Consider the following 144,179-nt stretch of genomic DNA (forward strand, 5'->3'; position numbering starts at 1 on the left):
TGTTTCTTTATATTAAGTCTCCACAAAACACAGCAGTTAATACAAATATTCCTTCAAAATGACCAGCTGCTTCTGCACTGCAATACATATTAAACTGGAATTTAATAAAATATTTTACTGAATTTCCAAAAGATAAATAGCTGAGCAGTAGTCACTAAAGATTCAGGAGACATTTTGGTACATTCAAGCATTAAGATCCCAAACTTTCACATATTTCCCTTCATCCATCCCCTAATTAATAAGCCCCTGGAGTTGCATGTGAACATCTATCTTTTTATTTTTTAATGGATGGAGACAGATCTACATATTTTGGTAATCAGAAAGGGGTTTTTTTTTCCCTCTGCCTCTCATTTCCCAGTGTCATGGTTTAACCCCAGACAGCAACTAAGCACCACACAGCTGCTCACTCACTTCCACCCCACCCAGTGGGATGGGGGAGACAATAGGGAAAAAAAAAAGTAAAACTCGTGGGTTGAGATAAGAGCAGTTTAATAGAACAGAAAGGAAGAAACTAATAATGATAATAATAAAAATATATAAAATGACAACAATAATAATAAAAAAATTGGAATATACAAGTGATGCACAATGCAATTGCTCACCACTTGCTGACCGATGCCCAGTTAGTCTCCGAGTGGCAATCCCCCCAGCCCCACTCCCCCCAGTTTATGTACTAGACATGACGTCACATGGTGTGGAATACCCTGTTGGCCACTTTGGGTCAGCTGTCCTGGCTGTGTCCCCTCCCAACTTCTTGTGCCCCTCCAGCTTTCTCGCTGGCTGGGCATGAGAAGCTGAAAAATCCTTGACTTTAGACTAAACGCTACTGAGCAACAACTGAAAACATCAGTGTTATCAACATTCTTTGCATACTGAACTCAAAACATAGCACTGTACCAGCTACTAGGAAGAAAATTAACTCTATCCCAGCTGAAACCAGGACAGTATCCACCCCTTATTCTATACCATTGAGGTCATGCTCAGTTCCCATACCTTCAGTTACATCCTGGTCAATCATCATCACCTTTTCCATCCTTTGAGAGAGGCAGAGAGAGAGAGAGAGTTATATGTACACACACAGAGATATCATTCCCTTAGTTTATGGGCCATGTTTATAAAACATTCGTTGAGTTCATTTAGTCCCTGACTTTGGGCTCCATCTGTCATACCAGTCTTTCTGGGCAGGAGGAATGTTGCGAAGTCCACTCAGTTGGCAGAGCAGGATCAGGCTTCAGTGTGGTATGGCAAGCAGGTAACATTGGACGCAGCAGGAGGATGGTGTGCACCGTTGGATTGTTGCATGCTGGAGTCAGTTCTGGTTCCATCACTACTGTGCTTCGCTCAGTTTTATCACAGTTCATTCTTGCTTGATCTAAGTGATTCTTACTGTAATACCATGGATATAGCATATAACAATTATAGTGACGATGACATACAGTGGCAGAGTTATATAGCAATTAACATCATACAATTTAATTTATTCGCTATTCTCACCTGATATCAAATCCCCTTGGGGCACACATTGGACTTCCCCATCCTTTTGAATCACCCACCAATTGCACCCAGGTCCTTGAGCAAAAGCAATCCCACGAATGGGTTTACCTCTGCCTGAGGCAGGAGTAACCCAGACTGTCTTCCCTAACATATTTGTTATGTGCACTACAGGGACTTTATCCCCTTCTACAGTATGTAAAAGTTCTCACTGGGCAGGGCCACCCCAATTGGCAGATCCTCTGGTGTTGACCAACCAGGTGGCTTTTGCTAAATGTGTATCCCTATGTTTGAAAGTTCCACCCCCCATTGCTCTCAATGTAGTCTTTAACAGTCCATTGTATTGTTCAATTTTCCCAGAGGCTGGTGCATGATAGGGGATATGATACACCCACTCAATGCCATGCTCTTTGGCCCAGGTGTCTATGAGGTTGTTTTGGAAATGAGTCCCATTGTCTCACTCAATTCTTTCTGGGGTGCCACAAGACCTGCTTTTCAAGGCCCAGGATAGTGTTCCGGGCGGTGGCATGGGGCACAGGATATATTTCCAGGCACCCAGTTGTTGCTTCCATCATTGTAAGCACATGGTGCTTGCCTTGGTGAGTTTGTGGGAGTGTGATATAGTCAATCTGCCAGGCTTCCCCATATTTATATTTCAGCCATCGCCCTCCATACCACAGGGGCTTTAGCCGCTTGGCTTGCTTAACTGCAGCACATGTTTCACATTTATGGATAACCTGTGCAATACTATCCATGGTCAAGTCCACCCCTCGATCACGAGCCCATCTATATGTTGCATCTCTTCCCTGATGGCCTGAGGTGTCATGGGCCCACTGAGCCATAAATAGCTCACCCTCATGCTGCCAGTCCAGATCCACCAGAGCCACTTCAATCTTGGCAGCCTGATCCACCTGCTGGTTGTTTTGATGGTCTTCAGTGGCCTGACTCTTGGGTACGTGAGCATCTACGTGACGTACCTTTACAAACAGATTCTCTAGCCGAACAGCAATATCTTGCCACAGTGCGGCAGCCCAAATGGGTTTACCTCTGCGCTGCCAGTTGCTCTGCTTCCATTGCTGTAGCCACCCCCACAGGGCATTTGCCACCATCCATGAATCAGTATAGAGATAGAACACTGGCCACTTTTCTCTTTCAGCAATATCTAATGCTAGCTGGATGGCTTTCACCTCTGCAAACTGACTCGATTCACCTTCTCCTTCAGCAGTTTCTGCGACTTGTCATATAGGACTCCATACAGCAGCCTTCCACCTCCGATTCTTTCCCACAATGCGACAGTGATCACTGAACAGGGCACATATTGCCTCTCATTTTCTGGCAGTTTATTATACAGTGGGGCCTCTTCAGCACGTGCCACCTCCTCCTCTGGCAACATTCCAAAAGCTTTGCCTTCTGGCCAGTCTGTGATCACTTCCAAAATTCCTGGGTGATTGGGGTTTCCTATGCGAGCCCGTTGTGTGATCAGTGTGACCCACTTACTCCACGTGGCATCAGTTGCATGATGTGTAGAGGAGACCCTCCCTTTGAACATCCAGCCCAGCACTGGCAGTCGGGGTGCTAAGAGGAGCTGTGTTTCAGTATCAACCACTTCTGAGGCAGCTCCAACTCCTTCATATGCTGCCAATATCTCTTTTTCAGTTGGAGTATAGCGAGCCTCGGATCCTCGATATCCTCAACTCCAGAACCCCAGGGGTCAGCCTCGGGTCTCCCCGGGTGCTTTCTGACAGAGGCTCCAGGTAGGGCCATTCTCTCCGGCTGCAATATGGAGCACATTTTTAACATCTTGTCCTGCCTGGACTCGTCCAAGGGCTACTGCATGAACAATCTCCCACTTAATTTGTTCTAAGGCTTGTTGTTGCTCAGGCCCCCATTTGAAATCGTTCTTCTTCCAGGTAACTTGATAGGGAGGGCTTACAATTTGACTGTAATTTGGAATATGCATTCTCCAAAAACCCACAACACCTAAGAAGGCCTGTGTTTCCTTTTTTATTAGTCGGTGGGGACATAGCTGCTATTTTGTTGATCACGTCCATTGGGATCTGATGACGTCCATCTTGCCATTTTATTCCTAAAAACTGGATCTCCTGTGCAGGTCCCTTGACCTTTCTTTTATGGCAAAACCGGCTTTCAGAAGGATTTGGGTTATTTTCTTCCCTTTCTCAAAGACTTCTTCTGCTGTGTTGCCCCACACAATGATGTCATCAATGTATTGCAGGTGTTCTGGAGCTTCACCCTTTTCCAGTGCAGTCTGGATTAGTCCATGGCAAATGGTGGGGCTGTGTTTCCACCCCTGGGGCAGTCCATTCCAGGCATACTGGACACCCTTCCCAGTAAAAGCAAATTGTGGACGGCACTCTGCTGCCAGAGAGATTGAGAAAAATGCATTAGCAATGTCAAATGTGGCGTACCACTTGGCTGCCTTTGACTCTAGTTCGTATTGAAGTTCTAGCATGTCCGGCACGGCAGCACTCAGTGGCGGCGTGACTTCATTCAGGCCACGATAGTCAACTGTTAGTCTCCACTCCCCATTAGACTTTCACACTGGCTATATGGGACTATTAAAGGGTGAGCGAGTTTTGCTGATCACTGCTTGGTTCTCCAGTTGACGAATCAACTTGTGGATGGGAATCAGGGAGTCTCGGTTGGTGGAATATTGCTTCTGGTGCACCGTTGTGGTAGCAATTGGCACTTGTTCTTCAACCCTCAGCAACCCCACAATCGAAGGGTCTTGAGAGAGACCAGGCAGGGCAGACAGCTGTTCAATTCCCTCCATCTCCAAGGCAGCTATACCAAAAACCCACTCATACCCCTTTGGGTCCTTAAAATACCCTCTCCTGAGGTAGTCTATGCCAAGGAGGCACGGAGTCTCTGGACTAGTCACACTGGGGTGTTTCTGCTATTCATTCCCAGTTAGGCTTACTTCAGCCTCCAATACAGTTAACTCTTGGGATCCCCCTGTCACTCCAGAAATACAGATGGGTTCTGCCCCTTCATAACTTGATGGGATTAGAGTACACTGTGCGCCGGTGTCTACTAGAGCCTCATACTCCTGTGGGTCTAACGTGCCAGGCCATCGAATCCACAGTCCAATAGACCCGGTTATCCCTTTCCTCCCCATGGCTGGAGGCAGGGCTCCTCTAATCCTGGTCAGAGTATCCATTACCCACTTCTTGTTAAACTGACTCAGAAGTCCCTTCAAGAGGATCAGAAATAAGATAGGCCCTTCTTCTACTCTGTTTGGAAACTGGAGCAGCATTTTTCCTGGTAGAATCCCCTTTTGTGGTGGTTTTTCCTCGCAACTCATGTACCCGTGCATTTAGGACCAAGGAAGGTTTTCCATCCAATTTCCTCATGTCCACTCCATGGTCACATAGGTAAAACCACAGGGCACCTCGCGGTGTGTACCTTCTATATTCTCTCTCTTGGGCAGAGGAGCGCTCACTCCTAATAGCTGAGACATTGGCCCTTACAGGTCGGTGTTTTAGGGTGGTTTCAAGGATTCCCGAGAAGGCGAACACATACACACTATAAGGGAAAAAACAAGCATTTATTAACTACAGACATGCATTATGCTAAGGGTATCTTGTAAAGCAAAGTAACATACCGACCCGAGGACCATGAGGAAGATGGACTATCCGTACATTCTTGTGCCGTCTTGCGCCGCGAGCTCAGCCCAGCAATCGGTAGGTGCCAGGTTTACGTGGGCGTCCCCACAGAGGCAACGGTGGCCTTGCCATACACCAGTCCGATGCTCTTCGGGAAAATCCCAGTATTTATACATTTGCGGAGGAACGGGTTTTGGCACACGTGGCCAGGGGGTGCCAAAACATGCCTCGGTTGCAACATGGGGAGCCTATGACGCATGCGCTCGCTGGCCAGGCACGCTGCACGAGCCATAGCCATCTTGTCTATTGGTTCATGGGCTTTGTACACACGGCATATTGTCATAATCCAGCAGTCACGTGCCGACCATGCTCACAGCTGTACTGTGCAACAGCCCGCTGCCCGTCCTCCCCCAGTATTGCTCAGCTCTCTTATCTCCATGGTCAGCATTCCAAGCAATGGGCAACAAACCATCCGTTTTCTGTGCTGACTGCATTTTTCTCGGCTATCTACTTCTCCCCCAGTGTTCATCCACGGACCAAAATTCCATCTTTTAACCCCTCTGTATACAGTGCGGAGTAGGACATATCTTCTTCGAATTGCTGGAAATCCTGGGACGGCTTCTCCACAGCCGAAATGCAGGCTTGTAGGGAGGAGGAGAGATTTTCTTCGTATTGACGGAGTTGGTGAGCCACTTCATCCACTGTCGGTGCCTTTTCATCTTTCCAGGTCTGTACTGCCAGTGTGTTGGCATAGGACAATGGTACGCTCTGTACAAACTTCCGCCACATGGGTCGTGTGCATTGGAATTTGTCTGGATCTTTGGGTAATTGTGGGTTGTCCGGATCATGATGAATTGTCTCTAGCACAGCTAATTCCCTCAGATATTGGATACCTCTCTCCATGGTGGTCCACTTGCCTGGGTGACATATAACATCATCCTTAAAGGGGTACCTTTCCTTCATGCTTGACAGGAGTCGCCTCCAGAGGCTGATGGCTTGTGTCCCTTTTCCAATTGCCTTGTCAATGCCACCTTCCCTGGCAAGCGATCCCAGCTGCTTGGCTTCCCTACCTTCTAATTCCAGGCTACTAGCCCCATTGTCCCAGCATCAGAGAAGCAAGGTGATAACATGCTCATCTATACAGCAGCCAAAATCTTTTTGCATATCCCGCAGCTCACTCAAGGATAGGGATTGGGTGATTACTTCTGCTTCTGCCTCTTCCTCCTGTTCCCATGATGACCCTGGTTCATCTTCATCCTTCTCTAAGCGAACTGATTTTTTTGTATATTTCTTCTCGTGTATGGGGGCAACTGATACTGGTAGCGGTTGGTCCGCTGGTTCAGTTGCAGTACCGTTCGCCGGGTTTTGGGTAACCTCAGTGTGTGTCGCCAGGGCTGGAGGGGCCGCAGTGCCTATTGCCGGGGTTTGGGTAGCCGCAGTGCTCGTCGCTGGGGCTGGAAGGGCTGCAGTGCCCATTGCTGAGGTTTGAGTGACCGCAGTGCTCGTCATCTTGTTGTTAGATCCAGAGACCTTCTCTTCCCCTTGAGGGTACTGAGTGGTGTTGAACAGGGCTCGATAGGCATGGGCCAGGCCCCAGCACGTTGCAGCGACTTGTATCTCTCTGGAGTTGCCAGGGTGACAGCATACCTTTTCCAAACATTTTACTAGTTCTTCTGGATTCTGCACTTGTTCAGGGGTGAATTTCCAAAACATTGGAGGTGCCCACTGTTCTAGGTACTTGCCCATACTACCCCACACACCCTGCCACTCATAATTATCCAGCCTCAGGGCAGATCTCTGGGTGATGTTCTTAAATAGTTGTTTAACCTTAAACGAGAGCTGAACCACATTCAGGAGCATGCTAATTCCTAGCAGTAGGGCTAGGACCGTGCTGGTCCCAACATCCCAAGAGTATTCAAATTTTTCAAAATTCTCAAACACCATTGTAACTGGACTGAAGGAGAAAGGAGAGGGGAAGAAAGGTACCCCACCCATAGACTGGCTTTCCAAGGAGGAAAGGTAAATGGTGTAATTATTAATAGTTTCCCACACATGGCTCCCAAAGTATAGAGGTGATGACAATGCTGAGTGCAAATACCGGATTAATCCCACAACCGATAACTTTATCATACCACAAGCCAGTATTACACAATACATCAAAGCAAAAACCTTAATCCACCTCCCATGGATGATAAGCAGCAGCACAGGGACTACATACAGCAAGTGAGGTGATACATAACAGAACTTTAAAAACCAGAGCAACAACTCTAAGAACTCATAAATCAACATAGTGACCAGTGACTATTAGACCAATAAAATGAATGCTTGTAACAAATTTGTTTTAACAAGCTCTGGTCAGGTTTGTCGTTATCTCAACCCTTCGTGCCCCACGTTGGGTGCCAAAAGGACTGTTGTGGTTTAACCCCAGTCGGCAACTAAGCACCACGCAGCCGCTCACTCACCCCACCCCCCCATCCAGTGGGATGGGGGAGAAAATTGGGGAAAAAAGTAAAACTCATGGGCATGACAGTCTGACAAATTATAGTCAATGTCTCAAACATTCATTAAAGAACTTTGGTGGAGAAAATGGCCTCTGTAAAAACGCTGGAGTTTTGTGAACAGGACAACGTGGCTGGAGGAGAGGGCCCCACGGAGGGTGGGACCGCGCTTCTCCAAAGCTGCAATTCCTTATTGTAAGTGACCAGGAGAAGGAGCACAGCATATGCGCCTGGAGGAGGGGGCCCCATGGAAGATGGGACTGTGCTTCTATCTTAAGTGGTCATGCCAGCAGGAAAAGAGAGGCAACTCCACAATGAACCCCCCCCCAAAGCTTACCGACCGATTCCAGAGAACCCCGGGAATGGGAACTACGCATGTCGAGACCATCAACTAACACACTATAAAAGAAGGGCGAATGAGTTCTCAGTGCGCGCCCTCTGGAACTGGATGTCTACGCTGGCTGGACCAATGCTGGACCCAGGACTGGTGAAACCCTTTTCTTTTCTTTTCTTTTCTTTTCTTTTCTTTTCTTTTCTTTTCTTTTCTTTTCTTTTCTTTTCTTTTCTTTTCTCTTCTCTTCTCTTCTCTTCTCTTCTCTTCTCTTCTCTTTCTCTTTCTCTTTCTCTTTCTCTTCTCTTTCTCTTTCTCTCTTTCTCTCTCTCCCTCTTTTCCTTCTCTCTTTTCCACAGTCCCTACACCTCATCCTTTTAAACATAAACCGTTGACCAAGTCTGAGACTAGGAGTGGATCTAGCCGCCCCTGGGCTCCTCTTTGAGAAGGATTCCAGAAAGCAAGGGGGTCTGCTCTGAACCTCGTGACTCAACGGGAGGGCTCTCCTGATACAGTTCCATGTTCCTTTTTCCATTTCTTTTTCTACACCTCCCTTCTCTTTTCAAACAGCAGCTTAATGACATGATGCAAGGTTCATATTGATAAGTTCACGTGTACTTGGGCAAGGTTAGCTAGGTTGAATAAATGTTGATTGTTGTTTGAACTCCCCTGGTGTCGTTTCACCTTAATTCTGACAAAGGAAATCCACGAACCTGAGTCTCTCCAACTTTGGGACGTGACAGTGGGTTGAGATAAGAATGGTTTAATAGAACAGAAAAGAAGAAACTAATAATGATAATGATTACACTAATAAAATGACAATAGTAATAATAAAAGGATTAGAATATACAAGTGATGCACAATGCAATTGCTCACCACCCACCGAATGATGCCCAGTTAGTCCCCAAGCGGCAATCCCCCCTCACCCACTCCCCCCCATTTATATACTAGACATGACATCACATGGTATGGAATACCCCATTGGCCACTTTGGGTCAGCTGTCCTGGCTGTGTCCCCTCCCAACTTCTTGTGCCCCTCCAGCTTTCTTGCTGGCTGGGCATGAGAAGCTGAAAAATCCTTGACATTAGTCTAAACACTACTTAGCAACAACTGAAAACATCAGTGTTATCAACATTCTTCTCATACTGAATTCAAAACAGCACTGTACCAGCTACTAGGAAGACAATTAACTCCATCCCAACTGAAACCAGGACAATAAGTAAATAACATATTTTACTGAGATACAGTTTAGATTTAATCAACCTTCTTTTTAGAAAAATCAAATACTTCAGTAAAACAGGGTAAGAAGTTGCCCTGTCATGATTTACCTTTCCAAAGTTTCTGTTGCACTGTCTTCTGTCTAAAGCCTTACATAATACTGAAGTTAGTCTAACAGTCTTGTTGTTCATGTCCTTTTTCTTCTGTCCTCACATACAGAGTCTATGTATGCTATTCTGCAGTCATTCAGCATTAATTTAACTTGAAAGATTTATAAAAACTCCTTGCTTCTGGACCTGCAATTTCACATGCCAGGTCTTTTACTGCTCTGGGTAGTGATTGGCTGCCCCTCCCCCCCCCAGCTTGAATACACTAAGTTCTTTACGTTTTATTTCAGTCCCAGCTGTGGTGAGCTCTCTTCCCAAATCTTAATTTCCATTAGCCATTGTGTTCTTACCTCCTTGCTTAACATCATCTTTCTATTGAAAATACAGCAAACTATTTAAATTTGAAGTCATACTTCCCTAGTGTCTCTCTTCTCTCTGTACTGCAAAGAAAGCCCAGTATCCCACCCCTTTCTCTTTGTGATTTATATGACTAAACTTTTCATAGTTTGCTTCTAATTTTCTTTGCAAGGTGTACCTAAACTTGGATTTTGAGCTCCAAAAGGTGCTTTTCCTAGTCAGTCTTTTCCTATTTTGGGTGTTCTTTGCTTACTCCTAATAGCTTTTTGAAAATGGCAGTTTATCCAGCCATTTCAAAGTCTTTCCATAAAAGTTTTTTTTCTTTTCTTGGTTCCAATAGTTTTTGTATCTTTTACTTAAGAGTATTCCTGGATTCCACACATTCAATTTCTTCAGCACTTCAGACTTTATCAACAACTTTAGTTTATTTCGCAGTTTTCCTTTATAAATAAAAAATATTCTAGACCTATTTTTGTTTAGCCCTCCACTTTATTTAAATCTTCTCATGTCAAGTCAATCCTTGTTTATCTTCTATCATTGATTGTTCTATACTTTTCTGAGTACCTATCAAACCCATGTCTGATAGAGTATTATCTCTAGTAGGTTTGGTGATTATTTGGCAAGACATTTGTCAGCTATCATGTCCCAGAATAAGTAAGCTGTACGATTAGTTGTTGCATTTGCTTCTTAATCTATATCTGAGGGGTCAATGACACAACAGTGATACATCCCTGGTAGTGGATTGAGATATTCATCCATTTCTAAATCTGACCCTGTAGCTGAGAACAAGTACTATTCTAGGAGAAGTTTTGAATTTGATACTTTTGTATAAAACAAAGTTACATAAGCTGCTCAGTTGTTTCTCAATGACCCCATCCAACAGTTCAGACAAATTCAGTCTTTTCACAGACAATAATGCCTCTCTGACCAATGTTCATACCCTTTCTCCATACTATCCATCCATTGAGGAGCCTTGGCCTATTGCCATGCCTTTTTTTTTTTTTGTTTAACCTGATTTTCTGATCCTTGTATGTCAAAACCCAAAGAGGAGATTGTCTCTCTCCTGCCTTTCTTCCATTCCAAGTCTTTGAAAGCAGACATGTATGTCCAGTCAAATTTCAGCTACCTTACAAATGAGAAGATGAGCTATCCAACAATGCATCTAATAGGCTCTTCAGGGAGCTGCTGTATAAATAAATAAATAAATTACTAGCATAATAATTGCTTCTGATGTCACATCATAGATGTCATTGGGTGCTCAATAAGCTTATCATTATGTTGCAGGTATTGCACGCCCCACCTAACTATTTTAAGTTGTTGCTGAGTGCATCTCTGTATGTAATGCCTGTTCCTTAAAAAGAAATCCATGGCTGAGGCAATCTTCAAGAATGCCCCCAGGACTGGAGTTGCTCTGGGCATTGGGGGTGCATGCGAGCCTCCAGAAGGTGAAGGTGGGAAAGCAACCCGCTCCCCTCCCCTCAGGCTGTGTTCCCAGCTCTTCTTCCACCACTGCAGGCTGCGGTGGTGGAAGAAGAGCTGGGAACACAGCCTGAGGGGAGGGGAGCGGGTTGCTCTCCTACCTCACATACCTCCAGGTATGGAGGATGAAATATTGCAGGGTTGCGGCTTGAGCCTGGATCACGTTGTTTTATTTGTAATGCTATGTAATTGTAGGTCAGCCACTTTCAGCCTTTTTTAATTTCTGTGCAGGGAACTGTGGGCACTGAGGGCAGAGACGTCCAGTGGTCATGCCCTGGTCAGTCAGGAAGGTGGGAGACAACCCCCAGATGACAGTCACAGACTGAGAGGACTCCAGGGAGCCTCCTTTGCTCCCGCCACTGCTCAAAGCTGAAACACCTCCAGTTGCAAAGGGCGCTGGTGACTCCTCCATGCCTGCAGGTCAGATAGATACCCTGAATGTGTTTCTGATCGCAGGGCACCCCTGTTGCACCCCTCTCGGTGGGGCCCAGCAGATGAGGGAGGAAAGCTCACTAGATGGCCTGTAATAAAACCTCTATTTACTCTCTCTATAGCCATGCTGATGCCTTGACTCCCACACTAATTTACTGTTACCTCTTTTTGATGCAGTAAAGTTTTCTTCTCCCACAGACCCATGAGACAGAGGTATATATAAGGAGAAGTACAGCTTTTTATGGGTGTTGAGACTAAGTGACTCCAGAATTGTTGGATTAACAATTGTTGGATTAATTGTTGGATCTTTAAATTATGTGTATTCATTTGGGACCCTTAACTATTAAAATTCACGCAAACCACAGTTATATATCTACTGATTGCACAGCATGGCACCAGGATGTACAGATTACCTGGTAGAAAAAAAAAAAAGACAGTTACAGAAATGAGTGCCCTACAATGATATGTACAAAAGACAAAGAGCTGGGTTCACTCTTCAAATTTCCAGAAATGTTTTGCCAGCAACCGGCTTTCTAGATCTTGATGGGTGTCAGCTTCCCAGGCTCTCTCCTCAGTATCTGCTTGCTCTAAATGAGAATAGAAAGGAGGAATTTCAGTGAAATACTTCCTGAAATGAAACACTAAGAATAGCCATGGTTTGAGCAGCTGGCATTTTAAAATGGGATATACTTACTAGCTCCTTCTGCAAGATCTGTATTCCTTGCATCTTCTGTAAAGAGAAATGTTGCCACCCATCCCTTAGGGCTTGTATACAGCACCACACAGAATCTGTTCTTAGTTAAAGTGATGCAACTTCTGTATGTTTATTTTTTAAAAAAAGGCTTCAAATGTGTTATATGCATTTAACTTGTACCTGTAAATTCACCAATGCAAGATAGACCAAGATAAGCAAGGTTTCAACTGATAATGGATGTCTACATATTCATGAATGACAAATGGCATAATTTTATATCAGCTGAATTAAGCTAATGCAGCTTTATGCAATATAAAAATTATATCTGTAGTCATAACAGCACAGCTTTGTATAGAGATGAGATCAGATAAAGAACTGGTAAATGAAATATATTTGGGTTTCCAAAAAGCTTGCTACCATCCATTGCAAGAGCCTACTAGGAAGTCTAAATAATTGCAGAGGAAAAGACAATGTTCAGACATGGTTTAGAAACTGGCAGAGCAGAGACAGAGATGAATGGAGATAAAGTCATTTCCCAACATGAAAGGAGAAAAACATGAGGATACCATGACTGGTATCATGACATGACTTGTCTGTTTTTCTTCTATGTACTGTAGGGATCATTTTGAACCCTGCTTTGGCAGAGATAACCTGTGTTGATCAAAAAATGTTGAGGTATTTTTGCAGAAAATTACTGCATTAATTTCTACTTCACAAGTTTGGAAGGTTTCTTAAATCAATCTCATTGTTTAGTGCAGGTCTATCAAACATCTTCACAAAAACCTGGGCTGTTTTAGAGGCAGAAGGAGGAACTTGAATATCAGATTTTGTCTCTTCCAGTATGTCTTTCCCTTCCACAGTTCTCTCTTTTTTCATTTTGCCACTGGAAGAAAAAAGGTTGCATTGCTATCCAAAGGTTCTTTAAAAAAATCCAGCAGGTTCTGTGGGTAGTAATCATGGATAATAACCAAGTGGAAGAAAGAACAGACCCCTTCACCACCCGCTGACCTGATTACCCCTTCCACTGCTGCGAGTGAGGCTGGAGCCCCACTGGCCCAGCCTGTAGCACCACCAGTCAAACACCATCTCACAGGGGAGCTTGACCCTGTGAAGTGCCTGAAACCACTGAGTCACTTGTTTCACCACACCCTCATCCTGCTGGCCTGGATGCAGGCTGGTGCTGTTTTCTGTCTGTGAAGCATAGAGATGCTGCGGTAGGTTACCCTGGCTGCATGCCAGGTGCCCACCAAAGCCACTATATCACTCCCCCTCCTCAGATGGACAGGGGAGAGAAAATATAATGAAAGGCTCATGGGTCGAGATAAGGACAGTTTAATAAAGCAAAAGCAAAGGTTGTGCGCAAAAGCAAAGGTTGTGCACAAAAGCAAAGGAAAACAAAAGATTTTATTCTCTACTTCCCATCAGCAGGCGATGTCTGGCCACTTCCTGGGAAGCAGGGCTTCAGTAATCGTAGTGGTTGCTCCGGAAGACAAACGTAAAATAACAAATGCCCTCCCTTCCATCTCCCTTTACTCAGCTTTTATAGCTGAGCTGACATCATATGGTATGGAATATCCCTTTGGTCAGTTTGGGTCAGCTGTCCTGGCTATGTCCCCTCCCAAGATCTGGCCCACCCCCAGCCTGCTGGTGAGGAGGGGGGAAATGTTGGAGAGACAGCCTTGATGCTGTGCCAGCACTGCTCAGCAGTAGCCAAAACACTGGTGTGTTATCAACACCTTTCTAGCTACCAATACAGAGCACAGGACTATGAGGGCTGCTATGGGGAGAATTAACTCCATCTCAGCCAGACCCAATACAATCTCCACCCCTTATTCCATACCATTTGCGTCATGCTCAGGTCCCACATAATTTAATACAGATATATCTTTTAACCACGCCATTGTATTTAATTCTCATTACTGAAATCCCTTCTTACCAACACTTACAACTGAAACTACATACTTAAACCACTTCTATACCCAACATACAGATTTATACATTCTCATTAACTACTATCACCTGTCCTTTAAGAGATAGATGTTCCATGGGTTTCTTCCACTCCTCCAGATGATCACACACAGGCTATGACTTGGGTCCCATCTGTCAAGATGGGTGGTCAGGACAGGAGAAGCAGTATGTTCGATCGTTGGGCACCAACACCGGCTTGGTTTGGGTCACCGATGCACTTGTCTGGTTCCTTGCGAAGTTCACTCCTCTGCGGTTCAGGTCATTCCTGCTACGTTACTTCCTACAACATACAACTCACATCACAGATTATTTTTCCCTCAAGATTAAATGTCCTTGAGGCACACACTGGGTCTCCCCATCCTTCCGCATTACCCACCAAGTACACCCAGGTCCCTGAGCAAAGACAATCCCACGAATGGGTTTGCCTTTTCCCATGGGAGGAGAAATCCACACTGCCTTCCCCAGCCACTTCCCCATGTGCACTACGGGGACCTTATCTCCTCCCACAGTATGTAGGGGTTTTGTTTGGGCAGGACCAGGACAGTTAGCAGATCCTCTGATGTTAACTAGCCAAGTGGCTTCTGCTAAATTTGTATCCCAATGCTTCCATGCCCCATTGCCTAGCGCTCTCAACATAGTCTTCAACAGTCCATTATATCTCTCAATTTTTCCAGATGCTTGTGGGTGATAGGGGATGTGGTGCACCCACTCAATGCCGTGTTTCTTTGCCCAGGAGCTTATGAGGTTATTTCGGAAATGAGTCCCATTGTCTGATTCAATTCTTTCTGGGGTACCATGTCGACACAAAATTTGCCTTTCGAGGCCTAAGATGGTGTTTCGGGCAGTGGCATGGTTTACAGGGTATGTTTCTAGCCAGCCAGTAGTTGCTTCCACCATCGTGAGTATGTAGCGCTTGCCTTGGCGTGTTCGTGGCAGCGGTCCAATGTAGTCAATTTGCCAGGCCTCGCCATATCGAAAGCCCAGCCACCGCCCTCTGTTCCAGGGAGACTTTACTCTGGTGGCTCGTTTGATTGCAGCACATGTTTCACATTCATGAGTGACCTGTGTGATGGCCTCCATGGTCAGGTCCACCCCTCGATCATGAGCCCATTTATATGTTGCATCTCTCCCTAGATGTCCTGATGTCTCATGGGCCCATTGAGCTACAAATAGCTCACCCTTACGCACCCAGTCCAGGTCCACCTGAGCTACTTCTATTTTGGCAGCCTTGTCTACCTGTTCATTGTTTCGATGTTCTTCAGTGGCGTGGATTTTGGGCATATGAGAATCTACATGACTGTACTAGGGTGGTTTCGAGGATTCCCCTGAAGGTAGACACACACACACACAAAGTCTAAAGGCAAAAACCCCCTGTTGTATTAACTACAAGCCTGTGTTGCTCTAATAGGTCCTAAAAAGCAATAAAGAAAATAAAACATACCAACCCAAGGACTGTGAGGAAGACGGACCACCCGAACATCCTTCTGTCGTGAGCTCAGCGATCGGTAGGTGCCAGCTTTACGTGGGCGTCCCCAAGGAGGCAATGGTGACCTTGCCATACACCTGCCCATCGCTCTTCGGAAAGCTCCCGGTATTTAGGCATCCGCGGAGGCATGGTTTCGACACATGGGGCCAACGTGTGTCGAAACACGTCCCACTTGCCAACTTTGTGTCGCAACACAAGGTGCTCTCAGCGCATGCGCCCGCTGGCCAGGCATTCTGCAACCACTGCATTCTTATCTCCCATTGGTCCAGGGCTGCTGTGCATGCGCCAGACCAGCGGCTAGCAGTACCCCGGTCTTCACGTGCCGATCAGGTGCCTTGCAGATAACAAAGATGTTGCAAGGCTGATCAGGTGCTTGGTTGTGGTTCCTGCTGTGTTAGCTCTACAAGGTCAGATTCCCCAAATTCCTTGGCTGCTCAACTGTTCCACCCATGGACCATTATATTCCTGTTCTTCAAAATCTCAAGTTCTCCATACACACGAGACGTACCTTTAGAGCCATGTGTTCCACATGGGCAGCAATGTCCTGCCACAATGCAGCAGCCCAGATGGGTTTACCCCTGCACTGCCAATTGGTCTTCTTCCACTGCTGTAGCCACCCCCATAGGGCATTTGCCACCATCCAGGAGTCAGTATAGAGATAGAGTACTGGCCACTTTTCTCATTCAGTGTGGCAATTGAAAACGGACTCCGAAGCTGGTTGCAAACAAAGACCCTTTATTGAACGAGTCCTTTTATCTGCTAGTTGTGGCCGACGCAACAGTCAGCAATCATAGGTAGAAACTTTCCAAAACTTTCCACTCAGCAGCAACTATCTTATCTCTACACAGTTCTTGGCTCTGTGTTCTTTCAGCATGATTACTTCGCCGGGAACCTCACTGTTCCCATGGCTTTCTGCCAACCAGAGCAATAATATCATTGTTTCCACAGGTGGTCACTGAGTCAAGTGTTCCCACAGTTCAGCAATCTCTAGGGCTAGTTGGATGGCTTTCGCTTCTGCAAACTGACTTGACTCACCTTCTCCTTCAGTAGCCTCAACGACTTGTCGTGTGGGACTCCACACAGCAGCTTTCCACTTCCGATGGTTTCCTACCACATGACAGGATTGTGGAATGATTGCTGGAGGCGACTTATTGATATGACACCCCACCCCCCTCTTAAGGGAAGGTAAACCTCCAGGGTGGAATGCAGAGGATATGCAAGAAATCTGTTCCATAATAATTCCCTAAGCAACATAACCTGCAACCTTAGATGTTAGCAACACCAGGGGAGCTTGGTATGCTGAATCTAAGAGAAACAACATGGAGGGTGGCGCGGAGTGGAGACACCACGGCCAGGCTCCGTGATATCATCGCAGGAATAGGGAACTGGAACTACTGGAACAAGAATGGAAGGTCCCTGCATTGAATCCACTGAAGCAAGGAGGTGAAATAATGGGGGTTCTGTCAATGCTATTGTCTTCTGATTAATATCATAAGTGCCCAGTTCTGGAGTAGTGACACGCTAAATCATGTCCTCTGGGTGAACTTTTCTCATTATAATCTTATTATAATACCAAAACACACCTCCATCCCAAAAACTACCTGCCTTCAAGGTGCGACTACCCCTCACTGAGCATGTGCTCTGAATTTTCTGTAGTTTATACCTTTAAAAGCAAAGCGAGAGAACTTTATACCAATCAAAATAAAGGTATTTATGACTAGAGTCACTCAAGCTCCACCTAAAAAATAAGAAAATATAAAAGGGCTTAAGGGAGGAGGAATGTTAGGGAAAATACCATCATAAACAAGTCGGGAGGACATCGCTGACTTCTGGGATCAGTCAACGGGCTGAACCTCTCTTTCCCCCCATAGGGACGCCTATTGGGTAAGATTCAAACCCTCGATTATACCGAGTGCTTCCCCAGGAAACTTAGAAATGTCTATAGAGATTTTCCATAATTTAGTGTGCTTGTAGTCAACTGTATTATTATTTGCACGTGCTTTGCAGACAGTATATTTATCACCGGCAATCCAAAAGAACCTGTACTGTTGCTTTAATAAACTGCGCTGCTCATTAATCTAGTCCTGATAGTTTGTTAATGCAACCAAACTCCCTAAGTCTGGTAATTCTAGTGCGTTGAACACAGCTAAGCTGAGAGTGCAGTACGCTATTAGTGCATCTGTCATCGTGATAGTTCAGCATATTGAACGTGACCGGATTTATAGCGTTGAATTGGACATCACTCATAATTTAAACCTAGTCGCCCCCAGCCCCTCTGACATCTGAGGACAAGCTGGAATCCAAGGGGGTTTATTTTCTGCCAAACTTGTTTACCTTTTAATGCAACAAGGATCCATCAGTAAACAAAGCATAATACCTTTCATCTTCTGATAACTCATTATATGGTGGTGCCTCTTGGGCATGAGCCACCTCCCCAGGCAATGCTCCAAAATCTCTGCCTTCTGGCCAGTCCATGATCTCTTCCAGGATTCCTGGGCGGTTAGATTTCCCCAGTCGAGCTCGTTGCGTGATCAATGCTATCCACTTACTCCATGTAGCGCTGGTTGCATGATGTGTAGAGGGGATGTTTCCTTTGAACATCCAGCGTAGCACGGGCAATCGTGGTGCAAAGAGGAGACTTGCTTCTGTACCAACAACTTCTGAAGAGGCTCGAACCCCCTCATATGCTGCTAGTATCTCTTTTTCAGTCGGGGTGCAGTGGGCTTCTGATCCTCGATACCCCCGGCTCCAAAACCCTAATGGTCGACCTCGGGTTTCTCCTGGTGTTTTCTGCCAGAGGCTCCAGGTGAGACCATGCTCCCCAGCTGCAGTGTAGAGTACATTTTGTACATCTGGTCCTGTCCTCACAGGCCCAAGAGCTACTGCATGAGCTATTTCTTGTCTGATATTCTCAAAGGCTTGTTGTTGCTCAGGGCCCCATTCAAAATAGTTCTTCTTTCGGGTTACTCGATAGAGAGGGCTCACAAGCTGACTATAACCTGGAATATGCATTCTCCAGAACCCCACAAGGCCTAGGAAAGCTTGTGTTTCCTTCTTGTCAGCTGGTGGAGACATAGTTGCTATCATCTTGTTAACCACATCCATGGGCACATGACAGCGTCCATCCTGCCATTTTATTCCCAAGAACTGAATCTCCTGTACAGGTCCCTTGACCTTGCTTTTCTTTATGGTGAAACCAGCTTTCAGAAGAATCTGAATTACTCTTTTTCCCTTCTCAAACACCACTTCTGCCTCGTTGCCCCACACGATGATGTCATCTATGTATTGTAGATGTTCAGGGGCATCGCCTTGTTCCAGTGCAGTTTGGATTTGTCTGTGACAAATGGTAGGGCTGTGCTTCCACTCCTGGGGCAGTCGATTCCAGGTGTATTGGACACCTCTCCACGTGAAAGCAAACTGTGGCCTGCACTCTGCTGCCAAAGGAATGGAGAAAAACGCATTGGCAATATCAATTGTAGCATACCACGTGGCTGCCTTTGATGCCAGTTCATACTGGAGCTCTAACATGTCTGGTACAGCAGCACTCAGTGGTGGTGTCACTTCGTTCAGGCCGTGATAATCTACTGTTAACCTCCACCCTCCATCAGACTTTTGCACTGGCCATATAGGACTATTAAAAGGTGAATGAGTCTTGCTGATGACTCCTTGGCTCTCTAGTTGATGAATCAGCTCATGGATGGGAGCCAGGGAGTCTCGGTTTGTCCGATATTGCCGGCGGTGCACCGTCCTGGTAGCAATTGGCACCTGCTGTTCTTCAACTTGCAGCAATCCCACAATGAAGGGATCTTCTGAGATGCCAGGCAGGGTAGATAGCTGTTTGATCTTCTCTGCATTTACAGTGGCTACACCAAAAGCCCATCGGTACCCCTTTGGGTCCTTGAAGTACCCTCTCTTGAGGTAGTCTATGCCAAGGATACAAGGGGCCTCTGGGCCGGTCACAATGGGGTGCTTTTCCCACTTGTCCCCTGTCAAGCTCACCTCAGCCTCCAATATAGTCAATTCTTGGCATCCCCCTGTCACTCCAGAGATCCAGATGGGTTCTGTGCCCCTGTACCCTGATGGCACCAGCGTACACTGTGCACCAGTGTCTACCAAAGCCTTATACTTCTGTGGGTCTGATGTGCCAGGCCATCGAATCCACACAGTCCAGTATATCCAGTCATCCCTTTCCTCCTCCTGGCCGAAGGCAGGGACCCTCTATTGCTGTTCCTCATCAGAGTATTCACTGTCTGACCCTTGCGGTGCCAGACCAGAAGTCCCCTCACCAGAGTCAAGGGAGGTGGTTTCAGTTATTCTATGCCTGGAGGATCGCTGATTGCTTTCTTGGGCCTCTACAGCAACGACACTGACAGCCTTCTTCTTGGGTGACCCCTTCTTAACAGCCGTCTTCCCTCTCAGTTCACGTACGCGGGCTTCCAGCTTAAAGGTGGGTTCACCATCCCACTTCCTCATGTCCTCCCCTTGGTCACGCAGGAAGAACCAGAGCGTACCACGTGGCATACGCCTTGGGCTCCCTTTCCCTCTGACCGGGGCAGGAGAGGACTGATTTCTTGGAGCGTCCCTAACAGCCAAGACACTGTCCTGTAGGGATGAGGAGACACAGAGATTTTCTTCAAAGTTTTGGAGCCAAGACGACACTTTTTCCAGAGTTGGTGTTTCCATATCTGGGCAATACATCGCTGCCAAGCTGTTAGAATATGACGCTGGGGCACCTTGAATCACCTTTCTCCACATGGCCCGTGTGCACAGGACATCCTCTGGATCTTTGGAGACCTCCTCATCATCTAGATCACTGTAGATGACTTCCACCACTGCTAACTCTCTCAGGTACTGAATGCCTTCATCTGCGGTAGTCCACTTTTCTGAGGAGTTCACAAGATCTTCCTTGAATGGGTATCTTGCCCTCACACTTGAGAGGAGCCGGCTCCAGAGACTGCAAATTGCTGCCTCTTTTCCAATTCCTCTTTCAATTCCCCGGTTTCTAGAGAGGGATCCCAGCTGTTGGGCTTCCTTACCTTCCAATTGCTGACTGTTATCCCAGCATCGGAGCAGCCAGGCAGCAATCCGCTCACCTGGCTGGTGGCTGTAGTCTTTCCGCACATCCCGAAGTTCTGAGGAGGTCAGGGACCAGGTAGTTTCCGCTTCCTGTCTAAGTTCTCTCACTCCTTCCTCCAATTTCTTTGCCAAAGGACCGGCTTCTAGATCAAACTTTTCCTCTTCTTCTTCTTCCCTTACTAATCGATGATATGGACCCGTTGAACTCCTTGTCCACTGTTTCTTTTTCACTATTGGGGCAATTACTGTAGTTGTTGTTGTTGTCTGGGTGTCACGGTCCACTCGGTGGACTCGTGATGGTTCGTTTGCTATGATCTCGAAAGTGCAAAATTAAGGTGACCAACACCAAAGGGGATAGCAATAATCACACAGTAAAACTTTATTGTATTGCCTGTGAAGAGGCACGCGATAGTTAGAGATGGGTGAAAGAAAGGAGAAAAGTAAAGTAAAGTTTAGAGAGAGGAGAAAGAGAAGTTATAGCTACCACCGCTGATCTCAAGACGTCCTAACGGTCCCGGGTCCAGCTAATGCTGCGTCGTCGATCGTCGTGGTCCTTGGTGGGGAAGCTTCAAATTTCCGTTGTTCAGAAGTCATCTTTTATGCTTAGTAACACACCTTGCTCCACCTCTGCCTCAGGAGTCTCTGCCCTTCTCGAGCGAGGCTATTACGCAGGCACAGGGTCAGTGTCCGAGGCGTGGTAAGTCTTGGAGGTGTGTTTTGGTATTATAATGAAGCAAAGTTCGTCTAAAGTTCATGATTTCTTCATCGATGTTATGGTAAAAATTGCAATCCATCCTTTTTGGACAGTAGCTGTGCGGTTATCTTTAACAGAGCCTTGTACTGTGCGTTCTGTTCTTGGGATCGGCCACTGCACTCCCAAACAGGCCGTTGTCAGATAACGTACTGTTCATGTTCCTGATGACGATGTTGAGACAATGCTGATTTTCTGACCGACTCCTACACCACCCCGTGGCTCAACATGGTCGTCAGGACGGCAGGACCGCTTGGTGGTAGCATGATAAAGAAGAGGAAGAAGAAAAGGAAATGGAGAGAGAGAGAGAGAAGGAGAGAGGATAGGGAGGCAACTACAATGTATCAATTACAATCAAAGCTGTTTATATAAAAGAAGAATCAATGAGGTTTCAAAACATCAATTGATTTGGGGATATCCACATTAGATGGGACATCAAGCATATTGTATGTGTTCAATACAGACATCAAACGTGTTAACCGATTCATCATTCTCCAGGCTATGACATACAACACTGCTGACAAAGCCAAACTGATCAAAACCAATATCAAGAGAACCACGATGGGGTGACACAACTTGCTCAGGATGCCTGTAGCAGTAGGCGACCATCCGAAAAGTATGTCCCACCATCTATGTTCTGCGTCCTTTTGCACTCTTTCTAAAACTCGGTGTATTTCTTTCACATTGTGATGAACAGTTATTAAGGTTTTCTGTCCATTTTCCCTAATTTTTTCCAAAATCTCAACCAAATCCTTGTGTTGTAATAACTGTTTTACCAAAGCGAGATTCATTCTGATGGGTATAGGTAGTAATTCATGAATCAACATGTAGTTAGATTGCAAAAGTTGGTGAGACGTGACCGGGGCCGAATAGGAAAAGTCACATCCAACAATCTTAGTAAAATTGCAAACACAATAATTTGAATGATTTTTAGTCTCTACAACTACCTCGTCTACAGATAAAAAGTCACAAACAGTCCTCAAACATACACAGCCTTTGCCGATATATATGAGTACTGTTTCAGGGTTTTCATTAGGATGAATCGCAAAATGGCAAATATTTTGTTCAGTATCTAAACAAATATCTTGTGCCTCAATTGCATTACCTTCACAAACAAATCCTTGTTGTTCCCGTACAATGCAAGATTCCAAATTAACAGTTTGCCATTTTTCGTTCTCTTTTCGGGCCCATACTCTATGCTCAAAAGGATAGAGTATAGTTCCGTTGTGGTTCAACCCTAATGCAATAATGGGATAAATTGGGTATATGGTAGCATTATATATAGTGAGCACAAAAGTTGTAGCTATGTTTGTAACGGGATCATAAGTAAAGTTTACCAGGTTCCACCAGGATTGGAGTTCCTTCTCAAAATCAGTGGCACTGTCCCAAATTATTTTCCGAATTTCAGTGGAGAGAATACCTTCTTCACCTTCTCTTATAATTGAGGCGGCTACCGACTGCATCCATATTTGAGCCTGGATACAACTGAGAGCCAAAGAGAGGTTATTTTGGACCACCCCAAGTGCGTCAGTAATCAATTCGTGATCCCTTATATTTACCTTTTCCCATTTTGGTAATATATTTGACAACAGCCACTGGTTAGTCCCCAAAGCCAATAACGAAGATCGCAAAGGCTGTTGTAATTTAGCCAAATCACTAATTGAAGTAGCCAACTTGTTCATTATTACTTCTGAATCGATGCTATTTAGAACTCCCAATCCTGTTCCCAAAACACCGGTTAGGTCTCTCCGTGTTCTTCTCATGGGAAGAGTTCGTTTTTGCAGCCAGGTTGTCCATCCCTCGTAAGAAGTCTTTAGGAAAGGTGAGCAAGCTGGCTGAATGTCTGAAACATTGTTCTGCATCGACAATTCAACTCGTTTGAGAGACCATGCCGGGTTAAGCAACATTTGTTGTAGGCCCGTATTTCTGATCACATACGGTCCAATTTCAAAGATTTTTGGGTTAAGCACAACAATTGGTTGGGTAGTAGGTATTGCAACATCTATTTTAAATCCTCCCCAGTATTTAGTATTATTTTTACCACACATAACTTTATAAGAGTATTGTACAGCAGTCAAATTTAACCAACAGTCTAGATTTTGATTTTTACACAACAAAATAGGGCCATATGGTCCAATTCCATAACTATTTGTGGATTCAATGTGAACAATCCCGGTAGATTTGAGTGATTCTGGGAGTCCCCTTATCAAAGGAGTCATGATTTCAGGATTCACCGGCAACATAATTGGGGATTCACATCCGGGAACTAACTTCCTTTCATGTATCATCTGCAGGCAGGCTGCTTTGTGCACACTTTCTAGCAATTGATCAGCTGTGCCTGTGATTGCTAGGGGATCTCCCCTGTCTAAGGGGTTCAACCCTCCGGCCCAATAGGCAGCCTGCTGGGTTAGGGACCATGGGGCATGTCTATCCCCTGTTGTTAAAAAGACACCGTGGCCCCAGTAACCACTAGCTTCCCTTTCATTTAACTGAATATGGTCCCCTCCAGTTAAATATACACGCCACACATACTCTGTTTCGGATTCTTTGGGAAGGCGCCCATATTCTCTTTTCATTTTGGCCAATTCAGTGGGAGTGTATGGTATCTCTTTAGTTGTAATATGTGGATCATTATCCTCATCATTTATATAAGCAAATTCTGCTTTAATCAAAGGCCTCACTTGGGGGTTTTCCCTGAAGTGTCTCCTTGCTTCCTCTAGTTCCTTTTGGGGGTATACCTGACTTATTTGCTGAATACCTATCTTTTCCATCTTCATTTCTATCTCATTCAATGATTTAGCAGACTTTGAAAGTCCTTCTTTCAAGGCATCTTTTAGACAGCGATTTTCTTCCTCCTTTTCCTCTGCTCGCTGTTTGTACAAGCTAATTACTCTCTCTTTCTCTGCTACCTGCTCTTCCAGGTTGGAGGTTGTTTTCTGCAAAAGTTGTACCAAATTTTCAAGGGATTCTATGATTTGTTTTTCCTGGCTATGCCGCTTATAGCGGTCTTCAATTGCTGCAACCAGGCTGGCTCCAAGAACTGCACAGATTATCGCTTTGCCTTTGCCTGACCGTGATCCAGCCTCATTATGTATAGAAATCACTCGGTCTGTTACACTCTGTAAATTCACCCAATTGTCTCGAGCCCACTCTTCCCCAGGTGGGGAGGGTCGAGCTCCATACTTTGCCAAAAGTGCATAAAACGAGTCAAGATTTTTTACTGGTGGAGAGTTTTGATAACCATTCTTTTCAGTCATTTTTGCTGCGAAGGGCCAAACTCACTTCGAGGAGGTCAAACTTAGTTACACCACACACGCAACAACTGCTGCGTCGCCCTCCTCTTCCCCGAGTGGCGAAAGGGACTCAAATCTCACTTCGGGGAGGCAAAACTTAGTTGCTCACAAGTGCAGACTTTCTCTGCTTGTCCCTTCAACTTCCCCTGGTAATCAACCTCATCTAATGAGGACAGTTCCCCCTTTTGCACTAAGAGATCCTTGCACTTGATCCTGATAGACAGAGCCCTCAATTCGAGTTTGGGGTGAAATACACTGAGGTGTGTGCAGTGCGCGGGAATCCCGAATCGCCCCCCTTGCTTTCTGGACACCTCTCACCCTTTCAGGTGTAGGGCCAGGTGCGGCTGGAACGAAACGTTTTTCCCCTGTTACAAACCACACAAAACCTGCACCCCTCTGTCTCTCAGGATCCTGTCCGTGACGCCAGTTTAATGTCACGGTCCACTCGGTGGACTCGTGATGGTTCGTTTGCTATGATCTCGAAAGTGCAAAATTAAGGTGACCGACACCAAAGGGGATAGCAATAATCACACAGTAAAACTTTATTGTATTGCCTGTGAAGAGGCACGCGATAGTTAGGGATGGGTGAAAGAAAGGAGAAAAGTAAAGTAAAGTTTAGAGAGAGGAGAAAGAGAAGTTATAGCTACCACCGCTGATCTCAAGACGTCCTAACGGTCCCGGGTCCAGCTAATGCTGCGTCGTCGATCGTCGTGGTCCTTGGTGGGGAAGCTCCAAACTTCCGTTGTTCAGAAGTCATCTTTTATGCTTAGTAACACACCTTGCTCCACCTCTGCCTCAGGAGTCTCCGCCCTTCTCGAGCGAGGCTATTACGCAGGCACAGGGTCAGTGTCCGAGGCGTGGTAAGTCTTGGAGGTGTGTTTTGGTATTATAATGAAGCAAAGTTCGTCTAAAGTTCATGATTTCTTCATCGATGTTATGGTAACAATTGCAATCCATCCTTTTTGGACAGTAGCTGTGCGGTTATCTTTAACAGAGCCTTGTACCGCGCGTTCTGTTCTTGGGATCGGCCACTGCACTCCCAAACAGGCCGTTGTCAGATAACGTACTGTTCATGTTCCTGATGACGATGTTGAGACAATGCTGATTTTCTGACCGACTCCTACACTGGGTCCCTGCCTCGAGCATGGTGTCCTCAGATGCAGTCTGGGTCCCTGCCTCAACCGTGGTCCTCTGAGAGTGTTGAACTATGGCTCGGTAGGCATAGGCCAGGCCCCAGTACAGTGCGAGAAGCTGCTGGTTTTCATTGGGATAGGCAAGGCACCCCTCCATCAGGTGGCGCGTCAGTTTGCCAGGGTTGCTTGCCTGTTCGGGTGTAAAGTCCCAGATTATGGGAGGTGATAACCGTCCTAGGAATCTGCCCAAATCCTTCCATATACCCTGCCACCCAGGGACCGGTCGCTTGAGGGCACATTTCAGTATTGCCTCACCCGAAACTTGTCTTCTCTTATACCAGGACGAGACCAGATTCCACAACACCCATAATATACCACCAGTATTAATTATTAGTATTGAACAGCTCACATAAGGGTGAACAAGGACCTCGGGAGCCTGCATAATAAAACCATTCACATCAATGCCCGGTAGGGAGAGGGAGATGTATTCCCTCATCTCCTCCACAAAACAGATCCCCCAGCACAGTAAGGCCATCAATGCTAGGACAAAGCACATAGCCATTATTTGCATTAACATCTTCCCAAGCTCAGCAAGATAGAGATAAGCAAAGCAGTCAACAAACTCCATGACCTGCACAGGAGCTTGCCACTTAATAACTACTATAGCTATAGCACTCTTCATGTAAAACTGCTGTCGTTGTGCCCCACATTGGGCGCCAAAAAGGACTGTGGTAGTTTAACCCTGGCTGGGTGCCAGGTGCCCACCAAAGCCGCTCTATCACTCCCCCTCCTCAGCTGGACAGGGGGGAGAATATAAAACAAAAGGCTCATGGGTTGAGATAAGGACAGTTTAATAAAGCTGTCGTGGTTTAACCCCAGACAGCAACTAAGCACCACACAGCCGCTCACTCACTTCCCCCCCCCACCCAGTGGGATGGGGGAGAGAATAGGAAAAAAAAAGTAAAACTCGTGGGTTGAGATAAGAACAGTTTAATAGAACAGAAACGAAGAAACTAATAATGATAATGATAACACTAATAAAATGACAATAATAATAATAAAAGGATTGGAATATACAAGTGATGCTCAGTGGAATTGCTCACCACCCACCGACTGACTCCCAGTTAGTCCCCGAGTGGCGATTCCCCCCAGCCCCACTCCCCCCAGTTTATATACTAGATGTGACGTCACATGGTATGGAATACCCCTTTGGCCAGTTTGGGTCAGCTGTCCTGGCTGTGTCCTGTCCCAACTTCTTGTGCCCCTCCAGCTTTCTTGCTGGCTATGCATGAGAAGCTGAAAAATCCTTGACTTTAGACTAAACATTATTGTGAGATACTAAATTGTTATCTCAAGCCATTTGTCTCAAAGATTGTTTGCTGTGAGAGACCGAACTGTGAACTATTTATCTCGAGCCATTTGTTTCTGGAATGGCTTGTTTAAGCAGGACACTCCTCTGTCCATAAGGATGATTACCAGGCCACTGAGGCATCCAGGGGAGGAGATGGGCTGGAGCCGGCGAAGCATGCAGGAATGTGGAGACTACCATTTTCATGGAAACTGTAGTCTTTGAGATAACATACTGGTTTCTGGTGTTGATCACGAAACCTGCAGCGCATGAACAGTATGTATGTGCATGCATCATCAAACTATGCCCTATAAAAAACCATGGAGACAAGCCGTGGTGTGTACCCATCACCAAAGAATTGAAGACTGAGGACCAACGGGATGCCGCTGGATCCATGGTGGTGACTATCCTTGCAACTCTATCCCGACTGCTTGCTTGATTTCTGCTTTTTTCTTCCATTCTATCCTATCGCTACTATTTTCTACTTTTGATAATAAAAGCTGTTTTGGGTATATGGCATTTGACCTCGTTTGTGTCTTAATCTTGCTCTTGGGATCATATCAAAACCTTCCCTGACATTGGATCAGGACAATTATTTAGCAACAACTGAAAACATCAGTGTTATCAACATTCTTCTCATACCGAACTCAAAACATAGCACTATACCAGCTACTAGGAAGACAATTTATTCCAGCCGAAACCAGGGCAAAAGCAAAAGCAAAGGTTGCGTGCGAAAGCAAAGGAAAACAAAAGATTTTATTCTCTACTTCCCATCAGCAGGCGATGTCTGGCCACTTCCTGGGAAGCAGGGCTTCAGTATGCGTAGTGGTTGCTCCGGAAGACAAACGTAAAATAACAAATGCCCTCCCTTCACTCAGCTTTTATAGCTGAGCTGACATCATATGGTATGGAATATCCCTTTGGTCAGTTTGGGTCAGCTGTCCTGGCTATGTCCCCTCCCAAGATCTGGCCCACCCCCAGCCTGCTGGTGAGGAGGGGGGAAATGTTGGAGAGACAGCCTTGATGCTGTGCCAGCACTGCTCAGCAGTAGCCAAAACACTGGTGTGTTATCAACACCTTTCTAGCTACCAATACAGAGCACAGGACTATGAGGGCTGCTATGGGGAGAATTAACTCCATCTCAGCCAGACCCGATAGAGTTGCCCAGCACAAAATCATATGTTTCAAGGATCTGTACTTCACCTTGGGTAACATGAATATTTTTTTGCTAAGAGTTTTTCCTTAGCCACTGAAGAATGTGATTTTTTGCTTTCAAACCCAGCTGTTCCTCTGCTCTCAGGACACTGGCTTGGCAGCATCTGCCCCATTTTAAGTAAGTGACTACTTTCATCCCACTTAAGAACTATGCAAAAACTCCAGGTTTGCCAAACAACTAATAAAGAGGTACAAGAATAGTGCCTTACAACGAGATATTGCGTATGAGTGAGCTTGGTACCATAGCCTGACCCTTGCATGCTGAGGAAAGCTTCATTGCAAAAGCAACAACTGGCAGCAAGCACATTGGTCAAACTCTGCAAACCCTGCTGGAGCCAGCGAAGTTGCAAAGCACCACTGCCTGGTGGTGCTATGGTGACTTCCCAGGACATCCTCCTAGAGAGTCACCAGCTACTGCCAGCTTTGGGCAGTCAAACAAGGGCCTGGTAGTGAGGGAGTGGACAGAAACCTTCTCACAGCAGCGCAAGCACAGGTTGCCAACTGCAGCAGCCAGACCCACACAGAGGTGAGGGGAGGGTGAGGAAGGGAGTTAGTCTTATATTCTGTCCTCCTCAAGTTGCACCATGCTGTTGCTCTATGCTTCCCCTGCTCCCAAAGCCTAGTCAGCCCTGAGAGACCAGATTTGCAGAAGGTGTAGCCAGTGCCACAACATTGCCTGTGCAGTGGGGAAGGGCGAGGAGCGACTGTGCTGGGAGAGCTCCACAGCTCTGCTGCTCACCAGGGACCTTGGGTGAATTACAGGCCCTGGGCTCTCTCAGGTGCACAGCGCTGTCTGAAACGACATTGAGGACGACTTCAGAGAGAAGGTCTAAGCGTGAGTAAACAGCTCAAAGGCTCACATAACTTGATACTAGAAATGAACAAATAATTTGTAATGAATAACGTATTGATGATTTTCATCTCTTTCTGATTACAAATTGTCAATGAACAAGTCACAGTTTAACAAATATTCACTTTTCAAAACACCAACTTACTGTGAATAATTCATGAGGTACAACTTGTACTTGAACTTAGGAAGAAACTAATAATGATAATAATAAAACTACTAAAATGACAATACTAATAATAAAAGGATTGGAATATACAAGTGATGCACAATGCAATTGCTCATCACCTGCTGACCGACGCCTAGTTACTTCCCGAGCGGCGATTCCCTCCAGCCCCACTCCCCCCCAGTTTATACACTAGACATGATGTCACATGGTATGGAATACCCCGTTGGCCATTTTGGGTCAGCTGCCCTGGCTGTGTCCCCTCCCAACTTCTTGTGCCCCTCCAGCCTTCTTTCTGGCTGGGCATCAGAAGCTGAAAACTCTGTATTGGTAGCTAGAAAGGTGTTGATAACGCACCAGTGTTTTGGCTACTGCTGAGCAGTGCTTGCACAGCATCAAGGCTCTCTCCAACATTTTTCCCCCCGCTCACCAGCAGGCTGGGGGTGGGCAAGAGCTCAGCAATAAAAGCTAAATAAAGGGAAGAGGAAGTGGGGGGCATTCATTATTTACGTTTGTGTGGTGGGTTGACCCTGGCTGGATGCCAGGTGCCCACCAAAGCCGTTCTATCAATCCCCCCTCAGCTGGACAGGGGAGAGAAAATATAACAAAGGGCTCATGAGTTGAGATAAGGACAGGAGAGATCACTCAAACAATTACCGTCACAGGCAAAACAGACTCAACTTGGGGAAAATTAACTCAATTTATTACCAATCAACCACACTAGGGTAACAAGAAATAAAACCAAATCTCAAAAACACCTTCCCTCCACCCCTCCCTTCTTCCCGGGCACAACTTCACTGCCGGATTCTCTACCTACCCCCCACAGCGGTGCAGGGGGACAGAGAATGGGGGTTACGATCAGTTCATCACACATTATCTCTGCCGCTTCATCCTCTTCAGGGGGAGGACTCATCACACTCTTCCCCTGCTCCAGCATGGGGTCCCTCCCACTGGAGACAGTCCTCCACAAACTTCCCCAGCATGGGTCCTTCCCATGGGCTGCAGTTCTTCATGAACAGTTCCAGCATGGGTCCCTTCCACGGCATGCAGTCCTTCAGGAGCACACTGCTCTAGCATGGGTCCCCCACGGGGTCACAAGTCCTGCCAGAAAACCTGCTCCAGCGTGGGCTCCTCTCTCCACGAATCCACAGGTCCTGCCAGGAGCCTGCTCCAGCGCGGGCTTCCCACAGGGTCACAGCCTCCTTTGGGCACCCACCTGCTCCGGCATGGCGTCCTCCACGGGCTGCAGGTGGATATCTGCTCCACCGTGGACCTCCATGGACTGCAGGGGGACAACCTGCCTCACCATGGTCTTCACCACGGGCTGCAGGGGAATCTCCGCTCCAGCTCCTGGAGCACCTCCTCCCCCTCCTTCTTCACTGACCTGTTGTCTGCAGGCTTGTTTCTCTTACATGTTCTCACTTCTCTCTCTGGCTGTCATTTCTGTGCCCCCTGCAACTTTTTTCCTTCTTAAATATGTTATCACAGAGGCGCTACCACTGTCACTGATTGGCTCGGCCTTGGCCAGCAGCGGGTCCATCTTAGAGCCAGCTGGCATTGGCTGTCGGACATAGGGGAAGCTTCCAGAAGCTTCTCATAGAAGCCACCCCTGTAACCCCCCCACTATCAAAACCTTGCCACAGAAATCCAACACAGTGTGTCATCAAGAGCAACCGCTACATGTACTGAAGCCCTGCTTCCCAGGAAGTGGCCAGACATCGCATGCTGTTCGGATGTAGAGAATAAAATCTTTTGTTTTCCTTTGCTTTCACTTTATTAAACTGTCCTTATCTCGACCCACAAGCCTTTCATTATATTTTCTCTCCCCTGTCCAGCTGAGGAGGGGGAGTGATATACTGGCTTTGGTGGGCACCTGATATCCAGCCAGGGTCAACCCACCACATCCTCGTACTCTCTAAGCTTATCCTAGGCAGAGATTTTGCTCTATTTTCTTAGTAGTGTGTCGTGGTTTAACCCCAGCCAGCAACTAAACACCACGCAGCCGCTCACTCACTCCCCCCCCACCCAGTGGGATGGGGGAGAAAATCGGGAAAAGAAGCAAAACCCGTGGGTTGAAATAAGAACGGTTTAATAGAACAGAAAAGAAGAAACTAATAATGATAATGATAACACTAATAAAATGACAACAGTAATAATGAAAGGATTGGAATGTACAAATGATGCGCAGTGCAATTGCTCACCACCCGCCGACCGACACCCAGCCAGTCCCCCGAGCGGCGATTCCCCGCCCCCACTTCCCAGTTCCTATACTAGATGGGACGTCACATGGTATGGAATACCCCGTTGGCCAGTTTGGGTCAGGTGCCCTGGCCGTGTTCTGTGCCAGCTTCTTGTGCCCCTCCAGCTTTCTCGCTGGCTGGGCATGAGAAGCTGAAAAATCCTTGACTTGAGACTAAACACTACTGAGCAACAACTGAAAACATCAGTGTTATCAACATTCTTCTCATACTGAACTCAAAACATAGCACTGTACCAGCTACTAGAAAGACAGTTAACTCTATCCCAGCTGAAACCAGGACATAGTGCCATTTGTGCTATTTACCTGCTCACAACTCCTTTTTTTTGTAAAGCTTTCCCAGATCTCTGAAGGTGTATCACAAATACTGTTCTCGGTTTCTCATGCTGCAGCTGTTTCATTCCTATAAATAAAAAAAAGTTTATCGCAGCAGGACCTTGAACAAGAACCTGCCAAACTACTAGAGACCACATACGTCAGCAGGTTGTGGGGTTTCTCCTGGATCCTGATGAAATTATTTTTTGTTAGAGCATTTCTGATCTGTCTTTCATACTAGGGGCTTCACTTTCTACAGCCTGGGTTCTGGAGCACACCGTGTCTCCTTTTCTGTCATTCTGCCTAAAACAGGGAAAAATGACTGCTCTCTGCACATGTTGCATTAAAACAGAGTGGAAAAAGGGCATTAGACAGGCTAATTCTACAAAAGCTAAGCTAAATATATGTCTGTAATAGCAATATCATATGGCAGGTAAATGAGGTTTTTCAGAAACTCTTGCTGTAACTGGATTTCTCAACTGCAGGGTGAATCAGTCCCAAGGAGATCTTTTTCTTCCCTATATTTTGGAGAATTTTGCTACATCTCGTGGGTTGTAGTACCTTATCCTCCATATGCTTCAGTGGAGCATGTGAAATTGGATGCATTCATCTGGGTTCCATATGTCTGCCCATCGTGATTCATTGTACCATGTGAGGATGAGGACTTGTCCAAAACAGAGGATGCGGGAGCACAGGAGTTTTCTGGTGAGCATCATCAGATTGTTCAGACTGGTTAAAGAATGCAGGGATGGGAAAGACTCCCAGGCCAGCAAGTCCAGTTATTTCAGGCAACAATATTATACAGCTTGTTTGTAGCCCTGTAGAAGGATTAGTTAGGGTATTTGCTTCTACTGCTCCTACTGGGAGGCAGCTCCTGAACTTCTAGTGGTCAGAAATCTTTTTCCAGTTTTCAACTCAAATTTATTCTTGGTCAAAGGAAAACCTCTTTTTCTTGTACCAATACTAGTCTTCAGCCTTTCTTGCTGCATGCAGTATTTTGGGAATTCATCCCTGCTTTACAACAGCGATGTATTGAGTATTTTTGTAAGAGTACTGACAGCATAGTAATTATAGGGTTTATAGTGTTACCAGTGTGAGAGGTATTTGATAATATGCAGGATCAGGTGCCCTATTTATCACTTTTCCTCTGCAGATTCCAGTGTGCTGCACAGCAGTGGTTATTTCATATGTTCTCCCTGTTTTGCAGATAGGAAGATAGAGGTATGCACTTCCACACCGAGTGTAAACTCATTGTATAAATCTATACTCAGACTTCTGAATAAACGACCTGATGTTCAGAGGCACTCTGTGTTTCTCTGATGCCACAGATCTAATATCACTTAAAATTAAATGCATAACTGTTGGCCCCTGTGTTTAAAAACTTTGGTCTTAGCCACCCTTCCCTTCAGATGAAACTTCTGATGTGAAGAACTCGCCTTCCCAGGTGCCTCTGTACAACAGGTATGAGGCTCTGGATGTGGAAGGCCAGTCAATGGATGATGTGGACGATGGTCCATATACACCAGAGGAGATGCCAAGGTCAGAAAGGCCTACCCCCTGTATCACGACCACCTCCACAAGGGTTATAGTTGTAGGTGACTCCCTTCTGAGGGGAACAGGGGGTCCAATATGCCAGACAGACCCTCCTCTTAGGGAAGTCTGCTGCCTCCCTGGGGCCCAGGTTAAGGACATCACTAGGAAACTTCCTAGCCTTGTATGGCCCTCGGACTCTTACCCATTAATGCTCTTCCATGTGGGTAGTGATGAAGCCACAACGCATGGTCCATGTGCAATCAAAAGAGACTTCAGGGCCTTGGGATGGTTGGTAAGGGAATTTGGAGCACAGATAATTTTTTCCTCTATCCTTCCAGTTGCAGGCAGCAATGTTGGAAGAAACAGACTGGCCCAGTCTATTAATACATGGCTCCATGGCTGGTGTCACCACCACAATTTTGGGTTTTTCGATAATGGGGTGGTCTACACGGCACCAGGCCTGCTGGTGTCGGATGGGATTCACCTTTCTCATGAGCTAGCAGGGCTCACTGACAGAGCTTTCAATTAGACTTGAAGGGGGAAGGGGATAATATCAGGCTTGCCCATGACAAGCTGTGGGATGACATGCCAAGGTTAGAGGGATGGGGTACTAGTGAGGGCCCTCAGCCTGTTGCTCTGAGATATGCTGGGTACACTGGAGCACACTTGAAGTCTTATGGAGATGAGCCAGGGGCTCCTGAGGTAATAGGAGCCAACAGGGAAACACTGTTGAAATACCTCAAAGGAATTAAGGTTTGTTACTCTAAAAGGTGACACGGCCGACAGCCCAGCTGAAGTGCCTCTACACCAATGCACGCAGCATGGGTAACAAACAGGAGGAGTTGGAAGCTACCATGCTGCTAGAAAGCTACGACCTAGTAGTTGCCATTACTGAAACTTGGTGGGACGAATCCCATGACTGGAGCACTGCTATCGATGGCTGCAAGCTGCTCAGAAGGGACAGGTGAGGAAGGAGGGGCAGAGGGGTTGCCTTCTACATCAAGAAATTGATAGATTGTGAAGAGCTGTGTCTGAAGAATAGCCACGAGCATGTTGAAAGCTTATGGGTAAGAATTAGAGACAGAGGCAATAAAGGGAACCTTGTGGTTGGTGTTTACTACAGGCCGCCCGATCAAGGGGAGCCTATTGACGAAGTCTTCTTACTCCAGCTTCAAGAGGCATCATGCTCACAGGCTCTCATCCTGCTGGGGGACTTCAACCACCCCAACATCTGCTGGAAAAGTAGCACGGCGAGCTGTAGGCAATCCAGGAGACTCCTGGAGTACATGGAGGATAACTTCTTAGGCCAGGTAATAGACAGCCCTACCAGAGGGGATGTGATACTGGACCTGTTGGTCAACAATGCAAGTGAGCTAATCGGTGACATCAAGATTGGAGGCAGCCTGGGCTGCAGTGGTCATGCACTGGTGGAGTTCGCATTCCTGAGGCATATGGGTCAGGCAAAGAGTAAAGTCAGGACCCTGAATTTTAGGAAAGCAAAATTCCAGCTGTTCAAGGAGTTAGTCAATAGGAACCCCTGGGAAACTGTCCTCAGGGACAAGGGAGCAGAACAGAGCTGGCAGGTCTTTAAGGACGCTTTCCATAGAGTGCAAGAGCTCTCGATCCCCAGGTGTAAGAAATCAGGAAAGGAAGGCAAGAGACCAGCATGGATGAGTCGAGACCTGCTGGTCAAACTAAAGGGCAAGAAGGAAATGCACAGGGCAGTAGAAGCAGGGACAGGTATCCTGGGAAGAGTATAGGGACGCTGCCTGGTTGTGTAGGGATGGGGTCAGGAAGGCCAAGGCATGGCTGGAGATGAACTTGGCAAGGGACGCAAAGAATAATAAGAAGGGGTTCTACAGGTATGTCAGCCAGAAAAGGAAGGTCAAACAAAACATACCCCCCCATTGATGAACATGACTGGCAAACTGGTAACAACAGGTGAGGACAAGGCCGAGGTAGTCAACAACATTTTGCCTCAGTCTTTACTGGCAATCTCTCTTCCTACACCTCTTGAGTGGATGGACGGCAAGAGAGGGACTGGGGGAGCAAAGTCCCTCCCACTGTAAGAGAAGATCAGGTTCGTGACCACCTGAGGAACCTGAACATACATAAGTCTATGGGACCTGATGAGATGCATCCGAGAGTCCTGAGGGAATTGGCTGATGTAGTTGCCAAGCCACTCTCCATGATATTTGAAAAGTCATGGCAGTCAGGTGAAGTCCCTGGTGACTGGAAAAAGGGAAACATTGCACCCATTTTTAAAGAGGGTAGAAAGGAAGACCCTGGGAACTACTGACCTGTCAGCCTCACCTCTGTGCCTGGGGAGATCATGGAACAGATCCTCCTAGAAGCTATGCTAAGGCACATGGAGGACAGGGAGGTGATTTGAGACAGCCAGCATGGCTTCACCAAGGGCAAGTCTTGCCTGACCAACCTAGTGGCCTTCTGTGATGGAGTGGCTACATCAGTGGACAAGGGAAGAGCTACGGATGTCATCTATTGTTGACGCGGAAGTCACAGACACTGCACACAATCAATATGATCAAGCAGATGCCACTTTATTGCCAAGATAGCTCGGTTTATATGTTCATTCTAGTTACTGTTCACGCATAAGCAAATTAGAGATTGGTTAGCATGAGCTGTCCACGCGCCTAGTTACACCTAATGATTGGTTATATCAACACTGTACACGCGCATAAACATAAGGCATAATTGGTTGTATTAACTAAAACATGCGAAACTTGTCTCAGGCTAATTGGTCAAGATAAGCTGTGGAATTGAGGTTCTTTGTGCCAAGTTCCCTTTATCGTGGAATGCGTACCTGTGTTCTTCTAATTGGCATCTTTCTTTTTTTGTCTTCTTGTTTATTCTGTTCAAGGCCTTCTAAAGGCGTCTGGAATGCTCTTACTACCATTAGCTAAATATGTGTCCACAAGCAAAGCGTCCTTGAAGCCTGCTGCCTACAAAACATCCTTGGCTCACAAATTGATCAATTCTATCGAGTCTGGATTGTTCACTATGTGCCCATTACTTTCCAAGTATCCCACAATCTATTGACTTCTGTAAGGCCTTTGACGTGGTCCCCCACAACATCTTTCTCTCGAAATTGGAGAGATATGGATTTGATGGATGGACTATTCGGTGGATGAGGAATTGACTGGATGGTTGCATCCAGAGGGTAGTGGTCAACGGCTCAATGTCCGGATGGAGATCAGTGACCAGTGGTGTCCCTCAGGGGTCCGTATTGGGACCAGTACTGTTTAATATCTTCATCAATGACATAGACAGTGGGATCGAGTGCACCCTCAGCAAGTTTGCCAAAAACACCAGGCTGCGTGGTGCGGTTGACACACCTGAGGGATGGGATGCCATTCAGAGGGACCTGGACAAGCTCAAGAAGTGGAACCATGTGAACCTCATGAGGTTCAACAAGGCCAAGTGCAAGGGCCTGCACCTGGGTCAGGGCAACCCCCAGTATCAGTACAGGCTGGGGGATGAGTGGATTGAGAGCAGCCCTGTGGAGAAGGACTTGGGGGTACTGGTGGATGAAAAGCTGGACATGACTCTGCAATGTGCGCTCGCAGCCCAGAAAGCCAACTGTATCCTGGGCTGCATCAAAAGAAGCGTGGCCAACAGGTCGAGGGAGGTGATTCTGCCCCTCTACTCCGCTCTGGTGAGACCCCACCTGGAGTACTGCATCCAGCTCTGGAGTCCTCAGTACAAGAAAGACACAGACCTGTTGGAGCGGGTCTAGAGGAGGGCCACAAAAATGATCAGAGGGATGGAACACCTCACCTATGAGGAAAGGCTGAGAGAGTTGGGTTATTTAGCCTGGAGAAGAGAAGGCTCCGGGGAGACCTTATTGCAGCCTTTCAATACTTAAATGGGGCTTATAAGTAAGATGGGGACAGACTTTTTAGCAGGGCCTGTAGCGATAGGACAAGGGGTAATGGTTTTAAACTAAAAGAGGGTGATTCAGACTAGATATAAGGAAGAAATTTTTTACCATGAGGGTGGTGAAACACTGGAACAGGTTGCCTAAAGAGGTGGTAGATGCCCCATCCCTGGAAACGTTCAAGGTCAGGTTGGATGGGGCTCTGAGCAACCTGATCTAGTTGAAGATGTCCCTGCTCATTGCAGGGGGGTTGGACTAGGTGACCTTTAAAGGTCCCTTCCAACCCAAACTATTCTATGATTCTATAAAAACTGTGAGGCCAGTTATGGGCAGAAGTGAGAATAGGAAGGAGCTTCCTGACTCGGTGCCTGATTCACCCAGTTTCATTTCACATGTAAGGAAGCCAAGTGAGTTGTCAGTGTCTTATTTAGCGTTCTGCGTCTCTAGGATGCACTGATAGCATCTCAGGTAGCACAGAAACTCCTGTATTTTTGGCTTCAACTTACAGTTTTGCAGAAGTGATCTAGAATTGTCTTCTGAAAAAAAAGGCATTTTTTTTTTAATTTTAGCATCTTCTTTGCTTTCATGTCTCTTCTATGCTAGCTCCTAAGAGCTAGAGATTCACCAGCTTTTTGTTACGAAATGAAACCACCAACAACAGTCTCTGCTATGATCCAAAACTGCTGATCATTACACAGTTCAAGTGAGAACTAAATGGTTTGAGTTCTATATTTTTTAGGATTTTGATTTATTTTCCATGTAATCTGATAAAAAAAAGTTGCTGTCACAGTCTCACATGCTGGTTTTACCCCATTATTATCACTCTCTCCAGTATACCTTTGTCTTGAAACTTCTGTACATAAAAAGTTTGCTAGTGTATACATTAAGGTAGGTACTCAATTTAACAATGCTTTCCCATGTGTTATCAATCTGCTTCGAAGAAATTGTTTTTGTTTCAGGGGACACTGCTGATAACCTTCCAGGAGAAACTAATTTTAACCTAATCATTAAAATTTTCATGTAAAGTACATATTGCAATTAGAATGCCCAATATTGTTAAAGTGAAAAAAATGCTTGGGTCTGGGGTTTTGGGATACTTCAAAGAAGATGGAAAGAAATGTCTTAATTCTGATTTCCTGTCATGGTTTAACCCCAGCCAGCAACTAAACACCATGCAGCCACTCACTCACTTCCCCCCCCCACCCAGTGGGATGGGGGAGAGAATCGGGAAAAGAAGTAAAACTCGTGGGTTGAGATAAGAACAGTTTAATAGAACAGAAAGGAAGAAACTAATAATGATAATGATAACACTAATAAAATGACAGCAGTAATAATAAAAGGATTGGAATATACAAATGATGCACAATGCAATTGCTCACCACCTGCCAACCAACGCCCAGTTAGTCCCCAAGCGGCGATTTCCCCCAGCCCCACTCCCCCCAGTTTATATACTAGGCATGACGCCACATGGTATGGAATACCCCGTTGGCCACTTTGGGTCAGGTGCCCTGGCTGTGTCCTGTGCCAACTTCTTGTGCCCCTCCAGCCTTCTTGCTGGCTGGGCATGAGAAGCTGAAAAATCCTTGACTTCAGACTAAACGCTACTGAGCAACAACTGAAAACATCAGTGTTATCAACATTCTTCTCATACTGAACTCAAAACATAGCACTGTACCAGCTACTAGGAAGACAATTAACTCCATCCCAGCTGAAACCAGGACATTTCCTCAGGGCAAGTGTAGTGGGTTGACCCTGTCTGGATGCCAGGTGCCCACCAAAGCCGCTCTATCACTCCCCCTTCTCAGCTGGACAGGGGGGAGAAAATATAACAAAAGGCTTGTGGGTCAAGATAAGGACAGTTTAATAAAGTGAAAGCAAAGGTCGTGCGCGAAAGTAAAGAAAAACAAATGATATTATTCTCTACTTCCCATCAGCAGGCGATGTCTAGCCACTTCCTGGGAAGCAGGGCTTCAGTACGTGTAGTGGTTGCTCCGGAAGACAAAAATGCCCCCCTTCCGTCTCCCTTTACTTAGCTTTTATAGCTGAGCTGACGTCATATGGTATGGAATATCTGTTTGGTTAGTTTAGGTCAGCTGTCCTGGTTATGTCCCCTCCCGAGATCTTGCCCTGCCCCAGCCTGCCGTTGAGGGGGGGGTAAAAATGTTGGAGAGACAGCCTTGATGCTGTGCCAGCACTGCTCAGCAGTAGCCAAAACACTGGTGTGTTATCAATCAACACCTTTCTAGCTACTGATGCAGAGCACAGTGCTATGATGGCTGCTATGGGGAGTATTAACTCCATCTCAGCCAGACCCAATACAGCAAGGAGTAGGGGAAGGGGAAGAAAGGAGAAAGATTCTCATATAAACTGAGGAGAGTAAGAGAGGGTGGCTGAAGAGTGTCTTCGGTGAGGGGTGTTTAATGAGGCAGATGCCATACTTGAACAACTCACTATAACATTTTTTATATTGGAAAATCAAACCTAATAGACTTGCCTCACTTAAATCTCTTTACAGATAATATGATAAAAAAATTCATCACACTTGTGCCCAGGATATTGCCAGCCTGCTGTTCTTGAGCATCTCTGCACAGCAGCTGCCACACAAGGAGTAGCCAGCCCTTCAGTCTCCACTGCCCACGATGCAGGAACACTGTTACAGAGCTGCAAACAGGGGAAAAAAAAGGGATATAAAATATTTTTGTTTTACTTGGATTAAAAAATCAAATTTAAGAAAAATGGAAAGAACATTTTATTTCAACTTCATTCTATATAATTTGATTTCAATAAGACCAAAATTGTTTCATTTTGAAGAGGTGAGAGTGTTCTCTTTGGATTTGACTTTTCCATTACATTGTCTTTCGGGTGGCACATGCACTCACACCCTTGCTGAGGGCTTGGGTTCCAACTGCTCAGCGTTTTCCAAAGAAAAACAATTCTACGGGAACATTTTGGACACACTGCTAGACAGGAAAGGTACATCCAAGTTTAAATTCATGATAGAGCGAAGAAGGAAGAAGTTATCTGTACTAGTTTCTATCCATAGCAAGGAATTCTCAGTTTGCATGAGTGGTTTTCACCTTTAACCATGCCAGGAGACCATTAGGAGCAAAACAAATGGCAAGCAAAGCAATAGAAAAGATACTGTCAATGTGGCTCCTACCCATGGAGGTAACAGCAGGGAAGTTATTTTTTGGGGAATATTCCGTACAGCTTGCAACTTGTCTGCTGACCAGCAGCAAAGAGGATATTAAAGTGTTAAAGCTGCCAGTTTTGGGGAGATCAAGGGTGGAGCACTTGGCAGTAGCTGGGCATGAGGCTCTGAGAAAGAAGAAAGCCATTACTGCAGATGACGGTGTAAAACAAGCAGTGCCTGGGAATGTCTCAGGTGCTGGGACAGGATCACCTGCACTGCAAAGTCCTCATGACGGCCCCAGCCCAGGGTGGCTGGCAGAGGCCCAGATCCCAGCACCATTCAGGGACCATTGCCCATAGGTGGTTTGCAGGCAGCCACCCAGTTTTGGTGGGTTAGTGTTTGCTCAGGTAGATGTGCACTGTTGTAAGCCTGCTGGCCTCCATGCCAAGAAAATGACTACAGAAATTTTAATTTATAAGTATAGAAGAAAGCAGTGTGTGTAATGGCTGTTGCAGAGGACTTCTTTAAGTAGGGCAGTCCTCAGCACCCTAAAAAGAGTTAATATAGAACTGATTCAAAGCCTGTTTAAGTTAGCGGGAGATTTCCATTCTGAAAGGGTCTGAACTGAGGTCACAGGTGGAAATTACTGAATAACGACAAGAAAGAAAGATTAGGATGGAAAAGGATATGTTCCTGATGAGAGAGGAGACAGATGCATGGAAGGCTGCTCCAGAGTGCCAGAGCATCCAGGATAGGAGGCTCACGTTCAAAGCATGAGAAAGCAACAGATCGGAGGGAACAGAGTGGAGAAGCCGCAGGAGCAGAGCTTGGTCATGGTGCTTCAGCGGAGAAGGGAAGGTCTTGATGTGGCCTCATTGCTGGACAGTCACCTGGGGGCTGGTAGGATCACTGACCCCCCCCTCCTTCCCCCCAAAAGGCCAATGAAAGTCTGGAGGGCTGTGCTTAGCAATCACTTCAGATTCCCTCCATCCCCTCTAACCTCACTGAGTTGTGCAGGTAAGCTGGACCCCGGGGAAGTGGGGAAAGCAGAACTCCTGGCAGCCCCTTTTTCCTGAATCTGTGCTGTTTTTCATGGGATGAACAGGTGCTCTGTGCTCACACTCCCTACATGTGACACCTTCACCTAAACATTGCTGCCCAACTGCAGATCTCATGGCTTACAGGATTTTAAGGGATTGGACTTGCTCCATGAGATCCAAAAAGGCATGACCTCCATGACCCAAATGGCTGAATGAGGTGGCATATCTGCAAATCAGTTCTTCACGTATGTCCTCCTGCTTATCTTGTTTCCTCAAGTTTTACTTTAGTAGCGTATTGGGTTTACATGGCAAGGTTTTGGTAGAGGGGGGGCTACAGGGGTGGCTTCTGTGAGAAGATGCCAGAAGCTTCCCCCATGTCTGATAGAGCCAATGCCAGCCGGCTCCAAGATGGACCTGCCGCTGGCCAAGGCCGAGCCCATCAGCGATGGTGGTAGTGCCTCTGTGATAACATATTGAAGAAGGGGGAAAAAAAATGCTGCGCGACAACAACCAGAAGACAGGAGTGAGAATATGTGAAAGAAACAACTCTGCAGACACCAAGGTCAGTGAAGAAGGAGGGGGAGGAGGCGCTCCAGGCACCAGAGCAGAGATTCCCCTGCAGCCCGTGGTGAAGACCATGGTGAGGCAGGCTGTCCCCCTGCAGTCCATGAAGGGCCCCACGCTGGAGCAGGTGGATGTGCCCTGAAGGAAGCTGTGACCCCATGGAGAGCCCGCACTGGAGCATGCTCTTGGCAGGACCTGTGGCACCATGCACAGAGCAGGCCACGCTGGAGCAGGTTTGCTGGCAAGACTTGTGATGCCGTGGGGGATCCATGCTGGAGCAGTCTGTTCCTGAAGAACTGCAGCCCCATGGGAAGGACCCATGTTGGAGAAGTTCATGAAGGACTGTCTCTTGTAGGAGGGACCCCATGCTGGAGCAGGGGAAGAGCTTGAGGAGGAAGGAGCAGCAGAGACAACGCGTGATGAACTGACCATAACCCCAATTCCCCATCCCCCTGCGCTGCTTGGGGGGAGGAGGTAGAGAAATCGGGAGTGAAGTTGAGCCCAGGAAGAAGGGAGGGGTGGGGGGAAGGTGTTTTAAGATTTGTTCTTATTTCTCAGTATCCTACTCCATTCTTAATTGGCAATAAATTAAATTAATTTCTCCGAGTTGAGTCTGTTTTGCCCGTGATGGTAATTGGTGAGTGATCTCTCCCTGTCCTTATCTCGACCTGTGAACCTTTCAGCATATTTTCTCTCCCCCTGTCCAGTTGAGGAGGGGGAGTGATAGAACAGCTTGGTGGGCATCTGGTGGCCAGCTGTCATGGTTTAACCCCAGCTGGCAACTAAGCACCACGCAGCCGCTCGTTCACTCCTCCCCTTCCCAGTGGGATGGGGAGGAGAATCGAAAAAAAAGTAAATCTCGTGGGTTCAGATAAGAACAATTTAATAACTAAAGTAAAAAAAAAACCAACCTAACAATAATAATAATAAAATATAATAATAATAATTGTAATGAAAAGGAATACAACAAAAAAAAATCCAAACAAACCCAAGAAAAGACAAGTGATGCACAATGCAATTGCTCACCACCTGCTGACAGATACCTGAGTAGTGATCTGCCCCTCCTGGCCAACTCCCCCAGTTTATATACTGAGCATGACATTCTATGGTATGGAATATCCCTTTGGCTAGTTTGGGTCAGCTGTCCTGGCTATGCTCCCTCACAGCTTATTGTACACATGCTTGCTGGCAGAGCATGGAAAACTGAAAAATCCTTAACTTAGGATAAGCAACAACTAAAACATCAGTGTGTTATCAACATTATTCTCACACTAAATCCAAAACACACTGTACCAGCTACTAAGAAGAAAATTAACTTTATCCCAGCTGAAAGCAAGACACTAGCCAAGGTGAACCCACCACAAGTAGGATGAAACAAACCTGGTTAGGAAATCTTACGTTTTGTGCCTGTGCACTGATGGCAAATGATGCTTTTTAATGGATTCAGTCTTCCTTCACAGTAGGGTCAGTAGTAAAAAATTCACCTGTATCATGAATTATATGTAAACCTTTAGTTTATACCAGTTTGTTTAGAGCAGGGTGCTGGACAGAAAATTGCAAATTTGCCCAGCCTGAAGAAGGCAGGTTTGTAACTATTAGGACAGCTGTCCCTAGAGCCTGCTTCTGTGTGCAGAAGGGGAAATGACTGTATCATTTTAAGAAAAAGGACATGAGGAAGAAGAAGGATTTAATAATTTTGTGCCAAGTCTTAAGGCAGGAGCAAGAGAGCAAAAGGCTGATAGCGATGTTTTCATTTCACAGGGAGATGGAAGCTTCCTTGGTCTTCTAATCCAAAATACTGAGTTTTTTGTCTGGTTAAGGTGGTATCTACCTCTTCAATAGGACTGTGACTCAGAGAGCAGGTGATGGCTGCTTCTTTCTGTGTATAGAACTATAATCCTTCTCAATTATCAAAGACATAAATTACTATTATTTTCTTACCAGATCAAACATTTTCCTTAAATATGTGAAAGAAAAATTGTAGGTTGTCTACTGAATTTTCCTCTTGGAAAAACTGCCTATTCTTAATATAAAAGTTCAATGAAAGTTCAAAAGTTTATCAGTGCAGACTGTATTCTAATAATTTATCTGCCAGCTTCTCAGTTGATATTTTGATACTTTGAATTGAGACATTTTTGTACTGCCTTCATGTAAAAGTAATCAAACAGCACTTTTCATAGGCCTATCATAATATCTATTGATCATAATCAAACTATAAATAGTGTTAGTATTAGAGGGCTCCTGTGTAGGACAATTTGTCAATCACCAGAGCAAACTGATGCTGACTGTTGCAGGACGCTGTTTTCCTTAGCCAATATAACTCCACCAGGTTTCACCCATGAGGCAATGCTCAGGGAGTTTGCAGGTAAATCAGATATTTTTTGCAGGCAAGTCAGATGTTTTTACACTTGCTGGGCTCAATGACACTCACTCACAGGGTAATACAAAGGTTATTGGATGAAGTCTCAGCATTGTTAGTAGTATCTTTAACAGCCTGCTCTGGAAAAGTGAGATGTCAGAGAGTGGGAAAGAACAAAGTGCCTATCTTTATGAAGTGGGGCAAAATAAAGAGTAGTTCAGAATTATGGAGCTCCCAGGTTATTCTTAGTTCCTGGAAAATGTTGAAACAATTAACACAAACCATTTTTAAACATCTAGGAGAAAACAAGAAGGTGAGTAGAAGCAAGCATAGATTTACCAAGAATAAACAATGCCATTCAGTCTAACACCATTTGATAAACAGTTTTCAGACAGAGAAACAGAAGTGATCCAATATTTTGAATTTAGGGAGATTTTCATGCTCATTTATATGACTTTTTCCTAACATGACAAAGTAAGAATGGCCTGGATGGGGCAGCCTCTAAATGGGGGCAATATTATCTGGGTGACAAGAAATAGCCAGGATGTACTACTAAAACAAGTTGTAGGTGATGAGGTTCTGCAGGAGTCAGTCCTTGATCCAATTCTCTTCAGTATTTTCAATATCAAGCTATAGGGGGGAAAATAAAGTATACTTATTAAATTTTCAAAAGGCACCTCATTGGGACTGACCACAGATAATTCGGAAGATAAAGCTAAAATTAAAATTTATCCTGACAGCTGCGGAAGATGCTCTGAAAGAGTAATGTAAAATGAAGGAACTATTCTTGGGAAGGCTTCATCAAATAAACATAGGATAGAGACCAGCTGGCAAAATACAGGTTCTTCATGAAAACATCAGAGGACCATTGCAAATCATGAGCTGAGGAAGAGGAAATATTTGCAAAGCCAGTAAAAGTTATAGTAGTATAAACAGAAACATAAGATGTGTGAGAAATCCTTCCACTCTGTTCAGCCCCAGTGAGCTCAAACTGCCTGCACAGCTGCAGGGCTGTGTCCCGTGCTGGGTGACGTCTTTTGAAAAACATGTGGATCAACGGTAGAAAGTCCAGAGGAGACCACTAAAACTGACCAGGAGTCTAGAAAGAAAGTGAATAAACCATCTGGGGTTAGCCTAAGTTGCAGAGGATGGAGGGAGGAATCAGCCCTAACAAACATAGCAACACAAAACTGCAGAAGGGGATTGTCGTGGTTTAACCCCAGCCAGCAACTAAACACCACGCAGCCGCTCACTCACTCCTCCCCCACCCAGTGGGATGGGGGAGAAAATCGGGAAAAAAAAGCAAAACCCGTGGGTTGAGATAAGAATGGTTTAATAGAACAGAAAAGAAGAAACTAATAATGATAATGATAACACTAATAAAATGACAACAGTAATAATGAAAGGATTGGAATGTACAAATGATGCGCAGTGCAATTGCTCACCACCCGCCGACCGACACCCAGCCAGTCCCCGAGCGGCGATTCCCCGCCCCCACTTCCCAGTTCCTATACTAGATGGGACGTCACATGGTATGGAATACCCCGTTGGCCAGTTTGGGTCAGGTGCCCTGGCTGTGTCCTGTGCCAACTTCTTGTGCCCCTCCAGCTTTTCTCGCTGGCTGGGCATGAGAAGCTGAAAAATCCTTGACTTGAGACTAAACACTACTGAGCAACAACTGAAAACATCAGTGTTATCAACATTCTTCTCATACTGAACTCAAAACATAGCACTGTACCAGCTACTAGGAAGACAGTTAACTCTATCCCAGCTGAAACCAGGACAGGGATGATTTGTTTTCCACATCCGTGGTAACCTAGACAATTCTTATGCTTAAGCTGGAGCAATTTAAATTCAGGTGAGACACTAGGAAAAGCCTGCTACTGGGAAAGATAATGAAGGACTGGAACAGAAAGACTAAGCTATAAGGAAGGTCATCCCAAAAAAGGATGCATAATGAAAATTGCTGTCACTTGGAAATCAAATTCCTTTTTTGAACAGGGGCAATGTGATATGATATGAGTAATCAAAAATTATACAGATTTTTTTTTTTTTAATGCAGTATAGTGCAGTATAGAAAAGGGCCACAACTTTCTGGAAAGCTACCAAATTTTTTCTGCTGTGACCTGCTAGTCTGACCAGTCCCTGCAGGGTAAGACCTGTGGGCTTGCTGCTCAGCAGGACAAAGTCAGCCTCAGATCTAGGTGGCCTCCTCTGTGGAAGTGGTAAATGATGAGGAACATCTCCCCTGGGGTCAGTGGCAGAAACTGTTGAAGAGGCTGGGGGAGACTGGTGCAGCTCTAAGCCGGCTGCAAAAGAGCTCAGAGGAACTTGGTATGCAGTTGTTCTGCTCAATCTCTATGGGTTGCCTGCTGGTGGACTTGTGTGCTTAGAGAGAGGAGAAAGATGTCACATAGTGGCAGCAGCTACTTCATAAACAAAACAACAGCAGAATTACCATTATAAGCCTAATTATTTTCCTTCCTCCCCTGGCCTTACTGATCTCAACCTTTACAGATTTTCCTAACTCCGGGTCTAGCCTATCTACATAATCTGTGAAAAATCAGACACGATTTCCTGAAACAGAATTTAAAAAAAAATTAGAGCTGATTGAAAACCATACCTAGAGAAGAGGTAAAAATTTTATTGGATGAAACATTCACTGGACTTCTTGAGCCGTGACTTAATGCCTGGGACCAAAATTTATTTGCTTACACAAGTTTTTTTGCTAAGACATTGACATGAGGATGATGACTACAGCATGATGGCTGAAGGAAACCTAAACTTTGGGATTTTGTTGGGGAGGGATTGGTCTTATTTGTCTGGTTTTGAAGTAAACTTCTAGGTTTGTATCCTGCAAAAACAAAGCTCAGAGCAAAAATTGTTTGGTCTGGAGGGACAGCTGTAGTCCTAGGAGGAGTCTTTCTAAACTCTCTCAAGATACTCTTTCACAGCTCATCTATAACCAACACCTTTTCTCAGGATAGACATCTTGGAGTTAACTCAGCAGAGTCATGCTGCTGTAGACTTTGGGTAAGTGAGAGGCATAACTTGCATTTCTTTCCCTGACTCATAAGTTAACGGAAAAGATTTTAATGTGCTTGCAGTATATCGTTCCCCCAAACAGAGTGCAAATTACATTACTTTCTATATGGCCACCCAACTATGGGCGGCTCTTCAAAGTGACAATTATAAATTAAAAAGAAATGTGGTTTTAAATAGGTTTCTCAGTTTGAAGCATGGTAACTTGTCTCACCTTCCAGACTAGTACTAGAAACGTGAACAAAGTAGGCACCATTCTCTGGTTCAGCATTGGTATATGGTGTAATAAATACTGCTATTTAGTGTGGAAAAAAGTCCATTCATTTTTATCATATGCTGTAACATGGAACAACATTATGTAGCAAGTTCATTGCCTCTGACCTCGTGCTTGCTAAATGGCATCCATAAATACTGAACATGCATGTGAAATATTTTTGGTATCTCAGATTACACATTTCTAGAGTTTAGGGAATGCCTGACCAGGGGTGAACTTCTCTGGCACATCATCTTTTTCCAGAACATATTGTTCTTGGATCTATCCCAAAACATACACAGGGATGGTCCAATGTTTCTGTGAACAGTCTTTTTCTTTTCCTTGGTGTATTGGCTTTGTGTGGCAAGGTTTTGGTAGCAGGGGGGGTTGCAGGGGGGGTTACAGGGGTGGCTTCTGTAAGAAGCTGCTGGAAGCTTCCCCTGTGTTCGAGAGAGCCCATACCAGCCGGCTCTAAGACGGACCCGCCGTCGGCCAAGGCCGAGCCAATCAGCGATAGTGGTAACGCCTCTGTGATAACATTTTTAAGAAGGAAAAAAAGTTGGGACAGAGGTATTCGGCAGCCGGAGAGAGGAGTGAGAACATGTAAGAGAAACAACCCTGCGGACACCAAGGTCAGTGAAGAAGGAGGGGGAGGAGATGCTCCAGGTGCCGGAGCAGAGATTCCCCTGCAGCCTGTGGGGAAGACCATGGTGAGGCAGGCTGTCCCCCTGCAGCCCATGGAGGTCCACGGTGGAGCAGATATCCACCTGCAGCCCGTGGAGGACCCCACGCCGGAGCAGGTGGGTTCCCGAAGGAGGCTGTGACCCTGTGGGAAGCCCGCGCTGGAGCAGGCTCCTGGCAGGACCTGCGGATCTGTGGAGAGAGGAGCCCACGGAGCAGGTTTTCTGGCAGGACTTGTGACCCCGTGGGGGGCCCACGCTGGAGCAGTCTGTGCCTGAAGGACTGCACACTGTGGAAAGGACCCATGCTGGAGCAGTTCGTGAAGAGCTGCAGCCCATGGGAAGGACCCACGTTGGAGAAGTTCGTGCAGGACTGTCTCCCGTGGGTGGGACCCCACGCTGGAGCAGGGGAAGAGTGTGATGAGTCCTCCCACTGAGGAGGATGAAGTGGCAGAAAATAATGTGTGATGAACTGATCATGAACCCCATCCCCGTCCCCCTGTGCCGCTGGGGGGGTGGTAGAGAATCCGGGAGTGAAGTTGTGCCCGGGAAGAAGGGAGGGGTGGAGGGAAGGTGTTTTTGAGATTTGGTTTTATTTCTCATTACCCTACTCTGGTTGATTTGTAATAAATCGAGTTAATTTTCCCCAAACTGAGTCTGTTTTGCCCGTGACGGTAATTGGTGAGTGATCTCTCCTGTCCTTATCTCGACCCACAAGCTCTTTGTTATATTTTCTCTCCCCTGTCCAGCTGAGAAGGAGGGGGAGTGATAGAACGGCTCTGGTGGGCACCTGGCGTCCAGCCAGGGTTAACCCATCACACTTCCTCTGGGACAGTAGGTGTTTGGGGAGTGGGAGTTGCCAGCAACTGTGGATTCGCCCCCTTATCACCCCGAGCATCTCACTCAGTATGGGGAGGCTCCTTGTTCTTGTCTTTCCACCCTAGGACCAACTTTTCTAGGACAAAGGTGGGCAAGCCGTCCATCACATCCCGGGGAATTCCCTTTTCTATCCCTTCTGCCCACAACAAGTTCTGCTGACCCCCATACGGCTTTTTGGCGTTTACAGTCTTAGATGGGGGAGGTTGGCTAGGTCCTTCTATTCAGCAGATAGCAGGCTTAGCCCTGCTTTCTTCCCTTGTGAGACCCATTCTCCGGCCATAGTTAATCAATTCCTGTGCTACTTCTCCCCAGGTCAGGGCCCCTCCTGCATTCCGCCTGCCTCCTCTAGGTGCTATCGCATTGCGTAATCTATCCTGCAGCTGGACAGCATATAATTTCAAAGAATCTGGTAAACCTTGGATTAGAGGAGTCATTCTGTCAGGATTGGCATTTAACAACATCGGAGAGGGCTGTTGTGGCACTAATTGCCTATCATGCATTAATTGGAGACAAGCAGTTTTCTGTAAGCTCTCGGTTAACTGATTTATAGAAGGGGTGTCTATCCGTGTTGGTTCTCCTCCTTCCATTTGGTCTATTCCCCCTGCCCAGTAAGCTGCCCGCTGCGTCAGAGACCACGGTTCCCTAGGATCATCGGTAGTTAGGAACACTCCAGGCCCCCAATATCCTTGGGCTTCATCTTCTGACAATAAAATCCGGTCGCCACCAGTTAGTGACACCCTCCACACATATTCTGTTTCGGTCTCCTTTGCTAGTCGGATATACTTTTCCTGAATTTTAGATAATTCAGTGGCGGAATATGGTATCGTCTTAATGGTCACGTGTGGTGCTCCGCCATTTTGGCCATTGTCTATGGTTTCTGTTTTAATTAATGGCCTCATTGCTATCCCTTCATCCTCAGGGTAAAAAACTTTTCTGGTACATTCTAACTCTTGATTTGGGTATAAAGATTTTTGCTGTTTCACCTGAACTACCTCTAGACCTTCCAGGTCTAAGTCCGGGTCAGATCGTTCATCCGCCTCGGCTCGTAAAATTCTTTCCTGATCTAATGCATCAGACAAGGCAGCATGAAGCCGCTGCGTTGTATTACGCTCAGCAGTTAACTGCTCTTGCAGGACTTTAACTAAATCCTGCAGGGACTGAATCTTCTCCTTATCTGCCTGCTCAGCTCTCATTGTTTCCTGTCTGTCTTCCTGGGCTGCTACGAGTGCGGCCCCTAACGCTGCACACACTACAGCCTTCCCTTTTCCCAGGCGAAACCTGCCTTCTTTTGCTAGCTTCTCAATTCTTCCTACAATGGCTTTTGGGTCATGCCAGTGGTCTTGTGCCCAGGCTACTCCTTGTGGGGAAGGGTGGGCTTTATAGGCAGTTAGCTTCTCTAAAACAGGGGAACAGTCAGACACAGATATTTCTTGGGTCACCATGCCTGCCACTGCTCAGATCTCTCCCGACTTATTGTTGAGAGATCCTTCCCAGATCCTCCCCACCTGTTCTCTGGGTGGAGGTCCGGTATCCCGTTAGAATCTCCCTTCCAACAAGGGAAATCCTGTCCGTGACGCCAATTAAGATGTCACATCCCAAAGTTGGAGCGACTCAGGTTCGTGGATTTCCTTTGTCAGAATTAAGGTGAAACGACACCAGGGGAGTTCAAACAACAATCAACATTTATTCAACCTAGCTAACTTTGTCCAAGTACACATGAACTTATCAATATGAACCTTGCAACATGTCGTTAAGCCACTGTTTGAGAAGAGAAGGGAAATCATAGAATCATAGAATCATTTCGGTTGGAAAAGACCTTCAAGATCATCGAGTCCAACCATTAACCATGCCCCCTAAACCATGCCCTGGAGTACCCTGTCCACTCGCTTTTTGAATACCTCCAGGGATGGTGAATCAACCACTTCCCTGGCCCATTAGCCTATGGTATTATTTGGGATAACCCAGACATAATAGGGACGATACTTATGGTACGCTAAAGGAAATCTCTGTGCTTATGAGAGGAAAAAAACCGCTAAGAGCAGGAAATTTCGTTTATGCCATGTGTAGGTGGTATACTGATCACAATGGAGTGTGCCATAGAGAATAATTTTAGGCACCATAAACAACTGTTTCTTGGAACAATTATTTCAAAAAGCTACAAAAGAAATGCTACTCTTGATTAAATCCTGAACAACAGGTAGAACAACATCCAAGGCATAATCACAAAAAAGTTTCTTTAACATTAGTATAAAAATATACTCAAATTCAACAGCCTTACAGGAAGAGAAAAAAAGGTTATTTGGTTAAAGGTACTTAATAAGAGTGTAGAAAAGGATTAAATTCTTGTTGGTGGTATGAAGACTTTTTCAGACATCACAGAGGAAGTGTTGAGTAAATCTTGCTTATCAGAATAAAAGATTCTGAAAGAACCACCTAAAATCAAAATGATAAACAAAATTCTAGCATCATTAACCACAGAGACTGTTAGAAGTAAAAGGCATGCTTAAGGAAGAAAAGGAAGACTTGTCCAAATAAGAAAACTGGGAAGGAGCATAAATACTCTCTAGTTAAACATAAGGCCATAATAGGGGAGGCCAAAAATGATTTTGAGGTAGAACTTGCTAAAAACATTAACAAATGCTAAAAAGTTTCTCAAAAACAAAAAATGCAGGAATTTTGTCAGCTTATACTGCTGATTCCTAGTTGAGGTATAAAGAAACACAAAAATAAGACCATAGCAAAAAAGCTAAATGAATCCCTTGTGCCAGCATTTGCTACAAAAGAGCTCAAGGGAGGTTCCCACACTGAAACTCATCTTCACAGGGGTTGAATTTAAGGAATTGTATCAGTAGAAAACTGATAAAATGGATGATAAACTGCAGGGCCAGATGGTTTTTCTTGAAGAGCTCTAAGGAAACTGAAATAAGAATTTTCCAAAGTTATCATTATGGTCTAACTTGATATAGAGGGACAGAATTGGAAAAAGGAACATGAAACTGTGTCAGAAGGAGAGCCCTCCCGTTGCGTCACGAGGTTCAGAGCAGACCCCCTTGCTTTCTGGACTCCTTCTCAAAGAGGAGCCCAGGGGCGGCTAGATCCACTCCTAGTCTCAGACTTGGTCAACGGTTTATGTTTAAAAGGATGAGGTGTAGGGACTGTGGAAAAGAGAGAAGGAAAAGAGGGAGAGAGAGAATGAGAGAAAGAAAGAAAGAAAGAGAGAAGAGAAGGGTTTCACCAGTCCTGGGTCCAGCGTTGGTCCAGCCAGCGTAGAGATCCAGTTCTGGAGGGCGCGCACTGAGGACTCGTTCTCTCTTCTTTTATAGTGTGTTAGTTGATGATCTCAACATGCGCAGTTCCCACAACTGGGGTTCACTGGAATCGGTCAGTGAGCTTTGAGGGGGGGGGTTCATTGTGGAGTTGCCTCTCTTTTCCTGCTGGCATGACCGCTTAAGATAGAAGCACAGTCCCAACTTCCGTGGGGCCTTCTTCCTCCAGGAAGGCATAAATTGTGTTCCTTCTGGTCACTTAAGATAAGGAATTGGGGCTTTGGAGAAGTGCGTTCCCACCCTCCGTGGGGCCCTCTCCTCTGGCCACATTGTCCTGTTCACAAAACTCCAGCATTTTTACAGAGGCCGTTTTCTCCACCAAAGCTCTTTAATGGATGTTTGAGACATTGAATTTGTCAGACCGTCACACCAGGTCCCACACTTTCCAATACATCCCAATTAATCACCACCACCTTTCCTGTCTTTTGATATTTACACACAGATATGATTCCCTTAGTCTATGGGCCATCCCTCTATATTGTCCATTCAGTTCATTTAGTCCATGTCTTTGGGCTCCATCTGTCATAGTAGTCCTTCAGGACAGGAGAGATGGTGTGTGGTGTCAGATTGTTGCATGCTGAAGCCAGTTCTGGCTCCATCACCGCTGCGCTTGTCTGGTTCCATCATCGCTGCACTTTGCTTGGTTTCATCAGAATTCGTTCTTCATTAATCTGGGTAATTCTTACTGTAATATTGTTGATATGGCATATAGCAACCATAGTAGTGATGACATACAGTATTATTGATGTGGTTTAAGCCCAGCCAGTAACAAAGCACCACGCAGCCGCTTGCTCACTCGTCCCTGCCTATCTCCAGTGGGATGGGGAGGAGAATCAGGAAGGAGAAAAGAAAAAAAATGGAACCTCGTGGGTTGAGATAAGGACAGTTTACTGGGACAACACAAAGAGAGAAGTTACAACAACAACAATGGTACTAATAAAAGAATATACAAAAGGAGTGATGCACAGTGCAACTGCTCACCACCCGGAACCCGACGCTCCGCCACTTCCCAAACCGAGAGAGAGAGCTCCCCCCAGCCCGCTCCCCATTTATATACTGAGCATGATGTCACATGGTATGGAATAGCTCCTTGGCTAGTTCAGGTCAGCTGCCCCGGCTGTGCCCCCTCCCAGGTTCCTCTGAAAATTAACTCTATCCCAAATGAACCCAGGACAATTATATAGCAATTAACATCATACAATTCAAATAATTGGCTATTCTAACCCAGAATCAAATCCCCTTGAGGTACACATCAGACTTCCCCATCGTTCCCCATTACCCACCAAGTGCACCCAGGTCCTTGAGCAAAGGCAATCCCACAAATGGGTTTACCTCTGCCTGAGGCAGGAGTAACCCAGACTGTCTTCCCTAACATAATCTTCATGTGCACTACAGGGACTTTATCTCCTTCTACAGGATGTGGAAGTCTTGGTTGGGTGGGGCCAGCCCAATTGGCAGATCCTCTAGTATTAACTAACCAGGTGGCTTTTGCTAAATGTGTATCCCAATGTTTGAAAGTCCCACCCCCCATTGCTCTCAATGTAGTCTTTAACAGTCCATTGTATTGTTCAATTTTCCCAGAGGCTGGTGCATGATAGGGGATGTGATACACCCACTCAATGCCATGCTCTTTGGCCCAGGTGTCTATGAGGTTGTTTCGGAAATGAGTTCCGTTGTCTCACTCAATTCGTTCTGGGGTGCCATGTCGCCACAAGACCTGCTTTTCAAGGCCCAGGATAGTGTTCCAGGCAATAGCATGGGGCACAGGATATTTTTCCAGGCACCCGGTTGTTGCTTCCATCACTGTAAGCACATGGCGCTTGCCTTGGTGAGTTTGTGGGAGTGTGATATAGTCAATCTGCCAGGCTTCCCCACATTTATATTTCAGCCATCGCCCTCCATACCACAGGGGCTTTAACCACTTGGCTTGCTTGATTGCAGCACATGTTTCACATTCATGGATAACCTGTGCAATAGTGTCCATAGTCAAGTCCACCCCTCCATCACGAGCCCATCTATATGTGGCATCTCTTCCCTGATGGCCTGAGGTATCATGGGCCCACTGAGCCATAAAGAGTTCACCCTTATGTTGCCAGTCCAGGTCCACCAGAGCCACTTCAATCTTGGCAGCCTGATCCACCTGTTGGTTGTTTTGATGTTCTTCAGTGGCCTGACTCTTGGGTATGTGAGCATCTACATGACGTACTTTGACAACCAGATTCTCTAGCCAGGCAGCAATATCTTGCAATAATTCAGCAGCCCAAATGGGTTTACCTCAGTGCTGCCAGTTGCTCTGCTTCCATTGCTGTAACCTCCCCCACAGGGCATTTGCCACCATCCATGAGTCAGTATAGAGATAGAGCACTGGCCACTTTTCTCTTTCAGCAATATCTAACGCTAGCTGGATGGCTTTCACCTCTGCGAACTGACTCGATTCACCTTCTCCTTCAGCAGTTTCTGCAACTTGTCGTGTAGGACTCCATACAGCAGCTTTCCACCTACAATGCTTTCCCACGATGCGACAGGATCCGTCAGTGAACAGGGCATATTGCCTCTCATTTTCTGGCAGTTTATTATACAGCGGGGCCTCTTCAGCACGTGCCACCTCCTCCTCTGGCGACATTCCAAAATCTTTGCCTTCTGGCCAGTCCGTGATCACTTCCAAAATTCCTGGGCGACTGGGGTTTCCTATGCGAGCCCGTTGTGTGATCAGTGCAATCCACTTACTCCACGTGGCATCAGTCGCGTGAAGTGTAGAGGAGACCCTCCCTTTGAACATCCAGCCCAGCACTGGCAGTCGGGGTGCTAAGAGGAGCTGTGTTTCAGTACCAACCACTTCTGAGGCAGCTCGAACTCCTTCATATGCTGCCAATATCTCTTTTTCAGTTGGAGTATAGCAAGCTTCGGATCCTCGATATCCTCGACTCCAAAACCCCAGGGGTCGGCCTCGGGTCTCCTCAGGTGCTTTCTGCCAGAGGCTCCAGGTAGGGCCATTCTCCCCAGCTGCAGTATAGAGCACATTTTTAACATCTTGTTCTGTCCAGACTGGCCCAAGAGCTACTGCGTGAACAATCTCCCACTTAATTTGTTCAAAGGCTTGTTGTTGCTCAGGGCCCCATTTAAAATCGTTCTTCTTTCAGGTCACTGGATAGAGAGGGCTTACAATCAGACTGTAATTTGGAATATGCATTCTCCAAAACCCCACGACACCTAAGAAGGCCTGTGTTTCCTTTTTATTAGTCGGTGGAGACATAGCTGCTATTTTGTTAATCACGTCCATTGGGATCTGACGACGTCCATCTTGCCATTTTATTCCTAAAAACTGGATCTCCCGTGCAGGTCCCTTGACCTTACTTTCTTTTATGGCAAAACCGGCTTTCAGAAGGATTTGGATTATTTTCTTCCCTTTCTCAAAGACTTCTTCTGCCGTGTTGCCCCATACGATGATGTCATCAATGTATTGCAGGTGTTCCGGAGCTTCACCTTTTTCCAGTGCAGTCTGGATTAGTCCATGGCAAATGGTGGGGCTGTGTTTCCACCCCTGGGGCAATCGATTCCAAGTGTATTGGACACCCCTCCAAGTAAAGGCAAATTGTGGACGACACTCTACTGCCAGAGGGATTGAGAAAAACGCATTAGCAATGTCAATTGTAGCATACCACTTGGCTGCCTTTGACTCTAGTTCGTATTGAAGTTCTAGCATATCTGGAACGGCAGCACTCAGCGGTGGCGTAACTTCATTCAGGCCGCGATAGTCAACTGTTAGTCTCCACTCCCCATTAGACTTTCGCACGGGCCATATGGGACTATTAAAGGGTGAGCGAGTTTTGCTGATCACTCCTTGGCTCTCCAGTTGGCGAATCAACTTGTGGATGGGAATCAGAGAGTCTCGGTTGGTGCGATATTGCCGCCAGTGCACCGTCGTGGTAGCAATTGCTACTTCTTGTTCTTCAACCCTCAGCAACCCCACAATCGAAGGGTCTTGAGAGAGACCAGGCAGGGCAGACAGCTGTTCAATTCCCTCTGTCTCCAAGGCAGCTATTCCAAAAGCCCATCGATACCCCTTCGGGTCCTTAAAATACCCTCTCCTGAGATATAGTCTATGCCAAGGATGCATGGAGACTCTGGACCAGTCACAATGGTGTGTTTTTGCCATTCATTCCCAGTTAGGCTTACTTCAGCTTCCAATACAGTTAACTCTTGGGATCCCCCTGTGTAGTGGGTTGACCCTGGCTGGATGCCAGGTGCCCACCAAAGCCGCTCTATCACTCCCCCTTCTCAGCTGGACAGGGGGGAGAAAATATAACAAAAGGCTCGTGGGTCAAGATAAGGACAGTTTAATAAAGTGAAAGCCAAGGTCGCGCGCGAAAGCAAAGAAAAACAAATGATATTATTCTCTACTTCCCATCAGCAGGTGATGTCTAGCCACTTCCTGGGAAGCAGGCCTTCAGTACGCATAGTGGTTGCTCCGGAAGACAAAAATGCCCCCCTTCTGTCTCCCTTTACTTAGCTTTTATAGCTGAGCTGACGTCATATGGTATGGAATATCTGTTTGGTTAGTTTAGGTCAGCTGTCCTGGTTATGTCCCCTCCTGAGATCTTGCCCTGCCCCAGCCTGCCATTGAGGGGGGGGCAAAAATGTTGGAGAGACAGCCTTGATGCTGTGCCAGCACTGCTCAGCAGTAGCCAAAACACTGGTGTGTTATCAACACCTTTCTAGCTACCAATACAGAGCACAGACTATGAGGGCTGCTATGGGGAGAATTAACTCCATCTCAGCCAGACCCAATACAATCTCCACCCCTTATTCCATACCATTTGTGTCATGCTCAGATCCCACATAATTTAATACAGATATCTTCTAACCATGTCATTGTATTTAATTCTCATTACTGAAATCCCTTCTTACCAACACTTACAACTGAAACTACATACTTAAACCACTTTTATACCCAACATACAGATTTATACATTATTCTTAATTACTATCCCCTGTCCTTTAAGAGATAGATTATTCCATGGGCTTCTTCCACTCCTCCAGATGTTCACACACAGTTTATGACTTGGGCCCCATCCATCAAGATGAGTGGTCAGGACAGGAGAAGCAGTACGTTCGATCGTTGGGCACCAACACCGGCTTGGTTTGGGTCACCGATGCACTTGTCTGGTTCCTTGTGAAGTTCACTCCTCTGCGGTTCAGGTCATTCCTGCTACGTTACTTCCTACAACATACAACTCACATCACAGATTATTTTTCCCCCAAGGTTAAATGTCCTTGAGGCACACACTGGGTCTCCCCATCCTTCCGCATTACCCACCAAGTACACCCAGGTCCCTGAGCAAAGACAATCCCACGAATGGGTTTGCCTTTTCCCATGGGAGGAGAAATCCACACTGCCTTCCCCAGCCACTTCCCCATGTGCACTACAGGGACCTTATCTCCTCCCACAGTATGTAGGGGTTTTGTGTGGCAAGGTTTTGGTAGCAGGGGGGGTTACAGGGGTGGCTTCTGTAAGAAGCTGCTGGAAGCTTCCCCTGTGTTCGAGAGAGCCCATACCAGCCAGCTCTAAGACGGACCCGCCGCCGGCCAAGGCCGAGCCAGTCAGTGACAGTGGTAACGCGTCTGTGATAACATTTTTAAGAAGGAAAAAAAGTTGGGACGGAGGTATTCGGCAGCCGGAGAGAGGAGTGAGAACACGTAAGAGAAACAACCCTGCAGACACCAAGGTCAGTGAAGAAGGAGGGGGAGGAGATGCTCCAGGCGCCGGAGCAGAGATTCCCCTGCAGCCCGTGATGAAGACCATGGTGAGGCAGGCTGTCCCCCTGCAGTCCATGGAGGTCCACGGTGGAGCAGATATCCACCTGCAGCCCGTGGAGGACCCCACGCCGGAGCAGGTGGGTTCCCGAAGGAGGCTGTGACCCCGTGGGAAGCCCACGCTGGAGCAGGCTCCTGGCAGGACCTGCGGATCTGTGGAGAGAGGAGCCCACGGAGCAGGTTTTCTGGCAGGACTTGTGACCCCGTGGGGGGCCCACGCTGGAGCAGTCTGTGCCTGAAGGACTGCACACCATGGAAAGGACCCATGCTGGAGCAGTTCGTGAAGAACTGCAGCCCGTGGGAAGGACCCACGTTGGAGGAGTTCGTGCAGGACTGTCTCCTGTGGGTGGGACCCCACGCTGGAGCAGGGGAAGAGTGTGATGAGTCCTCCCCCTGAGGAGGATGAAGCGGCAGAAAATAACGTGTGATGAACTGACCGTAAACCCCATCCCCGTCCCCCTGTGCCGCTGGGGGGTTGGTAGTGAATCCAGGAGTGAAGTTGTGCCCGGGAAGAAGGGAGGGGTGGAGGGAAGGTGTTCTGAGATTTGGTTTTATTTCTCATTACCCTACTCCGGTTGATTTGTAATAAATCGAGTTAATTTTCCCCAAACTGAGTCTGTTTTGCCCGTGATGGTAATTGGTGAGTGATCTCTCCTGTCCTTATCTCGACCAACAAGCTCTTTGCTATAAATTCTCTCCCCTGTCCAGCTGAGAAGGAGGGGGAGTGATAGAACGGCTCTGGTGGGCACCTGGCATCTAGCCAGGGGTAACCCATCACACCCTGTCACACCAGAAATACAAATGGGTTCTGCCCCTTCATAACTTGATGGCATTAGAGTACACTGTGCGCCGGTGTCTACTAGAGCCTTATACTCCTGTGGGTCTAACGTGCCAGGCCATCGAATCCACACAGTCCAATAGACCCGGTTATCCCTTTCCTCCACCTGGCTGGAGGCAGGGCCCCTCTAATTCTGGTCAGAGTATCCAGTATTCACTTCTCGTAAAATTGGCTCAGAAGTCCCTTCAAGAGGATCAGAAATAAGATCAGCCCTTCTACTCTGTTTGGAAACCGAAGCGGCATTTTTCCTGGTAGAATCCCCTTTTGTGGTGGTTTTTCCTCGCAGCTCACGTACCCGTGCATTTAGGACCGAGGTAGGTTTTCCATCCCATTTCCTCTCCATGATCACATAAGTAAAACCACAGGGCACCCCGCGGTGTGTACCTTCTATATTCTCTCTCGGGCAGAGGAGTGCTCACTCCTAATAGCTGAGACATTGGTCCTTACAGATGGGCAATAGGACATCTCCTCTTTGAATTGCTGGAAATCCTTGGACAGCTTCTCCACAGCCAAAATGCAGGCTTGTAGGGAGGAGGAGAGATTTTCTTCGTATTGACGGAGTTGGCGAGCCACTTCATCCACTGTCGGTGCCTCTTCGTCTTTCCAGGTCATTATTGCCAGTGAGTTGGCATAGGACGATGGTGCGCTCCGTACAAACTTCCGCCACATGGGTCGTGTGCATTGGACTTCGTCTGGATCTTTGGGTAATTGTGGGTTGTCCGGATCATGATGAATTGTCTCTAGCACAGCTAATTCCCTCAGGTATTGGATACCTTTTTCCATGGTTGTCCACTTGCTTGATTGACATATAACATCTTCCTTAAAGGGGTACCTTTCCTTCACACTTGACAGGAGTCGCCTCCAGAGGCTGATGGCTTGTGTCCCTCTTCCAATTGCCTTGTCAATGCCACCTTCCCTGGCAAGCGATCCCAGCTGCTTGGCTTCCCTACCTTCTAATTCCAAGCTATTAGCCCCATTGTCCCAGCATCGGAGGAGCCAGGTGATAATATGCTCACCTATACGGCGGCCAAAATCTTTTCGCATATCCCGCAGCTCACTCAAGGATAGGGACCGGGTTATTACCTCTGGTTCTGCCTCTTCCTCCTGTTCCCGTGATGACCCTGGTTCGCCTTCATCCTTCGCTAAGCGAACTGATTTTTTTGTATATTTCTTTTTCTGTACGGGGGCAACTGATACTGGTGCAGGTTGGTCCGCTGGTTCAGTTGCAGTACCGCTCGCCGGGTCTTGGATAACCGCAGTGTCTGTTGCCAAGGTTTGGGTAGCCACAGTGCTCATTGCTGGGGCTGGAGGGACCTCAGTGCCTGTTGCCAAGGTCTGGGTGACTGCAGTGCTCATTGTTTTGTTGTTCGTTCCAGAGACCTTCTCTTCCCCTTGAGGGTACTGAGTGGTGTTGAACAGGGCTCGATAGGCATGGGCCAGGCCCCAGCACATTGCAGTAATTTGTATCTCTCTAGAGCTGCCAGGGTGACAGCATACCTTTTCCAAATATTTTACTAGTTCTTCTGGATTCTGCACTTGTTCAGGGGTGAATTTCCAAAACATTGGAGGTGCCCACTTTTCTAGGTACTTGCCCATACTACCCCACACACCCTGCCACTCATAATTATCCAGCCTTGGGGCAGATCTCTGGGTGATTTTCTTAAATAGTTGTTTAACCTTAAATGAGAGCTGAACCACATTCAGAAGCATGCTAATTCCTAGCAGTAGGGCTAGGACCGTGCTGGTCCCAACATCCCAAGAGTATTCAAATTTTTCAAAATTCTCAAACACCATTGTAACTGGACTGAAGGAGAAAGGAGAGGGGAAGAAAGGTATCCCACCCATAGACTGGTTTTCCAAGGAGGAAAGGTAAATGGTATAATTATTAATAGTTTCCCACAGATGGCTCCCACAGTATAAAGGTGACAATGCTGAGTGCAAGTACCGGATTAATCCCACAGCCGACGACTTTATCATACCATAAACCAGTGTTATACAATACATCAAAGCGAAAACCTTAATCCACCTCCCACGGATGATAAGCAGCAGAAGAGGGACTACATACAGCAAGCGAGGTGATACATAACAGAACTTTAAAAACCAGAGCAACAACTCTAAGAACACATAAATCAACATAATGACCAGCGACTATTAGACCGATATAATGAATGCTTATAACAAATTTGTTTTAACAAGCTCTGGTCAGGTTTGTCGTTATCTCAACCCTTCGTGCCCCACGTTGGGCGCCAAAAAGGACTGTCGTGGTTTAACCCCAGCCAGCAACTAAACACCACGCAGCCGCTCACTCACTCCCCCCCACCCAGTGGGATGGGGGAGAAAATCGGGAAAAGAAGCAAAACCCGTGGGTTGAGATAAGAACGGTTTAATAGAACAGAAAAGAAGAAACTAATAATGATAATGATAACACTAATAAAATGACAACAGTAATAATAAAAGGATTGGAATGTACAAATGATGCACAGTGCAATTGCTCACCACCCGCCGACCGACACCCAGCCAGTCCCCCGAGTTGCGATTCCCCGCCCCCACTTCCCCGTTCCTATACTAGATGGGACGTCACGTGGTATGGAATACCCTGTTGGCCAGTTTGGGTCAGGTGCCCTGGCTGTGTCCTGTGCCAACTTCTTGTGCCCCTCCAGCTTTCTCGCTGGCTGGGCATGAGAAGCTGAAAAATCCTTGACTTGAGACTAAACACTACTGAGCAACAACTGAAAACATCAGTGTGTTATCAACATTCTTCACATACTGAACTCAAAACATAGCACTGTACCAGCTACTAGGAAGACAGTTAACTCTATCCCAGCTGAAACCAGGACAATTGCAAAGATGACCACGCTTTAATAGGAGAGGAAGCGATCCCTGTGTAGAGTTGGTGTGTCAGTGTGGGTTTAGAAAGCAAGCTGAGGTCCTTTGGGAGGAGAGGCACCACGGAAATGTAAGATCATAATCATTATCACCATTAAACATACACAGCAAGAAAATTAATATTTTCTCCCATATAATCAGTCTTTTGTGGTGGAGTGATGCAGCACATCTTGCAAAGAACATCGTAATAATCAGTTTATTAGACAGTCACAGGAGCAAATGGGTAACAAAGGGGCAGAGAGGAAGACTTTCTTTTGTCTCTTGCTTTGTTGGAGGGAAAGGCGGGGGGGAAGGGAGATAAGAAAGAGCTGTCCTCTTACTGCAGTATTTCTCCATTTATTAAAAAGGAAAATGTCTTGAATTTGTGGTGAAAAGATGCCTGTGTCCATATTCATCCTAAAGTACAGAGGGACTGACTGTAGCTGTCTTCTGTGTTTCCCCAGGGCAATAAAAGAGAGCAAATTTCCTCCCTCCCCCACCTGCATTGATTGGCAAAGCACAGGAAAGGTAGGAGCAGAGAGGAGAGAAGCAGTGGCTTCCCCAGCTGGTACCTCCCCAGCCCTGCACACAGCTACACGGAAGCTGAGGGAATTGGACTCTTTCTGCCAGCTTCAGCAGGCTTTGTGGCAGGCCCTACAAAAATACCTTAAAGCATCAGATCCTAATTGTCTTGGGGCTTATTAGGCAAATGCACAGCTGAAAGTAAAAAGAAAAAAGGTTCTCTTCCTCCCACTTTCAGATTTCTGAACTTGAGATATTATTCTTTTACCTTATATTGTAAATTATGACTGACAACACCATGTAAGAACATGAGAAAAATAAATCAAAAAGAAAAGATCACTCCAACATCAAAATTTGCTGATAAAATAGCATTTTAAAAATATTTTTTTCATGTATATGGATTAGCACACCAAGGAAATGGCAGTTATTAGCTGATGATAAATGTGTATGAACATATAAATGTATGTGAGTAGCTGTTGAGTCATGTCTGAAGGGATTGCTGAGAATGGAAATTGTTCTGGTGATCTCTCACATAAATAAAACTATAAAACTGAAAGCTGTCCAGGGTTGGTTTAAATGTGTATTCTTTATTTTTTCCATTTTATGTTTTCTCTAATAGTAATCAGCACACAATGGTTTTAAGTTGGGCATGTTATTCTCTAGATAAAGGGTGTTTCAGTAATTCTTGTTACACTGAAATAAAGTCTAAACATTCCCTGTGAAGAGAAATAAGCTTGATGCCCTGAATTAATGTTTTGACAAATAGAGAACTGGCTTTTAATTTCTTAATTTTTCTCCCAGTTTCTTTCTTGTGATATGCTGAGCACAAGGGGCTTGGTCTGGTCGAACACCTTGTCATGTGCTCAGACACCTCATCATGTGCATGTCAAACACCTTATCAAGGCTGGCGATGATCCCATTGAAAAGGAATGGTTTCACCAGTGGCTGCGTAAAAGCCAGAGGATTTGGTCTGCACAATGGGCAGGTATAACCTCAGATATATGTAATTTGTGCACATTCCTTTAATATTGTGAAGTGTTGCTATTTACAGCCTTTCCTGCTAAGCTTGTTTTAGATTGTTTATTTACGAAGTGATTGTCATGATATGAGGGATGCAAATCTGCAGTCACTCTTCTCCTCCTCCCAGGGTCATCTCAGTCTGTGGATTGAGTGGGTGGGCAGAAACAAATCCTCAAGGCAAGAGTGTGCAGACCACAAACTCTGCCAGCCTCCTTGATATTGCATTTATTCTTCCACCAAAGCAATTACCCCACGATGTGGCCAGTGCCCAGAAAAATCTCCTTGCCAGAAATACTGAAAAACCTATGACAAAAATGAATGAGACCCAGGTACGTCTTTCCTTTAATTCAATGTTTTTGGTATTTGTGACCCTCAACAGAGCAGCATAGATGGAGCACAGCAGAAGGGTAAAAAGGCTTTTTTGGAAGAAGGCAAAGGAGCAATAAGTCAGTGACAGTGGATGCCATTTCTCTGCTCCTGTGGAGGACAGGACTGCTCTCCAATCTTCTGCTCCTCATCAGCTGATGGCAGACTTCATTGGTAGGAAATTGCCAAAACTCAATTCCAGTGCTTCTCATATAGAATCATAGAATCATAGAATTGTTTAGGTTGGAAAAGACCTTTAAGATAATCAAGTCCAACCGTCAACCCAACACCACCATGCCCACTAAACCATGTCCTGAAGTGCCACGTCTATGCGTTTTTTGAACACCTCCAGGGATGGTGACTCAACCACTTCCCCGGGCAGCCTGTTCCAATGCCTGACAACCCTTTCAGTAAAGAAATATTTCCTAATATCCAATCTAAACCTCCCCTGGCACAACTTGAGGCCATTTCCTCTCTTCCTATCGCTAGTTACTTGATAGAAGAGACCAGTACCCACCTCACTACAACCTCCTTTCAGATAGTTGAAGAGAGTGATAAGGTCTCCCCTCAGCCTCCTTTTCTCCAGACTAAACAACCCCAGTTCCCTCAGCCACTCCTCATAAGACTTGTGCTCCAGGCCCCTCACCAACTTGGTTGCCCTTCTCTGGACACGCTCCAGCACCTCAATGTCTTTCTTGTAGTGAGGGCCCCAAAACTGAACACAGTACTCGAGGTGCGGCCTCACCAGTGCTGAGTACAGGGGAACAATCACTTCCATAGTCCTGCTGGCCACTCTATTTCTGATACAGAAATATGCACCTGGATGGGGTGGAAATTAACATGGGTCTGTTCCTGCCCCTGTTGTGTACCGTCTTATTTACTGTAAAAGCTGTGTAATTGGTTTCCACCTAACATTGAGATCTTAACTGGTGGTTCATCTTTGAAGCACTTGTGAGGGTTGCAGCGATATGGATATTAGACATTTCAAAGCGATGTCTTTTTCTGCTTACCTACATACTCTTCTCTATCTGCTTCCAGATTTAAAGTCCTTCCCTCTCATTGGATCATAGCTTTATCTGCCATGTTTTGCTGTAAATGTTTAATTTATGCAAATTCTTTTAAACTCAGTTGCTGCTGAAGGGAGAGATGGTTGGCTCATGCAGTCCTGCAAAACCTGGGACTTGAGACCATGCCGCTTATTTATTCTGAACACTCGGTTATTCATAAGTGAAGGAGCTTGGGTGCGTAGGGAGTCCTGAATTTTGTGTGAGGCTTGCTTGTTTTCTAGACTGTAGGCACTGTGGGATTACAAACCTGGATCAGTCCTTGAAATAAGGTTGAGTCAAGCCACCTTTTTTTCCTGTCTACATAACAAGAAGTCAAGAAGATCAATAGATCAAAGCAGTTGGTGCCCAAAATCTGCAGGATAGGCATTTCTGAGGTTTTACTTTGAACTGGGGACAGCCTGCATGGGACTCATGTCTCAAGCATGCTGCTGCTCCAAACCAAACATGCAAATGTAGATGGACCCCCCCCCCCCGAACCCATGTCATATCAGCACAGATACAAGTGGTCTGTAGTATCTTTATACCCAGTGCCCAGTTCTGAATTTGTTCCTAGGTTATAGTGGGGGGAGAGGTGATGCCACCTTTTCATCCAGGTGTTGACTTTATCCAGGTGTTCCTATCTGCTGGCAGCTCCCTCCCTGAACCAACCTGATGGGCCTCTGCCTCTCATCAAAGGACACTTCTTCCCATAAAGCTTAGTTCTGTTATGTCACGACCCGGGCTGGACAGACCAGGGAGTCGTGTTGAATTCGGAATTCCCTTGGGCTAAATTAAGGTGAAACAACACCAAACGATCAGTTAAAGATTTTATTCATGACAGAAGCAAACTGAACTTGGGAGGCATAACAGTAGGTGGCGAGGTTTCTCACAACAGGAACTGGCATAAGACTACCTCAGTAAACCGTGTAACCCCTGGTAACCATATACATCAATTTAGGGAATAAGGAGATCCCTCCCGTTGAGTCACTGATAGCATATGTCCATACATTTCATGTGGTTTGTTCAAACTTTTATGGTTTTAATATTTTGTACCTTCTATGAAAACTGGTTTGCTGTTAGGTGATTGTGCAAGTGAGATTTGATAAATGATCATATATTAACATTATGGTTGAAACAATAGACAAAGGGTAACCGGGGAGATAATTACAAAGTCTAGTCAAGTGATTAACTAGTAATTATTCATAAGTTTTGCAGTTCTTTGCTCTTATGACTAGACGTTCCTGTACGCTAGATGAGAACAATGTTGAAACTGACCACGTGATTGAAACTGCGTTAAGCTTCAAGATCAAAAAACAAGGACAAGAACAAAGACTTCAAGGACAGCCAACAAGAACTTCAAATGGGTCGGTGGTCGCAAAAGCAGCCCTTCGACTCAAATGGATCCTTCATTGCGCATGATCGGATGTAGGCAGTACTAAGATAATAAGTTACAATCATTTTTATGTATATGTATACTAATCTGATGAATATGTAATTAGTTATTGTGATGGGTTAACCCTGGCTGGATGCCAGGTGCCCACCAGAGCCGTTCTATCACTCCCCCTCCTTCTCAGCTGGACAGGGGAGAGAAAATATAACAAAGAGCTTGTGGGTCGAGATAAGGATAGGAGAGACCACTCACCAATTACCGTCACGGGCAAAACAGACTCAGTTTGGGGAAAATTAACTCGATTTATTACAAATCAACCGGAGTAGGGTAATGAGAAATAAAACCAAATCTCAGAACACCTTCCCTCCACCCCTCCCTTCTTCCCGGGCACAACTTCACTCCCGGATTCTCTACCAACCCCCCAGCGGCACAGGGGGACGGGGATGGGGTTTACGGTCAGTTCATCACACGTTATTTTCTGCCGCTTCATCCTCCTCAGGGGGAGGACTCATCACACTCTTCCCCTGCTCCAGCGTGGGGTCCCACCCACAGGAGACAGTCCTCCATGAACTCCTCCAACGTGGGTCCTTCCCACGGGCTGCAGTTCTTCACAAACTGCTCCAGCATGGGGCCTTTCCATGGTGTGCAGTCCTTCAGGCACAGACTGCTCCAGCGTGGGCCCCCCACGGGGTCACAAGTCCTGCCAGAAAACCTGCTCCGTGGGCTCCTCTCTCCACAGATCCGCAGGTCCTGCCAGGAGCCTGCTCCAGCGTGGGCTTCCCACGGGGTCACAGCCTCCTTCGGGAACCCACCTGCTCCGGCGTGGGGTCCTCCACGGGCTGCAGGTGGATATCTGCTCCACCGTGGACCTCCATGGACTGCAGGGGGACAGCCTGCCTCACCATGGTCTTCACCACGGGCTGCAGGGGAATCTCTGCTCCGGCGCCTGGAGCATCTCCTCCCCCTCCTTCTTCACTGACCTTGGTGTCTGCAGGGTTGTTTCTCTTACATGTTCTCACTCCTCTCTCCAGCTGCCGAATACCGTCTGTCCCAACTTTTTTTCCTTCTTAAAAATGTTATCACAGAGGCGTTACCACTACCACTGATTGGCTCGGCCTTGGCCGACGGCGGGTCCGTCTTAGAGCCGGCTGGTATGGGTTCTCTCGAACACAGGGGAAGCTTCCAGCAGCTTCTTACAGAAGCCACCCCTGTAACCCCCCCCGCTACCAAAACCTTGCCACACAAAGCCAATACAGTTATTCTATATAACCTGTTTGTGCTAAAGCTGTGGCATGCATGCTAGGTGGAACTATCCCCCGTGCATCCAGCGCTGCAATAAAGAATGCCTGCTTTCTAAAACTCCAAAACAAGTCTTAGAGAGTTTCTTCGACTGGCTTTTTGGTATCATCACGAGGTTCAGAGTAGACCCCCTTGCTTTCTAGACTGCATCTCAGAGAACGGCCTAGGGACGGCTGGATCCACTCTTAGTCCCAGACTTGGTCAATGGTTTTATGTCTTGAAACGGATGAGGTGTAGGGATTATGGAAATGGAAAAGGAAAGAGAGAACAAGACAGAGAGAAAAAGGAAGAGAGAAAGATTTCACCGGTCTTGTGTCCAGCATTGGTTCAATCAGCTGAGGGGTCCAGTCAGCAGAGGGGTCCAGTTCTGGTGGGCTTGCACACCTGGGGCTTCAGTTTGTGTCCTTTTATCATCCTTGCCCCTCCTTCGGGTGGGCACTCGAACTTGTCAGGCTAATGAGCAGTTTGTGAGCCTTTGGGCTTGGGGGTCATTTGTGGAGTAACTTCTCCTTCCCTGCAGACACTGCCATTGTTTGATCTTTGTATCAGAACAGGGAGCTGCACATCCGCATCCTCCAGCATGCCCTCCCTGCACCGTTGCTGATGTCTGTGCTGATGGGTGCTCAGCGGCTGCTTTTCACCTGTGGTTCCTTGCTGTGCAGGGTTCGTTGTTATGCAGAGTTCGTCTTCAAGCAGAACTTGCCCCACCACAATGTTTGAGACATTAACTCTTTCAGTCTCTCACATGCTCTCAAATAAATTTTAACAAATAGGTAAGAATGTGCATATTTTTAAAAAGTAGTTAAATCATGAAATTAATAAAAACCAACATCTGAAGTGTACATGCAAATGTTTCTGTCACACACCCCCCACCCCGTGATCCCTGTTTGATTGCCCGGGTACTTACAAAGGCGCAAAGTAAGATATGCTGTCAGGTTACTACACTAATTTTGGAAGTGAGTGGACTAGATGACTTCCCATCTTAACTTATTATAATTCTGTGCTATTCATCCTATTTGCTGGTTAACATATTTTTTTTTACTCCCAGGTTTCCCATGACACTTTGAGGAAGGTCCCTGTAAACTTCTGCAAGACACTCTCATTAATATCCTCATATCTCACTTACCTCCCCTTTTCCATAATGTCTGTAAAAGCCCAGCAATGCTTAGGCTACTGATTTGCTATGAGTGTTCCTACCCTGCTGAAAAACAGTACTGGACAAGATGAGAGCAGAGCTCAGTCTTCATATGTATGAAAGCTGGTGGTATCTGAAATCTGGATAGGCAAAATTAATCTACCAAATTTTCTTTATTCCAACTTCTATGAAAATAATAATTTTAAAAAATCATGTTTTTCTTGCTCATGTTGCAAATATTTTGATAAAGAAATTAAAATTTGATTATATAAAAGAGTTTGGTTTGATTAAGAAGTAGAAAATTGTGAAGCATAGGTATGGGAGTGTTAAGTTTGAAATGTAGTCATAGGAACTTAGAATATGTACTATGTGTAACCATAAGAATTCAAGTATTGTCTAAAATCAGGTAACCACAGAAACTTTGACAAAGATTTGTTGATTTGTAGTGTTTTGGTTTAAGAAACTAAGGAAACTGTTATGGACACTGTAATGAACTGGTTAACTTTGTTCATGAAATCGCACGTGGGGGTAGAGACATTCTTCGCTTATCTAACACCACAGTATCCGGCTAGGTAAACAATTGCGTACTGATGATTAACGAATGTAAAGAGACGTTTTACAGAGCATGAGTGAGACTCAGGTCACCTAAAGGACAGCTGAGGAAGACTTCGGCCTTCATCCCCAGCGATCACCAGAAGGCAGATTACGACCACCTGGCAACTGACGGCGCAAGCGCACACACAATGTGGAAGACACCAGCCGCCACGTAGACAGGAGCTAGAAACTGTAAAAATAAAGGGACTCTTCCACATTTTCGGCGCGAGCCTTTGGCGGAGCATTGTCTCCCTGGCCACCCAGCGCTGTTTTGCTCTCTTATCGCTTGCTAATAAATTCAATCTTGTTATTTAATACAAATTGGCTCCTCCAATTTGTCACAAGCGTCTATAACAGACACCAGTTTGCTGCTTGGAAACCCCTTACCCTTCCCACCTCGATCTAATTATCGAGGATTCCAATCAGTAGAGTTAAGTGAGATTAACCAATGATTATTTTAACATAAGAATAGAATCATAGAATCACAGAATCATAGAATCATTTCGGTTGGAAAAGACCTTCAAGATCATCGAGTCCAACCATTAACCATGCCCCCTAAACCATGCCCTGGAGTACCCTGTCCACTCGCTTTTTGAATACCTCCAGGGATGGTGAATCAACCACTTCCCTGGGCAGCCCATTCCAATGTTTGACAACCCTCTCAGTAAAAAAATTTTTCCTAATATCTAACCTAAATCTCCCTTGCCTCAACTTGAGGCCATTTCCTCTTGTCCTATCTCCAGCCACCTGACAGAAGAGACCAACACCCACCTCACTACAACCCCCTTTCAGGTAGTTGTAGAGAGCGATAAGGTCTCCCCTCAGCCTCCTCTTTTCTCAACTGAACAACCCCAGATCCTTCAGCTGCTCCTCATAAGACTTGTGCTCCAGGCCCCTCACCAACTTGGTTGCCCTTCTCTGGACACGCTCAAGCAGCTCGATGTCTTTCCTGTAGTGAGGGGCCCAAAACTGAACACAGTACTCGAGGTGCGGCCTCACCAGTGCCGAGTACAGGGGAACAACCACCTCCCTGTTCCTGCTGGCCACTCTATTCCTGATACAGGCTAGGATGCGATTGGCCTTCTTGGCCACCTGGGCACACTGCTGGCTCATATTCAGCCGGCTGTCAACCAGCACGCCCAGGTCTTTCTCTGCCGGGCAGCTTTCCAGCCACTCTTCCCCAAGCCTGTAGCGCTGCATGGGGTTGCCGTGACCGAAGTGCAGGACCCGGCACTTGGCTGTGTTAAACTTCATACAATTGGCCTCAGCCCATCGATCCAGCCATATTAATAAGATGGTGTGACTGAAGGACCAATTATTAGAAAGGTTAAATTTAAGAATAGACATAGTATGCATTTTTATGTAAACTAATATTGATGATGGTGAGAATCGTACTGTGCAGAATCACCTAAGAGAGGTCAAGCAGCAGACAAGTGAGGAAGACTATGGAAGACCACCAGAGGGCTCCTGAAGACCACCAAAGACCTTCACTGCGCCTGCGTAAAGAGACATTTACATATGTTAATGATTTATCGGAAAGTTAATGATTATGTATAACATTTTCCAGAAATTTAGTGAATATGTATAACAGGTGTGTATTTAACCTGCACAGTTAGACTAGACAGGTGCACACGATAGGTGGAGCTATCCCCTGTGTGCCCAGCGCTGCAATAAAGGAGTGCCTGCTTCTTAACTTCTCATTGCTGTTAAGGAGTTTTATTCCGGATTTCAGTAACACTCAGAAAATGTATTTGATTTTAAGAATGAGGTGCTCTCACAGGTAGAGGTGTCCCAGAAAACTTGATGCTGAAGCAAAGTGATAAATTGTAAAGGAATAACTCACCTGGTTCAGTGGAAGGCACCCAGCAGTGCCGGAAGGCTTAAAGATGAAATGGCTGAGCTGAAGCAAACACAACCACACTGAAACTGGAAAATTTATCTGAAAATTTATGCATGGAAAATGCTGTATTTACCTTCAAAAGTGAATGACCTGGAAAATCTGGCATGCCAGTTTTTGAACTGTTGGAATTATAATTAAACAATTAAAGATCACGATGGAGTCTACTTAGCACAGTTTCTTCAAACAAAAATGGTGCCTCTTTAATCTCCTAGAATGTACTAATAAATGAATAGGGGATAAAATTTATTTGGACTTTCGATAATTTTTAGTATAGTCCACCAAGAGAAGCTACAAAAGAAACGAAGTGGCGAAGTACACAGAGGAAAGACTCTCCTGCTTCAGAAACTGGCTAAAAGGGACACAAAAGAAGAAGAAATAGGCTGTAAATTGCTGAAATGGCAAAGGTTAACAGTGGGAACTTTTGACTGTGTTTTTATGATAGCATATGTCCATACATTCTGTATGGTATGTCTAAATATTTTGATGGTTTTAATATTTTGTACCAGCCGTGGAAACTGGTTTGCTGCTAGATGACTGTAAAAGTGAGATTTGGTAAATAATTATTAGAAATCTTATACTAACACTATGTTTGAAACAATAGACAAAAGTATAGCCAGGCAATTAACTAGCAGAGGTAGTTACTCATAAGTTTTGCAGTTCTTCTTTGCTCTTATGACTAGATGTTCCTGTACGCTAGATGAGAACAATGTTGAAACTGACCACATGTGATTGAAACTGCGTTAAGCTTCAAGATCCAAGGACAAGGACAAAGACTTGAAGGTCAGCCAACAGAATCTCAAATGGGTCGGTGGTTGCAAAAGCAGCCCTTCGACTCAAATGGATCCTTCATTGCGCATGATCGGATGTAGGCAGTACTATGATAATCAGTTACAATCATTTTTATGTGTATGTATACCAATCTGATTAATATGCAATTAGTTATTCTATATAACCTGTTAGTGCTAAAGCTGTGGTATGCACGCTAGGTGGAACTATCCCCCGTGCATCCAGTGCTGCAATAAAGAATGCCTGCTTTCTAAAACTCCAAAACGAGTCTTAGAGAGTTTCTTCAACTGGCTTTTTGGTATCATTTAATAGAACAGGTTTCTGCTTTAAAGAAAAAAGAAAATTTATTTAAATCCCATTGTCTCACAGGAACATGTTGATTTAAATGAAATTTGCTATGGAAAATGTCAAAATGAGTCATATGAACTTTACAGATTTAATTATGTTGCAAAGTTTCATTCATTATAACTAGAATTTCCTTTCATGACATGAACATTTAATGTGACTATTTTACTTATATTTACAAATTACTATAAACGTCAAACTGCCAAAGCAAAAATATTTGGGCAATGTTGAAATTAAACATATCAAAATTACAGAGGAAGAAATATCTCAATTGTCTTAAATTCATTTTTTTCCAGAACTTTTTTTCTGCATGAAATAATTGAAAATTTTTTTCTGGACAAGAATTAAAAAAAAAAAAAAGAAAAAAGCTTTCAAACTACTGACCTTTTCTTTAGGATGGTGCTTTGTTTCATTTCATAATAAAAAAGATTGACCAAGTCCCACTCTAGAATTAATGTTCCCTAACCTATTTGTTAAAATCAAAAAAGAAGCTGGGAACTTGAGTTAGAGCTCTTGCAATAATCTTCACATTAATGTTAATCACCACTGAAAAGATTTAGAGGAAATTCCCATGATGAGACAAGCAAGATGAACACGGAGCAGCAGTTTGGCAGGTGAAGCTCAGTGTTGCTATCTGAAATGTAAAGGGGGAAATGGTCTGTCCTATGCATACATTATTTTTCAGATGCTTAGGACATGTCTACAGAGCACATCTGCAATGAGTATACTGATTTCAGTACCCAACAGAGCTCTTTCATTGTGCTCACAAATAGTGCTGTGTGGAGATATCAGTAATTAAGTGCAGATATTCAGAAAATAGACCTAGAGTATAATTTTCCAAAGTGTGTAAGTCACCTGGGAGTCATCGCTATGGACAAACAGATGAAGACCTTAGCTCAGCAACAGCAACAGTCAGCAATGCTACCAGAGTGTAAGGATCCATCATGAACAGATTGAAGAATAACATATGAGAGACCACAGTGCAATTATATAAATCAAGCATATGCTCTCACCTGGAGGGCTGTGTTCAGTTCTCATCACTCCATCCCACAGATGTGACAGAAATGGTAAAATCTCAGGGACAACTTCAGAGACAAGGTCTAGAGGGCTGGAAAAGCTCTCATACCATGAGGTGTGGAAAAGACCAGGAGCACTTATGTATATGTTTTGCCCTGCAAGGATGTAAGAGACTGTAAGAGACTGTGTTGGACTATATTTGTCTCGACTTTGCTGACCATTTGCTAGCCTCAGCATCCTGTTTCTGTGGGGAGTACGTGCTGAAGGCCCTGAAGAAATCACCATATCCGCCTGAAGCTAGCAGTCTCTGTGGAAATGGCTGAACTCTTTGGAAAAACTGTGTACTCCTCCCTCAAAAAAGGAACTGGAAAAAGGAACTGAAAGGAACTGCAAGGGATTGATAATCAGCGCTTGAAACTGGGACTTTGTCATGGTCTGTCTGCTGCAACCTGGAACTTGGACCCCCATCACCTGCACCGAGGCCGAGTCAACGGGACGTTGCTGGCTTCGTGGTGTTGGTAACTAGTCTTGCTGCATCTCTCCCGTTCTCTTGCTTAGGCCTGCCTCTCTTTCCTTTCTTCTTCCCTCTGTCCTGTTGCTATTATCAGTTGTTATAGGAAATAAAACTTGTAAGGTTGTACGGCATCTGACCTCGTTTGTGTCTTAATCTCGCTCTTGGGATCGTTTAAGAACCCTCCCCAATATTGGATCAGGACATTTTTTAAATTGGTGTCACGGACAGGATCCCCAGAGATGAGAGTGCTGTACTACTTTGTTGTGGAATTTTTGTGTTAATGTGCAGTCTGGCTCCTGAGAGCGAATAGGGGGAACTTGGATACTCATGTGTGACCCTCTCAGGACGCAGACCCCCCCCGCTTTGTGTTAGAGAAAATGGATTCTCAGAAAACTGCTGATGTTTGTGATTTTGTGCCCTCACAGGTTGAAGGAATAGGTAAACTTTATGATCTGTTAGAGGCACACCGATCTCACCCCTCACTCCAGGGACAAGATTGGGTGAAAAACCACTGGTTTCAACCACAGAGTGTGGTGGATAGGATAAGAATCTTGCAGAAGGAAGCTAAGATTAAGAAGGGGAAAGGAAAAGCTATAATCTGTGCGGTGTTGGGAGTGAGTCTGGCAGCTGCGGTGGAAGAGAGAAAGCAGAAGTCTTGTCAAACTGATAATGTAATAGACTCCCTGCAGATGGTAATAAAAGGTCTGCAGGAACAATTGAAAGAAAGTAAGCAATTGTTGGAGGAGGAAAGGAACCAAAATGTGATATTAAAAGAGGAATTGAGGAATCAACTTTTGAGAGAGGCAGATACACAGGCGGAGGTGGAGAAAGGGATACGGCAAATCTACCCCCAAGGAGATTTGCAGAGGGCAAAAGAAACTGTAGAAAGCCTCCCACATATGTATCCACTGATTAAAACAGAGTATGTGTATGAGGACGATAGCGATGACCGTCCTCAGGTTATCACTAAAGAAGTCCCATTTACAGCAACTGAATTAGCAAAGCTGAAAAAAGATTTTGCAAGGGCTGCAAAGGAATCGGAGACAGAGTATGTGTGGAGAGTGTCTTTGTCAGGAGGGGATGGAATTTTGTTGTCAGAGAAAGAAGCAGAAGGATATTGGGGTCCGGGTGTGTTTCTAACTACTGGCGATCGCTGAGCCCCATGGTCATTGACTCAGAGAGCTGCGTATTGGGCCGGAGGGCTGAACCCCTTGGAGAGGGGAGATCCCCTTGCCATAACCGGTACGGTGGATCAGTTAGTGGAAAGTGTGCAAAAGGCAGCATGTCTCCAGATGATGTATGATCGAGAGCTCAAGCCCCACCAGGGCTCCCCGATGATGATGCCTGTGGACCCAGAGAGGATGACTCCTCTGATACGGGGACTTCCTGACTCTCTGAAACCCATTGGGATTCAATTGCAAGGGAGGATTCAAAACACCCCCAATGGAGAAAGAATTATGGCCACTCTGGAGGGAAAAGTGTCCCCTGATCATCGGCAGTCAGGGAGAAAAGTATGGACATGGGGGAGAGATAGCTCAGGAATTGATTAATTTTGGGAGAAAATATGGCCCCGTTGGTGGATTGTCTCAAAGAACTGAAAACAAGATTGTACGACGACTTAGTGGGCGGCAATTACCCCCTGGAAAAGAGAGGCCCCTAACTCGACAGGGACTGTGGCAGCTAGGGCTTCAGAAAGGCATTCCCCGGGACTTGATGGACAGACTCCCGACCCAAAAATTGGAGCAACTTGTGCAGAATTGGTCAGGGCAAAGGGCTGTTTCCAAACCAACCCCTAGTGCCCCACCCTTGATAGACCTTGAGGAGGAGCCGACTAGGGAGAAGAAGGTGGCAGGAAACTAGACCCTCCGCCCCCCGAAAGTGAGGGGGGAGGCGGAGGATGGATGTTTGTTAGACAACTCACCTGCAATACAAAAAAGGGGATTACTGATTACTGTTGCTGTAGGACCAAGGAAAAGACCGGTGACCTTTTTAATTGATACTGGGGCACAAATTACCGCGCTAAGGCGGACTGAAGCAGAACAATGCGGAATTTCGATTCCATCTAGAAATCTGATTAAATGCCTTGGGAAAAACACAATCAGTGCCTATGACTCCGGTGACACTATGGTTGCCAGGGGAGGAAAACCCTGTCAATACCATGGTGGCCGTAGGATCGTTCCAGATGAATCTCCTAGGTATAGATGTTTTGAAGGGTAGACAGTGGCGTGACACCCAGGGAAACTCATGGTCTTTTGGTGTCCCTCAGATTAGGCAATTGGCCGAAACATCCGGCACAGAGGTGCGTCTATTGCAAGCAGCACCTACCCTCCCCCCTTCCAAATTGACAAATGTTAAACCCTACAGATGCCTCGTCAAAGCGAGAAGGAAAAATTTGGAAATATCGAGCTGTGGCACTTCGAGTAGATACCAAGGAACAGATCATTACTGAAGGGGAAGGTAGTGCACAAGTAGGAGAACTAATTGCTGTGTGGAGCGTTTTCCAACATAAGGCTCAATTTGCTTCTTCTGTCTATATCTATACTGATTCTTATGCTGTGTTTAAAGGTTGCACTGAGTGGCTTCCATTCTGGGAACAAAACGGATGGGAGGTCAATAGAATACCTGTATGGCAAAAGGAAAAATGGCAGGATATTCTTACCATTGCCAAACAAGGGAAATTTGCAGTAGCATGGGTAGCATCTCATCAACAAGATGACGCCCTGGTGAGCCAATGGAATGCCAAAGTGGATGAGCTAACCCGGCTAGCTCCCCTACAAAGCACCCAGATAGTAGAAAATTGGGAACGTCTGTTAGAATGGCTACATGTAAAACGGAAACATTCAGGAGTTAAGGACCTTTATTGTGAGGCACAAGCCCAAGGGTGGCCAGTTACCAGGGAAGAATGTAAAACTTGCGTGTCTTCCTGCGAACAATGCCGCGTCCATTTGGACAGACACCCTCTGGAGGGTGACCCCCTGCATTTAAGAGAGGGAAAAGGCCTATGGGAGGCCTGGCAGATTGATTACATCGGTCCCTTTCGAGGGTCAGAGGGAAAGTACTACATACTGGTAGGTGTGGAGATAGTATCCGGACTAGTGCAAGCTAAAGCATGTGCTAAGGCGACAGGAGAAAACACAATAAAGGCTCTGAAAGAATGGTTTGGAATTTTCCCCAAACCACAGTCAATCCAATCAGATAACGGCTCACATTTCACAGCCAAAGTGGTCCAGGAATGGGCAGCCCAGGAGGGAGTTTCGTGGGTGTTTCATACTCCGTATTACCCACAAGCAAATGGAACTGTGGAAAGAACCAATGGTCTGTTAAAACACTTCCTCAAACCGCATAAGCCAGGATGGGCTGAAAGAGTGTGGGATGCAGTGACCAGCGTTAATAGTCGCTGGGGAGTAAATGGATGTCCAAAGATCACAGCATTCTGTCCAAAAGCTCCAACAATCATGCCAGCCCCACATGGCCCTGATCACCCCAGCAACCCATCTCATTTCCCAGGACAACCTGTCTTGGTCGAACTTCCCACAGTGGGCACAGTGCCACTGGTGTTGGACACACCCCTTAACAAATATACCTGGAAGGCAAAAGATGCCTGTGGAAAGATTCATACTAGATGGATTGTTCCCTCTTTCTAACCCGAGAAGTGAATTTGGTTTTGTTTCATTTTCAGGAAGAAGCAAGCGACCCAGATGTACCCACGGAAGAAGAGGAGCAGACGATGTTATGTTGGGGATTTACCTATGAGGGTGAAGGGAAGCCAATTCCCCCACCTCCCCCAACCCATATGATCCCTTTAAGGATAATGAGTTTGTTTTGTCAGCAAAAGCTGTAAGCCAAACCTTTAATCTGAGTCACTGTTGGATTTGTGGAGGACCTCTAGGGTTGTCAAGCTGGCCGTGGACCTCCACACCCCTCACTCCAGCATAAATCGTAAGCAATTATAGTGAAACTGATAACACTACCTGGGATGATAGTGAAACATGGCCAATTCAATTTCCTACTGTGGGTAGATATTGTTTAAATCGCACCCAGAAGGGAGGGGTCAATGTCGGAGAAAGCAGGTGTCAATGGACACTCACACATAAATTGGTTAATGAAAATAGAGGTGTTTACATATGGATGTGGCTTGATGAAGCCAGACGCAACAAAGGGTTCAAAGGGTTTTGGTCGAACAAAAATGAAACCTTCTTTCTCTGATGGCCTGGACACCATATTTATCATCAAATTTGTGAGTGGAAAAACCACACTGGCGCCTGGTATTGTACCGGCCAGACAAACAACAACAAGCCAAGCACCTTTTTTACCCCTTTGGGAAATGAGAACACAACTTATTTTCAATTCCCAAAGGCTGCAGCTGGACCATTTGCTAATGGTGCCAAAGCTAAAAAAGGCCATTATTAGATTTGTGGACATACTGCCTACAAACAACTACCAGCAAATTGGTCAGGGATTTGTTATATAGGGATTATCCGACCTCTGTTTTTCCTTCTTTCAGAGGCAGGTGGTCCTCAATTGGGAGTAAGACTATATGATAATTTAGGGGACAAAAGAATTGCACGTAACAAGCGATCTGTTGACGTTAAAATAGGTGGAACACAAAAGTGGGGGGAAAATGAGTGGCCTCCCGAAAGAATAATTGAGCATTATGGGCCTGCCACTTGGAATCCCAGTGAACCAATAGCAGGGGCACAAGAACCGATTTACAATTTGAACCGCATAATTCGATTGCAAGCAGTCTTAGAAATTATTACCAATAAAACTGCTAATGCTATAGACCTTTTAACTCAACAATCTCAACAGATGCGCACTGCAATCCTTCAACACTGCATGATTTTGGATTACTTACTAGCTGAAGAGGGAGGAGTATGTGGGAAATTAAATGTCTCTAATTGTTGTTTGGAAATAGACGATGTAGGTGAAGTAGTTCTTCAACTGACCACAGATATTAGGAAACTAGCCCATGTCCCCGTTCAAACATGGGACGGCTGGAACAGTGATTTATGGTCTTGGTTACCCCGAGCACCATGGGTAAAACAGCTTCTGTTTTATCTGTTATGTGCATTTGTCGCTTTGATGTTTTTGCCATGTATTATTCCTTGTTTTATTCAATTAATCCGACGTGTTGTATCTAACATGCAATTTGTATCTACTGCCTCGCCTGATGGTGTAAAACAGATTCGTGTTGTTTGTCAATCAAAGCACGTAACTGTATCAATTATTTAGACACATGTGTTTACTCAGATTAGTAATTTTGTGGCAATTGCTTTGTTAGCTCTCGCTATATTTTCTCTTGTGGTATGTATGTGTTTATATATTGGTTAAATATGTTAGGTTAAAGTATTGTTAATCATTGTTATATAGTGTTGTTGTTCATTCACCTTTGTTTGGATCTGGGATAGAAGTTTCTAGGTCCAGACGACGCACGCACCCTAGGATAAGGGGGCGTGGAAAGTGGTTTTCCCACTGCGCATGCGGATCCCAACACCGGCAGACCAGGGCAGCCGACCGCGTGGACTGTTAGGGCTGTGACCACTTTGTGGTACATTGCCAAAAAAATGACAGAGTACGAGTATGTGTTCATGTTGATTCCAATTTACTATATAGCCTTTGCTTTGATAACGGTTATCTTAATAGTTATTCTAATACTTCTTTTTTGTCCTTGTAAATGTTCACCATGTAAACTACCATCGTGTTTTTCTACTGATTCTTCGCAACCTTAAAATCAATTAATAGTATGTTTTGATATTGTAGAGTTAGTTAAATTTATAATGGTTAGTTGATGTGTGATGGGTTAACCCTGGCTGGACGCCAGGTGCCCACCAGAGCCGTTCTATCACTCCCCCTCCTTCTCAGCTGGACAGGGGAGAGAAAATATAACAAAGAGCTTGTGGGTCGAGATAAGGACAGGAGAGATCACTCACCAATTACCGTCACGGGCAAAACAGACTCAGTTTGGGGAAAATTAACTTGATTTATTACAAATCAACCGGAGTAGGGTAATGAGAAATAAAACCAAATCTCAGAACACCTTCCCTCCACCCCTCCCTTCTTCCCGGGCACAACTTCACTCCTGGATTCACTACCAACCCCCCAGCGGCACAGGGGGACGGGGATGGGGTTTACGGTCAGTTCATCACACTTTATTTTCTGCCGCTTCATCCTCCTCAGGGGGAGGACCCATCACACTCTTCCCCTGCTCCAGCGTGGGGTCCCACCCACAGGAGACAGTCCTGCACGAACTTCTCCAATGTGGGTCCTTCCCACGGGCTGCAGTTCTTCATGAACTGCTCCAGCATGGGTCCTTTCGGCACAGACTGCTCCAGCGTGGGCCCCCCACGGGGTCACAAGTCCTGCCAGAAAACCTGCTCCGTGGGCTCCTCTCTCCACAGATCCGCAGGTCCTGCCAGGAGCCTGCTCCAGCGCGGGCTTCCCACAGGGTCACAGCCTCCTTCGGGAACCCACCTGCTCCGGCGTGGGGTCCTCCACGGGCTGCAGGTGGATATCTGCTCCACCGTGGACCTCCATGGGCTGCAGGGGGACAGCCTGCCTCACCATGGTCTTCACCACGGGCTGCAGGGGAATCTCTGCTCCGGCGCCTGGAGCATCTTCTCCCCCTCCTTCTTCACTGACCTTGGTGTCTGCAGGGTTGTTTCTCTTACATGTTCTCACTCCTCTCTCCGGCTGCCGTTTTCCATCTGTCCCAACTTTTTTCCTTCTTAAAAATGTTATCACAGAGGCGTTACCACTATCGCTGATTGGCTCGGCCTTGGCCGGCGGTGGGTCCGTCTTAGAGCCGGCTGGTATTGGCTCTCTCGAACACAGGGGAAGCTTCCAGCAGCTTCTTACAGAAGCCACCCCTGTAACCCCCCCCGCTACCAAAACCTTGCCACACAAAGCCAATACATGATGTTAAGTAGATGTTGTTAAATATTAGATGTTGTTGTTTAACTTACTTAGAAATGTTATAATATGGATAATTGGTATGATATTGTTGTTGGTTCATGTTGTTGTTTAATGTAGAAATATTGGCCTTGGAAAGCCAGATCATCTTATTTTAACCTTTGGTTTTTCTTTTGCTGCGTTATGTTAAGTCATTTTGATAGAAAGTTGTTAACTTGATTATATCGTTGTAGTATGCGCTTTTTTCCCTCTTTCTCTTTCTATACCCTTATCTTTCACGCCACCATGAGGACAGCCATGTCGAGCCACGGGGTGGTGTAAGAGACTGTGTTGGACTATATTTGTCTCGACTTTGCTGACCATTTGCTAGCCTCAGCATCCTGTTGCTGTGGGGAGTACGTGCTGAAGGCCCTGAAGAAATCACCATATCCGCCTGAAGCTAGCAGTCTCTGTGGAAATGGCTGAACTCTTTGGAAAAACTGCGTACTCCTCCCTCGAAAAAGGAACTGGAAAAAGGAACTGAAAGGAACTGCAAGGGATTGATAATCAGCGCTTGAAACTGGGACTTTGTCATGGTCTGTCTGCTGCAACCTGGAACTTGGACCCCCATCACCTGCACCGAGGCCGAGTCAACGGGACGTTGCTGGCTTCGTGGTGTTGGTAACTAGTCTTGCTGCATCTCTCCCGTTCTCTTGCTTAGGCCTGCCTCTCTTTCCTTTCTTCTTCCCTCTGTCCTGTTGCTATTATCAGTTGTTATAGGAAATAAAACTTGTAAGGTTGTACGGCATCTGACCTTGTTTGTGTCTTAATCTCGCTCTTGGGATCGTTTAAGAACCCTCCCCGATATTGGATCGGGACAAAGGAACGTCCCAAGGTCAAAGGGATGCTGAGCTCTGTCCCCTGAGTAAGCACTGGCGTTGAGGTGAGTGTGAACATGAGCCCATGTGAAGAACGTGTGTGGCTCCAGCCTTGCGAAATGGCTTCACTTGAACTTCTCAGTACAGGTTGATCCTGCATGTAGAGCACAAAAGAGAAAGGGACACAATGAAAGTATGTCAAATAATGAACGGTACAGAAAAGGTACATTAATAAAGCCATATTTTATTAAGCTAAAGATGTTGCATTAAAAATGAAATAATTGCTTTTTCACACAGCATATAAACCAGGTTACAGAACTTGTTGCCACCATGCAGAACTGAGCTAGATTTAGCAGAGTTCAAAACAGAATTAGGAGCAGAGGTAGACTGCAGGAACATACAGTGGTAAATAGATATCAGCAGAGCTCTGTAATCATAAACGGTCTTGAATCAGGGTATATAGTCTTTCTGTAATGGTGGTTGGACAGAAAAATTAAGTCAATTGTCTTTAAGATTGAGTTTTGATTTTTTTTATGCAGTACTGAAAGTGTTCAGACTTTGTGGAGTTGTGGAAAACACCTAGTTCATAGAGAATATTATACCCAATGTATAACTATTAAATCAATTTAGGGAATGCCCTTGAGAGAATAATACCATCTGAAGAATTCTGCAAACAGCCTTTTAAATTATATAATAAAATTATACTTTTTGATTTGAGCCCTGTAAATGTTTGCTGTACAGATAAGAATAAAGATCAATAATTCCTCTCTGAAACCGGTTTGATTAATACAAGTACTCCATAGAGAGGGCTTAAGCCCATTCAGAGGTTCTGTGGGCAAGATCTCTCACATTACAATGGGAAGGGATCCTAAAGCACTGGGGTTTTGCCAAGGGTTTTTCCCCACAGAAGCATGAGGGAATTGTGTTTGAGTGTGGCTGCAGAGGTCAGGAGTGGGCGTGAGGTGGGTTGAACCTGGCTGGAGGCCAGTTGCCCACCAAGCCACTATATCACTCCCCTCCTCAGCTGGACAGGGGAGAGAAAATATAACGAAAGGCTCATGGGTTGAGATAAGGACAGGGAGAGATCACTCGCCAATTACCATCACGGGCAAAACAGACTCAACTTGGGGAAAAATAACTCAATTTATTACCAATCCAATCAGAGTAGGATAATGAGAAATAAAACCAAATCTTAAAACACCTTCCCCCCACACCTCCCTTCTTCCCAGGCTTAACTTTACTCCCAATTTTCTCTACCTTCTCCCCCCGAGTGGTGCAAGGGAAAAGGAAATGAGGGTTGCAGTCAGTTCGTCACATGTTGTCTCTGCCGCTCCTTCCTCATCAGGGGCGGGACTCCTCACACTCTTCTCCTGCTCCAGCGTGGGGTCCCTCCCACGGGAGACAGTCCTCCACGAACTTCTCCAGCATGAGTCCTTCCCACGGGCTGCAGTTCTTCACAAACTGCTCCAGCATGGGTCCCTTCCATGGCATGCAGTCCTTCAGGAAAACCTGCTCCAGCATGGGTCCCCTGTGGGATCACAAGTCCTGCCAGAAAACCTGCTCCAGCGCAGGCTTCCCACAGGGTCACAGCCTCCTTCAGGTGCACCCACCTGCTTGGGCATAGGGTCCTCCACGGGCTGCAGGTGGATATCTGCTCCACCATGGACCTCCATGGACTGCAGGGGGACAGCCTGCCTCACTATGGTCTTCACCATGGGCTGCAGGGGAATCTCTGCTCCGGCACCTGGAGCACCTCCTCCCGCTCCCCTTTTCACTGACCTTGGTGTCTGCGGAATTCTTTCTCTTGCATGTTCTCACTCCTGTCCTCTGGATGCAGTTTCTGTTCTGCAGCAACTTTTTCCCCCTTCTTAAATATGTTATCACAGAGGTGCTACCACTGTCGCTGATAGGCTCGGCCTTGGCCAGCGGTGGGTCTGTTTCGGAGCCGGCTGGCATTGGCTCTGTTGGACATAGGGGAAGCTTCCAGCAGCTTCTCACAGAAGCCACCCCTGTAGCCCCCTCTGAGGGACTGAAAGAGTTAATGTCTCTAATGAGGACAAGGCAAAAGGATATAGGGAATCGGGGCTTTTTCTAACTATGAATAACAATAGAGAGCCCTGGTCCCTGTGATAGCTTATGTCCATACATTTCATGTGGTTTGTTCAAACTTTTATGGTTTTAATATTTTGTACCTTCTATGAAAACTGGTTTGCTGCTAGGTGATTGTGCAAGTGAGATTTGATAAATGATCATATATTAACATTATGGTTGAAACAATAGACAAAGGGTAACCGGGGAGATAATTACAAAGTCTAGTCAAGTGATTAACTAGTAATTATTCATAAGTTTTGCAGTTCTTTGCTCTTCTGACTAGATGTTCCTGTACGCTAGATGAGAACAATGTTGAAACTGACCACATGTGATTGAAGCTGCATTAAGCTTCAAGATCCAAGGACAAGAACAAAGACTTGAAGGTCAGCCAACAGAATCTCAAATGGGTCAGTGGTTGCAAAAGCAGCCCTTCGACTCAAATGGATCCTTCATTGCGCATGATCGGATGTAGGCAGTACTAAGATAATCAGTTGCAATCATTTATATGTATACTAATCTGATTAACATGCAATTAGTTATTCTATATAACCTGTTTGTGCTAAAGCTGTGGTATGCACGCTAGGTGGAGCAATCCCCCATGCACCCAGCGCTGCAATAAAGAATGCCTACTTTCTAAAACTCCAAAATGAGTCTTAGAGAATTTCTTCAACCAGCTTTTCAGTATCATTTTGGCACCCCAGATGGGACAAGGCTTCTGAGACTCGATGGACGTGGGATCGCAGGACCTCCAGCCGGCACCGAGATTTCTTGGGGAGACCCTTGATCCCCGTTCCCCGGGCTCACAAGCCAAGGCCACTAGTAAGATTTTATTTAAAGGCATTCTTTTGATTAACCTGGTTCTGGTATTCTGGTCTGGTACTCTTACCTGTAAGCCTGACTAAGAGAAGTCAGCAAGAAAGAGATATAAAAGGATCCTTAAAAATCTGGTATTCTGGTAGAAGTACTTCTCTGGTAAAGGGTATTCGTCTCGCTGGTTGAAGGTGGAGATACCCATCTGGTTTGGTCTCGGTACTTTGATTAAGGCTTTGGTATTTGACTATTGATTTTGGATATGACCTTGGATCTCTGATTGATTCTGTTTGGTATTTTGACTTAGGCTCTGATATTTGATTTTCCGATTTTGATTTTTGTATATTGAAGGTATTGATAATGGGAACAGGACAGTCAAGTGAACTCCCTAAAAAATCACCTCTGGGGTGTGTTTTAAAGCACTGGAAACAGCTGGGGGGTGTCCCGGGTGGTAACATGTGGAGAGAAGATTTGATTAAATACTGTAATCATTGGTGGCCTCTGTATAAGCTTGATGAAGGGGAAAAGTGGCCTGTGAATGGGACACTAAATTATAACACCATGTTACAACTTATGTTATTTTTGCGACGTGAGCAGAAATGGGATGAAGTTATGTATTGTGATTTGTTCTTTACCTTAAAGAATCATCCTGAGTGGCAAAAGGATTGTGGAATTAATATGCCACCCAGCGATCCTTTTGTGCTATCTTTAAAAAGAGAGAAAAACAAAAAGGTGATAATAAGCTCAAAAGGTGTTGTTCTGCATGTAGTATTGGGCAAAGATGTTTAAAGTTATACGAGCAAGAACTAGAGGATGATACTGAAATGATAATTGGATCTCAAAGGGCCCCACCTAGAGCTGCTCCCAGAAATAGTGATGAAAGAAAGCCCATGAATAGTCCTGTCACAGGGCGAACAAGAGCTAAACAAAGCGAAGTTATTCAAGCTCCTCTTCGTCAGTTGCTTGGGACTGAGGGCGTGGCAACTATTAAAGTACCCTTTTCCATTGTGGATTTAAATAATTGGAAAATAGCAACTGGGAGCTATTGGGAAAACCCTGATCAAACAGCCCACGCTTTTGAAACAATGATTCAGACTCAGGATCCTGACTGGAAAGATATACAAGTAATAATGGATGTACTTTTTGATAGCGCAGAAAGAGATATGATCTGGAGGGTTGCTAAAACCCAGGTAGAAGCACAAGTGGCTTCTGGAGTATTACAGGGAACAGTGGAACAAAATTTTCCATCTACTGATCCCAAATGGGACCCTAATAATTTGGCTCAGAGAAGACTGCTGGATGAATATCAAAAATGGGTTCTATTCGGAATCAGAAATGCTATGCCTAAGGCAATTAACATGTCTAAATTATATGAAATTAAACAAGATGATAGAAAAGAGTCTCCCATTGAATTTCTAAGCAGATTAAAAGATGCTGCTAGGAAATATACTAATATGGATCCTGAGTCTGAAGAAGGAAAAGCTCAATTGGCTCCTTTATTTATAGGACAATCCTCTGATGATATCAGAAGGAAATTACAAAAATTACAAGGAGTAGATTCTCGAGATTGGGGAAAATTATTAGAAGTTGCTTGGGTGGCATATAGAAATAGAGATGAATTACAGAGTAAAATGAATGCAAGGTTAGTAGCTGCTCTGGAAGTAGGAGCTGGCATGGGACGAGGCAGAGGAGTTATTCCTCGACGAAGGGGATGTGGTCGAAGAATGGGACGAGGGAGAGGAACTGGATTGGGGTCACCAGTGGGATTAAACCAGCCCCTGGGACCGAATCAGTGTGCATACTGTAAACAAGAAGGACACTGGAAAGGGGAATGTCCCCTGAGACCTACAAGGTCACAAGTGATCCCAATTTCAACTGCACAATCTCAGCAAGGTCCCCCTTTCTTGGGAAAGTTGAGTGAAAGTATCTGGCAGAGACCGGAGGGGAGTCTCCCAGCAGAACCTCTGGTTACAGCTAACCTGGGAGAACAGAAAATTGAATTTTTAGTTGACACTGGAGCCACCTTTTCAGTTTTAAACACCTTAGAGGGGGAGTTTTGTTCTGAAGAAATTAGTGATGTTGGTGTGACAGGTGAATGAGAGGCTAGACCCTTATTTAAACCTTTGACAATGAAATTAGGAAAGCAAAGGGTCACTCATCAGTTTCTGTATTTGCCAAATTCTCCTAAACCCCTGTTAGGGAGAGACCTACTTGAGAAATTGGAAGCAGAAATTAAATTTAAAAATGGTGAGATTAAAATTCTAATTCCAGAAACTAAACATATCGAAGCAGTGGCTTTGTTGTTACAGGACGGTTACCGAAAGCAGAGGATCATACCAGTCGAAGTAAATAATGCTGTAATTCCAATTGTCTGGGCTGGGGAAGTTCCTGGTAAATCCAAAAGAGCAGAGCCTGTGAGAATTGATTTAAAGCCAGGATCGAGTCCAGTAAGAATTAAACAATACCCCCTAAAACTGGAAAGTTGGAAAGGGTTAGTACCGATAATACAAAAATTTCTGAAGTACAAATTGTTAATAGAATGTGAATCCAAATATAACACCCCAATCTTGCCTGTTAAAAAGGCTAATGGAAAAGATTACAGGTTGGTTCAAGACCTCAGAGCAATAAATCAAATAGTACAAGATATTCACCCGGTAGTAGCAAATCCTTATACTTTGTTAACAACCCTAACAGAGAAACAAGAATGGTTCACAGTGTTAGACTTAAAAGATGCCTTTTTCTGTATTCCCTTGGATCCCAATAGTCAAGAGCTTTTGCTTTTGAATGGGAAAATCCTGAGACTGGGAGAAAAACACAATATACATGGACAGTCTTGCCTCAAGGCTTTAAGAACAGCCCTACCATTTTTGGAAGTCAATTGGCACGAGAATTAGAGATTTGGAAGAAAGAAAATAATCAAGGAATCTTGCTGCAATGTGTGGATGATTTATTAATTGCAGCTGAGACAGAAGAACAATGCACAAAGTTAACTATTAGCCTTTTGAACTTTTTGGGAATCAGTGGATATCGAGTGTCAAAAGAAAAAGCCCAAATAACCCAGAGAGAAGTAACTTATTTGGGTTTTGAAATCCTGAAAGGAGAGAGACAATTAGGAACTGAGAGAAAGGAGGCAATTTGTCGTCTCCCTGAGCCTAAGACTCTAAAAGAATTGCAACCATTTCTGGGAATGGTTGGGTGGTGTCGCCTGTGGATTGAAAATTATGGCTTGCTGGTCCGACCTTTATACAAGCAGCTCAAAACCTCAAACAATGAATTTATAGATTGGACTGATGCCGGGAAAGCTGCTTTTAAACAACTAAAACAGGCTTTAACAGAGGTGCCAGCCCTAGGCCTGCCAGATCTCACAAAGACATTTGAACTCTTTACTCATGAAAGAAAAGGTATAGCTCTGGGTGTCCTGGCCCAATATCTGGGACCAAGTTGGCGAGCTGTGGCCTACTTCTCAAAGCAATTAGACAATGTGAGTCTGGGATGGCCTGCTTGTCTGAGAGCCGTCGCTGCAACTGTGCTATTGATCCAAGAAGCTCGCAAGTTCATCCTAGGACAGAGAATTACAGTGTATGTTCCCCACATGGTGATCACTGTGCTCGAACAGAAAGGGGGGCATTGGTTATCCCCTAGTAGAATGCCGAAATACCAAGTGGTGTTGCTGGAGCAAGATGATGTTTACTTAAAAACTACTACTATCGTTAACCCTGCTGTGTTTTTAACAACTGATCAAGTTGAAGGAGAACTGGAACATGACTGCCTGCAGACAATTGAAGAAGTCTACTCCAGCCGACCGGATCTCTGAGATGCGCCACTGGAAGAAACAGATTGGGAACTATATACCGACAGAAGCAGTTTCATCCGTGAAGGAAAACATTTATCAGGATATGCGGTAACCACTACTGAGAAGGTAATTGCATCACGAGCTTTGCCCTCGAATGTATCTGTCCAAAAGGCTGAATTGATAGCTCTTACTCGAGCACTGGAACTAAGTCAAGGAAAGCGAGTCAACATTTGGACAGACTCAAAGTATGCTTTTGGAGTAGTACATGCACATGGAGCGATATGGAAAGAAAGAGGGCTGTTATCTGCACAAGGAACCACCCTTCAGCATGCAGAACAAATGCTGAAATTGTTAGAAGCTATTCAAAAGCCAACAGCAGTCGTGATAATGCACTGTAAAGCACATCAGTCAGGTAGGACTGTCCGTGAAACAGGTAACTGATTGGCTGATAGAGCTGCTAAAGAGGCTGCAGAAAAAGGCATCCTAGCACTAGTTCCAGAGAAAAGTGTAAATTTGCCTAAAGAAGGTCCAAATTATAATGAAAAAGATGAAGAATTAATTATTAAATTGCAGGCTAACAAAAATGAAACAGGATGGGCCATAACACCAACAGGTTAAATAAGAGTCCCACCTGCAATAATGAGAGAAATTGCCCAGGCTGAACATAACAAAGTACATTGGGGAACAGAAAACCTTGTTAAACATTTACAAAAGTGTATTTTGAGTAGAGATATGACAAAGATTATTCTAACAATTACAAGTGGATGTGAAATTTGTATACGCAATAATCCCAAAACCAGTAATAAAATCATTTTTGGAATTACTAAGCAAGGAAATTCTCCAGGAAAATTTTGGCAAATTGATTTTACAGAATTGCTTCAAAAAGAGGGATACTGATATATCCTAGTTCTAGTTGATACCTTTACTGGGTAGCCTGAAGCTTTCCCTTGTTGCACCAACAAAGCAAGAGAAGTAGTTATCATCATTGTTATAATCTGTGTCGCTTTTAGCTGTCTTAAACGAGCTGTGACACAATCTGTGTTCAAGTGAGACTACTAAAAGAATTAGTAGCCTCAAACAGAAAGGGGGTAATTGATAGCATATTTCCATACATTCTGTGTGGTATGTCTAAATATTTTGATGGTTTTAATATTTTGTACCAGCCATGGAAGCTGGTTTGCTGCTAGGTGACTGTAAAAGTGAGATTTGGTAAATAATTATTAGAAATCTTATACTAACACTATGATTGAAACAATAGACAAAAGTATAGCCAGGCAATTAACTAGTAGAGGTAGTTACTCATAAGTTTTGCAGTTCTTTGCTCTCTAGTACTGCCTACATCCGATCATGCGCAATGAAGGATCCATTTGAGTCGAAGGGCTGCTTTTGTGACCACCGACCCATTTGAAGTTCTTGCTGGCTGTCCTTGAGGTCTTTGTTCTTGTCCTTGTTCTTTGATCTTGAAGCTTAACGCAGTTTCAATCACATGTGGTCAGTTTCAACATTGTTCTCATCTAGCGTACAGGAACATCTAGTCAGAAGAGCAAAGAACTGCAAAACTTATGAATAATTACTAGTTAATCACTTGACTAGACTTTGTAATTATCTCCCCGGTTACCCTTTGTCTATTGTTTCAACCATAATGTTCATTTATCAAATCTCACTTATGCAGTCATCTAGCAGCAAACCAGTTTTCATAGAAGGTACAAAATATTAAAACCATAAAAGTTTGAACAAACCACATGAAATGTATGGACATATGCTATCAATTATAGGGAAAGATGGTTTGGGGAACCTTCTCCCTCATCCTGATCCTTTCCACTGGAGGACAGGGAAAAGATTCTCCAGATTTAGCTTGGAGTTTGATTCAAGGTTTTATGCACCTCTGGAATGACACCAGTCCAGGTGTTTGTACAAAGGAATTCAATTCGGCCTCATTAATCTAAACATCACCAATCTTCTGAAAAAGCTGGTAAACCAAATTGCTCCTGGAACAATGCTTCTGGGGGACCTTTTATGGCTCTAAAAACCCTCCCTCTGATGATTCAAAGATTTATCTTCTTCCCTGAGGAGGAAACCTTGAATCTTGTGATGTTATTGCTAAAAGAACATGGGGTATGTGGGATGTTGAATCTAACCGATGGAGAATGCTGTCTCGCCATACACAATGCAACTACCTCCTTAGAAGAAGCGTGAAAGAAGATGAGAGAAGTCACAGACAAGACTGGAGAACTTTTCCAAGTGATGTAACCAAGAGACTGGTTTAATGGAGGATCGTTGCTGACCTCTCTCTTAACGTCCTTGGGTCGCACGGGGTGGGGAAAATGGCTTGTTAGCATTGGACTCATGTTGTTATGTGGATTTTTGTTCTTAATGCTTGGCCTTACAATTGTTCACTGTATGATTACCTGTGCCATCTCTTCCCTCTCTTCTCTCCCTCTTCTGTCCACAAAGTGAAGTTTTGTACCATTCGAAGCTTTGTACCGTTCGAAGCTTTGTACCGTTTGAAGCTTTGTACATGTTCTCACTCTCCCGCCCTTTCTCACTCTCCCCTTTCTTTACATCTAAATCACCAGCCTGGGAGAAGACTATGAAGAATCCATGAAGATTATATAGACAATGTTTGAGCCACAGGGTGGTGTGAGGGACTGAAAGAGTTAATGTCTCAAACATTGTAGTAAGGCACATTCTGCATAAACAACGAACCCTGCATAACAAGGAACTGCAGGTGAGAAGCCTATCAGCACAGATCAGCACAGGTGTTGTGGTTTAACCCCAGCCAGCAACTAAGCACCATGCAGCTGCTCACTCACTTCCCCCCCACCCAGTGGGATGGGGGAGGGAATCAGGAAAAAAAAGGTAAAACTCATGGGTTGAGATAAGAACAGTGTAATAGAAGAGAAAGGAATAAACTAATAATGATAACAATATTAAAATGACAATAGTAATAATAAAGGATTGGAATATACAAGTGACACACAATGCAATTGCTCACCACCGGCTGACCAACGCCCAGTTAGTCCCCAAGTGGCAATTCCCCCAGCCCCACTCCCCCCAGTTTATATACTAGACTTGACGTCACATGGTATGGAATACCCCTTTGGCCAGTTTGGGTCAGCTGTCCTGGTTGTGTCCCCTCCCAACCTCTTGTGCCCCTTCAGCCTTCTTTCTGGCTGGGCATGAGAAGCTGAAAAATCCTTGACTTTTAGTCTAAACATTACTTAGCAACAACTGAAAACACCAGTGTGTTATCAACATTATTCTCATACTAAACCCAAAACATAACACTATACCAGCTACTAGAAAGAAAATTAACTAGAAAATTAACTCTATCCCAGCCAAAACCAGGACAGAAGTCCAGGTCTGTACTAAAAGCTTTCCTTTCTGATATTCACCCTGCACAGTCTGCTGGCATTCAGGATTGATACATGATTTTTTTTTTTTTTTTTTGAAAAAATACAAGAGGCAGGTTAATGAAGTTTTGTTTTTCTCAGGTTTTGGTGATCTGAAATCATAAGTGTTTTGGAGTATCTGAGTTCTCTTTGTGCAAACCCCCAAAGCTTTGGGGTGCTGTGATAGAACGTGAACTCTATCCCAGCCGAAACCAGGACAACAGGACATCAGCAACAAGACGCGGAGGGCATGCTGGAGAATGCGCAGCTCCGTGTTCTGATATGCTGAGCAGGGCAGCTCACCACGTATGACCAAAGATCAAAAAAAGGTCACGCCTGCAGGGAAGAAGTTACTCCCCAAAGGACCCCCAAGCCCACCGACCCATTTCCCAAAGGTTCTGAAAGCACAAACCACGCATAACGCCTAATTAGCTAAATGAGTTCGATTGCCTGACCAAAGGAGGGGCAAGGAGATTATAAAAGGACACAAAATGAAGCCCCACGTGCGTGTGCTCACTGCAACTGGACCTCTAGACTGACTGGACCAACGCTGGACCCAGGACCAGTGAAATCTTTCTCTTTTCTTTTCCTCTTTCTTTCTCTGTCTCGCTCTCTCTTTCTCTCTCCTTTTTGATAACCCCTACACCTCATCCCTTTAGACATAAAACCGTTGACCAAGTCTGGGACTAGAATCATAGAATCATAGAATCATTTAGGTTGGAAAGGACCTTCAAGATCATCGAGTCCAACCATCATCCATGCCCACTAAACCATGTTCTGGAGTATCTTGTCTATGGGCTTTTTGAATACCTCCAGGGATGGTGACTCAACTACTTCCCTGGGCAGCCTATTCCAATGTTTGACAACCCTCTCAGTAAAGAAATTTTTCCTAATATCCAACCTAAATCTCCCTTGCCGCAACTTGAGGCCATTTCCTCTCGTCCTATCTCCAGCCGCCTGACAGAAGAGACCAACACCCACCTCACTACAACCCCCTTTCAGGTAGTTGTAGAGAGCGATAAGGTCTCCCCTCAGCCTCCTTTTCTCCAGACTAAACTACCGAGTTCCCTCAGCCGCTCCTCATAAGACACGTACTCCAGGCCCTTCACCAACTTGGTTGCCCTTCTTTGGATGTGCTCCAGCACCTCAATGTCTTTCCTGTAGTGAGGGGCCCAAAACTGAACACAGTACTCAAGGTGCGGCCTCACCAGTGCTGAATACAGGGGAACAATCACCTCCCTGCACCTGCTGGCCACACTATTTCTGGTACAGGCTAGGATGCGATTGGCCTTCTTGGCCACCTGGGCACACTGCTGGCTCATATTCAGCCAGCTGTCAACCAACACACACAGGTCCTTTTCCGCCAGGCAGCTTTCCAGCCGCTCTTCCCCAAGCCTGTAGCATTGCATGGGGTTGTTGTGACCGAAGTGCAGGACCCGGCACTTGGCCTTGTTGAACTTCATGCGATTGGCCTCAGCCCATCGATCCAGCCTGTCCAGATCTCTCTGTAGAGCCTCCCTACCCTCAAGCAGATCGACCCTCCCTCCCAACTTGGTGTCATCTGCAAACTTGCTGAGGGTGCACTCAATCCCCTCATCCAAATCATTGATAAAGATATTAAACAGAACGGGGCCCAACACCGAGCCCTGGGGAACACCACTCGTGACCCGCTGCCAACTGGATTTCACCCCATTCACCACTACCCTCTGGGCTCGTCCATCCAGCCAGTTTTTCACCCAGTGAATAGTGCACTTGTCCAAGCCATGAGACGCCAGCTTCTCAAGGAGTATGCCATGAGAGACAGTGTCAAAGGCCTTGCTGAAGTCAAGGTAGATAACATCCACAGCCTTTCCCTCATCCACTAGGCGGGTCACCTGGTCATAGAAGGAGATCAGGTTGGTCAAGCAGGACCTGCCTTTTGTAAACCCATGCTGGCTGGGCCTGATCCCCTGCTTGTCCTGGACTTGCCATGTGAGTGCTCTCAAGACAAACCGTTCCATTATCTTCCCCGGAACCGAGGTCAGGCTGACAGGCCTGTAGTTCCCCGGATCCTCCCTCTGACCCTTCTTGTAAATGGGAGTCACATTGGCAAGCCTCCAGTCCTCTGGGACCTCCCCTGTTGACCAGGATTGCTGATAGATGATGGAGAGTGGCTTGGCAAGGACCTCCGCCAGCTCCCTCAGTACTCTTGGATGGATCCCATCGGGTCCCATAGATTTGTGAGTGTCCAGATGGCATAGTAGGTCATTAACTATTTCCTCCTGGATTAAGGGGGGTATATTCTGCTCTTCATCCTCGCCTTCCAGCTGAGGGGGTGGAGTACCCTGAGGATAACTGGTGGATTCACCTTAATTTAGCCCAAGGTAATTCTGAACTCACCACAACCCCTCCCTGGTCTGTCCTGCACTGGTTGTGACACTCCCCTGCTGCCAAAACCTTGCCACGCAAACCCAATATAGGGCAGTAGCCCTCAGAGGTGTGGACCTCTCTGAGTGACACTGGGGCAGGAGAAGGTGTTATGCCCCAGCCCAGGCCCGGCAGGGTGTGAGACTGCCCCCCTCCTGCTGACTCAGATCTGCACCATGAAACCTCATCCTCTAACTTTTTGGAATGATTTCTAGACAACCTTTGTCGTCCCGCCCCTGTTAAGCACATCCTATTGCTTTTTTCTATAAGCGCATTTCAAAAAAATCTTTTGTATGACTTGAAACAACCACCAAAACCACAGTGGTTTTGTGTAGCTAAGCCAACCAACTCAAAGCCAAGTGGAAAGGAGATGTGGCAAAATAATACCTATGGGCAACTGGGAGGCTCCTTGCCCAGTTTGGTAACATTGCTTATAGATTCACCTTTGATCCAATGCCTGGGCAGCTCTACCTGTTTCTAAAAAAAGCACTTCTGCTTCATGAATATCTTTTTAGCTAGCTGAAAGTGTTCCTGTGTTTAAGTGAAACGAGCTGGTCTGCAAATGACTTCTGCAAATTTAGACTCTGTAGACTGGCCTACAGATGTCCCAAACCACTGCTTACCCATTTCAGTTTCTCCTTATGGATTAGAAAAACTCCACAGCCACTTGCTATGAAAAAAAGTTACATAATTTCTTCTACACTGTTGCATGCATTGGGTTTGCATGGCAAGGTTTTGGTAGCGGGGGGGAGGGGGGGCTACAGGGGTGGCTTCTGTGAGAAGATGCCAGAAGCTTCTCCCATGTCTGATAGAGCCAGGGCCAGCTGGCTGCAAGACAGACCTGCTGCTGACCAAAGCTGAGCCAATGAGTGATGGTGGCAGTGCCTCAGTGATAACATATTTAAGAAGAGGAAAAAATTTCTGTGCAACAGAAAACGGCAGCAGGAGAGAGGAGTGAGAATATGTGAGAGAAACAACCCTGCAGACACCAAGGTCAGTGAAGAAGGAGGAGGAGGAGGTGCTCCAGGCGCCAGAGCAGAGATTCCCCTGCAGCCCGTGGTGAAGACCATGGTGAGGCAGGCTGTCCCCCTGCAGCCCATGGAGGTCCACGGTGGAGCAGATATACACCTGCAGCCCATGGAGGACCACAAGCTGGAGCAGGTGGATGCACCCAAAGGAGGCTGTGACCCCGTGGGAAGCCCTTGCTGTAGCAGGCTCCTGGCATGACCTGTGACCCCATGGAGAGAGGAGGCCATGCTGGAGCAGGTTTTCTGGCAGGACTTGTGACCCCATGGAAGGAACCCACACTGGAGCAGTCTGTTCCTGAAGGACTGCACCCCATGGAAAGGACAGGTGGAAAGGACCCATGCTGGAGCAGTTCATGAAGAACTGTAGCCCCTAGGAATGACTCATGTTGGAGGAGTTCATGGAGGACTGTCTCCCGTGGGAGGGACCCCATGCTGGAGCAGGGGAAAAGTGTGAGGAGGAAGGAGCAGCAGAAACAACGTGTGATGAACTGACTGCTGCTCAGGGGGAGGAAGAGGTAGAGAATTTTGGAGTGAAGTTGAGCCTGGGAAGAAGGGAGGGGTGGGGGGAAGGTGTTTTAAGATTTTTTTTTATTTGTCTTTACCCTACTCTGACTTTTGATTGGTAATAACTTAATTTCCCTGAGTTGAGTCTGTTTTGCCCGTGATGGTAACTGGTGAGTGATCTCCCTGTCCTTATCACGACCCACGAGCCTTTCGTCATATTTTTCTCCTTCTGTCCATCTGAGGAGGGGGAGTGATAGAGCGGCTTGGTGTGCACCTGGCATCCAGCCAAGGTCAACTCACCACAGGCTTTTTTGAGCATATAGTAGATATCCTTGTGATTTAAGTGAAGCTGCCTATTTTTAACACAATATGAAATCTATCTGAATATAAATACATTCCATGTGGCACTTTGTGGTAGTGTCTTGAAAATACTGTAATAATTAGTGGAGAACCACAATAGAAAACCTTTTAATTCTGTGCTGTTATCCTCCCATTCCTTGGTACCACAGATGAAACATAATAGCTCACATCTGCAGTATTATGTAGGGTTTAGTTTGATATACAGTACTACATTATATACATATTCAAAACTGTAATAATACTAAGGCGTGAAATAGCTTACTCCTGAAAACATTCATGGCAGGATGTAGATGCAGCCTCTTGCTCCTGAGCCAGCATATATATCTGCATCAATAACCATGTTGTGGTTTAACCCCAGTAGGAAGCTAGGCACCACCCAGTCACTCACTCCCCCACAATGGGATGGGGGAGAGAATTGGAAGGGTAGATGTAAGAAAACTCGTGGGTTCAGATAAAAACAGTTTAATAGGTAATGCAAAAGCCGCGCACACAAGCAAAGCAAAATAAGAAATTCATTCACTACTTCCCATCTGCAGACAGGTGTTTAGAGCCATCCCCAGGAAAGCAGGGCTCCATCATGTGTAACGGTTGCTCAGGAAGACAAAGGCCATCACTCCGAACATCCCTCCCTTCCTTCTTCTTCCCCCAGCTTTATATTGCTGAGCATGATGTCATATGGTATGGAATACCCCGTTGGCCAGTTTGGGTCAGCTGCCCTGGCCGTGTCCCCTCCCAACTTCTTGTGCCCCTCCAGCCTTCTTGCTGGCTGGGCATGAGAAGCTGAAAAATCCTTGACTTGAGACTAAACATTACTTAGCAACAACTGAAAACATCAGTGTTATCAACATTCTTCGCATACTGAACTCAAAACATAGCACTGTACCAGCTACTAGGAAGACAATTAACTCTGTCCCAGCTGAAACCAGGACACCTAGGCTCCAGCAAAACATTTTCTTTATCATTGTTATGCTATATAAAAAAAATCGGTTGTAATAGAAGGTGACAATGGTGGGAAAATGTTATGGAAACTGAACATAGCAAAATTTTGCCAGTGATTTATTGTATATGTATTTTGATTGCTCCTATCCCACTGTTCAGCTTCTCTGCACAGAACTGCGTCATGGCAGACCCTGGTAATGGATTCCTTCCAACAGACCCCTGCCAATCCTGGTCTGTACTGGTTTTGGCTGGGATAGAGTTAATTTTCTTCATAGTAGATAGTATGGGGCTATGTTTTGGATTTGTGCTGAAAATAGTGTTGATAATGCAGGTATGTTTTAGTTACTGCTGAGCAGTGCTTACACAGAGTCAAGGCCTTTTCTGCTTCTCACACTGCCCTGCCAGCAAGCAGGCTGGAGGTGCACAAGAAGTTGGCACAGGGCAGCTGACCCAAACTAGCCAACAGGGTATTCCATACCATGTGACGTCACATCTAGTATATAAACTGGGGGGAGTGGGGGCGGGGGGATTGCCGCTTGAGGACTAACTGGGTGTCGATCAGCGGGTGATGAGCAATTGCACTGTGCATCAGTTGTATATTCCAATCCTTTTATTATTACTGTTGTCATTTTATTAGTGTTATCATTATCATTATTAGTTTCTTCTTTTCTGTTCTATTAAACCGTTCTTATCTCAACCCACAAGTTTTACTTCTTTTCCCGATTTTCTCCCCCATCCCACTGGGTATGGGGGAAGTGAGTGAGTGGCTGCGAGGTGCTTAGTTGCTGGCTGGGGTTAAACCACGACGCTACGCCTTTCCATTGTGCCACTGCCCTTGGAATCAATTTCTTTATTCTTAACCTGACCTTAGTATCCATTTTCCTCAGTATTCAACTGAGCTGTAAAATCTTGAACTTCTTTAGACCTTCCCCCATCTCCCAGATACCCAGTGCAAGGGACATTTGTACAAGGAAACTGGAGACTGAAAGGCTCTTGCAAAGAAAAATCATAACTAGATAAACAGACCTGAATGCACTCAGTCTAACATGTGCCTCATTTACACAAAATACCATTAGCCTGATCCTGTTTACTCAGAGTACAGCAGAGGCAACTTAGCTTGCATGTCTGAATAGGGTGCTTTAGATAATACTGTGTGTCTTCAGACATGCAAGAACTATTTCCATAATACATAAGGAAAAAAATGTTATATTTAATCCATCACCAGTGGGTTCATGGAGCGTAAGGATTGGATTTCATTTTTTCACATTTTTTACATCACTGCCTGCATTAATATTAGGCTGAGATTGAAGTGAAAATGAAGTGCCAATTTCAGCATACAAGCTAGGGAAGACAAGCAACCAATAAAAGCGAAAAGAAACCATCTTACCAGCCAAAGAAATAAAAACATATTTAAAATGAATAGTCTGCATTGCAGAAGCTCTCGCTGTCTCTCTCCACACCCCACGAGCCCTGCCAGGAAGCCATCAGTGAGGAGCAACCTACTGCACTGGTCCTTGGCAAAGGGGAGCGAGGAGGGCCAGGGTGAAGGCCGGGCTGGGCTGCTGCGAGGTGGCCAGTGTGCCCCAGCGGAGGGGTGCACGAGAAACACATGGTGGCTGGTGGAGCAGCTGCAACCCATGACCTGGACACCACAAGGCCTTTGCCAGAGGGTCTTCACCCTGCAAATGGCACTGCTCCCGGAACAGCCATGCATGCCAGGAGCTGAGCAAAATTAGAAAAAAACAATCAGTCATGGAAAAAGTCCAAGAAAGGTGCTGATTGTCCCTTGCCAGCTCTTCTGTGTCACCGCAGAGAGCCTGGCCACCCAGTATGCCAGCAAATGCCTCAAGTAGTCCGGTCCCAACAGAAACCATCCAAGAAGGGCTGTGAGACCATGCTCAGGGCATTTGTTGGTTTACAGAGGATGCAGCATGACATACCAGCATGGGATGCTCTGCCACAATGCTAACCTTCAGCCTTCCTCCAGGGCAGGTTTCTGTTGGGGTGCATCCCATGAGTGAGGGGCAGGTGCAGAAGGTGTCTGGGGCCCCTGTCTGGAAAGATGCTGAAGATGAGTAAGCAAGGTCTAGTTGTAGGACTGGAAAGTTTCTTACACGTGTGTTTGGGTCTCGGCAATAATAGCACCCGCTTTTGTCCAGGGATGCCTCCTTGTCTCCACAGCTCCAAGTTAGGGCTGGCTAGCCTCCACCAACACGGAGATGGCTTCCCTGACTCTGGAGCAATTGCAGGAGGAAAAAAATCAGGAGCAAGCCTGTGGAAGTGTTACCTACTGTATTAGCATGAGATTTTGAAATAAAAGATATATTCTTGGTGTGACAGGGAGAGCAGCTGTACTGGTGATGTAGAGAAACCCCATGCCTGGCTGGGGCTTGCAGACCTTAGAACTGCAGGATGTTTCATTCTTGTTGCCACAGCCAAGCAAACCGTTAAACTCATTGCACTTTAGTTAATGACTAAGATAAACTTTGCAGAGGGGATGGTTTCACTTCCAAGCTGTGTTTGCCCGTGCTTCGCAGCACCAAGGGTGATGCCGGGGTGGCCCTGCAGGGGATGCTCCGTGCCCTGGGGATGGGGCTCGCTTTCCTCTGGGGCACGGTGGTTTTAGGGGCTGGGGTCCAGCTGTGCAGAGTGTGGGATGCCAGGCCACCCTCCACCTGCCATGGCTGCCCATGTCCCATTGCCACCCCCGCCCCCATCTGAAGAGTGAATTAATAACCAGGAAACAAGACAGAAATGGAGTCCAGAGGGGTCTCAGCTTTTGAATGTCACTGAGAGCACACAGCATGGGAAAATAAAGGTTTCTTTCCACCCCTGTGTTTACTGCTGTCTGCGCATTGACTTGTTTCCTGACACATGAGCCATGACTTGAAAGGAATTCAGGCTCCAGCAAATTTTGCATCATGCTTCAATGTGGCCTCTGGGATTGAATAAGGGCAAATCTATTATACTGTTGTCATGGCGACCCTGGCACAGCCCTGATGAGGAGCATTTATGCCGACGGCCCCTGTGCTCAGCTGTAATGCACATCGGACGTGTCTGCGCCAGATGGACAGGGGCAGCAGAAGACACTGAGTCCTCTCCCGGGTTTGGGCAAAATTAGTCCTTAATTTATTGGGGGGGGGGAAATCAGGCTCCTGTAGTAAAAGTGAGAAGGGTGTCCTTTGCCTCGGTTGGTACAGGTGATGAGAATCGCGATGTCTAGCTATTTAAGGATCAATGGTGAGCCTGTAAGGACAGCCTGCGCTTACTAAGGAGGGCAATCACAGTGCTGGATTTTAATCATTAAAATGATTTTATAACAAAGAAACAAAGGAAGCTGATCCTTCTTTTCTTCTCTTTCTTGTGAGCAATATCAGCTTTGCAGATATTGATTCTTCTTGCTTGGATGGACTTTATTTATTTTCTATCATGGATGTGAATGTTTAATTTTGGTAAATACTATTTTAGCCTTTTTGCCTTCATCTGTTTCCCTTTTAAATGGTCAGTGATGGAAGTTCTTATTTCCCCTTTTTGCTCAAGCAATGATGATACAGTTTGTCATGAGCTGCAATGACAATAGTTTGATTCAAAGCATTTCAGCTTCAGCATACAGTAACTAAGCCCAGGAGTGAAAAGCACTAACAATGGGAGGCTAAAACCTGCCTCCAACACTTGATAAGATTATTATTATAGAGCACAAAAAGCTTTTGCTTTCTTTTCTGCTGCTTTGCAGACCTCATAAGATTTCTGCATAGTTAGTTTGTCATTTTATAAATTACCACATTACATTAACGCTGAATGCTTCAAAACACAAATATATGCACAGAGGGCTTGAATATTTGAAGTGTTTTGGTACTATAGGGAAATAATTTTGTTGTCAAGCTGTGGCAGATATAGAAGTGCTAGGGGATACATGACCATTTCATCAGGATGGTGTTGATGATGGCCTATGAACATCCAAGGGGGGAAAATCATCTTTTATCACTATTGTGTAGCATGCAGGTCCAGATGGAGGATAAAACATGCATGAGTTGCCCACAGCTCTGAAAATAATTATACTCATTTGCCAGAAATGTAGAAAGTGCATCCAACCAAGTTACCACCCATCATAGTGATGCTCTGTTTGCATACTGATGAAGTTTAAAGCCAGAGACAATGGTGTTGGTATCAATAATGGAGGGGGCTGGGAATCACTAGTTCTATAGGATTAATAGCACCATCATTTTATATTATGCAGCATTTCACTTATGCTGCATATCAAAAAACTCCTGGCACTGATGCTCACCTAGCTGTTTACAAGATTGGTTTGGTTTAAGACTCCAAACATTACAAGAGATTCTGGGGAGAGAAGACTATTATATCCACCCCCTGTGAAGGACTTCTCGGAAATTATGTGTGATGCACTGTGAATGTATACACAGATCTATGTGTGTGTGCGTGTATGGCAGTGGAGTCACACATGCTACGCACACTTATAGTCTCTCTCTTCCTCTCCAGAGGACTGCACTGGAATATGAGCAAAAGATAATATGCACATGCTAAGCTCTGGTGTCATTGCAGAGTAATTGATGAATGGGTTTTTAAAGTGTAGAATGAGAATGAATACAAGTAGGACCCAGGAGAATAAATCTTTAAATTGCAATCAGCACTGCTTATATGTAGTTGGTTTAATAGTAGAAATCAGCAATAAAGAATACAGACTTTGTTATTTGATCCTTACCAAGTGAAAATGATTTTAAAATACTTCTTCCAAGATTAGATATATTATTTTAAAATGTAATTATTTTGGGGTATTATTCAGTTTTAAATAACCATCAAGTAAAATAACCAATCAATGCTATCATAAAATGATTTCTGCAATTTCTTTAAATATTTAATTCAAGTTATATATACATATATGGACACTATGATGTATGCATAATATGCATATATGCCATTTTGGCTATTCTAGTACTCCTTGCATTCCTTGAAATATTCATGATAAAGTATTGTCTCAATATACTCTTGCATATGTGCTTGTTATCACATGTCTAGTTAAAGTATGCCTCAAAAAATAAAAAAAAATAAACCCTGAAGTATTTATTTTATTCATTGATTTATATAGGACCTTTTCCTATTCTAATGAAGAACCTTAGGTACAGCTGCAAATATGTTGGCAAACATTAAGAAAGGAATGTTAACATAGCACGTACCCAAGTGTAGGCAGAAGAACATCTTGCTTATGTATAAAATGCATCTTTTATATTTTTTCCTGGCTACTTTATAGTATACTGCAAGCTAGAGGGCACATCTAATAAAAATGGGTAAAACAGTTATGTTTTATAAAAATATAGTTTAGACTTCCAATTTTATTTTAGTTCTGGTAAAACTAGTATGTAATTATGTCCTGGTTTCAGCTGGGATAGAGTTAATTGTCTTCCTAGTAGCTGGTACAGTGCTATGTTTTGGGTTCAGTATGAGAAGAATGTTGATAACACTGATGTTTTCAGTTGTTGCTAAGTAATGTTTAGTCTCAAGTCAAGGATTTTTCAGCTTCTCATGCCCAGCCAGCAAGAAGGCTGGAGGGGCACAAGAAGTTGGGAGGGGACACAGCCAGGGCAGCTGACCCAAAGTGGCTAATGGGGTATTCCATACCATGTGGCATCATGTCTAGTATATAAACTGGGGGGGGGGGCTGGCTGGGGGGGATCGCTGCTCAGGAACTAACTGGGTGTTGGTCAGCGAGTGGTGAGCAATTGCATTGTGCATCACTTGTATATTCCAGTCCTTTTATTATTACTGTTGTAATTTTATTAGTGTTATCATTATCATTATTAGTTTCTTCTTTTCTGTTCTATTAAACCGTTCTTATCTCAACCCACGAGTTTTACTTTTTTTTCCTGATTCTCTCCCCCATCCCACTGGTACATGAAAAGTGGAGTCACTGTAGATGTGTTTATGTCTCTTGGAAAAAGCTAAATAAGATAGACATGTCACAGATGATTGTTTCCACCATAAAAGGCAATATAACTAAAGATGTGATCATGCATATCACAGCTATTATTACTAGACATAGAAACCTTGACATTATAATGTCTGAAAAAGGTTGCTTATGTTTGTAGAGCAGGACTTTCAAGCAAGGAAGCCCTTGTTTAGCCAAGGTAATCACTAGTCCCTGTTATGTTTCATTTGGTTTGGTGGAAAACAGTATCAAAATATTAAACTTATATTTGTCATGATTATTTTACTTCTTCTATTATAGAACATTATCAAGGAAGTACAAGTTGTCCCATACTGCCATTCTAGTCAACAAAACCCTGAAAAACCAGAATGCTTGTGTTGCTAGAAGGTAATCTTAGCTTCACTGGAGATTTGCAGATGTACAAAAAGACAGAAGAGAGAAAACAAAACAAAACAAAAAACCAAAACAAAACAATGATGATTTGGGATCCAAGAAAATATGTCCATTTGAGAAAAACAATGCTATTTGAAACTCTGGCTGCAAACAGTAGGAAGAGTTGCTGTTGTGTGAAGGTGTTTCCTAAAATGGACACAAACTGCTGAGTGTAGCTGAGCCATTCTCCCAATCCCAGAAGCCACATAGAGAAGGGATACTGAATTGTTTTGTTAAGGAAAGGTGTCACACAAACTTCAATCATTCTTGCTCGAGACAGCTGAGAACAGGAGAATGGTTTGGACATGACCGATGGGTTTACCACTATGCAGGGGCTAGCATCTCTAGTTAGTTTGGTTAATAAATAATACAGGTTATAAGAATTTGAAATATTGTATCAGAATGATTGTTAACTATTATTGATTATGTGTTTAATCGGAAGAGGTAAGTGTGGGGACTTGAATCTTGAAAGGCTCCAATAGCACCTGGTTGAGACAGGGAACAGAGATATTTGTGTTACACAGATTTGATGAGTTAGGGCTGAGACAGTGAGCGGGCAAGCTTAGTCAGGCTCTTGATCCTGAGCAATTAATGAATAATGCAGCCATCTAAATACTGCATAGATAAATGCTGAGTTTTCTGGCGGATCTGGTACTTCTGACTAAGGTATAACATAGCTAATATCTCCCCAAAGGTTAAAAGCAGCAACAAGGACTGATGTCAGTTGGTGTATCTAAAGGGTCCTCTTCTTGAATGGGTAATACCAAGTCTCACATCTCTATCCAAAAGCATACTCTAGCTCTGGTTCTCACAACTAATCAAAGAGATCTTTTTTTTGTAATGGCCCATTTCTTCCCACTCAGAAATAGGACAGAAAACCCTGGGAATGTGAAACCTAGATATAATTTAATTGGAGAAACAGAAAAACAGAAAAGACATAACTAAATATATCTCTTATATAATAAAATTATAAAAGAAAGCATATGTCAGGAAAGAGCAGAGTGTTGGCTTGCTTTTGGAGGGGTAAGATATTATAATCTCCCAGTCTAAAGAAAACATACATGAGTTATAATATAATTTACAATTATTAGTAAATGTGGTAAAATACATACCAGTGTTGCAAGTTACTCATTCCTAGGAATGATGGGAAAAGGGTTAAGAGATGAAGCTGACTAGAACATGGGAGGTGTCTATAGGTGGGATTGCAGGAGTGAGATTCCTTTTGTCTTTCTCCCTCAGTAATGGTGGTGGTGGGGTGTGTAATAATGAGGATATGAGGTATTAGTGTATTTCCATTTCTATAATTCCAATTCTGAGTAAATAAATCATTACATAATTGATAAGCCAAAACCTCCAGACCATCACTTTTTTTAGACATACATTTTTCCATATGCATGCAATGAATGATAAATCAAGGAAATCAGAAGCCATTGAAGAGAAAAATGTTCAAGAGAGACTATAAAGCATATCACGTCCAGACCTTAATCCAGATTTTGCACACAGTTCTGTGCATGCAGATGAACTGCTCACTTGAAAAATGTTCACCCAAGTAGGGCACATAGTGAGAAAATGATACCCGAATTTTTAAAGCAATGCATCCAAGCCTGTGTCAGCCCAATTTACTTCAAGGATCCTCCAAGCAAGCCCACACACATGCACAAAAAAAAGTCCACCTGTGCAAACCTCATACATCTCAACAACTTGATCATTCATTCCAAGCATTTACAAACACTTTTCAAACATCATTCAACTGTCCAAAGCCCCCAGACACTGAACAGACAAATGGGGCCCCACTTGAAAGGTGGAAGAGCATGAGGAGAAGGCATATGCCACTCCCACCACTGGTCCCATCAGTGACCAAGGATGCATGCCTGGGGAGCCACATCTTCCAGTGACCCTGGTGTGGCCAAATGCCCAGGGAGTAATTTCAAAAGATGCAAATCAATATCGCTGCCAGGCATCAATATATCTTGTAGCAATACTTTCCCTGGATGAGATGTAAATAATTCTGGCTATTTCTACACTGACAGATCAGCCCACACTCAGATGCTGGAAAGTGTCTTAACAAACCTTCTGTCCACACCTTTAAGCTCCTGGTTTAATCTCACAGCTTGAGCTCTGGCTTTCTGGTCGCAAGGAGCAAGCGGTCAAGAACAGACACCCTGGCAGTCCACATTATGCCATAAGGGTGCAAAAAGTAGCCAGGACTCAAGTCTTGCACAGAAGCATCTCCTAAACACGCGAAACTCATGTGAACACCTACTCCAGAAGCCAGATTCGTTCACTTGCTCCACCAGGCCCCCTTTGCATTGCTACCTTGCCCAGCTTTAGAGATTAATCAGACTTCCAGACCAAACCAAAGCCCTCTTTGTTCTGCTTACCTCTAGCTTCACCTCTACTGAGAAGCAGAAGCTACCTATTTAAAGCAGAACCTAAAAATGCAAAGGGATGCATCAAAAGTTTGACAGCAAACAGCAGCTCCTCATGCAGTCTCACTGCACTGGCATGTGAGGAGGAGCAGGGAAACTCCTTCCTGGAGAGCCTGCCAAGATATAGTACGCCTTCCAGTATCTCTGAGCTGTAATATGAGAAACATATAAGAAGTCAGGTGGAAGGATTCCTTCATGTTGATTTAGTCCAAAAGTCTTCTGATTGAATCGCTTGAAGCAGTTAGGAAAGTTGATTAAGTATAATAGTTGGAGAGTCACTTTCCTTTGTCTTGGTGGAGACTGTTTATTAGGCTTTAGTATAGCACTGTACATGTCAAGAACCTACATTTGCTGTTAGCACTAGAGAACTCTCTTGCCATGTGGTTGGGCTTAACATGGAAAGAGCCATATGGTCTGGACACAAATTTAGCATATCTGAAAACAAAAAAATATGCTCAGGAGCTATACAGCATATCCACATAGACATACCTGGCATCTCTGCTGTGAAACAAAAACCTAAAAGTCACCCTAGCAATAAGTTATTTCTGACAAAAATGTCTTCAAAAAGCAAATGATCTCTAGGCCTTGGAAACTCTACCTCTCTTAGCTCTACTACCCCCTCAAAATACTTACCTCGCCCTGACCAGCAGTCTATATAAAATTTTGGGAAGAGAAAAAAGATACATAGCTACTTATTTCTGAGTAGACAGTAAGAAGAACCCCCTGGAACTGAGAAATCTTTGTGATCTGGAGTATTATGGAAAAGCAGACAAAATCACAAGTCTGTTTTTTTCTAGGTGCTCAGCAGAAACAAGTTGGAGCAAAGTAAAGCCTCTAGTAATTGCCTCGTGTGGAGTGAAGTACCAAGGCAGAGCTGTGTTGCAGGGGGACAGGGCTGCAGGAAGGACCATTATTCACATCAGGTGTGATTATTTTACAGTGCATTGTTGATCCCACATTGAAAGGATGATTTCTCTATTGTTTTCCTCTACCCTGTTTTTATGAGGTCAGGCTGTTTGGAGCCCCTTGGTTTATGTCTAGCTAGAGAAATATGGATGACTAATTTTCAGTTGGTTAACTGTGCCCAGGACTGTACTCTCAGGTTGCTGAGCTCAGTGTTTTGTTGTAGTGTTTTTCTTTTCTTTTTTTTCATATACTTCTGGTATATAGACAGTTTGTAGAAAAATGCTGTAATGTCACACATTCCTACTCCTGTACTATTTGTTTTTCATATTGTGGCTGGTGGATCAGTATGCATTTGATCTGTGTTATTTCTGTTTAATGTTTTTGGTCTTTTAGTTGCAAATTTAGATCTTCCTGGGTTTTGTTTCCCTCAAAATAAAAAAATAAAAGGATCAATAGGCCCATCCTCTCCCTCACCTGGGGCTATCCTGTGCCAGTGCCCTGGGGAGCATTTGTGGCTCCAGCAGCAGGTCCTGTTTCCTCCAGGGTGGTGGTGTACCCTGGCAGGGACACCCTGGATGCTGTGTCCTGCTGACAGGCCTCCCAGCCTGCTGGCCACCCCACCCAGCTGCCCTGGCTCTTATACACTTTTAGTCCCTCTTTAACTCCTTGAGTAGGCGTGGCTGTCTTATTTTCTTATTTCATCCCTGCTTTTCAAATCACAAATCAAAAGAATCATGAAAAGGTCCATCAAAAGGACCATCAGACAGCACAGCACAGGATTGGGTGATCTACTGCTTTGGGGGTTCTTTGTTAATTCCAGCAGTCGCTGGCACCTGTTGTGAGTAGCCTGTACGAACAGGTAGTAAGAATGAATCCTTGCCTAGAGGAGTTTGCAGTCTAAATATGGAGAACAGATAAATGTGTAAGGGGAAAAAGAGATGGGAGGTGTTGCCCAAAGTGGCATGCTTTATAGTGGCCAATCTAAGAGCTCAGATTGCCTGCTGCTCAGTCTCGATATCGCCACTCACACTAAGTCTTTGTATTCATATAGCACTGCTTGAGTCAGCCCCAGGGAGCTACTGAGGGGACCTCCCCCATATGCCAGTTAGACTCTGGATCAGTTTTGTCCCTAGTGTGATTGCACTGATTTAAATGAAATTTCAGCTACAACAGAGCAGTTAGGAACTCGGCCGGTTGTTTCATGGAAGGTGTTTTATTTGTCATAAGTCTTTGTTTGGATCATGCCTTTTTTCTGTTTCTAGTTGTCGTGGTTTCAGCCCAGCCGGTAACAAAGGACCACGCAGCCGCTCGCTCACTCCTCCCGCCCCCCTCCGGTGGGATAGGGAGGAGACGGAGGAGAGAAAAGAAAAAAAAACTGGAACCTCGAGGGTTGAGATAAGGGCAGTTTACTGGGACAACACAAAAAAAAGGTTACAACAACAACAACGGTACTAATGAAAGAATATACAAAACGAGTGATGCACAGTGCAACTGCTCACCACCCGGAACCCGATGCTCTGCCACCGAAAGTCGAGAGCCCTCCCCCCAGCCCGCTCCCCATTTATATACTGAGCATGATGTCACATGGTATGGAATAGCTCCTTGGCTAGTTCAGGTTGGCTGCCCCGGCTATGCCCCCCCACCTCCCAGGTTCCTGTAAAAATTAACTCTATCCCAGCTGAACCCAGGACACTAGTGTTGGGGAATTTTTATGGTACCCCTCGAGGCGAATTAAACACATGTTTGTGTTTAAATATAAAAGAAAAATTTAATGAACAATGCATTGGGCAGAGTCCTACTGCCATAAGTGATTCTACAAGGAGTCTGCAAAGATACGTCACAAGCAGATTCCTTATATACACTGGCACCAGCACCAATCCCCTGAGCAGTTGCATGGGGCACCTCAGCCAGCCAGGGGTCCATCCCCCAGCCCAGCTCTGCTGCCCAAAGGTGGCCCCTGAGCTTGGGCCCCTAAGCCCTCACATTCCAGGATGGTTTACAAGACAATGCTGAGGCTGTTTCTTATAACCCAGGGAAACTTCACTCCCTTGCAAGGAGTAGTTCTGTCTCTGGCATTCCTGCTTCCAGCCAGTTTAACCCCTTTTGTAGTTGGGCCTTCTTGCCCTCCTTGCCAGATCATTCCTTGGTCACAAATTACCACTGCTGAGCAGTTACAGTTAGAATTTCCCCTTCACTAGCCATGGCAGTATTAGCCAGCCAGGCTTAGAGTCTACCTCAGATGCTGAGCCCACTTGTTCTTAGCACTGCATAAGCACAGAATGAAAAGGCACTCCTTGTACCCATCAAAGCAAAACATATAACCAGATACAGATGGTGGATGAGGACAGACAGGTAAAGAAATATGAAGGAAACACTACGGAGGGCAGACCAAGCCCTGATCTGGACTGGAGAGACCAGGGGACTATGGAGCATCACGGCCCCAGCTGGGGCCCAGAGATGGGCATGCACGGAGCCAAGGGCAGCATCAGCGGGAAGATTGCTGCAGGAGCATAATAATGGACTCAACGACAGATCAATATGATCATAGTCGAAGACCCTTTACTAGAGCATCAGACATCATTTTATACATTGGTTACATCCGTACATGCGTTCAGCTATTTTACTATTGGTTACACACATTATTCACGCGCCTAGTTACACTTAATGATTGGTTATATCAACACTGTACACGTGCATAAACATAGGACATAATTGGTTATACTAAAACATGCGAAACTTGTCTCAGTCTAATTGGTCAAGATAAACTGCCGAATTGAGGTTCTTTGTGCCAAGTTCCCTTTATCGTGGAATGCGCACCTGTGTTCTTCTAATTGGTATCTTTCTTTTTTTGTCTTCTTGTTTATTCTGTTCAAGGCCTTCTAGAGGCATCTGGAACTCTCTTGCGACCGTTAGCTAAATATGTGTCCACAGATTGCAGCTCCGGGCTCATCCCCATACCTTTACGCCTGGCCAGCTGGCATGGCTCTTCATAGACATTCATGGTGTGACCTTCAGCAAGTACGAATCACAGCAAAGGAGAGGAGGAAGGAGAGACTTCCAGGAGAAAAAAGGTGTCCTGGTTTCAGGTGGGACAGAGTTAATTTTCTTTGTAGTAGATGGTACAGTGCTATGTTTTGGGTTCAGTATGAGAAGAATGTTGATAACACACTGATGTTTTCAGTTGTTGCTAAGTAATGTTTAGTCTCAAGTCAAGGATTTTTCAGCTTCTCATGCCCAGCCAGCAAGAAGGCTGGAGGGGCACAAGAAGTTGGGAGGGGACACAGCCAGGACAGCTGACCTAAACTGGCCAACGGGGTATTCCATACCATGTGACGTCATGCCTAGTATATAAACTGGGGGGATTGCTGCTTGGGAACTAACTGGGCATTGGTCGGCAAGTGGTGAGCAATTGCATTGTGCATCACTTGTTTTGTATATTCCAATCCTTTTATTAGTATTTTCATTTTATTATTGTTATTATTATCATTATTAGTTTCTTCCTTTCTCTTCTATTACACTGTTCTTATCTCAACCCACGAGTTTTACCTTTTTCCTTCTGATTCTCTCCCCCATCCCACTGGGTGGGGGGGAAGTGAGTGAGCAGCTGCATGGTGCTTAATTGCTGGCTGGGGTTAAACCACAACAAATAGATATTTAAGGGAGTTTCTTCCTAGCAGCACCAGGGGCAGAATGACAGGAAATTGAGACTGGGATTTCAGTGGGACCTAAATGAACTGCATTTTCAAGGGGGGTTGACTAGCTAATAATACAGACAGGAAAACACTAGTCAGCTTTAGTAGCGTGCATTCAGGACCACTGAAAATCTCTGATGGTGGGGGTGCTCAAAAGGCCTGGGTTTTCTTAACTGAGAAAGGGGACTAAGAAGGGGCAAGATAACAGTACATGAGTCAGTGAGTGGTTTACTGAAGGGAGATAAAAGCACCTGTGCTCTCTGCAGCCTCCAGGGAGAAGAAAGAGATATTCAGCTAGAGTAAAGGTGGAAATGGGACTAAGGAAACCTCTGAGGAAAGTACTTTTAAAAGGACCAGTATTTCTGCGGATATCAAGAATTCCTTGGATAACAGAGTTATCTAAAATAATAGCAGCAAATATGTTGGAAGGGACATTTAATCCAATAGAAATGTGCTCGTAATGACACCTTTATAGACATCATCACATCAGAGGAAGGGCAGTAGGAGAAATAAACTTCTGCTTGACCCTGCATGGCAGCCCTGGGTTCCCAGGATGACAGGGCTGGTAAAATGCAATGACTGATCCCAATTACAGTAAATTTTTCTCAGTATAAAAGAAACTTGAAATAAAAAAACCCACCCCAACACCAACTCTGAAACTAAAAAAAAGCATATAATTTTAACACAAAATAGCTTAATTACATTTAAAGTGGCTGATAAACTGGACGATATGACCAGTACTGAAGAATTCACATGGGTTTTAAATCACAGCTTATGTTCAGAGGACCATAGATGACTGGAGATCAACAACTGTAATGAAATCTTTAGATTGCCATTTTGGAATTATGTCCATTAGTAGGCCAGAGCAATTAAACCAATTTTAAAGAATGAGAAATCTGTCAAAGTATATATATTTACATTTGCAGATACAGTATATGAGGTTGGATTGAATATAGTAATTTTTTCTCAACAGTATATATAGATACACACTTCCTACATTCATTTGTGAAAATGTATTCATTGAAGCATATTATAGAGGTCTAACACTTCTCTTCATTTAATGCTATAAAATTAATGGCCCTCCATTTTTACCTCCAATGCAAATGATCATGTCATCTCTAACTGCATGCAGCTGTTTTTCTCATATGCTGAATATGATCCATTTTCCTTCAGTACAACTAGTGCACGTGATTCTCTGAGGTTAGGAAAGAGCAATGTCTCCTGGTGCTATTTCAAAGCTTTTGTTATGATGTAGTATTCTTAACAAACAGGATTTCAGAAATGCACACTGCAAAAATGTTAGACAAGTGAGCTCTAGAGGTTGTGGCATTAGGAGAGCACAGACAAAACCAACAATGGCAACTCATAAATCTTGAGCATCTTCATATGAGATTAGCCAAACATTACAACATACACTTGCAAGAACAGAGGAATACAGCTACTCCTGAAAGAATATGACATGTGGTTTGAAAATATTTCTATAGAGCTCCATCCAGCTCCAACTGAAGAGTTAATTGTCTTCCTAGTAGCTGGTACAGTGCTATGTTTTGAGTTCAGTATGCGAAGAATGTTGATAACACTGATGTTTTCAGTTGTTGCTAAGTAGTGTTTAGACTAAGTCAAGGATTTTTCAGCTTCTCATGCCCAGCCAGCGAGAAGGCTGGAGGGGCACAAAAAGTTGGCACAGGACACAGCCAGGGCAGCTGACCCAAAGTGGCCAACAGGGTATTCCATACCATGTGACGTCACATCTAGTACATAAACTGGGGGGAGGGGGGAATCGCCGCTCAGGGACTAGCTGGGTGTTGATCGGCAGGTGGTGAGCAATTGCACTGCGCATCATTTGTACATTCCAAACCTTTTATCATTACTGTTGTCATTTTATTAGTGTTATCATTATCATTATTAGTTTCTTCTTTTCTGTTCTATTAAACCATTCTTATCTCAACCCACGAATTTTACTTCTTTTCCTGATTTTCTCCCCCATCCCACTGGGTGGGGGGGAGTGAGTGAGCAGCTGCGTGGTGCTTAGTTGCTGGCTGGGGGTAAACCCCGACAGTCCATTTTTGGCACCCAATGTGGGGCACGAAGGGTTGAGATAACAACAAACCTGACCAGAGCTTGTTAAAACAAATTTGTTACAAGCATTCATTATATCGGCCTAATAGTCGCTGGTCACTATGTTGATTTATGTGTTCTTAGAGTTGTTGCTCTGGTTTTTAAAGTTCTGTTATGTATCACCTCGCTTGCTGTATGTAGTCCCTCTTCTGCTGCTTATCATCCGTGGGAGGTGGATTAAGGTTTTCGCTTTGATGTATTGTATAACACTGGTTTATGGTATAATAAAGTCATCGGTTGTGGGATTAATCCGGTATTTGCACTCAGCATTGTTGTCACCTTTATACTTTGGGAGCCATCTGTGGGAAACTATTAATAATTACACCATTTACCTTTCCTCCTTGGAAAGCCAGTCTATGGGTGGGGTACCTTTCTTCCCCTCTCCTTTCTCCTTCAGTCCAGTTACAATGGTGTTTGAGAATTTTGAAAAATTTGAATACTCTTGGGATGTTGAGACCAGCATGGTCCTAGCCCTACTGCTAGGAATTAGCATGCTCCTGAATGTGGTTCAGCTCTTGTTTAAGGTTAAACAACTATTTAAGAAAATCACCCAGAGATCTGCCCTGAGGCTGGATAATTATGAGTGGCAGGGGGTGTGAGACAATATGGGCAAGTACCTAGAAAAGTGGGCACCTCCAATGTTTTGGAAATTCACCCCTGAACAAGTGCAGAATCCAGAAGAACTAGTAAAATATTTGGAAAAGGTATGCTGTCACCCCGGCAACCCCAGAGAGACAGAAATCACTGCAATGTGCTGGGGCCTGGCCCATGCCTATCAAGCCCTGTTCAACACCACTCAGTACCCTCAAGGGGAAGAGAAGGTCTCTGGATTGAACAACAAAACAATGAGCATTGCGGCCACCCAGACCTTGGCAACAGGCACTGCAGCCCCTCCAGCCCTGGTGATGAGCACTGCAGCTACCCAAACCCCGGCGACAGACACTGTGGTTATCCAAAACCCGGCAAGCGGTACTGCAACTGAACCAGCGGACCAACCTGCACCAGTATCAGTTGCCCCCATACACAAGAAGAAATATACAAAAAAATCAGTTCGCTTAGCGAAGGAGGAAGTTGAACCAGGGTCATCATGGGAACAGGAGGAAGAGGCAGAACCAGAGGTAATAACCCGATCCCTATCCCTGAGTGAGCTGCGGGATATGCGAAAAGATTTTGGCCGCCATATAGGGGAGCATATTATCACCTGGCTCCTCCGATGCTGGGACAATGGGGCTAATAGCTTGGAATTAGAAGGTAGGGAAGCCAAGCACAAGCTCAACCCACAAGTTTTACTTCTTTTCCTGATTTTCTCCCCCATCCCACTGGGTGGGTGGGGGGGTGAGTGAGCGGCTGCGTGGTGCTTAGTTGGAGGCTGGGGTTAAACCACGACAGAAAATATTTCTATAGAGCGCCATCCAGCTCCAACTGAAGCGAATGGCTTGAACAATTTTAATGGGAGCCAGAAAAAGCCTGTAACATTCTTTTTTTCAACCAGTATTCTATATTTGTCTAAGAGAGAATTTCTCAAAGACCAGACAGGCATCACCTAATTTTCTAGAAGTTCAACATCTAAGCTCAAAGCACAAAGATGTGCATGCTCACAGCATATATTCATTTTCCTCCATTTTGGTTATCAATCAACTGCTTGTGCATGAGGGTGACAGAGCATACATCTACCATTCAAGAGTGAAAAACAGACATAATTTTTAACATGTGTTTCTAGCTGTCAGATCTTCTGCTTGCAAACATGGCATACAAATGCTGCAGTCATAAAAATAATCTGTGATTGAATGATTTTAAGATATATCCTCTGTAGGAGTGAACTCAGAGTAACTATCCACCTCCTTTAGTTAGAAGGGATATTGACAGAAGGGGTGTTCTTCCAGAGGGACACAAGGCAAAGAAGAGTTAAAATAATAACAAGGATATATTTTAAACTTTAAAAATATTTTGTTGTTGTTGTTTTAGTGCTCATTATTCTGTCATGGAGCTTTTCTACACAGTGGATATGATAACCTGGGAAAGGCTGTGTGCAAGTGAGGAGGAGCTTGTCCCACAGCCTGGAGCTGTGCCCAAGTCAAGAGTGCGAGTCTCGGGTGAGCAGGAGGAGACCTGGTGTTAGGGCAGTGGTTGGGGCACTCAGCTGGCAGGGCAGAAATGGGAAACTGTCTCTGGCTCTCTGGAACAGGAATAAAACCTACGTTAGTCTTTTACTGCGATTTCAACAAACAACTCCTGACCATCTCAGGAGTATGAAAATGTGAGCAAAATATCCTGGGGAAGTATCACAACTTTTCTGCCATACTGTGGCTAAGAGATTTAATAGCTACTGTCAACAGTGATTTCATTGAGCTAAAAATACCATGAGGCAAACCAGGACTGCAAAGTAGTTTGTGACCAACCTGTGGGCGTGCCAGCTACCTTAGCAAGGTTTGTATTCAGCTGTTGTCCTCAGAAAATCACTGTACCTTCCTAATGTGGAGTGAAAGCAAGGGTTTTTGGTTGTGCTCAGTGAAAGAGTCTGAGCAGTTATCGGAGAAATACAAACACAGCAAGTTCCCACAAACAAGTGTTTTGTATAAGCAATGACAGTCACAAAGCTTGTTATTTCCTTATTCAAGCAAGACAGAGGAACTTGAGAGCACCCATTTAAAACATAATAAAATTAGAGAAACAACAATGCTTCTAAATTGTGCCTTGCAGGTATCACCTAACAATTTTTGGCTTCTTTATCAAGCTGGGGTGTTGAACACAAGTATTTTGGGAACAGGGTATGCCCATTTGCTAGTGATGGATCAATGGTTTGTGGCTGAAGCATTATGCAAGGGAAGTCGATTTTCTGTGCTTACTCCCTAGCATACCTGCACCACCGAAGTGTCCTGTTGCTGTCGGGAGCAGCTCTGAGCCGGACACCAGTGGCTGTCCACATAGCTGAAGCACTGAAAATCTTGAGGAAAAACTCTCATCATGGCTCTGTAGATAGATCTGTTTCTTTTGGAGAATAGGCATCTGGCTGGAAGTGCAGGGCAACTGCACACCCCTGAGTGCAGAGGACATAGTCTGTGAGTAAAAAGGAGATTTTAACTTTCAGTCCTCCATGTTATCTCTGTGGCATGGTACACAGGCAATGAAATGCACTTTGTCTTTTTCCTTATCTTCAGGGAAAGATGCTACAACTTCCACTTGCATCCAGTCATTTCAGACAGTGCTGCAGTGTCCATGTCTGAGATTTCTGGTAAATGTGGAGAGAACATTTCTGCCACTTCAGAATAGGTGTTGCTGCTCACTCTGCGTTCCATGGAAAGCTGGACTCAAGGTCCACGATCTCCTCCCCAGGATAGTTGCAATTTTGGCATTTCCAGTAATCTTTTATCAATTTAACAAAGTACACTATCTATACTGCACTCCCGTGTGAACACACTACAGACCTTCTAATCAGTCAACTCCTGTCTTAAACATTACCAAGTATTTGTATCTCATCCCCAGTAATGTTTTGTTTGATAGTTAGTTAAAGAACACCTGTAGTAGCCAATGACTTTTCCTGATCGTTTGAATGGTTGCTGAGATGGCTTCACCTATGACTCTTTCTGCTTTGATATTCCACTCCCCATTTCTTTAAGCTTTCAAAACTCGAAGTCATAGAGTCACTCATTTTACAGCTCCACAAGCAGTAGGAAATGGGAGGTGCTTAGCTCTAAATCCCTACAACAAGTTCCTGTCGTGTTAAAGGGTAAAGAGGTTTGGCAGAAAATAAACCCCCTTGCATTCCAACTTGTCCTCAGATATCAGAGGGGCTGGGGGTGGCTAGGTTTAGATTCTGAGTGATGCCCAATTGTCCTGGTTTCAGCTGGGATAGAGTTAATTGTCTTCCTAGTAGCTGGTACGGTGCTATGTTTTGAGTTCAGTATGAGAAGAATGTTGATAACACTGATGTTTTCAGTTGTTGCTCAGTAGTGTTTAGACTAATGTCAAGGATTTTTCAGCTTCTCATGCCCAGCCAGCGAGAAAAGCTGGAGGGGCACAGGACACAGCCAGGGCAGCTGACCCAAAGTGGCCAACAGGGTATTCCATACCATGTGACGTCACATCTAGTATAGGAACTGGGAAGTGGGGGCGGGGAATCGCCGCTCGGGGACTGGCTGGGTGTCGGTCGGCGGGTGGTGAGCAATTGCACTGCGCATCATTTGTACATTCCAATCCTTTCATTATTGCTGTTGTCATTTTATTAGTGTTATCATTATCATTATTAGTTTCTTCTTTTCTGTTCTATTAAACCGTTCTTATCTCAACCCACGGGTTTTGCTTCTTTTTCCCGATTTTCTCCCCCATCCCACTGAGTGGGGGGGGAGTGAGTGAGCGGCTGCGTGGTGTTTAGTTGCTGGCTGGGGTTAAACCACGACACCAATTCAATACTATAAGTCTGGTTGCGTTCAATATATATATTAAACTATCACGATTATGGCTGCACTAATAGCGTAATATACTTTCAATCTAGTCACGTTCAATGAACTATCATGGCCAGACTTAAGAACTGTGGTCGCATTCAACGAACTATCACAGCTAGACTTTAATGAACAGTACAGTTTATTAAAGCAACAGAATGCAAGTTCTTTTGGATTGCTGGTGATAAATACACTGTCTGCAAAGCACATGCAAGTACCAAGAATATAGTCGACTACAAGCACATTAAATTATGGAAAAACCCTACAGAGATTTCTAAGTTTCCTGGGGAAGCACTCAGTATAACTGAGGGTTCAAATCTTACCCAATAGGCGTCCCTATGCGGGGGAAGAGAGGTTCAGCCCGTCGACTGATCCCAGAAGTCAGCGATGTCCTCCCGACTTGTCTATGATGGTATCTTCCCTAGCATTCCTCCTCTCTTAAGCCCTTTTATACTATTTTCTTTTTAGGTGGAGTTTGAGTGACTCTAGTCATACGTACCTTTACTATGATTGGTGTAATATCTCCTCGCTTTACTTTTAAAGGTACATGCTAGAGAAAATTCAGAGCGCATGCTCAGTGAGGGGTGGTCGCACCTTGGAGGCAGGTAGCTTTTGGGATGGAGGTGTGTTTTCATATTATAATGAGATTATGATGAGCAAAGTTCACCCAGAGGACATGATTTAGCATGTCACTTCTCCAGAATGGGGCACTTATGATATAAATCAGAAGTAAGGCAATAGCATTGACAGAACCCCATTGTTTCACCTCCTTGCTTCAGTGGACTCAATGCAGGGACCTTCTATTCTTGTTCCAGTAGTTCCAGTTCCCCATCCCTGCAGTGATATCACAGAGCCTGGCCACGGTGTTTCCACTCTGCTCCACCCTCCATGTTGCTTCTCTTAGAGTCAGCATACCAAGCTCCCCTGGTGTTGCTAACATCTAAGGTTGCAGGTTATGTTGCTTAGGGAATTATCATGGAACAGATTTCTTGCATATCCACTGCATTCCACCCTGGAGGTTTACCTTCCCTTAAGAGGGGGACATATCAATAAGTCACCTCCAGCAATCGTTCCACAGTTCCCTGAATAGTTTTTAATTGCCTTTTTGATAAAATTAAAGGTACATTGTCAACCATTAGCATCAACATTTGCATTCCTGGCTCTATACAAGTTGTCTTTGCCATGAATCTTTTAATTACTTTCTCATTTCTTGCTATCATCTCATCTCTTAGGAACATTGCAGTCTCTCATGCATTAGGCCCAGACTTCTAGAAATTGAGATATTACATTGCAACTAGTTCTTGTATATATACTTGTATATATACTTATACATATACATGGCAATCCTGCTAGTAATTATTATGCTCCAAGAGCAGAAATTTAATACAGTAAATACCTAGGTAGAAACAGAAATCAGTTCTCAATGATTTATGTTATGAGTGAAAATGCCTGCTAAATCAGAAGTCCACCAGAGATGAGAGGAAATACAAGACTAGATATCTACTTTGCATGTGTTTTTAATTATTATAAAGAACCAAACCTTTGAATCTCAACACCTCTGTACTTTTGGGAAGAGAAGATGCAGATCTGTCTGCTGTGAAGCCCTCTGCAATGCTACACCACTGGCAAGGAATATATATATTTCTAAGGTACTCATGGTTTCTACTATCTCTGCATTTCCAGTCTGTGTGGTGTGTACTCAGAGTGCTGAGCTTCACTTTAAGTAAGTTGTGGATTTAAAAAAACAGAAAAGCTAAAAGTAAAGTTGAACCAAAACTATCAGTCAAGGCTAGCTGATTTCATGTAAGCCACGTGAAGCTGGGAATTTTGCCTGGTTTTTGCAGGGAATCGCAGATCTGTCCATGCTCGCTTGGAAAGGCTGCAGACCATCAGTGAATTAAAGAACAAATCTGTGCAGTATGTGTAGTGTGTACTGAAACTTGGACACAGGAGAGCAGAATGGAGGTGGAAATGCTGCTGCACATGTACAATACTCCTTGTTAGACAGGACTTGGCAATGTAGCAGGTGCTGTACCAGGGCGTTTGTGGTGGTGTCGTGGTTTAACCCCAGCCAGCAACTAAACACCACGCAGCCGCTCACTCACTCCCCCCCACCCAGTGGGATGGGGGAGAAAATCGGGAAAAAGAAGCAAAACCCGTGGGTTGAGATAAGAACGGTTTAATAGAACAGAAAAGAAGAAACTAATAATGATAATGATAACACTAATAAAATGACAACAGCAATAATGAAAGGATTGGAATGTACAAATGATGCGCAGTGCAATTGCTCACCACCCACCGACCGACACCCAGCCAGTCCCCGAGCGGCGAATCCCTGCCCCCACTTCCCCGTTCCTATACTGGATGGGACATCACATGGTATGGAATACCCCGTTGGCCAGTTTGGGTCAGGTGCCCTGGCTGTGTCCTGTGCCAACTTCTTGTGCCCCTCCAGCTTTCTCACTGGCTGGGCACGAGAAGCTGAAAAATCCTTGACATTAGTCTAAACACTACTGAGCAACAACTGAAAACATCAGTGTTATCAACATTCTTCGCTCTGAACTCAAAACATAGCACTGTACCAGCTACTAGGAAGACAGTTAACTCTATCCCAGCTGAAACCAGGACAGGTGGGTTGACCCTGGCTGGATGCCAGGCACCCACCAAAGCCGCTCTATCACTCCCCCTTCTCAGCTGGACAGGGGGGAGAAAATATAACAAAAGGCTCATGGGTCAAGATAAGGACAGTTTAATAAACTGAAAGCAAAGGTCGCGCGTGAAAGCAAAGGAAAACAAATGATATTATTCTCTACTTCCCATCAGCAGGTGATGTCTGGCCACTTCCTGGGAAGCAGGGCTTCAGTACGTGTAGTGGTTGCTCCGGAAGACAAAAATGCCCCCCTTCCGTCTCCCTTTACTTAGCTTTTATAGCTGAGCTGACGTCATATGGTATGGAATATCTGTTTGGTTAGTTTAGGTCAGCTGTCCTGGTTATGTCCCCTCCTGAGATCTTGCCCTGCCCCAGCCTGCCATTGAGGGGGGGGCAAAAATGTTGGAGAGACAGCCTTGATGCTGTGCCAGCACTGCTCAGCAGTGGCCAAAACACTGGTGTGTTATCAACACCTTTCTAGCTACTGATGCAGAGCACAGTGCTATGAGGGCTGCTATGGGGAGTATTAACTCCATCTCAGCCAGACCCAATACAATCTCCACCCCTTATTCCATACCATTTGTGTCATGCTCAGGTCCCACATAATTTAATACAGATATCTTCTAACCATGCCACTGTATTTAATTCTCATTACTGAAATCCCTTCTTACTAACACTTACAACTGAAACTACATACTTAAACCACCTTCATACCCAACATACAGATTTATACATTCTTATTAATTACTATCCCCTGTCCTTTAAGAGATAGATGTTCCATGGGCTTCTTCCACTCCTCCAGATGTTCACACACAGTTTATGACTTGGGCCCCATCCATCAAGATGAGTGGTCAGGACAGGAGAAGCAGTATGTTCGATCGTTGGGCACCAACACCGGCTTGGTTTGGGTCACTGTTGCACTTGTCTGGTTCCTTGTGAAACTCACTCCTCTGCAGTTCAGGTCATTCCTGCTACGTTACTTCCTACAACATACAACTCACATCACAGATTATTTTTCCCCCAAGGTTAAATGTCCTTGAGGCACACACTGGGTCTCCCCATCCTTCCACATTACCCACCAAGTACACCCAGGTCCCTGAGCAAAGACAATCCCACGAATGGGTTTGTCTTTTCCCATGGGAGGAGAAATCCACACTGCCTTCCCCAGCCACTTCCCCATGTGCACTACGGGGACCTTATCTCCTCCCACAGTATGTAGGGGTTTTGTTTGGGCAGGACCAGGACGGTTAGCAGATCCTCTGGTGTTAACTAGCCAAGTGGCTTCTGCTAAATTTGTATCCCAATGCTTCCATGTCCCATTGCCTAGCGCTCTCAACATAGTCTTCAACAGTCCATTATATCTCTCAATTTTTCCAGATGCTTGTGGGTGATAGGGGATGTGGTACACCCACTCAATGCCCTGTTTCTTTGCCCAGGAGCTTATGAGGTTATTTCGGAAATGAGTCCCATTGTCTGATTCAATTCTTTCTGGGGTACCATGTTGCCATAAAATTTGCCTTTCGAGGCCTAAGATGGTGTTTTGGGCAGTGGCATGGTTTACAGGATATGTTTCTAGCCAGCCAGTAGTTGCTTCCACCATCGTGAGTATGTAGCGCTTGCCTTGGCGTGTTCGTGGCAGTGGTCCAATGTAGTCAATTTGCCAGGCCTCGCCATATCGAAAGCCCAGCCACCGCCCTCTGTTCCAGGGAGACTTTACTCTGGTGGCTCGTTTGATTGCAGCACATGTTTCACATTCATGAGTGACCTGTGTGATGGCCTCCATGGTCAGGTCCACCCCTCGATCACGAGCCCATCTATATGTTGCATCTCTCCCTAGATGTCCCGATGTCTCATGGGCCCAGCGAGCTACAAATAGCTCACCTTTACGCTCCCAGTCCAGGTCCACCTGAGCTACTTCTATTTTGGCAGCCTTGTCTACCTGTTCATTATTTCGATGTTCTTCAGTGGCACGGCTTTTGGGCATGGGAGCATCTACATGAGGTACCTTTAGAGTCATGTGTTCTAGACAGGCAGCAATGTCCTGCCACAATGCAGCTGCCTAGATGGGTTTACCCCTGCGTTGCCAATTGGTCTTCTTCCACTGCTGTAGCCACCCCCATAGGGCATTAGCCACCATCCAGGAGTCGGTATAGAGGTAGAGTACCGGCCACTTTTCTCGTTCAGCAATGTCTAGGGCTAGTTGGATGGCTTTCACTTCTGCAAACTGATGTGACTCGCCTTCTCCTTCAGTGGCCTCAACGACTTGTCGTGTGGGACCCCATCACAGTAGCTTTCCACTTCCGATGGTTCCCTACCACACAGCAGGATCCATCAGTAAACAAAGCATAACACCTTTCGTCTTCTGATAACTCATTATATGGTGGTGCCTCTTGGGCACAAGCCACCTCCTCAGGCGATGCTCCAAAATCTCTGCCTTCTGGCCAGTCCGTGATCTCTTCCAGAATTCCTGGGCGGTTAGATTTCCCCAGTCAAGCCTGTTGCGTGATCAATGCTATCCACTTACTCCATGTAGCGCTGGTTGCATGATGTGTAGAGGGGATGTTTCCTTTGAACATCCAGTGTAGCACGGGCAATCGTGGTGCCAAGAGAAGATATGCTTCTGTACCAACAACTTCTGAAGCGGCTCGAACCCCCTCATATGCTGCTAGTATCTCCTTTTCAGTCGGGGTGTAGTGGGCTTCTGATCCTCGGTACCCCCGGCTCCAAAACCCTAATGGTTGACCTCGGGTTTCTCCTGGTGTTTTCTGCCAGAGGCTCCAGGTGAGACCATGCTCCCCAGCTGCAGTGTAGAGTACATTTTGTACATCTGGTCCTGTCTGGACAGGCCCAAGAGCTACTGCACGAGCTATTTCCTGTCTGATATGCTCAAAGGCTTGTTGTTGTTCAGGGCCTGTGGCAGTACATCCCGCCCCCCCCATTCTTCCAGCAGGAAATGAAACTTCTCCAGGAAGGAAAAAGGGGAAGGAAACCCTGGAGGCTGCAGGTTGAAATTTCAACTGGCCAATCGAGATGCGCCAGGTACACCGAGGTGACCCTCCTAGCCAATAGAATTAAATGACCACAGGTCAGATTCGACAGGGGTATAAACGGGGTCCTGCCAGAGGACACGTTGGCAGTCCTCCTTGGAGCAGCGGGTCAGCAGTCGGGGACTCCCCCTCGGGTCGGGGCACCGCCTGAGGTAACTCCTTGAGGGAGAGAGCCCTCAGCTTTTAGGTGAGTGATATGTGCATTTTGAGCCATCACTTTAAATCTTGGGGATTCTTAAGTCGGCCGTGTAGTATTAATTCTCTTTACATCATTGAGCCTGTGGTTTTATAACATATTACTGGACTTCTAACTAACTTTTGCTGAAGAATAAATCTGAGTTTTAACACCTGTTGGATTTGGTTAGTCGTGCATCCGTAACAGGGCCCCATTCAAAATAGTTCTTTTTCCGCATTACTTGATAGAGAGGGCTCACAAGCTGACTATAACCTGGAATACGCATTCTCCAGAACCCCACAAGGCCTAGGAAAGCTTGTGTTTCCTTCTTGTTAGCTGGTGAAGACATAGCTGCTATCTTGTTAACCACATCCATAGGGACATGACGGCGTCCATCCTGCCATTTTATTCCCAAGAACTGAATCTCCTGTGCAGGTCCCTTGACCTTGCTTTTCTTTATGGCGAAACCAGCTTTCAGAAGAATCTGAATTATTCTTTTTCCCTTCTCAAACACTTCTTCTGCCTCGTTGCCCCACACGATGATGTCATCTATGTATTGTAAATGTTCAGGGGCATCGCCTTGTTCCAGTGCAGTTTGGATTAGTCCGTGACAAATGGTAGGGCTGTACTTCCACTCCTGGGGCAGTCGATTCCAGGTGTATTGGACACCTCTCCACGTGAAAGCAAACTGTGGCCTGCACTCTGCTGCCAAAGGAATGGAGAAAAACGCATTGGCAATATCAATTGTAGCATACCACGTGGCTGCCTTTGATGCCAGTTCATATTGGAGCTCTAACATGTCTGGTACAGCAGCACTCAGTGGCGGTGTCATTTCATTCAGGCCGTGATAATCTACTGTTAACCTCCACCCTCCATCAGACTTTTGCACTGGCCATATAGGACTATTAAAAGGTGAATGAGTCTTGCTGATGACTCCTTGGCTCTCTAGTTGATGAATCAGCTCATGGATGGGAGCCAGGGAGTCTCGGTTTGTCCGATATTGCCGGCGGTGCACCGTCCTGGTAGCGATTGGCACCTGCTGTTCTTCAACTTGCAGCAATCCCACAATGAAGGGATCTTCCGAGATGCCAGGCAGGGTAGATAGCTGTTTGATCTTCTCTGCATTTACAGTGGCTACACCAAAAGCCCATCGGTACCCCTTTGGGTCCTTGAAGGACCCTCTCTTGAGGTAGTCGATGCAAGGATACAAGGGGCCTCTGGGCCGGTGTCCTGGTTTCAGCTGGGATAGAGTTAACTGTCTTCCTAGTAGCTGGTACAGTGCTATGTTTTGAGTTCAGTATGCGAAGAATGTTGATAACACTGATGTTTTCAGTTGTTGCTCAGTAGTGTTTAGACTAATGTCAAGGATTTTTCAGCTTCTCATGCCTAGCCAGCGAGAAAAGCTGGAGGGGCACAAGAAGTTGGCACAGGACACAGCCAGGGCACCTGACCCAAACTGGCCAACGGGGTATTCCATACCACGTAACGTCACATCTAGTATAGGAACTGGGAAGTGGGGGCAGGGAATCGCCGCTCGGGGGACTGGCTGGGTGTCGGTCGGTGGGTGGTGAGCAATTGCACTGCGCATCATTTGTACATTCCAATCCTTTCATTATTACTGTTGTCATTTTATTAGTGTTATCATTATCATTATTAGTTTCTTCTTTTCTGTTCTATTAAACCGTTCTTATCTCAACCCACGGGTTTTGCTTCTATTCCCGATTTTCTCCCCCATCCCACTGGGTAGGGGGGAGTGAGTGAGCGGCTGCGTGGTGTTTAGTTGCTGGCTGGGGTTAAACCACGACAGCCGGCCACAATGGGGTGCTTTTCCCACTTGTCCCCTGTCAAGCTCACCTCAGCCTCCAATATAGTCAATTCTTGGCATCCCCCGTCACTCCAGAGATCCAGATGGGTTCTGTGCCCTGTACCCTGATGGCATCAGCGTACACTGTGCACCAGTGTCTACCAAAGCCTTATACTTCTGTGGGTCTGATGTGCCAGGCCATCGAATCCACACAGTCCAGTATATCCAGTCATCCCTTTCCTCCTCCTGGCCGAAGGCAGGGACCCTCTATTGCTGTTCCTCATCAGAGTATTCACTGTCTGACCCTTGCGGTGCCAGACCAGAAGTCCCCTCACCAGAATCAAGGGAGGTGGTTTCAGTTCTTCTATGCCTGGAGGATCGCTGATTGCTTTCTTGGGCCTCTACAGCAATGACACTGACAGCCTTCTTCTTGGGTGACCCCTTCTTAACAGCCGTCTTCCCTCTCAGTTCACGTACGCGGGCTTTCAGCTTAAAGGTGGGTTCACCATCCCACTTCCTCATGGTCTTCCCTTGGTCACGCAGGAAGAACCAGAGTGTACCACGTGGCATATGCCTTGGGCTCCCTTTCCCTCTGACCGCGGCAGGAGAGGACTGATTTCTTGGAGCGTCCCTAACAGCCAAGGCACTGTCCTGTAGGGATGAGGAGACACAGAGATTTTCTTCAAAGTTTTGGAGCCAAGACGACACTTTCTCCACAGTTGGTGTTTCCATATCTGGGCAATACATTGCTGCCAAGCTGTTAGAATACGATGCTGGGGCACCTTGAATCACCTTCCTCCGCATGGCCCGTGTGCACAGGACATCCTCTGGATCTTTGGAGACTTCCTCATCATCTAGATCACTGTAGATGACTTCCACCACTGCTAACTCTCTCAGGTACTGGATGCCTTCATCTGCGGTAGTCCACTTTCCTGAGGAATTCACAAGATCTTCCTTGAATGGATATCTTGCCCTCACACTTGAGAGGAGCCAGCTCCAGAGACTGCAAATTGCTGCCTCTTTTCCAATTCCTCTTTCAATTCCCCTGTTTCTAGCAAGGGATCCCAGCTGTTGGGCTTCCTTGCCTTCCAATTGCTGACTGTCAGTGTTACGGATGCACGACTAACCAAATCCAACAGGTGTTAAAACTCAGATTTCTTCTTCAGCAAAAGTTAGTTAGAAGTCCGGTAACATCTAATAAAACCACAGGCTCAATGATGTAAAGAGAATTAATACTACACGACCGACTTAAGAATCCCCAAGATTTAAAGTGATGGCTCAAAATGCGCGTATCACTCACCTAAAAGCTGAGGGCTCTCTCCCTCAAGGAGTTACCTCAGGCGGTGCCCCGACCCGAGGGGGAGTCCCCGACTGCTGACCCGCTGCTCCAAGGAGGACTGCCAACGTGTCCTCTGGCAGGACCCCGTTTATACCCCTGTCGAATCTGACCTGTGGTCATTTAATTCTATTGGCTAGGAGGGTCACCGTGGTGTACCTGGCGCATCTCGATTGGCCAGTTGAAATTTCAACCTGCAGCCTCCAGGGTTTCCTTCCCCTTCTCCCTTCCTGGAGAAGTTTCGTTTCCTGCTGGCAGGATGGGGGGGGGGTGGGATGTACTGCCACAGTCGGCCCGTTATCCCAGCATCGGAGCAGCCAGGCAGCAATCCGCTCACCTGGCTGGCGGCTGTAGTCTTTCTGCAAGTCCTGAAGTTCTGAGGACGTCAGGGACCGGGTAGTTTCTGCTTCCTGTTTAAGTTCCCTCACTCCTTCCTCCAGTTTCTTTATCGAAGGACCAGCTTCTAGATTAAACCTTTCTTCTTCTTCTTCTTCTTCCCTTACTAATCGATGGTATGGACCTGTTGATCTCCTTGTCCACTGTTTCTTTTTCACTATTGGGGCAATTACTGTAGTTGTTGTTGTTGTTTGGGTCCCTATCTCGAGCGTGGTGTCCTCACATGCAGTCTGGGTCCCTGCCTCAACCATGGTCCTCTGAGATTGTTGAAGAAAAGAAGAAATCTGAAAAGAAAATCTTACAAAAAGGGTGATCCTGAGAATGACATTAACATCCTGTGTAGGATGGTTTCGGGTCTAAAGCTCAGAGTAACACATCTATTTAGGATGTACTGGAAGGAAAGCAGTGGGAATCCCTTCTGGATCTCTCTGCAGAGCCTGGAACTGGAGAAGGGATGTCCAAATAAAAAGAAAGGGAGAAAAAAAGATGGTGGTAGTAGAACAAGGGAAAAAAACAGTGAACCCTTTCCAGCTTAATTTTAAAATCAACTGGGAGCTGCCATTTTGTATTAACATTAGGCAAATCCATCTCTCTGATGCCTTCATCCTTTCTGCTCCCCCTTGTCATGGTTTAACCCCAGCCAGCAACTAAGCACAACACAGCCGCTCACTCACTCCCCCCCACCCAGTGGGATGGGGGAGAGAATCGGAAGGAAAAAAGTAAAACTCGTGGGTTGAGATAAGAACAGTTTAATAGAACAGAAAAGAAGAAACTAATAATGATAATAATAACAATAATAAAATGACAATAATAATAAAAGGATTGGAATATACAAAACAAGTGATGCACAGTGCAATTGCTCACCATTCACTGACCGATGCCCAGTTAGTCCCTGAGCAGCAATCTCCCCAGGCCCCCCCCAGGCCAACTCCCCCTGTTTATATACTAGGCATGATGTCACATGGTATGGAATACCCCGTTGGCCACTTTGGGTCAGCTGCCCTGGCTGTGTCCCCTCCCAACTTCTTGTGCCCCTCCAGCCTTCTTGCTGGCTGGGCATGAGAAGCTGAAAAATCCTTGACTTGAGACTAAACATTACTTAGCAACAACTGAAAACATCAATGTTATCAACATTCTTCTCATACTGAATCCAAAACATACCACTATACCACCTACTAGAAAGAAAATTAACTCTATCCCAGCTGAAACCAGGACACCCCTGGAACAGTCTCTAGTAAATTTCTAGGATTCGAGTCCCAGATGATCCTATTCTTATTTGACTATGCTGGTGGTTATATAGAAAAAGACACAGATTTTGAATCCTCTGTGACTGTCTCAGTCGTCTTGCAACCTGTCTAATGCTTGATGGTTGCTACACTCTCTACTAGAGATAAACAGAGATTCCCATGGGCTTAGAAACATTTCAGCAGTAACAACAGTAAGGTGTTACCCTGAGTAAAGCTCTGTGCAGCAGCCTGTAACACTGCATGTTGCACCCTTTGGAAGAGGAAATATAGCCCAGAACATGGGGTAGCAATATCATTTTTGTTATTGCTGGCAGATGCTATCTTTGGAACTGCATCCATCTAACAACATGGTCAATTATTTGACGACACAGATGATTTTATTTCATCTTGTTCCCTAGTAATTCCAGAGAAAGTCATGATGGAGGGAACCCCAGTCTTTGGAGCACGTCCCTATAGAGACTCACAGCTGCATTGCGAGAGCAACTCCAGACCTGCTCTGCACCGTGGTACTGCTCTCTGGGTGGCCGTAGCAAAGCCCAGGAGAGTCACACCACCATGGGGTGAGCCTTGAGTCAGGGTGGTGATGGGCTTACATCTTCCCTTTCCTCCTTGAGGATTCAGTGGACGATTTGGCTAAAGCAACGGGGTTATGGCTGAGGTTACTTTGTGTTGTTGATTTTGCTCATCCTGCATTTTGGGGGTCTACATGTTGGAATCTGTAATAAAAACCCCTCTGCCTACCAGCTCACGTGTTTGGTATCCCAAAGTGCTCCCACCATGCATGGTCAGCAAGTGCCGCGAGGCAGAGCAGGACAGCAGAGCCCTGTCAGGTGATGCACCAGCAGCCTTAGACTGGTTCATAAGCGAAGCCCAGTGTTTGGCTCTGTGTCAGAGTGACCCCTGGGAGCCCTCCTTTGCCATTTGCAGCTGTCCCTCCCAGTGCTCCTTACTCAGTTTATAGGAAAATTCCAGTGGTTTTAACAACAGTTTATAGAGCTTTTGAGAGCTATTGAGATGGGTTAGCTAAGAGTAAATCAAGCAGGAATCTTTGAAAGCATTTAAAAAATCACTCCTCTCTGGGATGAGTTCTAGCAAAGACCTGGTCCTGTTTCCACTGAACTCAGGGAGAATTATCTGACACTAAATCAAAGGACAGCTGGTTTAACAAGAAGATGTCTATGTCAGTCCATCTTCTCTTGCTGCCTGTCAGACATCCTAGTGATGCCAAGGGACCTATCTGACCCTGGGTAATATCTTGTCCCTTGCAAGGTCCCTGCACAGCAATGCAGATGATGGGGCAGGAGTGGGAAGTTCCTTCTGAGCCGGACCCATGTGCACACCTGCCCATATCTGCTAGTGTCCTGGTTTCAGCTGGGATAGAGTTAACTGTCTTCCTAGTAGCTGGTACAGTGCTATGTTTTGAGTTCAGTATGCGAAGAATGTTGATAACACTGATGTTTTCAGTTGTTGCTCAGTAGTGTTTAGACTAATGTCAAGGATTTTTCAGCTTCTCATGCCCAGCCAGTGAGAAAGCTGGAGGGGCACAAGAAGTTGGCACAGGACACAGCCAGGGCACCTGACCCAAACTGGCCAATGGGGTATTCCATACCATGTGACGTCACATCTAGTATAGGAACTGGGAAGTGGAGGCGGGGAATCGCCACTCGGGGGACTGGCTGGGTGTCGGTCGGCGGGTGGTGAGCAATTGCACTGCGCATCATTTGTACATTCCAATCCTTTCATTATTGCTGTTGTCATTTTATTAGTGTTATCATTATCATTATTAGTTTCTTCTTTTCTGTTCTATTAAACCGTTCTTATCTCAACCCACGGGTTTTGCTTCTTTTCCCGATTTTCTCCCCCATCCCACTGGGTGGGGGGGAGTGAGTGAGCGGCTGCGTGGTGTTTAGTTGCTGGCTGGGGTTAAACCACGACAGCTAGCAGGAAAGGTTTTGAGCAAATCTGCATTCATTTACATACCTTCCAGCAGCAGTATCCATCTTCTCAATTCTACAATTATGCAGTAACCAAATCCCATGAAAAAGGAAACAAATAGGGAGTTTAAATGGAGTTAATTTTTGAGGTGCCTTATTTGTAAAATCAAAGTATCTCCAGTATCATTTTGGTGGTCATAAATTCCTTGGAGGGGGGTGAGGCACGCTTATTGCCCATTTACTACTTAGAATCATAGAATATCTCGAGTTGGAAGGGACCCTTGCCAGTCTATCAAAGGTAATTGGAAAGACAAATTGTTTTCAATGTTATCTCTTGTAATGCAGGTGTTCTTTTTCTTATTTTTTTCTGAAAAAGCTGCAATGCTGACCTCAGTTCCCGGATGCCTCATATCTACTTGATCATCTGTACTAGTCCAGTGCTGGTCAGAAGACGTGACCCTTAATTCTGAATGCTACTGAACTATCTGACCTGATCCAGCAAAATATTTAATAGAATCATTTAATTGTTTGAGCACATATAGATACATTGCATAACTAAATTTTTCCAGAAAGACCTTTTTTATTTTCTAGACAGATAATTATTCAATAAAATGAAGGTTTGAGTTTACTGAAACTGTTCACTTGAACTCAGCACCCAAAAATACACCTTGAAAAGTGAAAATGTTTTGCTTCTGGAAAAAATTTTAACACCTACCTGTCTTGCTCTACTCAACATGTATCTCCTCTCTCTGGAAACATTTCAGCTAAGAAAAATAGGAAGGTGATAAAAGAAGATGTATTACAATGTGAAGTAAAAGCAAGTGAAGAGCCTTACAACTGTTAGATTTGTGAATTTTATTTATTCATAGTGCTAAGTGTTATAGTATTTCCCTGGACCACATCCATATCACTGTTTCCTTGAGGACAAAGAACTGCAGATTATTTTGCTGGGTTGAGTTTTGTTACTTCATGTTGCTACCCAAATAGTGGATGGCTGCCAGTTTCTTCATGTATGTTGTTTTGGGCCTGATTACTGGTTGGGGGTCTTTCTAGAAAGGTTTTTTTTCCTTAAATAGCTGGTTTAAAAGTTTGATTATTGTTTGCACTTTTAAATGTGTAAGCATAAAGGTATATATCTATGTAATGTGATCTATATTTATCTCCTACCTAAGGCTGTGCATACATTCATTTTACTTAACTGTTCTTCTGGTCCTGCACAGTCCCTTACCTGTTCCAAGAGAAAGACTGTTAGTGATAGCTTTCAAATGTAACTCCCCAGATAGATAGAAAACAAAGCAACATAGAGAGGGTTTTTTTGTCTGTATGAGGTTTTTGGGAGGGGAGGGAAGAGGTGAAGCATGTCCAACAGGCAACCCAAGTAAGGCTGCTGCCGCTGGCTGGGTGACTTCACAGCCTGCAGGAGAGACAGAACAAGCACGGGACCTCCTAGCCATGCCCACCCAACCTCCCCACAGCTCTGAAACTGACTGTCCCTGTGGTTTACCTTTGAGAAGCATTAATTTTAAGCAACATGGGTAAAAACAGACTGTCTTTTGTATTACAGTGTTTATTCTCTGAATTGGTCTGTAACCTACCAGCTATAGGTACTGCAGTCCAAAAAGTGCATGAGGATGAAGTGACAGAGCAGTGCAGAGAGAAACTAATCATGATGGTATAAAAGCAGGTTCTTATAATTTCAGGATAAAAGGTTACCTGAGCAAGTTAAAAAATATCTATGTAGAAAAGAGGCTTCACCCTGAGATCAGTTTATGACCTCATTTACACCATCAGCACCCCATCACTGGTGTCAGCTTTCTGGGCTTTGTACCATTTCCAGGAGAGCACACTCTTCCATGCATGCTGAGAGGTCCTTCATGGCTGGTCATGAGGTCCCTCGATGGCAACGGTGGCCTGTTCCTGGCCCTGGAGGTTCACAGCTGGACAGCACAGGGACCCATGCACCTCTGTGTGCATATCAGCCTTCACCCCTCAGTGCTGGCTGCTTGTTGCTGTCCAGACTGATGGCTTTGCCAGATCCATCACTCCTGTGTTCAAAAACCAGGCGCCCCACTTCTTCTGTGGTTGGTTCTGGGTGTTGGCCAACAACAAAGATATCTTTACACCAAGGGCTGCAAGTTAAGCAACACATGGCTCTGTTGAGTTGACCGATCTACTCGGCCACACGCCAAAAGACCCACTTGTGATATGCTTTTCTACCTCAATTTCCTTATGCGCCAAACCTATTTGTCTGCAACGTCCTTTCCCCACCGTCAGCCAGACTCCCCTGATGACATCTACCACTACCCTCCCTTGTCCAATGAACTGCTCACTCAGGATTTCTTTCAAACCACCTTACACAGTATTGTTTGAAAAGGTGACACTGATATCACCAGAGATAAGTTTCCACTGTGAAATTCTGACATCCAAGTGAGTTTAAAATTTCTTCTTTCTCTGCTGCTGTCTTGGTGACTGTGCAAGTTGTGACTGAAGCAATAATTGACAGGTTTTGGCAAGTGCAGCTTTTAAGTAACTGTTGAGGAAACCGATGCCGAGAATAACTATATAAAACAGTAAACATAAAACAGTTTAAAGAGGAATTGAATGAGTCTCACTCATCTTTTATATTAAGAGATTTAAAAAGTCCATTTTTGCAGACTTTCCATCTTATGGAGAGTGAACATGCAGATCCTTGCATGTTGTCACGACCTGGGCTGGACAGACCAGGGAGTCCTGTTGAATTCAGAATTCCCTCGGGCTAAATTAAGGTGAAACGACACCAAACGATCAGTTAAACATTTTATTCATGGCAGAAGCAACCTGAACTTGGGAGGCATAACAGTAGGCGGCGGGGTTTCTCACAACAGGAATTGGCATGAGACTACCTCAGTAAACCAGGTAACCCGTGGTAACCATATACATCAATTCAGGGAAGAAGGAGAGCCCTCCTGTTGAGTTATGAGGTTCAGAGCAGACCCCCTTGCTTTCTAGACTCCTTCTCAGCGAGGAGCCTAGGGGCGGCTGGATCCACTCCTAGTCCCAGACTTGGTCAACAGTTTTATGTCTTAAAGGGATGAGGTGTAGGGATTATGAAAAAGGAAAGAGAAAGAGGCAGCGAGACAGAGAGAGAAAAAGGAAGAGAAAAGAGAAAGATTTCACCAGTCCTGGGTCCAGCGTTGGTTCAGTCAGCCGAGGGGTCCAGTCAGCCTAGGGGTCCAGTTCTGCTGGGCGTGCGCACGTGGGGCTTCAGTTTGTGTCCTTTTATCATCTCCTTGCCCCTCCTTCAGGCAGGCACTCGAACTCATCAGGCTAATCAGGTGTCATGCGAACCTTCGGGAAATGGGTCGGTGGGCTTGGGGCGTCGTTTGGGGAGTAACTTCTCCTTCCCTGCAGACATGACCATTGTTATAGACGCTCGTGACAAATTGGAGGAGCCAATTTGTATTAAATAACAAGATTGAATTTATTAGCAAGCGATAAGAGAGCAAAACAGCGCTGGGCGGCCAGGGAGACAATGCTCTGCCAAAGGCTCGCGCCGAAAATGGGGAAGAGTCCCTTTATTTATACAGTTTCTAGTTTCTGTCTACGTGGCGGCTGGTATCTTCTGCATTGTGTGTGCGCTTGCGCCGTCAGTTGCTAGGTGGTCGTAATCTGCCTTCTGGTGATCGCTGGGGATGAAGGCCGAAGTCTTCCTCAGCTGTCCTTTAGGTGACCTGAGTCTCACTCATGCTCTGTAAAACGTCTTTTTACCTCCGTTAATCATCAGTATGCAATTGTTTACTTAACCGGATACTGTGGTTTTAGATAAGCGAAGAATGTCTCTACCCCCACATGTGATTTCATGAACAAAGTTAACCAGTTCATTACAACCATTATTTGATCTTTGGCCGTGCATGGTGAGCTGCCCTGCTCGGCATATCAGAACAGCACATCAGAACGCTGAGCTTCCCACCCTCTGGCATGCCCTCCCCCTCCTGTTGCTGATCTGTGCTGATCTGCTGCTTTTCACCTGTGGTTTGTTGCTATGCAGCGTTCGTTGTTATGCAGAGTTCGTCTTTAAGCAGAACTTGTACCACCACAATGTTTGAGACATTAACTCTTTCAGTCTCTCACACATGTCATATTCTGCCATCAGTTAGTGGGGAAATCAGCTGTCTTCAGTGGGGATATGTGGGTATAACTGAGGGCAGTATTTAGGTCTATATCTCCAATCTCACTGAAAAATGTGTTAATTTAAAAATAAAACAAGGCTCTGGGAATTTTTCAGGATTCTATTAATTAATTTCAAAAGTTCCATTAGTTTGATGGAAGAAAGGCCATACACTATAATCATCTGCCAGCTGGTGATTCATGATTCTGAAGTAGATTTAGGGACATGGTCTCAGCCTCTGGCTCCTTTGCTTTACTGAGGCAGCACAGAGCAACCAGAGAGTCTAAAGTAGCCATACTGGCTTGGATGTTCTCCACCAGTTTCCCACTCCTGTCCTCATCTCTCAATGGAAAGGGCACACCAGATCTCCCTGGTGGGTACTCCAGCACTGGGTCACCATGTCAAGATGCATCTTTTAGGAAAGTCCATAGTCTGCCATAAGCTGCATCATGCTGCTTTGGCCGCAGGAAAGGTCAATCATAGGGAAAGAGGACAATGAGCTCTTCTTCTGTGTCTGCTCAGCTGCCCAGAGTACTGTTATAGACGCTCGTGACAAATTGGAGGAGCCAATTTGTATTAAATGACAAGATCGAATTTATTAGCAAGCGATAATGTTATAAGTTTGGACAAAGGTCCAGGAGCCGACTGTGGTGAATAATTAGAAGTAATTTATTAAGCAAGCGGTAAATAGGCAAAACAGCGCTGGGCGGCCGGGGAGCCACTGCTCTACCAACGGCTCGCAACCCCCCTTCCCGTAGCCACAGTTCTTATAGTCCTCTATTTCCGGTATATGTGTCATTTTCGGTATACGTATCTTCCTTAGTGTACTCCGCGTCTGCGCCGATCTGTTGCTAGGGGGGTCTTTTTCTGCCTCCTGGTGATTGCTGGGATGAAGGCCCCCAAGTCTTCCTCCTGCGACTGCCCTGTGCCATTCACTTGACACATGCGTGTTTTATTACCTTTTATAGGCCCCAAGTCTTCCTCCTGTGACCACCCTGGGCCCCTCACTTGACACATACATGTTTTATTACCTTTTGTATAAACACAAGGCTTGCACAAACATTGTTTACATTACCAGTTATCTGTAGCTAATGCAAGACTCCCTCCTTCCTGTTTTAAGGCCGACATCTGGTTTTTCTACTAACATAAGCAAGATTTGATTAACAAACGCTTATCTATTATCACAATCCCCCCTCTTTCTTTTTCCCATTTTGTTCATCAAATCGTCTCACTGCTTCTTTTGCTCTTTCTAAGATAGGGGCTTCTTCGATTTGCAATTCGCCCTCTCTAAGTTGTTCATATTGACTTCTAATTAGCATCAACTGTGCTGCTTCCAACCTCCCCTTAACTATGGTGATTAATCTATTAAAAATGTATGGTCCAAAAGTAAGTCCTAAAACTAACAAAATGAGTGGCCCAGCTATCATTGATAATAAGGTGGTGAGCCAAGGGGAGTGATTAAACCACGATTCGTACCAACTTTGCTGCATTTCTCTTTCTTTTTTTCCTTTTTTCTAATCCCTCCCGGAGTTTAGTCATGGTGTCGCGAACCACCCCTGTGTGATCTGCATACACACAACATTCTTCTTGAAGAGCAGCACACAACCCCCCTTGTTGTAAAAACATTAGGTCTAGTCCTCGTCTATTTTGTAGGTCCACTTCAGATAATGACCTTAATGAGGACTCTAGAGCACTAATAGATTTTTCAATTTTTACTAAGTCTTCGTCTACAGCTACCCTCAAGGCTCGGAATTTCTGATCTTGTTGGATCAGTGAGGCAATACCAGTTCCTGCTCCAGCTGCCCCTGCAGCCATTAACAGGCCTATAGTTAACGCCGTAAAAGGCTCTCTTTTTTGTAAGTGATGTTCCCGTACAGTGTGGTAATCGTATACAAAGCTCTCTGGATGGTAAATTATCTTGGGGACGATTATCACTTGTATGCAGTACTCATCTCTTTCATTAAACACTTTTAGAGATAAACAAGGGGTAATTCCAGTTTTAGAACAAATCCATTTAGTATTTCTTGCGGGTATCAGCCAGTCTGCTGGAGGTTTCCCTTTTAGTGAGGTTTTGACTCCACATAAGTGATCTTTTTCTAATGGGATTTTTCCCAGGCATCTACCCTTTCCGGAGACTTGGGATAAAGTTATTCCCTGCTTTTGTCCCATTTCTTTTCCCCATAGGCATTGGGCAGGGTTTGAACCATTGATTCTTTTAAATTTAAAGGTCACTCCCATGGCTTCATAAAACGGGGGTTTGATGCCATAGCAGAGCCAGCAATGTTCAGTTAGGTTTGGACCAGTGGCATTGAGCACTTGGTAGCTTGCTTGAACAAGCTTCCACAATGAATTATCTTCAATTTTCTCTTGCGGCTCATTCTCCGGAATAGAGGCGACATTAATTACCCCTGTGGCAGCATTATCCTTTAATTCCTTTAATTCTTTTGTCTCCTTTTCTCCTGCAAGTACTGAGTTGGGGCCGACTCCTATGGGATCATTTGGTAAAACTTCTTTCCTGATCAAGATCAGACCCCCTTTATCAGTTCCTGTTTCCCAATATCGCATTCCCCAGGTTCTACCTACTATCCACCCAGGATCTGAAAGGTTGGATACATTTATATATATGTATTCACAACTCCCAAGCCAATAGCCGATTGTTGCACCAGCAGAGTCGCGTTGAGGTGGCGTGCATCCAGGGGGCCCCCAACCTACTGTTATATGAGGATCCTTGCCTCCCCCTGGTTGCCAATCTGAGGCGACAGTTTCACATCCCCAATAAGCACAGTAATATTCATTCGGATAGTTACAGTATCCTTTCCCAGGGTTTGAATTGGGACAAAAATAAAATCCCAGGCTGGGGTGGCATGGTTTTCTGGGGACTAATTGACAGAGAGTGGGAGTAAAACTTGGGGCTTCTGGCGTAGTTATGATTTGGATATTTTGTTGGTCCTCCCACCTGCTTAGAGTCCATTTATAGGGTTGATGTGCATATTTGTGTTCCCCTTGAGAATTTCCCAGATACAATAGCAGCAATAAAAATACCAAAATGCGTCGGGATTGTGGAGTATGCTTTTGGCCAATTGTATTCAATGGATTTGATATCTGTGGTGAAGTGTATGCCGTGTTGTTGCCATTTGGGTCGGAATAACGGCTGTAATCACCAGGGGATGTTAAGCTTTTAGCCGGAGAGTCTGGGTTAACTTCGAGGCAATTCATCCAATGCTCTTGTACCATCCCATTCTTTGGGCTCTCGGTTTCTCTTCCTCACCTTTTTACTCCTCTGCCTCGCCCGTCTACTCGGTTGCTTCGAGCAACGGGGTGTGCCATCTTCTCGGCAGCAGGGGTATTCTTCAGGGGTTCTTGTACCGATTTTTTTTTTTATTTTTTTTTTTAACTCCTGGTGAGTCGCACGTATTCCCTTTAAGGCTTCACGGCAACACACTTGAGTAATTTCAACTATATAAGGAATGGGTTCATTGTGATAGTAACAATATTTTTCGGGATTTATACCTAAGCTAAAGATTTCCCACCACTCTCTGGACCACTCTTTTAGTTGTCCTGTTGAGACTTTTACTTGTAAGGCCAATTCAGTTAAATTCCTCTCCTTTCCCAGCACTCTCTATACACCTCTCTCGGGGGCTCCCCTTTATGGCAATGGGTCCACCACTGTTCCCGACACACTTTGCAAGCATAGCATACAAAAGGGTAACGGTTACAGTCAGGGTTCACACAAGTAATAACTATATCATCAGTGCATGTGTAGTCCAGACCGACCCACAGCCTCACTTATATTGTTTACCCATACAGCAGTTAAGTTCTGGTTCATTCGTGTCCTTTTCTCAGGGTGATTTTTAAATCATTCCTCCTTAAGAGGACAGGCCCAAAAGGCATCCTTAAGGTCTATTACACTGTACCATTGATTTTCAGAATTCAGTTGACTAAGCAGGGTGTGGGGGTTTGCTACCACGGGGAAATCTGGTGACTGTTCTTTTATTTATTTCCTGTAAGTTGTGGACCAATCTGTAGCTCCCATCAGGCTTCTTTACAGGGAGAATTGGGGTATTAAAAGGAGACATACAAGGTTCTAGTAATCCTTTACTGATTAATCTCTCTATTTCAGATTTAAGTCCCCTTTTCCCTTCTTGCGACAATGGGTACTGTTTTATTCTCACAGGTACTTCAGGGTTCCGAATAGTGACCTCGAAGGGTTCAATATCTAATTTTTCCACCGTCTCTGGAGTGTACCAGACTTCGGGGTTAATCTTTTCTTCATCGGTCACAGTAAGGGGGCACAATCTTATTTTTATTTCTTTATCTTTTACTTCTAGGTTAATTCCCAATTCCACAATCATATCCCTCCCCAATAGATTATATTCTGCTTTGGGAACTAACAAAAATGATCCAACCCCATATTTGCATTTTGATTCAATCATTACATCTCGTATGATGGGAACCTTGAAGGGTTCACCTTTTGTTCCTATCACATTAACTCTTTCGGGAGATATTTTACATCCTCTAGGTAAAGTTTGTACCGTAGATCTTTCAGCTCCGGAATCCACTAGGAACTCCACTTCTTGTTGCTGAGGTCCCACTTTTAAAGTTATCAAGGGCTCTGTTTCTTTTGGGGTCCTCAGCACATAGAGCCCCTGACCCCGCTAATCCTCATTAAACATCTTTTCATCCTCTATCCTCCTTCTACAATCTCGCTTCATGTGTCCTCTCTTTTTACAATAGAAACATTCCACGTCCCTCGTGTCTTTCACGGTCTTTCTTTCAGATAGTTGCACAGGGGTCCTTTTAGATCTATCTCTTGGACCTCCCCCCTGGCTTCTCATGGCTGCAAAAGCTCCCTTTTGCCCTTCCCTCACTGCTGCTACCAAAATCCTTGTTTGTCTCTTTTGTGCTTCTTCCTCCCTTCTTACATAAACCTTCTGAGCTTCTCGGAGCAGCTCATCTAATCCCCTCTCTTGCCAATCTTCCATCTTTTCTAATTTCTTTCTAATATCCATCCAAGATTTTGCCACAAACTGGGTCTTTAATAATGCTTGACCCACAGGAGTTGCAGGGTCCACTCCTGAATATAACTGGAGACTCCTTCTTAATCGCTCTAGCCAATCAGTAGGAGTCTCATCCTTCTTTTGTTGTTCACTAAAGGCTTTATTGATATTCTGACCTTTAGGGACTGATTCTTTAATTCCTTGAATAATAATTGCACGGAGATCAGCCATATTAGCTCGGTGCTCAGGATTCTGATTATCCCAATTGGGTCTTTGATTAGGCCACTTTTGGTCTGCTGCCGGGCCCGCCTGATGTTGCTGGTCCTATATTCTCATCCCAGCTCTCCGAATCATGTCCCGCTCTTCTAATGTGAATAATATTCCTAAAATTGCCTGTATTTCATCCCAGGTATAAATGTTGGGCCCCAAAAATTGGTCTAATCTTTCGGCTACTCCGAGGGGATCTTCTAACAGATTTCCCATCTCTTTCTTAAATTCCCGGACATCTCCGGTGTTTAGTGGGACTGAAACGTAGCCGGCTCCCGGTATTCCAGCCTGACCCCCACCCCCAGGGACAAGGACTTCTCGGAGGGGAAATAACTTTTCTTCCCTAGCTTTACTCCTTGTGATCCTTGTGGAAGGGGCCTGAGGAGTCTGAGGGGTATGGGAAGAATTTCCGCTCCCCATGTCCGAATCGGAATCCCCTGGGTCGTCCTGACCCTCGGCAGCGGGAGGGTTGGGGGGTGAATCAGGCGGCTGAGGAGCATAAGGAGGGGGCCACCCGTTAGCATCATTTTCAGGGCATGACCTCCCTCGCTTCTTTTCCTTTAAGACAAGTACAGATACCCTCTCATCCCCTTGCGGTACCCATAAAGCGGCATATCTTCTTTCCTCAGGGTTAGGGGGTCCTTTATCATTTACCCATAAGTTCAGTTGCTGACATACCCAATCCTCAGAAGACCCAAAGACTGGCCATATTATATGGGGATCCTTAAGGGATTTCCCTCCCCAAACTTCTATACAATAGTATACCATTTTCTCCTTACTTTTATTTTGCCTTTGTGGGGAATCATTCCAATATTCAAGCATTAACCCCAGCGGACTATCCGGGGGAATATCCGGCAGTTTCTTCTGGCTGCCACCCATGGGATTAGAGGGCTTGCTCTTCCTCTGTCCCATCTTCCGGAGTGTCTACTCACACACACACACACCGCTCCCCTCGGTTGTGACTCGCTCCCTCGCGGGCTACGAGAACTGCACTACTGGAGGGTCCGCACTCACTTGGTCTCCCCGAGACCTCTCAGCCGTTACACTCCGGGATACCCAACCCCAACCAAGTGGATTACCGCAAAATACGAAAATACTTACTCACTCCAGAGTCTTCACTTGGTCTTCGTGCACAAAAATTATGGGGTTCTGCAGTTTCTTTTGCCTATTTACCGAATTTGGAGGGGTTCAGGCATCCAGGTCTCGACACGGGAGATTCTCACTCTGGGGCCATCCGGAGATGGGGTGCCTCCCCAGCGTGCGAGTCCCGAGTCGCAGTTGCCTGGATCCGAGACACGGCACCAAAATTGTTATAAGTTTGGACAAAGGTCCAGGAGCCGACTGTGGTGAATAATTAGAAGTAATTTATTAAGCAAGCGGTAAATAGGCAAAACAGCGCTGGGCGGCCGGGGAGCCACTGCTCTACCAACGGCTCGCAACCCCCCTTCCCGTAGCCACAGTTCTTATAGTCCTCTATTTCCGGTATATGTGTCATTTTCGGTATATGTATCTTCCTTAGTGTACTCCGCGTCTGCGCCGATCTGTTGCTAGGGGGGTCTTTTTCTGCCTCCTGGTGATTGCTGGGATGAAGGCCCCCAAGTCTTCCTCCTGCGACTGCCCTGTGCCATTCACTTGACACATGCGTGTTTTATTACCTTTTATAGGCCCCAAGTCTTCCTCCTGTGACCACCCTGGGCCCCTCACTTGACACATACATGTTTTATTACCTTTTGTATAAACACAAGGCTTGCACAAACATTGTTTACATTACCAGTTATCTGTAGCTAATGCAAGACTCCCTCCTTCCTGTTTTAAGGCCGACATCTGGTTTTTCTACTAACATAAGCAAGATTTGATTAACAAACGCTTATCTATTATCACAATAAGAGAGCAAAACAGCGCTGGGCGGCCGGGGAGACAGTGCTCCGCCAAAGGCTCGCACCGAAAATGGGGAAGAGTCCCTTTATTTATACAGGTTCTAGTTTCTGTCTACGTGACGGCTGGTATCTTCTGCATTGTGTGTGAGTTTGGGCCGTCATTTGTTTGTTAGGTGGAACGTCTTTCGTTAATCATCGGTACTTAACTGGATACTGTGGTTTTAGATAAGGAGGAATGTCTCTACCCCCACATGCGATTTCATGAACAAAGTTAACCAGTTCATTACAATCCCCCCTTTTCTATTTTATCCTGATTTTGTTCATTAAATCGATCCAATGCTTCTTTTGCTCACCCGAGGATAGGAGTAATTCCTCCGTCCCCGATTTGTTCGTATTGCTTCCGGAGCAGCATTAAGTGTGCAGTTTCTAAGCGTCCTTTAACAATAGCGATTAACCTATTGAAAATGCATGGCCCAAAAGTCAAAAATAAGATTAATAAAATAAGAGGTCCTGCAATAGTCGACAATAGGGTGGTTAACCAGGGTGAATAATTAAACATAGACTCATACCAGCTCTGTTGTGATTCCCGGTCTTTTTTTCGTTTTTCTAACCCCTCTCGTAGCTTGGCCACGGTATCTCTAACTACCCCAGTATGGTCAACATATACACAACACTCCTCCCGTAGGGCTGCACATAACCCCCCCTGTTGCATGAACATTAGGTCTAAGCCCCGTCTATTTTGTAATACTACTTCTGATAAAGACCTAACAGACTGTTCCAGGGCTGTCATGGCCTTTTCTATCCTGGCTAAATCTTCGTCGACTGTTACCCTTAAAGATTGAAATTTTTGATTTTGTTGTACGAGGGAGGTTATTCCTGTACCAGCTCCAGCAGCTCCGACTGCCAGGAGTGTTGCCACCGTGAGGGCTGTAAAGGGCTCACGCTTTTGTATATGATGGGCCTGAGTAGTTTGATAGTCATAAATGAAATCTTCGGGATGGTAAATAAGCCTAGGTATCACAGCTACTTGTATACAATATTCAGTTGTCCAATTAAAGACCTTTAGGGATATACAAGGTGTAACCCCAGTTTGGGAACAAATCCACTTAGTATTATCTGTAGGAATTAACCATTCAGCTGTTATTTCTCCTGATTTGCGAGTTGTGTTACATAGGTGTTGTTTGTCTTTTGAGACATTTCCTATACACTTTCCTTTTCCCGATACTTGGGACATTGTTATCCCTTGCTTACATTCAGATTCCTTATTCCACAAGCACTGAGCTGGATTTGTTCCGTTGGCTTTCTTAAATCTACTGTCCACCCCAATAGCTTCATAAAAGGGTGGCTGAATGTCGTAACATAACCAACAATGCTCAGTTATATTAGGGTAGGTGGTATTCAGTACCTGATAACTGGCTTGAAGCATATTCCACAATGGGCTGACGCTGACTTCGGGTGCAAGAGTCGAGGGTTTGATTTTTACTGATACGCCCGGGATGCTATTTTCAGTGACGTTGATGTTAGGAGAGATTGTAACAGTATGTACAATACTGTTACTTCCACCTTCCTCTACCAGGACCGGATTTGGTCCGACATCTGAAGTATGTGGGAAGGGATTTTCTTTTCTTATTTGGATGAACCCTCCTCGATCCGTCCCTGGTTCCCATATTCTTATTCCCCACATCTTCCCATGCAACCATCCTGAATTCTCAGGCTGTCTGATAGTCATATTCAAGCTGGTACAATTCGATTTGTATTTTCCTCCTAATGGTTCCCCGTCATGGGCATAAGAGGGAAGTTTACATCCTTGCGGACTCCATTTTACGTCTAAAAATAAATCAGGATTCCCAACTCTCCATCCAGTAGCTATAGTCTCACAACCCCAATATGCACAATAATAGTGCCCAGGGTAATTGCAATATGAACGGCCTGGGTTCGAAAGGGGGCACATATAAATGGCTGGCTTAATCCCTAACTTCTCTTTACCACAGGAATAGGGAGACACATGCCCTAGCATACTGCATATTGTCACATTAAAGGACGGAGATCCAGGCGTAGTAACAATTTGCAATACCTTTGATCGATCTGGTTGTATTAAAGACCATTTGAAGGGTTGATGGTGGATGTTCCCACATACCATAGGTAGATACCATAATAATATCATCCAGACACGGATTGCTGGTGGGGTTCCCCGAGGAGCACCAATAGGTGTCAACGTCAATTCTTGATTTTCTCTCTGCCAGAATATGCCCAGCCGGACTCCCAGAGTCCATCCTTCCCCTCGAAGTGTCTGTTCCCCGCTATTACCTGCCGATGATCTCACGGTGTACTCACGCTCCCTTTTCCGTACGCCTCTGCCTACTTCGCCTACTCCGGTGCCTGGAGCAGCGAGGTTTTTCATCTTCTCGGCAGCAGTAGTACTTCTCAAGGGCGTGTTTTCCACTTACAAAGCCCTTACGGGGCTTAGCTCCTCCTCGGGAACTTGTGCAGGATATTTTATATTGCCTGGGAAATGACAAGACACTCGTAGGATTCAGGGTTATAGGAGCTCTGGGTTTGTTAGGGACTTCCCGCAGTTACTCCCCCACCCTTTGAGGAGGCTGTATTTTGGTCCCCTTCTCCTTTGGGTACACTGTGCACAGCCGTCCCTAGATGGGTGGCTGTTCTTACAGTGTGTCCACCAGCATTCCCTGTACAATTTTTTATTTAAGAGCAGAAGCCGTCTTAGTGGCACGTTTAGTTTGTTTCCACGTAAATCTAATAGCACACTGTTTTATAGTTCTGGACCAATCTTTCTCATATACTTCCCAGGTTTCAGGCACTAATAATTCCCTCCCACAAAGTAATTTCCCGATGTCTATTTTGTCTAACTGGTTCCTATTGGGGAATTGATGTTCTCGACATTCCATACAATAATAATGTCTCCTACTGGGACTACAATACCATTTCTCACCGCACTTTACACAGTTACGAAACACCCAACTCCAATGGTTGTGGTTATGATGCTTTAAA

General features: G+C 45.2%; 1 protein-coding gene across 1 annotated transcript; it reads left to right on the plus strand.

The window, feature by feature from the left end:
- Positions 1-32,743: 32,743 nt before the first annotated feature.
- LOC128136069 (uncharacterized) lies at positions 32,744-78,085 on the plus strand. The gene is given in 6 exon segments (XM_052775154.1): positions 32,744-32,791; positions 33,480-33,625; positions 71,852-71,993; positions 74,589-75,767; positions 75,769-76,004; positions 78,052-78,085. Coding segments are annotated over 6 exon segments (1,785 nt in total).
- Positions 78,086-144,179: the final 66,094 nt, after the last annotated feature.

This window comes from Harpia harpyja, chromosome W, assembly GCF_026419915.1.
Source record: "Harpia harpyja isolate bHarHar1 chromosome W, bHarHar1 primary haplotype, whole genome shotgun sequence".
In the NCBI taxonomy this organism is placed as follows: domain Eukaryota; kingdom Metazoa; phylum Chordata; class Aves; order Accipitriformes; family Accipitridae; genus Harpia; species Harpia harpyja.